The sequence below is a fragment of the Oncorhynchus clarkii genome, chromosome 24 (genome assembly GCF_045791955.1).
Source record: "Oncorhynchus clarkii lewisi isolate Uvic-CL-2024 chromosome 24, UVic_Ocla_1.0, whole genome shotgun sequence".
NCBI classification, from domain to species: domain Eukaryota; kingdom Metazoa; phylum Chordata; class Actinopteri; order Salmoniformes; family Salmonidae; genus Oncorhynchus; species Oncorhynchus clarkii.
Genome location: NC_092170.1, coordinates 18,709,261 through 18,853,439, shown reverse-complemented (window position 1 = coordinate 18,853,439; position 144,179 = coordinate 18,709,261). Strand labels below are relative to the sequence as shown.

Genomic DNA, 144,179 nt, shown 5'->3' with positions numbered 1-144,179 from the left:
GAATGATGTAGTAACAAAAAAAGTCTTAAACAAATTAAAATATATTTTATATTTGAGATTTTCATATAGCCACCCTTTGCCTTGATGATAGCTTTGCACACTCTTGGCATTTTCTCAACAAGCTTCACCTGGAATGCTTTTCCAACGGTCTTGAAGGATTTCCCACATATAATGAGCATTTGTCTGCTTTTCCTTCACTCTCATCCCAAACCATCTCAATTGGGTTAAGGTTGGGTGATTGTGGCAGCACTCCATCACTCTCCTTCTTGTTCAAATAGCCCTTACACAGCCTGGAGATGTGTTGGTTCATACAAATGATATTCCCACTAAGCGCAAACCAGAAGGGATGGCGTATCGCTGCAGAATACTGTGGTAGTCATGCTGGTTAAGTGTACTCTTGAATTCTAAATACATCACAGACAGTGTCACCAGCAAAGCACTCCCACACCATAACACCTCCTCCTCCATGCTTCATGGTGGGAACCACACATGCGGAGATCATCCGTTCACCCACTCTGCGTCTCACAAAGACACAGAGGTTGGAACCAAAAATATCACATTTGGACTCATCAGACCAAAGGACAGATTTCCACCGGTCTAATGTCCTTTGCTCATGTTTCTTGGCCCCAGCAAGTCTCTCCTTCTTATTGGTGTCCTTTAGTAGTGGTTTCTTTGCTGCAATTCGACCATGAAGGCCTGAAATTACACAGTCTCCTCTGAACAGTTGATGTTGAGATGTGTCTGTTACTTGAACTCTGTGAAGCATTTCTTTGGGCTGCAACCTGCTCAATTTTGAGTCTCATAGCAAAGGATCTGAATACTTATGTAAATAAGGTACTTCTGTTTTTCTAAAAAACTTGTTTCTCTTTGACATTATGGGGTAGTGTGCGTAGATTGCTGAGGAATTTCTTTTAAAGTCAAGGGGTCTGAATACTTTTCGAAGGTACTGTATAGGGTTAAGGTGACTAGGCATCAGGATACATGATAAATAGAGTAGCAGCAGCATATATGATGATTGTATTTGAGTATGTGTGTGTGTAGAGTCAGTATAAATGTGTGTGCGAGTTATATATGTGTGAGCAAATTAAGTGTGTATGTGTGAGTGAGTGAGTGAGTGTGTAGAGTTCTGTAAGTGTGCATAGAGTCAGTGCAAAAATAAAAATAAAATAAAAGAGTCAGTACAGATAGTCCGTGTAGCCATTTTGTTAGCTATTTGTTAGGTACAATTTTAGCTACAATTTTCCAGGCCTACCTTTCACACCGCCTGATATAGGGGTCCTGGATGGCAGGGAGCTCGGCCAAAGTTATGTACTGTGCTGTTCGCACCACCCTATATGGCGCCATGTGATCGAGGGTGGTGCAGTTACCATAACAAGCCATACCAAGCAGTGATGCAGCCAGTAAAGACAATCTCAATTGTGGAGCTGCAGACCTTTTTGAGGATTTGAGGGCCCATGCCAAATATTTTCAACCTCCTGAGGGGGAATAGGCTCTTTTTCCCCTTCTTCACGACTGTGTGTGTGTGGACCATTTTAAGTCCTTAGTGATTTGGACACAGAGGAACTTGAATCTCTCGACCAGCTCCACTACAGCCCCATCGATTTAGATGGGGGCATGCTCGCCCGTTTCCTGTAGTCCAAATCAAATCAAAGTTTATTTGTCACTTGTGCCGAATACAACAGATATAATACAACCGTGCAGTGAAATGCTTCCTTTCAGGCTCTAACCCAATAGTGCAAAAGAGGTATTAGGTGAACAATAGTTAAGTAAAGAAATAAAAACAACAGTAAAAAGACAGTGAAAAACAGTAGCTAGGCTATATACAGTAGCGAGGCAATAAAAGTAGCGAGGCTACATACAGACACCGGTTAGTCAGGCTGATTGAGGTAGTATGTACATGTAGATGTGGTTAAAGTGGCTATGTATATATGATGAACAGAGAGTAGCAGTAGCGTAAAAGAGGGGTTGGCGGGTGGTGGGTGACGGGACACCATCAGCTCCTTGGTCTTACTAATGTTCAGGTAGAGATTGTTGTCCTGGCACCATACTGCCAGGTCACTGACCTCCCCCCTGTAGGCTGTATCATCATCGCCGGTGATCAGGCCTACCACTGACCTGTCGTCAGCAAACTTGATGATGATGTTGGAGTCGTGCGTACAGGAGGGGACTAAGCACACACCACTGTGGGGCCCCAGTGTTCAGGGTCAGCTGGCAGAGGTGATGTTGCTTACTCTCATCACGTCAGCTCGTCAGGAAGTCCAGGATCCAGTTGCAGAGGGAGATGTTCAGTCCCAGGGTCTCAAGCTTGGTGATGAGCTTGGAGGAGACTATGGCGATGAGACAAGATTGTAATTGGATCGCAATTGGATATCACTAAATTGGAGAAAAATGGGGTAAAAATAAATAAATAAATAGATATGACAGAAGAAGAAATCATTAAAATAATTGGCAACATCAAATGGTTTTGTGATGAATAGTTGAGTTGGGTTTGTCTTTCTGCCCATAATTACCTTTAAGGCACAAAACATTTTTTTCCATCTATATTTATTCATAATACAGTTTCTTAATATTATTGTTGAGTGTAGTCACATCATTTATTAATAGTTTGATCTACGATGTGTGTAGATCAAACTATTGAGAAATTATTACCAGAATAAGACCAAAAGGGCATTTCAATTTAATTTAGCAAATTAGAAAATATCTCAAACACAAACAAGATGACTCTCCTTATAGTATTCCAGCCTACATGTTTAACCATTATCTCTGGCTTTTGAAAACCAGTATAATGTTCATTGTCACAATATATTATAGTTGAGCAAAGGAATACAGGACTACAGCAGAAACACAACATACAAATTTGAGCCTTTCACCAAATATTTCACAAACATTAGGCTACTGTTCTGGCCCTCCCTGCTATTTATTTTCAACCATCCATTTCGCAGCTTTTCTCTTTTTGAATTAAACTATGACATTGTCCTTTTTGCCTCAGCGGATCGACATGAACTTTCTGTCCAAGTTCCCAAAAGCATTTAACAATTGGCATGTATTTGGCAAGATTTGCCTACCTACAGTTATGGCCTAAAGTTTAGGCTTAGGCTACGCACTAACACCAGATTAAAATAATGAAAGAAAATCCTCAATGTAGCCTATAGTAATGAATTGCAGAAGAAATATACATTTATGGATTTTTAATGCATTGTTTTCACTTTATTCAACCAGCCAGCCTCCCACCTGCCCTTCATCCGCACAATATTTCATGACCCTAAACCCACAGATATGACTGCAGGTTATGAGTAAACTCACACATCAATAGTATCTACAGTACAACTGCACTTTTTTAAAAATGTATCCATTATTTTACCAGGTAAGTTGACTGAGAACACATTCTCATTTACAGCAAATGACCTGGGGAATAGTTACAGAGGAGAGGAGGGGGATTATTAGGTGACCAGATTGGGAATTTAGCCAGGACACCAGGGTTAACAGCACTACTCTTACGATAAGTGTCATGGGATCTTTAATGACCTCAGAGAGTCAGGACACCTGTTTAACTTCCCATCCGAAAGACAGCACCCTACACAGAGCAGTGTCCCCAATCACTGCCCTGGGGAATTTGGATATTTTTTAGACTAGAGGAAAGAGTGCATCCTACTGGCCCTCCAACACCACTTCCAGCAGCATCTGGGCTCCCATCCAGGGACTGACCAGGACCAACCCTGGTTAGCTTCAGAAGCAAGCCAGCAGTGGTAGGCTGGGTGATATGATGCTGCCACTTGTACTGCTACACAACAAACACTGCTAACACTCACATGTAGGCCTATTTACACATCTCAGTCAGAAATAACACTACATTTGATGAAAAATGTTTACTGTAATCTGTGTGTTACTCCCTGTGAATGCCACACATAGGCATATATCCTGAAAACATGTTGAAATGTTATAATCCTATGAGATTACTGTGCATTACAGTAATGATATGGTTGGTCTAAATATAGGAATGAGGTGTATCTCAAGGTTCATGACAACATTCCTTTGAGAAATCAAATGTTCTATAAAGGCTTCATCCAGAGCACTCTGTCAGTAGATCTTTGCCTGGGGATTCAAGAGGAGACTGAGAGAATACCTATTTGTACTGTGCTGCTTCAATGGCATGATTCCTTTCTAAGGCAACCTGCCATATTTAAATCTACATCCTACAACCAAGAAGAAACAAAGCATTATATTGGAAATGTGCTTCTGCTTTTTTAATTTCATCTAAGCTTTTAAATATATTTAAATATGTTATCTATTGCTCGAAAGTTAACATGATTTCATGTTTAAATGTCATCCTTTGTGACATGTTTATGAAATGCAATTACTGTACATAACTTCTTGTTATTGGCTATTTCATTGTGTGATTATGGCTGACAACAATACAACAGCTGCAGATGGTGGTAGCAGCTCCTCTCTGCAACAAGTTAATGACATGATCATAATAGTCCAGGTGATGAATGCAATCTTCATTTACATCATCTGCCTGCTCATCTTCACCTTCTTCAAAAAGGACACCTTTCTCTCAAACACACGTTATGTTTTCTTTGCTCACACACTGCTGGCTGACTGTCTGTACCTAATCATGACTAACAACTTGCTCCTCCTGACTTACTTTAGTGTCACCATGCCAGCTGCTGTGTGTGTTTTCTTCTGTGTGTTGCTTTGTGAGTTGACCTTTGTCACGCCGCTGACACTGACAGCCATGAGCCTGGAGCGGTATGTGGCCATCTGCATGCCCCTGCGCCATGGAGAGCTCTCCACTGTACGCAGAGCCATTCACTGCATCCTACTCATCCACAGCATCAGCGCCATACAGCCCATCATAATTGTCTCCATCTTCTTTGCCTCAGTCCCTCTGGGCTTCTACACGCAGTATAAGCTGTGTTCAGCAGATATGTTTATTGCACACAAGTGGCAGAGACACCTTAGATCAGTTATAGGTCAGTTCTACTTTCTGGCCATGTCCATCACCATTGTGTTTACCTATGTTAGAATAATTGCAGTGGCCAAAGAATCTTCGGACAATAAGAAATCTTTATCTAAATGTCGTAAAACGGTGATTCTCCACGCTATCCAGTTGTTCCTGTGTCTGATCCAGCTGTGGTGCCCGTTCATTGAGGCTGCCATCCTGCCAATTCATTTGAAATTGTACAATGTGAGATTCTTTGATTACATTGTTTTTATTCTGGCCCCGCGATGTCTTTGTCCACTTGTCTATGGCCTAAGGGATGAAAAGTTTTTCCTTGCAATTAAATGTTATGTATTTTTTGGGGTGAATAAGAACATTTCCCCAATACTTGTTGATAACTTAATTACTGGTCATATGAAAACATAACACTTGCTTAACAGGCAAGGCCATTGGTATTGTTATTATTTAATCACATGATTTTGTGGTATTGAAAAGCACTTTGGTTTTCAAAGACCACAGACAATGATATATTGTGTTAATCTTGAGGTATATTTCAATGAGCTATGTTACATATGCTTATGTGTTTAAGCTAATTATAGTATATGCATTGCAGCATCTTCTAATTAGAAAAAATGTAAACGTCTCAAACAACATTAACCATGTGTGTAATTTCAAAGATGACCTGATTGAGAGAAATAAAACATTCCTTCCACCTCCCAAGCAAAGTTTCAAAATTTTTTATTCTGTAATAAGTGGCATTTGCAGTGAGTTACAGTTGTGATTAGCTCAAGGAAATGTACAGTAACTGTATCAATGACATGAACTTTGACTGTTGTGTGCCAGTAAATGCATCTAAACAGACCTGTGAAAACCTGCAAAGAGGAGATATAGAGACAGATTTTAAAAATTACAGTAACAAAGTATGAGCTGATACTCAACTCTGCTGATTCTGAAATTCACTCAACAGTTATTGTGACAAACTCTTGGGCATCTATTACTCACCTGGTCGTCTTCCCAATTCCCATCAAACTACATTAGTTCCTGAGAATGATGTCATAGGCCGTCGTGTGTTCTCCAAATAACATTCCCAAAAGGCTGTCATATGAATCCATTCAGAAGTGGAGTAGGCTTCACAGCAAGAAATATAACAGCAAGTTGGAATAGCCTATATTTTTAAAGCCTACTGAGAATATCTATAGTTTGCACTTTCCTCATTAACCGTAAATCACACTTATCCTACAATACATTCTGCATGAAAGGGACGAGAGCATGCATCTGTGTTTTCATGAGTCCCAAAGTTTCAAGTTGTATTGTCCCATGCACAAGTACAGTGAAATGCCTTTCTTGCGAGCTCTTTTCCCAACAATGCAGTCACCAATATCAATATATATTACTATAAATTATATACATTTTGTTAGGTTACAGCCGTATTCTAAAATTGATTAAATTGATTTTTTTCATCAATCTACACACAATACCCCATAATGACAAAGCAACAACTGGTTGTTAGACATTTTTGCAGATAAAAAAATGAAATAAACTGAAATCACATTTACATACAGTACCAGTCAAAACGTTTGGACACAGCTACTCACACAAGGTTTTTTTTAATTTATTTTTACTATTTTCTACATTGTAGAATAATAGTGAAGACATCAAAACTATGAAAAAACACATATGGAATGATGTAGTAACAAAAAAAGTCTTAAACAAATCAAAATATATTTTATATTTGAGATTTTCATATAGCCATCAAGCTTGGTGATGAGCTTGGAGGAGAATATGGTGTTGAACGCTGAGCTGTAGTCAATGAACATTATTCTTAAATAGGTACTCCTCTTATCTAGGTGGATGAGGCCAGTGTAGAGTGCAAATTAGATTGTGTTGTCTATAGATCTGTTGGGCGGTATGCAAATTGGAGTGGGTCTAGACCAGGAATGGGCAACTCCAGTACTCACTCGGGGGCCAAAGTGGTGTCACACTTTTTCAACATCCTTAGCAAACACAGCTGATTAAATTAGTTGCATTCTAAACTGAAGATCATGATTAGTTTATTATTGGAGTCAGATGTATCAACTGGAGAAAAAGTGTGACACCAATCAGGCCCCCGAGGACTGGAGATGCCCATCCCTTGTCTAGGGTGTCTGGGATGATGGAGTTTATGTGTGCCATAACCAGCCTTTCAAAGCACTTTATGATTACAGATGTGAGTGCTACAGGGCAGTAGACATTGTGGAAGGTAGCCTTAGAGTTTTGGGAACAGGAATGATGGTGGTCAGCTTGAGACATGGGGATTACAGACTGGGACAAGGTGAGGTTGAAAGTGACCATGAACATGCCTGCCAGCTGTTCTGCGCATGCTCTAAGAATGTGGCCCGGAATCCCGTCCGACCCTGCGGCCTTGCAAGTGTTGACCTGATTAAAAATCTTACTCAAGTCAGCCTCAGAGTACTGAGATCACCCAGTCCTCTGGGTCGACGAGCGGCCTTGTGATATTCTGTCAAGGTGTGCGTAAAATGCATTGAGTTTGTCTGGTAGAGAGGCATCTTTGGACAGATCACATCCTTTGTTATCTGTAATGGACTGTAGCCCCTGCCACATGTGACGGGCGGCGGAGCCTGTATAATCGGATTCCACCTTGTTCCTATATTTCCCTTTTGCTTGTTTGATGGCTCTGTGGAGGTCATAGAAGGACTTATTGTACTTGTTCGTGTCCTCAGCTGTAGCCTCTGGGTTGGCTGTGATAGCCCTGTGTGCGATAGCCCTGTCCTTTAGTTTAGTAGCGCCAACCTATGTGTTAATCCGGGGTTTTGATTGGGGAAGCAGCGAACCTTCACTGTGGGGACAAAGTCAGTTATGCATTTCCTAATGAAGCCTGTGACAGCGGTAGTTACCTCGTGGATGATATCGGTGGAGTCCCAGAACATATTCCAGTCTGCGCTAGCAAAGCAGTCCTGTAGCATTGCCTACAGGACTGCTGTAGGCAATTCGGAGTACCATTTCTCTACGGAGTGCATCATGGGTACTTCCTGTTTGAGCTTCTGCTTGTAGACAGGAAGCAGAAGTATAGAGTCATGATCTGATTTGCCGAAGGGGCGATGAGGTAGAGCGTTGTATGCTTGCTTGTGGGGAGAGTAAAAGCTCTCTAGGACTTTATCACCCCTAGTGTCTTAGTGACGTGGAATTAAAATCACAGGCAACCAGAAAAGCAGCCTCTGGGCACATGGTTTCCTGCTCGTTTATAGCCTTGTACAGTTTTTATTTTTACATCAAGTTTTTATTATTTCAATTCATAGGATTCATGCAATACATTTTATTAATAGATTTTTTAACCCCACCCCCCCCACCAGCAATCTGAAACATAAATATTACATAGTTAATCTACTGAACAATACATCATATAGTCTCAGAAATAGTGAAACATTATTGATACACATTCATGGATGTAAAGGTGTAAAGGCCCATTGGTTAAGAGTTCAGAAATGTCCACTACTGCACTACTGCCATGTGTCCAGAGTGGACACCTTGGCCCTGTAGATCCTGGCCGTGGAGAGCTCCATAAATACAATTCCCTTAAATGTGAGCAGCCATTGTCGCAATGGTAACTGATGAGGTGGAATCCACCTTTGTACAATCATTTTCTTAGCAGCTGTGGTTCCTGTTACATATTTAGAAATCCAGGGGATAAAAACAAAAGTGTCAGTGTATACTGATAACTCTAGTTTTTAAGTCCGCAATCTGGATCCCTGCACAGTCTCATTGAAGATCTTGATAACTTTTCTAGCCTCTCTGGATTAAAACCTAATTATGACAAGTGAACCATATTACGCATTGGATCGTTACAAAAATAGTGTTTACACTACCTTGTTGTTTACCATTAAAATGGGTGGATGGTTAAGTAGATATACTTGGTATTCACATCTCAAAAAATATAAATGAACTTTCACAATTCACCACAATTCATTTCAATAGAAAGTTAGCAAAAATAGATAAGATTCTACAACCATGGAGAGGTATATACTTGTCTATTTATGGAAAGTCTTTGGTCTTATCACAGTTTACTTACAGTAGGCACTCTCTACTCCAGATTTACCTGTTTTTTAAATCATATGAGCAAAAAATATTTCATTTGATTTGGAATGCTAAACCAGACAAAATTAAACGTGCCTATTTATATAATGAATATGAGGGGCCTAAATTATTCAACATTAAAGCTTTAAACCTCAAAAACAAAAACAAAAAGCTTCACTCATACATAAATTATTCTTAAACCCAAAATGGTTATCCAGTAGATTATTATGAAAAGCTCATATTTAAAATGTATTTCTATGTAGTAAAAAAGCTGTAAAAAAAAAAGATATTTGTCCTCTGAAGAAGGGGGTGGTGGAGGGGTTAAAAAAATGAAAAAGAAGCGTGGTTTTTGGTGGGTCATGTTTCGGAGAACCCACGACTCGACCTTCTCCTCTCCCGAGCCTGTTGTGGAGTTGCAGCGATGAGACAAGATCGTAATTGGAAATCACTAAATTGGAGAAAAATGGGGTAAAAATAAATAAATAAATAGATATTACAGATAGGAATATGATGGCTCACTGTTCGTTGATGGCATTTCCTGCCTAAGTTTTACAACTTTGTCAATGAAGAAATCATTAAAATAATTGGCAACATCAAATGGTTTTGTGATGAATAAGGCATCTGATTTGATGAAAGATGGAGCTGAGTTTGTCTTTCTGCCCATAATTACCTTTAAAGCACAAAAAAAATGTTTTCCATCATTATTTATTCATAATACAGTTTCTTATTATTATTGTTGAGTGTAGTCACATCATTTATCAATAGTTTGATCTACGATGTGTGTAGATCAAACTATTGAGAAATTATTACCAGAATAAGACCAAAAGGGCATTTCAATTTAATTTAGCAAATTAGAAAATATCTCAAACACAAACAAGATGACTCTCCTTATAGTATTCCAGCCTACATGTTTAACCATTATCTCTGGCTTTTGAAAACCAGTATAATGTTCATTGTCACAATATATTATAGTTGAGCAAAGGAATTACAAGACTACAGCAGAAACACAACATACAAATTTGAGCCTATTTTACCACTAGGTGATGACAGAGACTTACTTTTTGTCGTAAAGAATTGTGGTAAATTTTAAAATTATTTATTGAGACTTTAATACATCACAAAAGTAACCTCATATAATTTATTTTAGTTGAAGAGTAATAAACGACATTACAAGTAAAATGCACGCTATTAGACAATGCTCTGTTTGTGCTACTGGGGGACGGACTTCCTTTTACTCCTGACCAATATGGCCGCGCTCAGAAGAAGCATTGCATGTCTCAATTTCTTCAGGTAAATATCTTTATAATAACAACTGCATCATTGCACCCTAATGCATTGTATTCGTACGCAAACAGATAATGTTTCGTCTTAGATAAATATCGAATTGCTGTAATCACTATAGCTTGCTAATATCGGTGTTGTTGTTTACTCATTACCTTGCAGGAGCACAGCAGCGAGTGTCCTCAACAGTAGGAAACCCTTGCGCCATAGGCTCGTGCGTTTGAGAGATGTTACCAGAACGAGCTTGGTTTCTTTGAGTGTTGGCAGTGGACTGAGCGCTGTCCCTTTCATGCAGGTAAAGGACCATTTTCTCTCTCTTTCATGCGCGCGGGTCACTCATCACTTTATATTAGTGTCATTGAATAATGCTGAACAACTTGAATAAGGCTGACAAGTTGACTTTTTCCACCTTTTGTTACTTTACAGCCTTATTCTAAAATGGATTAAATAAATACAAATCTTCATCCATATACACTCAATAAGCCATAATGACGAAGCCAAAAGGGATTTTTTTACATTTTTGCAAATGTACAAAAACATTAACACCTTATTTACACAAGTGTTCAGACCCTTAGCTACGAGACTCGAAATTGAACTCAGATGCATCTGGTTTCCATTGATCATCCTTGGGATGTTTCTACAACTTGATTGGAGTCCACATGTGGTACATTTTATTGATTAGACATGATTTGGAAAGGCACACGCCAGTCTATTAAAGGTCCCACAGTTGACAGTGCATGTCAGAGCAAAAACCAAGCCATGAGTTTGAAGGAATTGTTTGTAGAGCTCCAAGACAGGATTGTGTCGAGGCACAGATCTAGGGAAGGGTACCAAAACATTTCGGCGGCCTTGAAGGTCCCCAAGAACACAGTGGCCTCCTTCATTCTTAAGTGGAAGAACAGTACCACCAAGACTTCCTAGAGCTGGCAGCCCTGCCAAACTGAGCAATCGATGGATAAGGGCCTTGGTCAGGGAGGTGACCAAGAACCTGATGGTCACTCTGACAGAGCTCCAGAGTTCCTCTGTGGAGAAACTTCCAGAAGGACAACCATCTCCGCAGCACTTCACCAATCAGGCCTTTATGATAGAGTGGCCAGACGGAAGCCACTCCTTAGTAAAAGGCACATGACAGACCGCTTGGAGTTTGCCAAAAGGCACTTAAAGACTCTCAGACCAGGAGAAACAAATTTTCTTGTCTGATGAAACCAAGATTGAACTCCTTGGCCTGAATGCCAAGCGTCACATCTGGAGGAAACCTGGCACCATCCCTACGGTGAAGCATGGTGGTGGCAGCATCATGGTGTGAGGATGTCGTTCATTGGCAGAGACTAGCCAGGATTGAGGGAAAGATGAACGGAGCAAAGTACAGAGAGATCCTTGATGAAAACCTGCTCCAAAGCGCCCAGGACCACAGACTGGGGTGAAGGTTCACCTTCCAACAGGACATCGACCCTAAACACACAGCCAAGACAACGCAGACGTGGCTTCGGGACAAGTCTCTAAATGTCCTTGAATGGCCCAGCCAGAGCCCAGACTTGAACTCGATTGAACATCTCTTGAGAGACTGTCGTGGAGGATCGTTACAAAATATAACACTTACAAGAACTTGTGAATTCAATATAGGCTTTTAATGCAAACATATCAGAAGCCTAGATGGTCCGCGGAACACACCCCAGAGCTCTGGCTCTGTTTTTATACACATACAACATATGAGTCCATCCCACATGCAAATTAAGTTACTTCCCTCAGTCCATCTGCCACCATTATATCCCAATCTGTGCATCCTGCTTGTTCACGCCCATATCTGCTTTCAGTTAAGTTATAATGGTGACAGGACCTCTTCATGTCCCAAAAATATTACATGCCCATCTTATCCCATCTTATCCTTAAGTTTTGCTTGGTGTGTTCTTTGGTATGTATGTCCTTATTAGGACTAGTAGACTATGTGTCTCTTCTCTTCATGTCCTAAAAATATATGCCCTATGTCTATAGTCCATCAGTTGGTCATTTGGCTGACCCCCTCCTTTGTGTGTCCCTCTGACCTTGGTATGTCCAGCTGTCCTATGCTCTCATGGCCTTACTTTGGTTTCCTGTCCTATACAATAGACAATGCATTTTCCCAGAATGGCAAATGCACTCTAAGTGTATCTTTCTCTTGTGGTACAGTATTATGTTTCTCCCTATATGTACATCTTGCTCCCACAAGACCTGAAAATATCTGTGCAGCGACACTCCCCATCCATCCTGACAGAGCTTGAGAGGATCTGCAGAGAAGAATGGGAGAAACTCCCCAAAAACAGGTGTGCCAAGCTTGTAGCGTCATAACCAAGAAGACTCGAGGCTGTAATCCCTGCCAAAGGTGCTTCAATAGAGTGCTCAGTAAGGGTCTGAATACTTATGCAAATGTCATATTTCCGTTATTTATTTTTAATTTCTGAAAGCCTGTTTTTGCTTTGTCATTATGGGCTATTGTGTGTGTGGATTGAAAAGGGGGGGAAAACAATTTCATCCATTTTAGAATAATGCTGTAACGTAACAAAATGTGGGAAAAGTCAGGGGGTCTGAATACTTTCCGAATGCACTGTACATGAATGCCTTAATCGTAAAAATCCCCCCTTTCAGCTCATATATTAAACTGTTTCTGTTTCCCTCCTTATCCAGCAAGTGGAGAACCTCTCTCATGAATCCCTGATCCGAAGCGCATCCTCTATGGTTACAGACAGTGCAAACACTTACCTCTCCCAGACCACTCAGGCTCTCGTAGACTCCATCACACAATATTCCAAAGTAAGTACCTGAAGGGGTCATAGTGGATTTTTTGTTATCGTGTATGCTAAGATGTACAGTGTGATAACTATATCCATAAATATCCAATGCTAATTTAACCAGTAAGGCAATGGCACCATGCTACCTAAATGACCCTTCGTGTTTTTGACCGTTTGTTTTGTTTGCGTTGTACTCAGGCTCTCCATACCCTCATCTCCCTTCAAAGGAGATATCTGGCTTCACTGGAAAAACTCTCCACTGCTGAAGAGGATGCCATTTGGCAAGTGATCATTGCCCAGCGTGTTGAAGTAGGTGTGTGAAATGTGTACTCAAAATAAACCAAAAATACACTGTTGTATTAAGTCATCTTTCAGAAAAAATATATGTTCCTGTATTTTTGTATCCAGCCATCTGGAAAAGCTATGTCTTTAGGGTGTCTTGTTTATTTCCAAATAACTTTTAACTTGATTTACAATCTAAAATAGTAAATGGTTTAGTCACTCCTGTTTGCCTTTCAATGTTTGTCATTGATGTTCTACAAGTAAATATGGTTTGAGTTCTATAAACTTCTCAAGAATGTAATGAAATGTTCTGATGGGTTTCTCTCTGTTCTGTCAGGTTGGTGACAGACTAGATGAATGCAACCGCTTCGAGTCAAACTGGATTAATGCCGTCAACCTTTGTGAAATGGCAGCTGAGGCAGCGTACAACACAGGTGTGTTTATTACCAGTGACATTACTGAAAAGGCTGTGTTAAACATGTGTGTGACTGTCCATCAGTGTTTTGTTACTTGTCATGTTTTTGTTTGGACCCGAGGAAGAATAGCTCCTGCTTCGGCAAAAGACAAAGGGGTTCAAATAAACCAATACAACCTGTTTACCACTAAATTGAGGAACTTAACGACAACCTGATGCTCCTTGCTCCCCATGACAGTTAGCATTCAGTCATTACTATTATTCTCACACAGACCTGTCAGTGCAGTAATAAACTTACGAGCTCCAATAAACGCCCCCATAATGTTTGTTTTTCTCCGTCTCACTACTTTGTAGTTTGCACCCCTCTTTTTCAAGACCTGTCAGTCTCACACTTTGGCCAACGTATGGATCAGTAGCTGTCAGTGAATACAGCTTTGTGATGGTAAAGAAGACTAAAACCTCCAGGTCACCATGTACTCTAATTCCCATGATGCAGCACAATAGAGACATGATGGACAAGGGCACCTGCTCAGTGTCACCTGTTATCATCATGGATTGAAGGTTTCATCTTTGGCCACTTTCTCTGTTATGGTGAAATTTGACTAAGACCACTGTCTTATGTTTGTTTCCCAGGAGCTGAGCATGCATCTGTCACAGCCAAGACCAATTTGCAGGTGGCCAAGGTTCAGGTGGAGGAGGTCCGGCAGATATCTGTGGATGCTGAGAGGAAGCTGACTGAGACCCAGGCCGAGGAGATCCAGAGGATGGCGGAGTATGCCTTCATAGAGAGTGGCAGTGATGACGTGCATGAGGCTTACCTCAGAGAGGACTAAGACTAATCCTGAGAGTAAAACAAGTTTGAGTCATTTATTGTGGTTTAAATCCTCAACAAGTAGACAGTACACAGTCCATCATTTGAGAAGTTCAGGAGTTTTGTGTCATTGGGGTTGTTGTTTATATAAAACATATTATGATAAACAAAAAGCATGTAGAGAATTTAGTGGTGAATTGAATAACGCCAATCTTATTTAATAACTCAAAGTTCCTATATTTTAGCAGATGTAATGTCATGCTTCCTTGTTTATAAAGCTGAGTTGATTACAATTTCATGCACTTATTTGAACTCTAACACTAAATTATAATATTTATTTTCATACAGCTTTGAATAACAACTTCAAGTCTAAACTGAAAATAATAATTGACAATCAGGGTATCCTAAGTGAATTGTATGGACTGTGTCAACATAGCAGTACAGTGTGGTGGCATTTGTTTATTTGTATTTTATGATATGTAAATTAAATAACTTTATAATAAAAAGTATATTTTCCATATAGCTGTTTGAATTGTATTCTGTTTCTTTTGGTTTATTGGACATTTTCTCAGAGTGAATATACTTGTCAGTATGGATTTGAATAAGAATAATAAAAAATAAAACAATTGTCTAACTTTTACAGAGATCGAGAGAAGTTAATATTTATCTGCATGTTATGTATGGGGTTGCCTGAGAGTCCGTGTGAGTTATGTAAAAATGTGGTATTTGGCAGTAAGGATTTTTCTTCTTTACTGTTAATTGTGGGTGAGACTAGATGTCATAGCTGGGAACTGTGTCTCTGCCAACCAGGAGAGAAAATTACCACTTGTGGTCCTCTTGGGACATATTTTGTTAACAAAATTGGGCTGTTTTTCCCTCTTAACTCTGCATAAAACCAGTGATGTCATTTGAGACATTCATTGACCAATCTAAACGAGGTGCCAACTATGTTTAGGGTTTCAGGTACTTTTTATGCCAAGAAGAACTTAATTTTTTGCGTGTTGTCAGAAAAATGTTTTTTATATGCATTTCTAGTAGTTGATGGCAAAGTGCTGTTTTTGTTTTCCTCACTAATTTCTCAGGATTTCTGAAAGAGGAAATATCAAAATGTTTCTTGGTACTTGGTTCTGCCCCTCTACCATGTCTTTGTTAGTTATGTCTGCCCTTTCACTCAACACTTTTTATTCTTTGCTAATAATCCGCACACATTTCCTCCTCACAGCTTTTAGTCTATTTTGCTAACCTCTGCTGTCATCACCCAATCCACCATGTCACCTAAACCAAGGGCTCTGACAACACACAAAATAACATTAAGATACGAGGTCAATGGGTTTGGAAAACCGGTTGATACTTGAATTGGCTTCTCTTTTAGGTCAGTTTATGTTTATTTGACATGTTTATTTAGTTTTTAATATTACCTTGAACATAAGGCAAACCAGTGATCGTGTGTGTAATGTCTGGTACTGTTTCTTTTTTTGTGAAGAAGAGAAAGGAAATGGTACAAAAACAATTTTCAATCTATGAGAGTGTAATATGTTGTCCATTAGACACACAGAAGGCTGGGGGGGACATGTGAACGAATGAGCTGAAGACAACTTGTGTCAGCTGTCAAAGTTCATGATGTGGGAGGCAGTTCAAAGCAAACTCACTTGACTATGAAAGAGCTCTTTGGGCTGTGTGAAACATTTGAGCAGCTTTACGGATTGCTCTGTGAATAGACATTTAGTGTTTTACTTTGTCTCATTGTGTGGTAATTGTGTGGATTTCTTTAATACTTGATATAACTATCTTTATGAGGTTTTATGGAATCAAATGGAACTGAAACAGAAAGTCACCAAACATAGATAGCTGTATAGCATGCTCTGTGTGTTCTTTACTGTTTGACCTTCATGTGTAATATTGTTTTAGTGTAAAAATGTACCTGTAGATGGCGGTCTAAATCTATAATAAAATACAATAAAAGGCTCAATTCAATCAAACCTAAATTCCAGTATTTCCGTTTTTCTCAATGGGGTGTGAGCATTTTTTTGGAACAATGACAGAACTCTGTCTTTAAACTCCTAGTAGATCAATACGTTTTCTTTGCAGTCACTTCACACCAACAGCAAGGTTAAGAAGGTGGAACAGCACTTCTTCAAATTCAGGAGGTTGAGGAAATTTGTCTTGGCCCCTAAGACCTCACAAACTTCTACAGATGCACCATTGAGAGCTTGTTGTATAGATAGATGTATTACCGCATGGTATGGCAACTGCACCGCCTGCAATCGCAGGACTCTCCAGAGGGTAGTGCCTTCAGCCCGACACACTGCCTGCCCACCAGGACAACTACAGCACCCGGTGTCAAAGGAAGGCCAAAAAGATCATCAAGGACATTGGCCATAGCCTGTTCCCCCCACTACCATCTAGATTCTAGAAGGTGGAGAGTCTCAGAACAGGAGCATCCAAGCTGGGATCGAGAGACTTCTATCTCCAGTACATTAGACTGTTAAACAGTCACCACTAGCCAGACTCCGTCAGTAGCCACCTACTGTAGCATGATGTCCTACAGGACACATAATGCTCTGTAACGACATCCGGTGTTAACTTACTAAACAGTTTCCTAAAGCTAACAATATGGTGTCCCGGCTCTATATTCTTACAGCTCCCACCCAGTACTCTACCCTGAACGTTAGAGACTGCTGTGCTATGTACATAGAGTCATTGAACACTGGTCACTTTATTAATAATGTTTACATACCGTTTTTCCCACTTTATACTGTACTGTATGTCTACTGCATATCATTCTTACTGTATATCTTGTGTAAATTCATCTGGTGTATATACGTATAGATTGTATTTGTATTACAGTTACAGTGCTATTTGGTTTGTTAATTTGATATGTTACAAGATTGATTGATTTCTTGAGGATTTTTATAATTTTTAAAAAGTATTATTATTTGTGCACTTGTTTGCCATTTTACTGCATTGTTAGGAGCTAGTAACAGAAGAATTTCTCTGAACCCGCTATAACATCTGCTAAACTGTGTACGCGACCAATTAACTTTGATTTGACTAAATCAAGAGGATCAAAAATGGAAGTATAAGTATTACGGACAGAATTATGGCCAATTACTCCCAATAAGCATATTGTGTGCAGAATTCCTCAATCGGTTTCATCACAATCCAAATCCATGTACTCAATACATAAGCTGGTTTGCTCATAGTTTTGTAGACGTTCCATTGGTGCCCAGAAACACAGTCCATAAAAGAAATAAGGAAAGGTGAATACAATGGAGGAACACAACTGATATGAATGTATAGGCCGCAATCCACACCAAAGCAAAGCTCTAAAATGGAAGGTCTCAATGTTGGAGATGATGACAGTTGGAGTTAGACAGTGAACACAATTTCTCACATTTTTCTTCTGATGAAAACAATGTGTTCATTTTCGTTAAACAAAACACTTAACAATGAATTTTGAATTCACTGATGACATTTGTATTAAAAGATATGCAAGTCAGGTACAAAGCAAGTAAATTATCAAAGTTAAGCATTTGGTCGTTGCCGTTCCGCTATAGATATGTTTCAACATAGATCACAAAATTGCTTGTATGAGATTAAGAAAAACTGTAATTACATAGTAGTTTGACAATACTTTCTCATACCTCAGTAGAAAGCTGCACACTAAGCTCTGGACAGAGAGACATTCATATGACTGGATAACGTACTTATGGAGCCAAAGCTAACATAACACTTTTTAACATGACAATCAATTGTTAGAGATCAGAAATACAGTGCATTCGGAAAGTATAACCCCTTGACTTTTTCCACATTTTGTTACATTACAGCCTTATTTTAAAATGGATTAAATAAAAAAAATCAGTATACATCTACACCCATAATGACAAAGCGAAAACAGGTTTTTAGAAATGTTTTCAAATGTATTAAATATAAAAAAAACAGAATAGCTTGTATACATGTATTCAGACCCTTTGCTATGAGACTTGAAATTGAGCTCAGGTGCATCCTGTTTCCATTGATCATCCATGAGATGTTTCTACAACTTTACCTGTGGTAAATTCAATTCATTGGACATGGTTTGGAAAGGCTCACACAGGTCTATATAATGTCAAACAGTTAAAAGTGCATGTTAGAGCAAAAACCAAGCCATGAGGTTGAAGGAATTGTCCATAAAGCTCCGAGACAGAATTGTGTCGAGGCACAGATCTGGGGAAGGGTACCAAAAAGTGTCTGCAGCATTGAAGGTCCCCAAGAACACAGTGGCCTCTATCATTCTTAAATGTAAAAAGTTAGGAAGCACCAAGACTCTTTCTAGAGCTGTACGCCGGGCCAAACTGAGCAATCGGGGAGAAGGGCCTTGGTCAGGGAGGTGACCAAGAAACCGATGGTCACTCTGACAGAGCTCCAGAGATCCTCTGTCAGGATAGGAGAACCTTCCAGAAGAACAACCATCTCTGCAGTACTTCACCACAGTAAAATGGCACCGGAAGAAATGGCAGCAGTTTTACGGGCTCCCAACCAATTGTGCTATTATGTGTTTTTTTCGCGTTATTTGTAACTTATTTTGTATGTAATGTTTCCTCAACCGTATCTTACGGCAGAAAATAGCTTCTGGAACACAGGACAGCGATCACTCACCTCAGATTAGACAAAGATTTTTTGAACAACAAGCAAGACTCACATGATATTCTCCAAACACCCGGCAGGCCCGACATCCCAGTAGTTCTCAAGAGGAAGCGACGCAGGTACAGAGGATGAAGAGCCGGATGCCTCGTCAGGACCCGCAGAAGGCGAGTAGGAAAGCTGACGTTACCGTCAATATTACGTGCAATCATAAACGTGCAATCATTGGACAATAAATTAGACGAGGTACGATCACAAATATCCTACCAACGGGACATCAAAAACTGCAATATCCTATGTTTCACGGAATCGTGGCTGAATGACGACATGGATATTCAGCTAGCGGGATATACGCTGCACCCGCAGGATAGAACAGCACACTCCGAGGGGAGGGGAGGCGGTCTGGGCATATTTGTAAACAACAGCTGGTGCACGAAATCTAAGGAGGTCTCTAGATTTTGCTCGCCAGAGGTAGAGTATATTGTGATAAATTGCAGGCCACACTACTTGCCTAGAGAGTTCTCAGCTATACTTTTCGCGACAGTTTATTTACCACCACAAACAGATGCTGGCACTAAGACCGCACTCAGTCAGCTGTATAAGTAAACAGGAAACCACTCACCCAGAGGCGGCGCTCATAGTGGCCGGAGACTTTAATGCAAGGAAACTTAAATCAGTTCTACCAAATCTCTATCAACATGTTAAATGTGCAACCAAAGGGAAAAAATTCTAGATCACCTGTACTCCACACACAGAGACGCATACAAAGCTCTCCCTCGTCCTCCATTTGGTAAATCCGACCACAACTCTATCCTCCTGATTCCTGGGCAATACGGACTTTCAGCTCCCTCCAAAGATTTTCTATTTTCTATTACAAAGCATGTACAGGTCTGTCGTTTTTATCATAGGTACACTTCAACTGTGAGAGACGGAATCTAAAATAAAAATCCAGAAAATCACATTGTATGATTTTTAAGTAATTAATTAGCATTTTATTGCATGACATAAGTATTTGATCACCTACCAACCAGTAAGAATTCCGGCTCTCACAGAACTGTTAGTTTTTCATTAAGAAGCCCTCCTGTTCTCCACTCATTACCTGTATTAACTGCACCTGTTTGAACTCGTTACCTGTATAAAAGACACCTGTCCACACACTCAATCAAACAGACTCCAACCTCTCCACATTGGCCAAGACCAAAGAGCTGTGTAAGGACATAAGGGATACAATTGTAGACCTGCACAAGGCTGGGATGGGCTACAGGACAATAGGCAAGCAGCTTGGTGAGAAGGCAACAACTGTTGGCGCAATTATTAGAAAATGGAAGAAGTTCAAGATGACGGTCAATGACCCTCGGTCTGGGGCTCCATGCAAGATCTTACCTCGTGGGGCATCAATGATCATGAGGAAGGTGAGGGATCAGCCAGAACTACACAACAGGACCTGGTCAATGACCTGAAGAGAGCTGGGACCACAGTCTCAAAGAAAACCGTTAGTAACACACTACGCCGTCATGGATTAAAATCCTGCAGTGCACGCAAGGTCCCCCTGCTCAAGCCAGCGCATGTCCAGGCCCGTCTGAAGTTTGCCAATGACCATCTGGATGATCCAGAGGAGGAATGGGAGAAGGTCATGTGGTCTGATGAGACAAAAATATAGCTTTTTGGTCTAAACTCCACTCGCCGTGTTTGGAGGAAGAAGAAGGATGAGTACAACCCCAAGAACACCATCCCAACCGTGAATCATGGAGGTGGAAACATCATTCTTTGGGGATGCTTTTCTGCAAAGGGGACAGGACGACTGCACCGTATTGAGGGGAGGATGGATGGGGCCATGTATCGCAAGATCTTGGCCAACAACCTCCTTCCCTCAGTAAGAGCATTGAAGATGGGTCGTGGCTGGGTCTTCCAGCATGACAACGACCCGAAACACACAGCCAGGGCAACTAAGGAGTGGCTCCGTAAGAAGCATCTCAAGGTCCTGGAGTGGCCTAGCCAGTCTCCAGACCTGAACCCAATAGAACATCTTTGGAAAGAGCTGAAAGTCCGTATTGCCCAGCGACAGCCCCGAAACCTGAAGGATCTGGAGAAGGTCTGTATGGAGGAGTGGGCCAAAATCCCTGCTGCAGTGTGTGCAAACCTGGCCAAGAACTACAGGAAATGTATGATCTCTGTAATTGCAAACAAAGGTTTCTGTACCAAATATTAAGTTCTGCTTTTCTGATGTATCAAATATTTATGTCATGCAATAAAATGCTAATTAATTACTTAAAAAGCATACAATGTGATTTTCTGGATTTTTGTTTTAGATTCCGTCTCTCACAGTTGAAGTGTACCTATGATAAGAATTACAGACCTCTACATGCTTTGTAAGTAGGAAAACATGCAAATTGGCAATGTATCAAATACTTGTTCTCCCCACTGTATGTAAATGTAATATTACATTTAAAAAATATATTTATATAAATTTGCAAACATTTAAAAAACAAAAACTGTTTTTGCTTTGTCATTATTGGGTATTTTGTGTAAATTGATGAAGAGAATAAAACAATGTAATCCATTTAAGAACAAGGCTGTAACGTAACAAAACATGAAAAAAGTCAAGGGGTCTGAATACTTTCCGAATGCACTGTAGCTGCTCATAATAAGCCAGCTGAATAGTCAGTGATGCTAATGATTTACAGTACAAAATCCTTTTAGTGATAATCTGTGAGAATGCATCTCTGTAAAGTGACTGAGGTATATTAGTCTAATTGTGTTCCCTCGCGTCCCCTAAGGTCAAGTTATGCTGCAGAGAAAGTTCATTATAAGGGAGGCACCACTCAAGCTGTAAACAACAGTGTGCAGCGTCAGCACTCGGATGACCTCCATCCTCCCCAGGCTGCTCTTAGATGGCCAAGCCTTAGAAGGAGAAGGAACAGCGGGGGTGGCGGGTGTGGGACATGGGGGTTTGAGGTGTACTAGGGCTGGCTCTCTGGCAATCTCCAATGCGACCAACTGGGGAGGAATGTCAAGTTTAACAAAGGTTGTTTTTACAGACTGTTAAACCAAGTGCCTCGAACATCAGTCTGTGGATGTGCAACTACTGGTCACAGGAAAGGTGGTGCCAATACAGCTCTGACTGCCAGGGAGGAATTGTAATAACACAATCAGACTAAATGTTTAGTGGGGTCTAGAGGTCTCTCCGTGAGTCACCACTGTTACCAAGGTCACACACCATAAAGGCTCAATAAACCATTTGATTATAGCACATGAGTTCCTTATTATGTTGATATTTTCCATAGGAAAAGTACTACGCTGCCAATGGTCCCACATTCTGACCAGATCTATGCTATACAGCTACCAAATCCTATAATCTTAGTATAAAATTAAACGGAAATAGATTATTTGATTAATAATCCCATCAAGAAGCTACTATTTTAAGTATTTCCATTGCACCGAGCAACATTAACATAACATACAATTAGTTTCTGAAGTGGTCTGGGGAGAGTGATTGATTAGGATAAATGGGAAGATCTAAGAGAACAAATTATTTTTCAGATACAGCTGTTGTAGGGCCTCGCTATGGAGATGTCATACATGCCCCAGTGCATTAAGAGGTAGAATGGACATATTTATAGATGCAGCCTGCAACAACGTTATAGCTCAGCTTCCTATTTGTTTTCTTATGGATCCCTAATATGTCTCTGATGCTACAAACTAACAAGTGACATATTTGCTGTGTGTCACAGAGAAGCTGTGCTCCAGTATGTTTACGTTACTGGTTAGTGAGTGTGCAGGGTGAAGGCCTTACTGGTGTATCAGTTACAGCAATTCTTCACCTGTGTGTGGAATGCCTTTGTGACATGTGACTGTTCTCTCTGCCTGTCTTGCTTGGCACTGTGACACTACACCAGTTTACTGCTCTAATTCTTCTGTGACACCTTGGGAGGTTGAACTGCCTCTTTAGGTTAATATTAACTCTGTCACTTACATTCCCCCATTGTTGCCTTGGAATTTAATGTCTGTGTTTTCGAGCCTATGCACAAGTGTTCGTTTTCAGTCTGTGACTTTCTGGGTATATGTTGGTCTGAAAAAATTATGTCATTGTTTATAACTGCAGCCCAATGCTATGAAGCAATTACTTGCTGATATTGTTCTCTCAATAAAAGTATTCAAACTATTTTGCTCATATGACTAGGAATCATTGGGGTTTGTTTGTTCCTTATTTGTCAAACAACTGGTGTTCCCTGACAAACATTTGGATTTGGCACTTTTTTTATGTTATCTTAGTATTTTTACAACACAGGAATGTACACAGGAAAACAGACAAGGAAATGCCACAGAAACATTGTTTGAAGAAACATCTTCTGAAATGTGTTGGTAGTAAAGTTGGGTGGTAGCCCAACATTCATTTTCAGGGCGTGTGGGGTATACAGTACCTTCAGAAAGAATTCATACCCCTAGACATATTCCACATTTTGTTGTGTTAAAGTCTGAATAAAAAATGGATTAAATACATTTCTCACCCATCTACACATAGTACCCCATAATGACAAAGTGAAAATATGTTTTTACAGATGTTTGCAAATGTATTGAAAATTAAATACAGAAATGTCAAATTTATGTATGTATTCACTCCCCTGTGTCAATACTTTGTAGAACCACTTTTGGCAGCAATTACAGCTGTGTGTCTTTCTGGGTAAGTCTCCAAGAGCTTTCCAAAACTGGATTGCACAACATTTAACCCTTATTCTTTTCAAATATCTTCAAGCTCTGTCCGTCTTCTTTGTAATAACTCCAGTGTAGATTTGGCCTTGTGTTTTAGGTTACTGTCCTGCTGAAAGGTAAATTCCTCTCCCAGAGTCTGGTATAAAGCAGACTGAACCAGGTTTTCCGCTAGGATTTTGCCTGTGCTTAGCTCCATCACGTTTATTTTTTTTCCTGAATAACTTGAGCATGTTATGGAATATTATTATTCTGTACAGGCTTCCTTAATTTCACTCTGTCAATTAGGTGAGTATTGTGGAATAACTACAATGTTGTTGATCAATCTTTAGATATTTTTCCTATCGCAGACATTAAACTCTGTAACTCTTTTAAAGTCCATTGGCCTTCCTTCCTCTCTGGCAAATGAGTTGGGAAGGATGCCTGCATCTTTGTAGTGACTGGGTGTATTGGTACACCATCCAAAGTGTAATTTAAAACTTCAACATGCTCAAAGGGATATTCAATCTCTGCTTTTTTATTTTTACTCATCTACCAATACGTGCCCTTCTTTGCAAGGCATTGTAATACCTCCCTGGTCGTTGTGGTTGAATCTGTGTTTGAAATTCACTGCTCAACTGAGGAAACTTAGTTACAGTGGGGCAAAAAAATATTTAGTCAGCCACTAATTGTGCAAGTTCTCCCACTTAAAAAGATGAGAGAGGCCTGTAATTTTCATCATAGGTACACTTCAACTATGACAGACAAAATGAGGAAAAAAAATCCAGAAAATCACATTGTAGGATTTTTAATGAATTTATTTGCAAATTATGGTGGAAAATAAGTATTTGGTCACCTACAAACAAGCAAGATTTCTGGCTCTCACAGACCTGTAACTTCTTCTTTAAGAGGCTCCTCTGTCCTCAACTCGTTACCTGTGTTAATGGCACCTGTTTGAACTTGTTATCAGTATAAAAGACACCTGTCCACAACCTCAAACAGTCACACTCCAAACTCCACTATGGCCAAGACCAAAGAGCTGTCAAAGGACACCAGAAACAAAATTGTAGACCTGCACCAGGCTGGGAAGACTGAATCTGCAATAGGTAAGCAGCTTGGTTTGAATAAATCAACTGTGGGAGCAATTATTAGGAAATGGAAGACATACAAGACCACTGATAATCTCCCTCGATCTGGGGCTCCACGTAAGATCTCACCCCGTGGGGTCAAAATTATCACAAGAACGGTGAGCAAAAATCCCAGAACCACACGGGGGGACCTAGTGAATGACCTGCAGAGAGTTGGGACCAAAGTAACAAAGCCTACCATCAGTAACACACTACGCCGCCAGGGACTCAAATCCTGCAGTGCCAGACGTGTCCCCCTGCTTAAGCCAGTACATGTCCAGGCCCGTCTGAAGTTTGCTAGAGAGCATTTGGATGATCCAGAAGAAGATTGGGAGAATGTCATATGGTCAGATGAAACCAAAAATATAACTTTTTGATAAAAACTCAACTCGTCGTGTTTGGAGGACAAAGAATGCTGAGTTGCATCCAAAGAACACCATACCTACTGTGAAATATGGGGGTGGAAACATCATGCTTTGGGGCTGTTTTTCTGCAAAGGGACCAGGACAACTGATCCGTGTAAAGGAAAGAATGAATGGGGCCATGTATCGTGAGATTTTGAGTGAAAACCTCCTTCCATCAGCAAGGGCATTGAAGATGAAACGTGGCTGGGTCTTTCAGCATGAAAGGGCAACGAAGGAGTGGCTTCGTAAGAAGCATTTCAAGGTCCTGGAGTGGCCTAGCCAGTCTCCAGATCTCAACCCCATAGAAAATCTTTGGAGGGAGTTGAAAGTCTGTGTTGCCTAGCAACAGCCCCAAAACATCACTGCTCTAGAGGAGATCTGCATGGAGGAATGGGCCAAAATACCAGCAACAGTGTGTGAAAACCTTGTGAAGACATTTGACCTCTGTCATTGCCAACAAAGGGTATATAACAAAGTATTGAGATAAACTTTTGTTATTGACCAAATACTTATTTTCCATCATAATTTGCAAATAATTTCATAAAAAATTATTCTGGATTTTTTTTCTCATTTTATCTGTCATAGTTGAAGTGTACCTATGATGAAAATTACAGGCCTCTCATCTTTTTATGTAGGAGAACTTGCACAATTGGTGGCTGACTAAATTATTTTTTGCCCCACTGTAATTGTATGTGTTGGGCACAGAGATGAGGCAATCATTCAAAAATCATGTTAAAGACTATTACTGCACACAGAGTGAGTCCATGCAACTTATTATGTGACTTGTTAAGCACATTTTTACTCCTGAACTTATTTAGATTTGCCATTACAAAGGGGTTGAATACTTATTGACTCAAGACATTTCAGCTTTCATTTTTAATTAATTTGTAAAAAAAAATATGAATTCACTTTGACATTATGGGGTATTGTGTGTAGGCCATTAATTTAAACAAATCTCGATTTAATCCATTTTAAATTCAGGCAACAAAATGTTGAAAAAGTCAAGGGGTGTGAATACTTTCTGAAGTCACTGTATGTGATAAAACCATCATTCTAATTGATGAGAAGATTATCAGACCTCATCCAAATGGAGACTTCAGTGTTCATTTATTGGTAACCTGGCAATGGTGCTATGCTATTTGGTTGGATGGAATGTTAACTCCAGACCTGCTGTGTTTTCTTTAAAGGGGCTGTAAACAATCCCAACAGTTGTTTTTAGACTTAATTAACACTGGTTAAGGGATCTTGACTCAGGTCTTGCACTCTCCTAAATGTTTATTTGATTCATGTCTTTCAGACAAGGGATCATTCTCAAAGTGATCACAAACACAGGATCGACATTACACAACTGACAGAAATGAAATACCCTGTGAAAGTACACTATCACAACAAAAATATGCCTAATTGTGAAATTATATTAGGGCTATTCTTGAATGGATGACTGATATAAAGTGATTTACAGTGCACCATTTCAATTTCACTTAGTCATTGGTCAATAATAAGGGGTTTAAGTCTAATAAAGGTCTATAAAGTCTTGACACATTAACTACTTAGCTATACACTGTAAAATGTATTCATGTATTTACAAAGTGCATAACAAAAAGGAATTTGTTGACTGATTAAGGTGTGTGCCCCTGTCAATCCCAGAAGTGGTACAGCTCTCGCGCCCGGGCGGTCGCTATGGAGAGGAGTTGCTAGAGAAGCAATCAGCAGTAGAACAGACGTAGAAGCTGAGCGAGGTAAGGAACCAAAGTGCACTGGGAAATCATGGCGAAAAGATTGCTACTCGATTACCACAAGACTCTGCCGCCCAATGGACTGCAAGCCGCCACAGTTTTGCTTCTCATTTATGGGTTTACCTGTAAGTTATTAGTTTTCTTTTACTTCTGTATTTACGAATGTATTTTAAAGTTCTGGATATTGAAGTTGGCATTTGAAGTTGTTGTTTGATAGCTACGTGGTAAAGTACTGTCTGTAGCTAGCTAGCTTTGCTAACGGGAATGCTAATTCTATGGCCGGAATGGGAACGACATGTGTGTGTGTGTGTGTGTGTGTGCACAGTCGCGAGTTACGGGTTTTAGTCCCTCAATTAAAGTATGATCAGAAGGCTAGTTAACGTTCTAGTATTTACTCCATTGGCTACTGTGCGTCATTACTAACAAATGCAATGAAGTTCACTTTTTCCCCCCGCATCTTTCGAATCGAAATTTGCCATCGCAACTAAGGAAATATTGTTTGATTAATTGTGTGGTTCTATTTACAGTAACTTACTTCAACAAAATGAAGCTTTCTGATATCGTGTGCTGACTAACTAGTGTTAGCTAATCTCAGGTGTCCGACCATTTCGTTTGTTGTGCGCTTTAATTAAGTTTGCTGTTTCTAATGTGAAGCATCCACTTGGCGTTTCCACTCACTGCCAGATATGGTAGCACATTGCATTGGCCGGTGTTGTACCAGAAATTCTCCCCCCATCTTCGCGTGAACGCGCACTCACTCAATTCTTCATTCATCACGACTTGCGTGCTAGTTTGGATTTCTGATGACTTTAGTCTGCATTTAATTTTATATAAAATTTTATATTTCGGTTTGATCGCGGGGGAGGAACTAGTAATGTCTGCAGTTTTCGGTTTGGCTATTTGTTTCAATTGTATTAGTCTATAAATAAAGCTCGAGCAATAAATTCGTCATCTTTCCCATGTCTTATTCGACTAGTAGTTGTTCTGAAATGTTTGTTGCTTGCATACGTTTTTCTCCCTCTGTTTAATTTAACACACATACATTAATTATTAATTTCGGTTGCCTACGTGAAGTTTGTTCTATAGAAAGTATTTGACTCTGATGTGTGCCACATCAGAGGGGGGGGGGGGGGGACTGCAAGGCCTGGCACACTTCAGAATCATTTTGGCTCATGTTGACCAGTAGTGTGTGCCACAGAAAGCAAAATTAGAGTATAAAGTAACAAACTTTTATTTTAGAAACATTTTGTAATGTTTAAGAAAATAATGATAATACACAAATATTATCACACAATAACACAAAAACATGACAAAGTTAAGTTTGTTAACAAACATTAAATAAGAAATAGAAATTTAAATCTTTGCATAATAAGATAAAATGACAAATCAAATATAAAAAGACAATAAATAACATAAACAAATATTGGAAAGCTGCACCAGCTCAACTGAACATTTAGTCCACTTTTTATAGAAAGTTTTCCAGGTGATACCGTTGCCTGGAACTCAAGCCTAACCTAGTTCTGACAGGCAGTGCAGACATAATCCTCCAATGATGGGATGGTTTTCATACAGGTCTGGTGGAACCATCGTGGGCAGTCACAACCAATCTGAAATTTATATGAAAAATGTTCATATTTAAATCATTAAGTACATTTTCTTGAATTACAATTATTTAATTATCAGACAACTGCTTATACAAAATCGTACTCCTAAAAATGTGCCTTTAGAAGTGAACAAGCAATTACCCAGTTAGTGTCTTCCTCATTATTGTCCAGCTCCCCACAGAAGTGGCACAGTTGGCTCAGATCAGTTGGCTAGTGTTTTGGAGGAGAGTGACTGCTATTTCTTCTCTCATGATGTTAACATCTTTGTCCCTGTTTGAAATGACAATTGACTCCTCCTTCAGAACACATTCAGCAAACCGGGAAAGAAATGTATTTTCCCCAACAAAATTATGTTACACTTAAGATTCTAATTCGCAAGTATACAACGACACAGCTATAATATCATTTGACAGTTCTGTTTTGCCTTTTAGTCAGTATACTTTCAGTAGGTTAATTGTACATTACTTATACTCTCATACTTACTTTCAAGACAAAGACCCCTCAAGAAGTAACATCTTGTTGGCATGGGTGAGGAAGGGTACCACACGCCCATCTGGAGATATTACACCGCTTCTCTCTCAGGAATGATCTGAACATATGTTAATAAAAGTACAGCATTTTGAAACACTTTATTGATTACAATATAGAGATTAATAACAGAGGTTAATAAGAGGGTCATTTGAGAATTCAGGGATTCCAGCAGGGTGTGAGTTGAAGTAGTCAAATCTGGAGTTGAAAATGGCTGGAATGTAAATGACGTGATCATCTCGGATTATCTAACATCTGAGAATGGGCAGGCATTCCCTCGAAGAGCATCTCCGTCTTGCTGATTATGTGCTGTCATCCAGGTGGATTGTCACCTGCATATCTGATGTAGGAAAAGAGATAAGTTGAGTGTCCTGTGACTATGTATATGTACTGTACATATACAGTAGTTGCCAAAAGTTTTGAGAATGACACAAATATTAATTTTCACAAAGTCTGCTGCCTTAGTTTGTATGATGGCAATTTGCATATACTCCAGAATGTTATGAAGAGTGATCAGATGAATTGCAATTAATTGCAAAGTCCCTCTTTGCCAAAAAACATTTCCACTGCATTTCAGCCCTGCCACAAAAGGACCAGCTTACATCATGTCAGTGATTCTCTCATTAACACAGGTGTGAGTGTTGACGAGGACAAGGCTGGAGATCACTCTGTCATGCTGATTGAGTTCGAATAACAGACTGGAAGCTTCAAAGGGAGGGTGGTGCTTGGAATCATTGTTCTTCCTCTGTCAACCATGGTTATCTGCAAGGAAACATGTGCCACCATCATTGCTTTGCACAAAAAGGGCTTCACAGGCAAGGATATTGCTGCCAGTAAGATTGCACCTAAATCAACCATTTATAGGATCATCAAGCACTTCAAGGAGTGCGGTTCAATTGTTGTGAAGAATGCTTCAGGGCGCCCAAGAAAGTCCAGCAAGCGCCAGGACCGTCTCCTAAAGTTGATTCAGCTGCGGGATCGGGGCACCACCAGTAAAGAGCTTGCTCAGGAATGGCAGCAGGCAGGTGTGAGTGCATCGGCACTAGAGGTCGACCGATTATGATTTTTTCAACGCCGATACCGACTATTGGAGGACAAAAAAAGCCAAAACCGATTAATCGGCCGATTTTTGACATTTATTTGTAATAATGACAATTACAACAATACTGAATTAACACTTATTTTAACCTAATATAATACATAAATAAAATCAATTTAGCCTCAAATAAATAATGAAACATGTTCAATTTGGTTTAAATAATGCAAAAACAAAGTGTTGGAGAAGAAAGTAAAAGTGCAACATGTGCCATGTTAGAAAGCTAATGTTTAAGTTCCTTGCTCAGAACATGAGAACATATGAAAGCTGGTGGTTCCTTTTAACATGAGTCTTCAATATTCCCAGGTAAGAATTTTTAGGTTGTAGTTATTATAGGACTATCTCTCTATACCATTTGTATTTCATATACCTGACTATTGGATGTTCTTATAGACACTTTAGTATTGCCAGTGTAACAGTATAGCTTCCATACCTCTCCTCGCTCCTACCTGGGCTTGAACCAGGAACACAACGACAACAGCCACCCTCGAAGCAGCGTTCCCCATGCAGAGCAAGGGGAACAACTACTTCAAGTCTCAGAGCAAGTGACGTTTGAAACGCTAATAGCGCGCACCCCGCTAGCTAGCAAGCCATCTCACATCACATCGTTACACCAGCCTAATCTCGGGAGTTGATAGGCTTGAAGTCATAAACAGCAGAGCTGCTGCCAAAACGCATGAAAGTGCTGTTTGAATGAATGCTTATGTGCCTGCTGGTGCCTACCATCGCTCAGTCAGACTGCTCTATCAAATCATAGACTTAATTATAACATAATAACACACAGAAATGCGAGCCTTAGGTCATTAATATGGTCGAATCTGGAAACTATCATCTCGAAAACAAGACGTTTATTCTTTCAGTGAAATACGGAACCGTTCCGTATTTTATCTAACGGATGGCATCCATCAGTATTGCCTGCTAACCTGGATTTCTTTTAGCTAAATAGGCAGGTTTAAAAATATATACTTCTGTGTATTGATTTTAAGAAAGTCATTGGTGTTTATGGTTAGGTTCACGTTGGAGCAACGACAGTCCTTTTTCGCGAATGCGCACTGCATCGATTATATGCACGCAGGACATGCTAGATAAACTAGTAATATCATCAACCATGTGTAGTTGATTATGATTGATAAGGTTTAATGCTAGCTAGCAACTCACCTTGGCTTCTTACTGCATTCGCATAACAAGCGGGCTCCTCGTGAGGCAGGTGGTTAGAGTGTTGGACTAGTGAACCGTAAGGTTGCAAGATTGAATCCCTGAGCTGACAAGGTAAAAATCTGTCGTTCTGCCCCTGAACAAGGCAGTTAACCCACCATTCCAAGGCCGTCATTGAAAATAAGAATGTGTTCTTAACTGACTTGCCTAGTTAAATAAAGATGAAATAAAGGTGTAAAAAAAAAAAATCTGCAAAATCGGCGTCCAAAATTACCAATTTCTGATTGTTATGAAAACTTGAAATCGGCCCTAATTAAATCGGCCATTCCGATTAATCGGTCAACCTCTAATCTCCACGCACAGTGAGGCGAAGACTTTTGGAGGATGGCCTGGTGTCAAGAAGGGCAGCAAAGAAGCCACTTCTCTCCAGGAAAAACATCAGGGACAGACTGATATTCTGCAAAAGGTACAGGGATTGAACTGCTGAGGACTGGGGTAAAGTAATTTTCTCTGATGAATCCCCTTTCCGATTGTTTGGGGCATCTGGAAAAAAGCTTGTCTGGAGAAGACAAGGTGAGCGCTACCATCAGTCCTGTGTCATGCCAACAGTAAAGCATGTGTGGGGTTCTCAGCCAACAGAGTGGGATCACTCACAATTTTGCCAAAGAACACAGCCATGAATAAGGAATGGTACCAACACATCCTCCGAGAGCAACTTCTCCCAACCATCCAGGAACAGTTTGGTGACGAACAATGCCTTTTCCAGCATGATGGAGCACCTTGCCATAAGGCAGAAATGATAACTAAGTTGCTCGGGGAACAAAACATCGATATTTTGGGTCCATGGCCAGGGAACTCCCCAGACCTTAATCCCATTGAGAACTTGTGTTCAAGAGACGAGTGGACAAACAAAAAACAACAAATTCTGACAAACTCCAAGCATTGATTATGCAAGAATTGGCTGTCACCAGTCAGGGATGTGGCCCAGAAGTTAATTGACAGCATGCCAGGGCGGATTGCAGAGGTCTTGAAAAAGAAGGGTCAACACTGCAAATATTGAGTCTTTGCATCAACTTCATGTAATTGTCAATTAAATCCTCTGACACTTATGAAATGTTTGTAATTATACTTCAGTATTCCATAGTAAAATCTGACAAACATATCTAAAGACACTGAAGCAGCAAACTTTGTGGAAATTAATATTTGTGTCATTCTCAACTTTTGGCCACGACTGTATATATATTTTGGATTTTAATTTATATTATTATTATTGTCATTATTGTGTTTTGTGGTTGAGGGGTGGGGGGTGGGGGGAGGTTGATGGAGATGGCGGAGGTGCTGGGGGTGTCCTATTGGGGAGGAGATTCTTCACGGAGGCACATTCAGTCATAGTTTTGTTAATTATATTATTATTATTATTATTATGTATTTATTTTTTTCTATTATCATAAGTTTCCTGTGATTATGGATATGGATATGCACTCATGTTGACTTATATATTTGAATATATTTATTTTTCTACCCAGAGTACACTTTTGATTTATTGTTTTTATTATTTTTATTATTTCTACTGTACCTACATTCTTAAAAAGTAAAACAGAAAAAAAGTGTAATTTTTTTTTAGGAAAAGCCATTAGAGGAAAAAGCACGATGGGATGGGGGATTGAGGGATGGGTAGAGAGAACAGTAGAGGGCTCTGAAAACTAATTGCTGAAATAACCACTTCCTTTTGTGACTAGAGTCTAATACTTCTTGTGGCACACATTTCTATAGAACAAACTTCACGTCAGGATAGGCAACCAAAATTAATAAGTAATGTATGTGTATTATATTAAACAGAGGAAGGAGTAAAATTTAGGCAAGCAATAAACATTTCAGAACTACAAGTCAAATAAGAAATGGGAGAGATGACACATTTTGGCAAAGAGATTTATTTAAAGACTAATACACTTTAAACAAATAGCCTAACTGAAAACTGCAGCCGTTACTAGTGCCTCCCCTGCGATCAAACCGACACAAAAAATAAAATGAAACGCAGCCTAACGTGATCAGAAATCTCAACTAGCAAGCAAGTCGCAGCAATGAAGAATTGAGTGCGTCCATGTTCATGCAAAGGCGGGGGGAGAATTCTGTCAGGGGGAAGCTTTTCGGCATAACACTGTCAGGGGGAAGCTTTTCGGCATAACACTGTCAGTGGAAGAAGATGGAACAAGATCTATTTTGGTCCCATCATTCTACTAATTTTCTCATTAATAACACATTTGATCTCAATGCAGTTTTCTGTTCCCAAAAAAAGAATCTGTACTGAAAAGAGAACAAAGTTTTGTAGACTTTACCCTTTGCCAAAGTAAAAGAAGAATTGCAGTTGTTTAGGAGCTCAAAAGCGAATTGAGTTGTGAAGAGCGCACACCCACTTCAGAGTAGGTATTCCCTAACAGAAATCAGCAAATATACAGGGAGTACCAGTACCAAGTCAATGTGCAGGAGTACAGATTAGTCGAGGTAATTTGTACATGTAGGTAGGGGTAAAGTGACTATGCAGTAGATAATAAACAGTGAGTACCAGCAGTGTGCTCCTGAGTGGCGCATTGGTCTAAGGCACTGCATCAAAGTGCAAGAGGAGTAAGTAGTCCGGGTGGCCATTTGCTTAATTGTTCAGCAGTCTTATGGCTTGGGGTCTTATTGAAACCATTTCCTTGTTAGGTTTTATGGTTATCATGACTCATACTGTAATACTCTATGTTAACAAAGTAAAAAAAATAAAATCCCCCCTCAGATTCCCCACATTAACATTTTGTCACTGTATCATGTTTCCTTGATATCAAGGGTGACAGTAATTTAGCTAACTACTGGAATCATGATATCCTAAATTACTTGCATTGATTTAACTTCACATGAATCTCCTAATAATACAGACTTTCATTTCCTCAATCTCATTCCACATGTCAGTGCCTATGCTGCTGCTTGAGGAAAAAGAGGGAGTTGAGACTGAATGATATGAGGACTAAGGAGGCTGGTATACAATGGGAAATTGAGAAATAAAAACAGGAGAAAGGAATGGAACATGTCAGGAGGAGGAGAGGCGAGCAGGGGAGAGAAGTGGAGCCTCTTAAGGCTGGGTGTGTGTGGTGGCAGGGGAAATGAAGACATTTCAGTGACTGAGAGAGGAAAAGCACTGCTGCCGCAGAGTCTGGAAGTATTGACCTGCAGTTGGGCTCCATTCCAGAGCACCTTCCAGTCTCGCTGTCACAAACAGAGCAGCTGGGGAGGGAGGCATACTATACTCCACTCTGTGGTTGGGTCACAAATGGCACCATATTCTCCTTATAGTGCTCTTCTTTTGACCAGGGCCAGGGCTCTGGTCAAAGATAATGCATAATATAGGGAATAGGGTGTCATTTAGGACGTAACCTATACCATACTATACCACATACTCATAGCAGGACACAACACATACTGTACTACCGTTTATTAAAGTAAAAAAATGAACCAGGAAAAACATTAACCAAAGCAAATAACAGTAAATCACTGATCTGTATTATTGTTGTTTTAGTCTGAAGTAATCTGATATGACCCCATTATAGCCTATATTGGTAATAACTCCCCTTCCACACAACCACGCCTGCATGTATGCTGTCTTCCTCACTCTCTTTACGACCACATTATTTATGGGTTCATAAATCTTGACCATCAGACAGTAAACAGTGCTTAGGGAGCTATATTTTTTTCAGTAAAAGGTGATGTAGTGTGTAGACTAGTGTTGGACAGTGTGCCAGGGATTCCTCTGACTGTATGGACTGTGGGGGATTTTAAGAAGAGCAGATTTGATAGAGTTGGAGGGTAGACAAAATTTCCTGAATGTGTCATTTTCAGCGCTCCCAGAGTATAGAAAGACTGATGAGGTCGACTAAGGGGAGGAGGGGATAGTCACAGGTGTGGTTCCACCAAACTGTGAGGTCTGTAATTGAAGACCATAGACCCTTTGACTTAAATATAAAATGTTCCTCATCAATATACATAAAATACCTCATAATGACAGTGGCCTCCAACTGCTCTTAAACGCAAGTAAAACTAAATGCATGCTTTTCAATCGATCGCTGCCCGCACCTGCTCGCCCGTCCAGCATCACTACTCTGGACGGCTCTGACTTAGAATACGTGGACGCTGGACGGCTCTGACTTAGAATACGTGGACAACGACAAATACCTGGGTGTCTGGTTAGACTGTAAACTCTCCTTCCAGACTCACATTAAGCATCTCCAATCCAAAATTAAATCTAGAATCGGCTTCCTATATCGCAACAAAGCATCCTTCACTCATGCTGCCAAACATACCCTCGTAAAACTGACCATCTTACCGATCCCCGACTTCGGTGATGTTATCCATAAAATAGCCTCCAACACTCTACTCAACAAACTGGATGCAGTCTATCACAGTGCCATCCGTTTTGTCACCAAAGCCCCATACACTACCCACCATTGCGACCTGTACGCTCTCGTTGGTTGGCCCTCGCTTCATACTCGTCGCCAAACCCACTGGCTACAGGTTATCTACAAGTCTCTGCTAGGTAAAGCCCCGCCTTATCTCAGCTCACTGGTCACCATAGCAGCACCCACTCGTAGCACGCGCTCCGGCAGGTATATCTCACTGGTCACCCCCAAAGCCAATTCCTCCTTTGGTCGTCTTTCCTTCCAGTTTTCTGCTGCCCATGACTGGAACGAATTGCAAAAATCTCTGAAGCTGGAGACTCACATCTCCCTCACTAGCTTTAAGCACCAGCTGTCAGAGCATTTTACAGATCACTGCACCTGTACTTAGATGGGCTGTTTACAGATAGGCTATCTACCTACCTCATCCCCATACTGGTATTTATTTATTTATTTTGCTCCTTTGCACCCCAGTATCTCTACCTGCACATTCATCTTCTGCCGATCTACCATTCCAGTGTTTAATTGTTATATTGTAATTACTTCGCCACCATGGCCTATTTATTTCCTTAACTTACCTCATTTGCACTCACTATATATAGACTTTTTGTTTTCCTTTGTTCTACTGTATTATTGACTGTATGTTTTGTTTATTCCATGTGTAACTCTGTGTTGTTGTATGTGTCGAATTGCTATGCTTTATCTTGGCCAGGTCGCAGTTGCAAATGAGAACTTGTTCTCAACTAGCCTACCTGGTTAAATAAAGGTGAAATAAATAAATAAAGGGATGTTGGCTGATAAAAATTATCTCATAGAACAACAAATAAAGATCTCCTAAGCCTGTGTTTACCGAATGCCTTATTTTTGTTTGTTTATCCAAAACCCCCACAAAAAAAACCATTAATTTCCCCAAAGGCTTTGTCCAACGAGCCATGCCAGAGTGAGCCTCCGTTAGTGCCTACAAAAAGGCGCCATTGCTGATGCACTTTATTAGTTTCTCTTCACTTTATCAGTCTCTGTTACTAATAAATTACCATTATTTTTCTTCCTCTTATTGGTTAAAGTTCAGAGCCAAACAAACTATTTTGAAGCTATTTCAATAAGTCTACACAGTACACACACAACAAACCAAATCTGGCCTTGCTATGTTTTGGAAAAGCAAGATGTAATTGCTATTGGTAAGCTTAGCTATACAAGGCTTCGAAAGAAGCTGTGTTTTGGGTTCACATCTATGATGTGCAGCTGTTGTATCCCATCTGATCCTCTCTTAATCTCACTTGTGAGGCAGCAGCAGACTCGGGTCTGAAATCTCCCTATCACATTAAAAGGCTATTTTGAGGGAAGACCCATCAGAAGATGAGTGTTGTGCTTTGTTGTGGGAAGTGGCGGCTGGTGGCTTGCTGTGTGGGGAGCGGGCTGGCTGTGTGGAGAGCAGGGTGGCTGTGTGGGGAGTGTGCTACAGAGCCCCCATCCTCCTCCTCTGACAGATGTGACTGTCAGATCAGAGGTAGCCATGCTTCCCAATTGGCACCCTATTCCCTATAGTGCACTACTTTAGACTAGCCCTATGGGCACCTTTTGGGATGCAACTGCAGCCATGCAGGCTGTACAGCAGCACCCCGTCCGGTACTACAGTAATAGTCCATTAGTGAATGTAACAGATTGACCTCCAGCCCTGGCATCATGGGACATCCGCTCTTGAACATGGCTCTAACTGGGATTAAACAGTAAGCAATGCTGCTGCCTATGAAGCTGTGACACAGCACTTCTTCCAGAGCTCTGTTTTCCTTTTAGGAAGGAATCGCTATCAGGTTCAGTGACATGATGTTCAATTCATGTCTTTCATAACATGCTGTTGTTTAGGAAGTAGGCTATACTGTTTGATGTGATGTTTTTTTCTTCTATATTCAAAGAACTCTGTTGTTCTGGAATGAACAAAGTCAATCTGAATGTTTCAGTCGCTCTATAAAGTTGTACAGAATCCATTAAACTAGTTGTCTTACTTCTTCATTTTGTGGTGTGCATTAGGCTATTTGCATATAACTACACAGTAACAAAGCTAAGTTTGTAACTTACAATTCAACCATTAGGCTTTTTCATGTAGGTCTTATTTATCTAAACTGTAGTTTCATGCAAAGTAACTAGGCTACATGATAGCACACGGGCAACCTAAGTGTTGTCATTGCTTCTTAGGTTATATTCTGGCTTCTTGGAGTCTTCCATATTTATAACTGGATGGCATAAATGGCTTTCAGATATTTGTCATGGTTAATGACCATACTGTGAATGAATAGAGGAAACCTTTAAAAACTATTTTGCCCACTGCTGCCTCGCTGTCAGGAATGTATTTTTTTACACTGGGAGAGCAGATCACAGCAAACACCTGATGCAATTGGGGCATTGTGGTTTAACAGTGAGGTATTAGAGTGGCACAGGGCAGTGTAGGCAGGATGTATACAGTCAGCAGAGTAGTCCCTCTAGGATAGGAGCTCATGGGTGATGGGAAACTAGTGTGTCTCCTTTTTCACCACTCACTCAACTGTCAGTTGTAATGAACTCGCACACATACCGTGCTAACTCTGTAACGTAGACCTCGGTAACTCCTGCAGACATGCTCTTTTGATGTATGTGATTTGAGGAGACAGTGCTAGTTAAAACAACAGACCTTTTGTTTGCAGCGATTTGATTTCCACATGCAAATAGCCTAAAAGCCAAAAGTAAAAATACTTTTATTCTGGGATACAAAGGCGACACTTTCCAAACATCATAATCACGTCTTTACTCTGAATGTGTCAGTTGGGACACCTTCAAAGTTCAATCAATTAAAAGTTGTCTAGCTTCTTCCATATTTTCGCATTTAATCAGCTCCTTTGAGTGACAGTTTACGTCGGACCTAGCAAGTGTGAGGTATGTATCCCAAGCGAATGAATGACAATTGTACTCTTCTCTCCACTTCAGTTCTAGCTCACAAGTACTGGAAGGCCATGTGAAGCAAACAAACTCGTCATGACTCGGGAGGGAGCTACTGTGTCCTCGTCCCTGTCACCAAGGACATTACACAAAGAGCTTGTTTGTTTGCAGCGCTCCTCCCTGTCTTTGTAGTTACGCTGGAAGTTTTTAATGAGTGGCTGCCGTGTGGAGGGAGTTATCTGGGGAGCAGAGCTGTAGGGGTAGCAGGGTACAGAGTACAATTTCAGTCTTGTTTTGGGGTCCCTTTTGACGTGGTTTCTACCCCTAAATAGCACCCTATTCCCTACAGTGGACTACTTTTGACCAGAGCCCCGTGGGCCCTGGTCAATGGTAGTGCACTATAAAGGGAATAGGTTGCCATTTGGGATGCATACATGGTCCTCGTGACCTAAAAGTAGAGGCATGTGGGGTGAGTGCTTACCAGGATTTCCAATAGCCGGTAATAGCCAGCTTTTGGCACTGGCCAATTGTCCAACAGAAGAAGAAAATTAGAAGAAATTATGCTTTTTAGCCTATTCATTGATGGAAATACATTTGACCGGTCATGCTTGTCGGTCTATGGGTTAATTGGCATAATTTTGTGGAATTAAATTTCCGCTTGTGTGTATCTTATTTATCACACGCCCACAACATACAGAGCATATGAGCGGAAAATTTGTCAGACAGCGCTTTTATAAACCCAATCATTGCACAACAATTTAAAATGCAATCATGTGTTAAAAATTTGTGATGCACCGATATTACATTCCCCCCCCCTCAAAAACGATACCGATATTTAAAATTTGAGCGGCCTTTTAAGCATTCTAGTACAGTTAAATAACACACACACACACACACACACATGGACACAGCGGTCTAAGGCACTGTATCTCAGTGCAAGAGGTGTCACTACAGTCCCTGGTTCAAATCCAGGCTGTATTACAGGCCATGATTGGGAGTCCCATAGGGCGGCTCACAGTTGGCCCAGAATCGTCCAGGTTTGGTCGGAATAGGCCGTCATTGTAAATACGAATTTGTTCTTAACTGACTTGCCTAGTTAAATAAAGGTTAAACAAAAAAAATAACTATATAAAATCAACAAAAGACAATTTGTTAATTTGACAAAAATCTGTTGAAATCACACTGGATGTATTATACTTTGGAATTGCATTGGGGGCATACTTATTTCACTGTACAACCTTACCCAATGTCATTGATCCACAATCCATAGGTATCAGTCTACTTAGTGACCGAGAACATTAGTATTGAACACTATTCCAGAGGAAAAGCAATACTCATTGATCCCCAATCCTTAGGTAAAGCTGTACAGTGCAATATGAATGTCAATACACACAATAGGCTGACTGGGGAGGTGGTTTCACACAGTCACAATCCCACGATAAGAGCTACAACACAAATATTTGGGTAAACTCTTCACAGTTGTGTTCTGTGGGTGTCACGGGTAGACTGATACCCCATTTCATTGCTTCACATTCCAACCTTGTTTAACATTATCTAGTCTAAATATGGCATGATTCCACCAATTGTAACCTTCTGCATCACTTTCAAAGAGGTACTTTTATTTTGAAGGCTAACTGCAAATTCCACTATTGTGCCTAATCCTTATTGTGGCCAGAGTCACAACACATAACTGGTCGAGCCTCACTAGCCAGATGAAGCTAGCTGGCTGCTTATAACGTTAGCTTTGGACAACAGGGTTAAGTAGCTGGCTAGCTATTTATTTTCATGAACTGAAGTTCAATTTCAATAGGCGAACAACAAGTGGCTACCTAGCTCATACTTACTCACAAGGATTCCTAAATCCTCAGGACTGCATTTTGTACTGGTCATTGTTTTCAGGCTGGTTGTATTGGTGCTAGCTAGATACCAAGCTAAAGCTAGCTAGCTACCCCAGAAGTTGCAGTCAAACAAATAATGCTTTATTACCAACGTGGTATTGTAAACACATCGTTCATGGCCGGTGTTTGCTTGTTTGCTTGTTTGTTTGTTTTTGTACTGCTTTGACCATGCTACTGATAATAGTGGTGGTGCTTGGCTTGCACGTGCAAATTCAGATCACACAACATTCTATAATAGAACTGTGTTATTTAACGCTTCAAATAGTGTTATTGTTAAATTGTGTTTGACGTGTATCTTTTTTGACACCCAAACTGCGTTCCATAGTATGTCGTGAAGCTAATAGCAGTGACACAATTACTGTGTAACTCCGGTAGGGCAACATCTGAAAAATAGCACACTTGGTAGTCTGTACCAGTGCTCGACCAGTAGCGAAAGCCAACATAACCCACGACAGAGAACAGTTGATTGTCAAGGGCAATGAATTAAATTATCTTGGCGTTAATGGATTTCGCCTTTTCGTTGTCTCGCTGAAATATTCTTACTCTTTCAAATGACTGCTCAACTTGTTGACTGCTCAATCCACACAGCAGACATTGTGGGCTAGGTTAGGAATGCTGTGTAGCGCAACATTTTACGTGGCGTCATTACATTATATAGGTATGCACGTCAGCTTTGACATCGGTTTTGCACATCGCCGTTAAACTAGACATCGAACCGATACCGATGTTGGAATTTTTAGCTAATAACGGCTGATTCTGATATATCATGCATCCCTATTAAAAATAGGTTTTTGGCCACGATTAAAAATAGTTATTATTTTTATTTCTCAACTGGTCATTGAAACGCGCTTCCCATTCGCCATTTAAATACCTTGGCAATGGAAGACAGGCTTCATCAGCGTGTCACACACCACTTTGCAATGAGGTGGAGGCAGTATGCAATTAGAAAACATATAGCTTTTTAATTGTTTGAATCCTGAAAGTTTTAATACATATTATGAGGCACATTTTACCTTGCTTCAAAGTAGCCTAGGCAAAATCCAACCATATCTGTTGTGGCAATTATTTTATTAAGACTTCCATATGCCATTTAAACCAGTATTGGTTTTCAACTTTCTTTCATTGTCCAGTAGCCAAATGCACATTAGCACATAGCCTACTGCCTTGTGCGCGTTGCTGCGCTAGTAATGTTAAGAAATAATAGTATATCAACATTTTAAGCTAAATGTTATGATCTGTTGCATCATTCATTGCGTTTTAAGTGTTGTTTAAAAAATTGTTTTATGTAGCTTAGGCCTACTGGTTGTATGAATTTGGGATCTATCGTCCCACAGCTGTCTCAGAGCTATTTGTTTCTTACCCAGCTGACCAATAGAATAGGTAAACTTTTCTACTATGGGGGATAGTAGATTGACGTATGCTCATAGGCGGCGCATCCATACGGCTAAGGGAAGCTCTCCCTAAGTAAATTTAATTGCCAAAATGATATAGCTTAACTCCTGTCTATACATGAATAAATGAATCATTCAACATAGGCCAATAAAGCATGATTTGGCCACAGAGGATAGATAATTAGTTTCCCCTAGCCTTAAAAAAATGAATTGCAAGCACACGCAATTTAGGGAACGCACTCTGCAAATACCAAATAGATGATTGTTGAGTTGTGACTGTCAGTAAAAAGTAGAGAGGCCCAGCTAGGCATATCACAATATTTCTAAATTAAAATCGGGGGAAAACATAGTTTGGAAAGCGAATGGCTATTGCTGGAAAGAGAAGATAATGAAAAGACTAATCTCAATGAGTTATTACATTTCTCAATTTAATTATGCTAACAGTAGGTCTATAGCCTATCTTATTGGCACTAGAGGAGATCATTGGCTATGTGTGCACTGCACATAGTCACTCTTTATCATTGTTGGGTCAGTGCCTCTTAACTTCTTATGGCTGGGGGGCAGTATAGAGTAGCTTGGATGAATAAGTTGCCCAAACTAAACGGCCTGCTACTCAGTCACTAATATATGCATATTATTATTAGTATTGGATAGAAAACACTCTAAAGTTTCCAAAACTGTCAAAATATTGTCTGTGAGTATTACAGAACAGATATTGCAGGCAAAACCCTGAGGAAAATCAAACCAGGAAGTGGCTTCTATTTTGAAAACTCCATGTTCCATAGCCTGCCTTTGCTCCATTTAAAGGGATATCAACCAGATTCCTTTTCCTATTGCTTCCTCAAGGTGTCAACAGTCTTTAGACATAGTTTCAGGCTTTTTATTTTGAAAAATGAGCGAGAAAGAGAACATTGCGTCATTGTATGGCCAGGTGCCAGCAGCATTTTGGAAGCGTAACAGAGTTTGGCCAGCCATTGCCTTTCCCTCACCGACTGAAAAAGACAGTTGCGGTTGATATATTGTCGATTATATATTTTAAAAACAACCTGAGGATTGATTATAAAAAACGTTTGACATGTTTCTGTGGACATTGCAGATACTATTTGGAATTTGTCCGCGTTGTCGTGACCGCTCTTTCCTGTGGATTTCTGAACATAACGCGCCAAACAAACGGAGGTATTTTGGATATAAAAATAATCTATGGAACAAAAGGAACATTTATTGTGTAATTGGGAGTCTCGTGAGTGAAAACATCCGAAGATCATCAAAGGTAAACGATTAATTTGATTGCTTTTCTGATTTTCGTGACCAAGCTACTAGATGCTAGGTGTACAGAATGTTTTGTTGAGCGACCGATAAACTTACACAAACGCTTGGATTGCTTTCGCTGTAAAGCATATTTTCAAAATCATTAATAAAAGGCTAAGCTGTGTTTTGCTATATTGCACTTGTGATTTCATGAATATAAATATTTTCAGTAATATTATTTGAATGTGGCGCTATGCAATTCAGCGGTTGTTGATGACAATTATCCCGTTAACGGGATGGCAGCCATAAGAAGTTTGTTTTTGGACAATCATTTCCTCCTCCAGTTTAGACGAATGTCATTATTCTATTTGTCTCCCCTTCTCATAAGCCTATTACAGTTCCTTTAGAAAGTATTCACACCTCTTGACTTTTTACAGCCTGAATTTTACATTTTACATTGTCACTGGCCTACACACAATACCCCATAATGTCAATGTGGGATTATGTTTGTCGTGGAAATTTCCTCTATTTACCAAATCATGAGAGCAAACCACACACAAGTCAGAGTTAGTTATCACAAAGTCCATCTTTAATTATATGAGCTCTATCACAACCCTGTGACTCTCAGATCAATTCAGTGTCTATCAATGAATTCTCTGAGAGTCCCTTCCACATTTCAACTGAGATCCTTTATAGCAAAGACACACACAGGATAAGACAGCATCGGCATAATTCATCGTTCAGCTTTGTCTCCTAAACTATGTTATTTTCTCAAACTCAGAACCATAAACCAATCCTCCATATCAACAGGCATATATCACATCCATCCTATCTTGACAAGATCACAGAGACACACTGACTGGCACAGAGACATTGTGGAGCCAAGAGATACACGCTTGACCTCTCCCCTCTCTCCGGCCCAAGCAACTTAGTCTTGACATAGAACAGATACTGCAACCCCGCCACAGTATTATACAAAAATAACATTCTGATGAGAAGTAACTTACAAACATATGATGAATATAAAACATCTTACCTATGTTACCAATCAATTCTGAATATTTCCCAAACATGTTTTTCAACATTTTTGCCAATTAAAAACTATTCAACCCCTTTGTTATGGGAAGCCTAAATATGTTCAGGAGTAAACATTTGCTTAACAAGTCACATAATAATTTACATGTACTCTGTGTGCAATAATAGTGTTTAACATGATTTTTGAATGACTGCCTCATCTCTGTACACCACACATACAATTATCTGTAAGGTCCCTCAGCCGAGTAGTGAATTTCAAACACAGATTCAACCACAAAGACCAGGGTGGTTTTCCAATTTCTCGCAAAGAAGGGCTCCTATTGCAAAGACGGGTAAAACATTTAAAAGCAGAGATTGAATATGGTGAAGTTATTAATTACACTTTGGATGGTATATCACTACAAAGATACAGGCGTCCTTCCTAACTCAGTTGCCGGAGATAAAAGAAACCGCTCAGTGATTATACTGTGCCTTGGTGTTTTTCCTATTTTGTTGCATTACAATCTGTAATTTAAATGGATTTTTATTTGGATTTCATGTAATGGACATACACAAAATAGAACAAATTGGTGAATTGAAATTTTAAAAATTACTTAGTGGAAAAGTAACCCCTAAATAAGATCTGGTGCAACCAATTACCTTCAGAAGTCACATAATTAGTTAAATAAAGTCCACCTATGTGCAATCTAAGTGTCACATGATCTGTCACATGATCTCAGTATACTGTATATACACACCCCTTCTGAAAGGCCAAAGAGTCTGCAACACCACTAAGCAAGGGGCACCACCAAGCAAGCGGCACTATGAAGTCCAAGGAACTCTCCAAACAGGTCAGGGACAAAGTTGTGGAGAAGTACAGATCAGGGTTGGGTTATAAAAAAAATTGAAACTTTGAACATCCCACGGAGCACCATTAAATCCATTATTAAAAAATGTAAAGAATATGACACCACAACAAACCTGCCAAGAGAGAGCCGCCCACCAAATCTCACAGACCAGGCAAGGAGGGTATTAATCAGAGATGCAACAAAGAGACCAAAGATCTCTTTTAACCCTGAAGGACCTGCAAAACTCCAATCTCCGCTGTGGAGCATCTGTCGACAGGACCACTTTAAGCCGTACACTGCACAGAGCTGGGCTTTACAGAAAAGTGTCCAGAAAAAGCCATTGCTTAAAGACAAAAATAAGCAAACACGTTTGGTGCTCGCCAAAAGGCATGTGGGAGACTCCCCAAACATATGGCAGAATCTACTCTGGTCATATGAGACTAAAATTGAGCTTTTTGGCCATCAAGGAAAACGCTGTGTCTGGCGCAAACGTAACACCTCTCATCACCCCGAGAACATCATTCCCACAGTGAAGCATTGTGGTGGCAGCATCATGCTGTGTGGATGTTTTTCATTGGCAGGGACTGGGAAACTGGTCAAAATTAAAGGAATGATGGAGGGTGCTAAATACAGGGAAATTATTGAGGGAAACCTTTCAGTCTTCCAGAGATTTGAGACTGGGGCGGAGGTTCACCTTCCAGCAGGACAATGACCCTAAGCATACTGCTAAAGCAACACTTGAGTGGTTTAAGGGGAAACATTTAAATGTCTTGGAATGTTCTAGTCAAAGCCCAGACCTCAATCCAATTGAGAATCTGTGGTATGACTTAAAGATTCCTGTACCCCATTGGAACCCATCCAACTTGAAGGAGCTGGGGCAGTTTTGCTTTGAAGAATGGGGAAAAATCCCAGTGGCTAGATGTGCCAAGCTTATAGAGACGTACCCCAATAGACTTGCAGCTGTAATTGCTGCAAAAGGTGGCTCTACAAAGTATTGACTTTGGGGGGTGAATAGTTCTGCACTCAAGTTCAGTTTTTTTTCTTATTTCACAATAAAAAAACATGTTGCATCTTCAAAGCGCATGTTGTGTAAATCAAATGATACAACCCCCCCAAAATCTATTTTAATTCCAGGTTGTAATGCAACAAAATAGGAAAAATGCCAAGGGGGTGAATATTTTCGCAAGCCACTGTACCAGGAGGCCAATGGTGACTTTAAAACAGTTACAGAGTTTAATGGCTGTGATAAGAGAAAACTGAGGATGGATTAACTCCACAATACTAACCTAATTGACAAAGTGAAAAGAAGTGAGCCTGTACAGAATAAAAAATATTGCATCCTGTCTGCAACAAGGCACTAAAGTAATACTGCAAAAAATGTGGCAAAGCATTAACCTTTTTTGTTGTGAATACAGACTGTTATGTTTAGGGCAAATCCAATACAACAAATTACTGAGTACCACTCCATATTTTCAAGCATAGTGGTGGCTGCATCATGTTAAGGACTGGGGATTTTCTCAGGATTAAAAAATAAATGGAATGGAGCTAAGCACAGGCAAAATCCAAGCGGAAAACCTGATTCAGTCTGCTTTCCACCAGACACTGGGATATTAATTCACCTTTCAGCAGGACAATAACCTAAAACACAAGGACAAATCTACACTAAAGTTGCTTTCCAAGAAGACAGTGAATGTTCTTGACTGGCCTAGTTACAATTTTGACTTATATCTACTTGAAAATCTATGGAAAGACCTGAAAATGGTTGCGCCACAATGATCAACAACCAATTTGAAAGAGCTTGAAGAATTTTGAAAAGAATAATGGACAAATGTCACACAATCCAGGTGTGGAAAGCGCTTAGAGACTTACCCAGAAAGACTCACAACTTTAAGGTAATTCTACAACGTATTGACTCTGGGGTGTGAATACTTATGTAAATGAGATATTTCTGTATTTCACTTCCAACAAGTTTGCAAAAATGGCTACAATTTTTTTTACTTTGTCATTATGGGGTATTGTGTGTAGATTGATGAGAAAAAAATATATATTGCCAGTCTGAAAAGTTTGGACACACCTACTCATTCAAGGGTTTTTCTTTATTTTTACTATTTTCTACATTGTAGAATAATAGTGAAGACATCAACACTATGAAATAACACGTATGGAATCATGTAGTAACCAAAAAAGTGTTAAACAAAACAAAATATATTTGAGATTCTTCTAAGTAGCCACCCTTTGCCTTGATGACATCTTTGCACACACTTGGCATTCTCTCAACCAGCTTCACCTGGAATGCTTTTCCAACAGTCTTGAAGGAGTTCCCACATATGCTGAACTTGTTGTAATGCTTTTATTATTAAAGTGGATTTTTATAGTGAAAATGATCTTCCCCAAACTTGAAACTCACACGGTGCGAATGTATGTCAGTTAGGCTCTACACCTGTTTGTAAACCAGATTAATTTTTAATGTGCTTCATTTTAAGAAGTTATTTGGCCTCTTTAGTGTGATACAAACCTTGCCAAAACGTATAGGCTTATAGGCTAGGCTACATGAGGTGTGCGACTATGATTTTGAAAAGTCTCAAAAAAGGCATGCGTTGTTTCTTCCCTTACTAAACACACACGCTGGGCATCATTCACAAGTGATAGGCTAATATTGACACCCATCAGACTATTCTTGATTGAATATAATCTGACAGACTTTGATGGTGACATGGGGTGCAGGCTTAGGCTTCTGTGACTGTCCTTGTGTTGATGAATTAGGGCCATCTGTCAACAACCCCACTAGGCTACTCTTTACAAACAGGGGGGATGGATGATAGATGATTGCTCTGCTGTCTTACGACAAACATGATTGTCAGTTAGCTTTGGTTTTTATTGTGACTTTACTCTCTGGATTGTGAAAGCAAGGGATCAAAATAACTGACCAGTTCTATTTGAAGTTTTAAAAGGAATGCTGGTATATTTCTAATTAGGCTTATCCACAAATCACCCTAAACAATGTCAAGGAGACAAGGAGGACTAAAGGAAAGATACAGCAATAGTACCATCTGTGAATGGGAGGAGTAGTAAGCGTTTGGCTGGGCAGGATTAGGATAATAAATAGTCACTTGTCTTCCTGTGAAGTCATTCTGGAAATGTTTTAGTCCAGACAGTTTTGATTGTTTAATATGTGTCCCAAGTGATGGTTACACATCCCTCCTTAAAAGAAAAATGGCAGAATAAACAAATCATAGCTGTCTTAACTGTTCAAACTAAGTGGGTGGTTCAGTGTATCAAGACAGATTACTGCACTAATCTGGAGGAGGTGAGACCGAGAGAGCATGAGGGAGAGAGTTGTAGGGGCTAGAAAGTACACGCCCTCTGGTAGGATGCCACGCTGACCAAACTAGTGCTTTTATGGAGCACTGTAGTACACGCAGTTTACTGGCTTTGTTTTTGTTGTGTTTGGTTTGGTTTTCCTTCCTCCTCAATTGTTTGTTCTGATTGCTGACATGGGCAGTGATGTAGACTGTTTGAGATCGCCCAGAGCACCAGGAAGAAACTCCTCTGCTTTGCTGTCAAGTGATTGACGCAGAACAATAAGTAAATCTGCACACTGGTGTAATGCTCCCAACTTGTTTAATAGGACAATGTTTCAACACCAAACTGGGTCTTGGTCAAATTATTGACACTGTGTACTGCAGTAGAGCTGGGACGATAAGCCGAAAGTTATTGACACCGACCATATCAATCACTGTCTATACTAGAGAAATGTGAAGTTTGAAATGAAATAGGTTTGCTAATATGGGTGATTGTTAATGGGACAATTGATGGCTACAACCATCAAACTAGTAGTAGTAGTTTAAAGGATAATTTTAAAACAAATTGGTGCACATTAATGTTAAACTTATCGTTTTATTTATCGTTATTGCATCAATTCAGGCAATTTATCGCAAAATGGAATCGCTCGGGCCATTTCCTGGTTGCTAAATTTTTATAGTTAGCCTAATTTCAGTTTGTGTCAAAACAAGCTATGTAAGTGTAGAGCCCTCAAACTCAACTCTGGAACTCGAATCCAGATACTCTGCATTTTTTCATTGTTCCCCTCTAATCAGGGACTGATTTAGACCTGGGACTCCAGGTGGGTGCAATTCATTATCAGGTACAACAGTAGAGCTCCAGAGTTTCTCTGTGGAGGAACTCTGACGGACAACCATCTCTGCAGCACTTCACCAATCAGGCCTTTATGGTAGAGTGGCCAGACGGAATCTTCTCCTCAGTAAAAGACATGTGAAAGCCCGCTTGGAGTTTACCAAAAGGCACCTAAACGGGTCTCAAACCATGAGAAACAAGATCTGATGGAACCAAGATTGAAGTATTTGGCCTGAATGCCAAGAGTCACGTCTGGAGGAAACCTGGCACCATCCCTACGGTGAAGCATGGTGGTGGCAGCATCATGCTGTGGGGATGTTTTTCAGAAGTAGGAACTGGGAGACTAGTCAGGTTTTAGGGAAAGATGAACAGAGCAAAGTACAGAGAGATCCTTGGTGAAAACCTGCTCCAGAGCGCTCAGGACTTCAGACTGGGGCGAAGGTTTACCTTCCAGCAGGACAAGGACCCTAACCACACAGTCAAGACAATGTAGGAGTATTATTATTACTATCTGACCCTGCCGTTCATTTATGAACGTTTGAACATCTTGGCCATGTAATGTTATAATCTCCACCCGGCACAGCCAGAGAGGACTGGCCACCCCTCAGAGCCTGGTTCCTCTCTAGGTTTCTTCCTAGGTTCTGGCCTTTCTAGGGAGTTTTTCCTAGCCACCGTGCTTCTACATCTGCATTGCTTGCTGTTTGGGGTTTTAGGCTGAGTTTCTGTACAGCACTTTGTGACATCGGCTGATGGGCTTTATAAATAAATTTGATTGGTTGATAGTAGAGGTCGGCCGATTAATTAGGGACGATTTCAAGTTTTCATAACAATCGGTAATCAGCCTTTTTGGATGCCGATTATGGCCGATTACATTGCAATCCAGGCTTGACCACCTGTTACACGCGGGTGCAGCATCAAAATGACCTTGTGGCTGCAAGGAGCCAAGGTAAGTTGCTAGCTAGCATTAAACTTATCTTATAATAAAACAATCAATCTTCACATAATCACTAGTTAACTACACATGGTTGATGATATTACTAGGTTAACTAGCTTGTTCTGCATTGCATATAATCAATGCGGTGCCTGCTCATTTATCATCGAATCAACGCCTACTTCAACTTGATGATTTAACAAAAGCACATTTGCGAAGAAGCACAATCGTTGCAATAATGTACCTAACTATAAATATCAATGCCTTTTATTAAAATCAATACACAAGTATACATTTTTTAAACCTGCATATGTAGTTAAAAGAAATTCATGTTAGCAGGCTAGGGAAATTAACTAGGGAAATTGTGTCACTTCTCTTGCGTTTAGTGCAAGCAGAGTCAGTGTATATGCAGCAGTTTGGGCTGCTTGGCTCATTGCGAACTGTTTAAAGGCCATTTATTCCTAACAAAGAACGTCATTAATTTGCCAGAATTTTACGTAATTATGACATAACATTGAAGGTTATGCAATGTAACAGTAATATTTAGATTTAGGGTTGCCACCTGTTTGATAAAATACTGAACGGTTCCGTATTTCACTGAAAGAATAAACGTTTTGTTTTTAGAAATTATAGTTTCCGGATTTCACCATATTAAATAATCAAAGGCTTGTATTTCTGTGTGTTTATATTATAAATAAGTATATGATTTGCTATTTGATAGAGCAGTCTGACTGAGTGGTGGTAGGCAGCAGCAGGCTCCTAAGCATCCATTCAAACAGCAGCTCTTAGCAATGCTGGAATGCACAGCGCTGTTTATGACTTCAAGCCTATCAACTCCCGAGATTAGGCTGGCAATACTAAAGTGCTTTAAGAACATCCAATAGTCAAAGGTATATGAAATACAAATGGTATAGAGAGAAGTAGGAATTACAGGACTAAAACTTCTTTACTGGGAATATTGAAGATTAATGTTAAAAAGGAACCACTAGCTTTCATATGTTCTCATGTTCTGAGCAAGGAACTTAAACATGAGCTTTTTTACATGGCACATGTTGCACTTTTACTTTCTTCTCCAACACTGTGTTTTTGCATTATTTAAACCAAATTGAACATGTTTCATTATTTATTTGAAATTAAATTGGTTTTATTTTTGTATTATATTAGGTTAAAATAAAAGTGTTCATTGTTCATTCAGTATTGTTGTAACTGTCATTTATTACAAATACATATTATACAAAGTATTATAAAAATTATATTGTAAAAATCAGCTGATTTAATCGGTATAGGCTTTTTTGGTCCTCCAATAATCGGTATCGGTGTTGAAAAGTCATAATCGGTCGACCTCTAATTGATAGGTTTTGGACAAGTCTCTGAATGTCCTTGAGTGGCCCAGCCAAAGCACGGACTTGAACCTGATCGAACATCTCTGGAGAGACCTGAAAATAGCTGTTCAGCGACGCTCCCCATCCTACCTGACAGCGCTTGAGAGGATCTGCAGAGAAGATTGGGGGAAACTCCCCAAATTCAGGTGTGCCAAGCTTGTAGAGATATCCAAGAAGACACGAGGCTGTAATCGCTTCCAAAGGTGCTTCAACAAAGTACCAAGTAAAGGGTCTGAATACTTAATGTAAATGTGATTTACATTTCACATTGTGATTTTTAATACATTTGCAAAACGTTTTTGCTTTGTCATTATGAGGTATTGTGTGCAGATTGATGAGGGGGAAAAAATATAAATTTTAGAATAAGGCTGTAACGTAACAAAATGTGTGAAAGTCAAGGGGTCTGAATACTTTCGGAATGCACTGTAAATCATAGAATTTAAGTGGCTGAATATGGTCCCGCTATTGGACAAATTAGATGGTAAAACATGTTATTGTTACTGGTGATTGCATGGAGGTTTGCAATGAAGAATAGACAGCTTTGCTCAGCAGTTTTGGTCCAGTTCACTTGGCTAGCTAGGAATTGATGCTTAAGTGAAGTGATGATCTATATCAACCATTTACTTTCTAAGTTTAAAGAAGTTCATAGCTTCACTAGAATCCTCTTATTTAGAAATGTTTCTCTAAAGCAATGCCCTGCATGGATCCCATCAAGCATGGTATTATATCCTATATTTCTAACCGAAACGATCAAGGCATTCTCAAGGCAACTTAAATGTACTGATCAAATATTTTCTTGGACTGTTAGGAAACAATACATTCTGTGTCTCAGTCAGAGGATGCTTGTCAACTACAATGAGAGAAAAGACCGCTCCCTTTCTCCCTCCACGCCACTGAGGAATGCTACTGTTGTCCTTACGATAGAGATGTCAACATAATGGATTTAGGACATGAAGTGAAATAAAGTAGCCTATTTTCTGATATTGTCTGCACAAGCGTGGACATGAATTTAATTACATCCTTTTTGAAATTGAACTAGTAAATTACATTTTAGTTATAGACACAAATCAGATTACTGACTTGTTTTCCTGCTCCTGCTCAAGCTGACTGGCCAAAATAAGACTTCAGGCATGGGAACGATTGTAACGTTTTGCTCGCTCACTAATCCCTCCCCATTGCCAAGATTATTAAACACCGTTTTCTAATTATAGCCAGGCACTGCTAGGGCAGACATCATTAATAGGCCTGTGAATTTAAGCGATTATTTAAAGTAAAAATTGTAGCCTATAGCTTGTCACAAAATCAGATCCAATCTCTCAGGACCCATTCCTCTGCTGAAATGACCATGCTGGAAGGCTTCAATTAGGAAAGAGTGAAAGCAAATCATCCTAGCTCCAAACCCTGTATTCTGTCTTTGAATAATTTGGTAATTTCTTGTATAACAAAGTAACATGTCTGATACATCCTGTATCTAGCCTATGTACCATCGATTTAAAGTAATTGTTGAAACGCTTGTGTAGCCTTTATTGACATTTGTATTACTTTGAGATGGATAAAAGGACTAGAATCTGGCCTTTAAAAAAAGACAAAGACAAAGACAGATGACACAGCTCTCAAGAGTTGAGTTTAGCATAATGTTTCTGGGAGAATAAATGCTCATAATGTACAAAAGATGGTGTAAGTCCTAAATGACACCCTGTTCCCTACAGTGCACTACTTTTGACCGGTACCCTATGGAGGGAGTATAGGGAATGGACCATATGTTGCCACTTGGAACACACCCTTGTAAATGGAAACCCCCTTGCTCATAAATAAAATCACAGGAAATGTCTCTCTCAAATACAACGGCCACGCTCATTGTCCAAAGTGTTTGCATCCCCTTAAGATTGAATCATCATGTTTTCCTCCTATTTGATATCTCCCATCTCCCCATCTCATGTCTTCAGTCTCTATGACTCTCACGTCTTTCCGTTCTGTTTTTGTGACTGCCTCCATCATCGTCATGTAGCAGTTTAGACTGAAGGAATGTCAGGACAGCTAGATTACTGATTGTTGAAAGAGTTTGTTAGCTACTGCTAACTAAAAATACAGGCAAAAACTGTTCATGAAGTCAGAAAAGGGTAAGAAAAACCCTGGGAATCATTTTAAAGCCAGAAGCCAAACAATCCCATTTCCTCCAGGGTCTCTGTGGCATGTAGGAAACTGTGAGAAATTAATGAAACTACAGTAACATTATTTAGTTGAGGATGTGGATGAGTTTTTTTTTCTCACATGAACTAATTACCAACTGCTGGGATTTGTATAGGCCACTGTCTCCCAGACAGTGAGTCCCCACCTATCCCCCTAAGACTCTGGCTTGATGTATTTCAGTCTATTTCTGTCTGTGTAATTGTGCATCAGGTTGAGGTTGTGATTTTTAAACTTAGTTTGTAAACCAGAGAAAGTACCTAGTCCTTCAAAGGAGACTTTGTGTGAATTTTGGAAGGAAATCAAGTGCCCAACCCTTGTTAGCTCAGATAGTATACTGTCCCCTGGAGTGTCATCCGTCTGTCGTGTGTTTCTAGGCATGGTTCACTGCTGGATTTACAATTGAGAATTGTCAGAGATCTGCATCCCAAATGGTACCCTAACCCTATAGTGCACTACTTTTGACGAGGGCCCATGTGGCTCTGGTCAAAAATAGTGCACTATATAGGAAAAATGGTTTGCCATTTGGGATGCATTCAGAGACACAGCGCGTAGTGGGTGGGAGAAGCTTGGTTGGTATAGTGTTGTTCAGTTTGTGGTATGGAAGCCTGCATGATTGTCTGGATTGTAATGAGTTTGCCAACAGCTGTGTATTACAGCCCAAAAGAGCTCAGCTTACCATACCTTTTGTCTTGTCACTACTCTGTAATGTGATGTTTGGGAATGATTCAGTTATGGATTCAGGTAAATTGATCAAAAACAAACCATAAAGCACTTGTCTACAAAGATTGAGTGAATAGACACAATTCAATTTACTGGTTCTCATATGTCGTTACAAATAATTTCATGGCTGTCTGACTGACTCTGGAGTGGTGAGAGATTTTTTTTGGGGGGGGGGGGGGGCTTAGTAACGTCAGCAACTGAGTTTCTGATTGTGAAAAGCATAACCCAACTTCCAAAAATGGTCTGTGTGTAGGCTAAGCCTGACACATTAGGCTTAGAACTCATACTTTGTGTTGAAACTAGTTGTACATTTACTGGAAGATGTAGGCCTACCACCAATGTATGTAATATGAAGGGCCTGTAACGGGGTCAGCTAAACACCTTTTGGAATGATGACATTTCCAGAAGCATGTCAGGGATGCCATACAAATCAAATAAAATGTTATTTGTCACATGCGCCAAATACAACAGGTGTAGGTAGACCGTACAGTGAAATGCTTACTTACAAGCTCTAACTAATAATGCAGTTTAAACAAATAAAAAAAACTAAATAAGAAATAAAAGTAACAAATAATTAAAGAGCAGCAGTAAAATAACAATAGCGAGGCTATATACAGGCGGTACCGGTACAGAGTAAATGTGTGGGGGCACTGGTTAGTCGGGGTAATTGAGGAAATATGTACATGTACACTACCGTTCAAACTTTGGAGTCACTTACAAATGTCTGTGTTTTCCATGAAAGCATACATGAAATGCATTGTAAAATGAATAGGAAATAGAGTCAGGACGTTGACAAGGTTATAAATAATGATTTTGAATTGAAATAATAATTGTGTCCTTCAAACTTTTATTTTGTCAAAGAATCCTCCATTTGCAGCAATTATAGCCTTGCAGACCTTTGGCATTCTAGTTGCCAATTTGTTGAGGTAATCTGAAGAGATTTCACCCCATGCTTCCTGAAGCACCTCCCACAAATTGGATTGGCTTGATGGGCACTTCTTACATACCCTACGGTCAAGCTGCTCCCACAACAGTTCAATAGGGTTGAGATATGGTGACTGTGCTGGCCACTCCATTATAGACAGAATACCAGCTGACTGCTTCTTCCCTAAATAGTTATTGCATAGTTTGGAGCTGTGCTTTGGGTCATTGTCCTGTTGTAGGAGGAAATTGGCTCCAATTAAGTGCCGTCCACAGGGTATGACATGGCATTGCAAAATGGAGTGATAGCCTTCCTTCTTCAAGATCTCTTTTACCCTCTACAAATCACATTGTCTCCACATTGCTTGACAGATGGCGTCTTTTTTCTGCGTCTCACGAATGTTCTTCTTTGTGATCCGAACACCTCAAACTTAGATTTGTCTGTTTATTAAAAAAAATATATTCTTCCTGTAAGGTCCTGGGTGTCGTGAGGGTGAAATCAGGTGCAGGAAACAGAGTTCAATAAAGTGCTTTTTTTAAAATGCACACACGGTGATCTATGGTCACCCCACTTACGGGTGCTCAAACCAAATGCCCCAGACACAGGGAAACGAAAACAGTCTAGCACTAAATACACGAACATGTACATCTAATGCAAACACCAGGGTTACAATAATCAATCTCGCACAAAGAACCAGGCGGGCCAGCTGACTAATAAAGCCTCACTAATTATAACCAACTCAAAACAGGTGTACTCAATAAACACATAAGAAGGGGGAGAAAATAATCAGTGGCAGCTAGTAGGCCGGCGACGACGACCGCCGAGCCCCACCCGAACGGGAAGGGGAGCCACCTTCGGTCGGAGTCGTGACACTTCCTCTGTCCAGTGTCTGTGTTCTTTTGCCCATTTTAATATTTTATTTTTATTGGCCAGTCTGAGATATGGCTTTTTCTTTGCAACTCTGCCTAGAAGGCCAGCATCCCGAAGTCGCCTCTTCACTGTTGACGTTTGTCACGACTTCCACCGAAGGTGGTTACTCTCCTTGTTCGGGTGGTGCTCGGCGGTCGGCGTCACCGGCCTATTAGCCATCACAGATCCATTTTTTTTTTTCAGTTTATTTTGTCTTTGGTTCATTCACACCTGGTTTGCATTAGCTTTAATTCCTGTGTGTATATTTACCCCTGTTTCCCCGCTTTAGTTTGTGTGGGATTATTTTCATGTTGCGTGTGGAGGCTTCCCTCAGTTTATTCACGTGTGTGATTTTTAGGAAGGAGCGTTGGTTTATTTCTCCTTCCGTGAGTACTGTGAGTTCCCATTGTCTTGTTTGTTTTGTTGGTGATTGTACCTGTACCGTTTTGGGACTTGCCTTTTAAAAGAAACGTTACATTGACATCTCTGCTCTCCTGCACTTGACTCCTTACCTACCTTCAGAACGAAAGCTTAACAACTGGGACTGGTGTTGTGTGGGTACTATTTAATAAGGCTGCCAGTTGAGGACTTGTGATGCGTCTGTTTCTCAAACTAGACACTAATGTACTTGTCTTCTTGCTCAGTTGTGCACCGGGGCATCCCACTCCTCTTTCTATTCTGGTTAGGGCCAGTTTGCGCTGTTCTGTGAAGGGAGCAGTACACCGTGTTGTAGGAGATCTTCAGTTTCTTGGCAATTTCTCACATGGAATAGCCTTCATTTCTCAGAACAAGAATAGACTGACGAGTTTCAGAAGAAAGTTATTTGTGATGGTTTCTTATAATGGGCCTCTGTACGCCTATGTAGATTTTCCATAAAAAATCTGCCATTTCCAGCTACAATAGTCATTTACAACATTAACAATGTCTACACTGTATTTCTTATCAATTTGATGTTATTTTAATATTTAAATTTATTTAAAAAACAAGGACATTTCTAAGTGACCCCAAACTTTTGAACAGTAGTGTAGGTAGAGTTATTAAAGTGACTATACATAGATAATAACAGAGTAACAGCAGTGTAAAAGAAGGGGGAGTGGGCAATGCAAATAGTCTGGGTAGCCATTTGATTAGATGTTCCGGAGTATTATGGCTTGGGGGTAGAAGCAGTTTAGAAGCTCCGGTACCGCTTGCCATGCGGTAGCAGAGAGAACAGTCTATGACTAGGGTGGCTGGAGTCTTTGACAATTTTTAGGGCCTTCCTTTGACACCTCATGGTATAGAGGTCCTGGATGGTAGGAAGCTTGGCCCCAGTTATGTACTGGGCCGTACGCACTACCCTCTGTAGTGCCTTGCGGTCGGAGGCTGAGCAGTGGCCATACCAGGCAGTGATGCAACCAGTCAGGCAGGATGCTCTCGATGTAGAACCTTTTGAGGGTCTGAGGACCCATTCCAAATCTTTTCAGTCTCCTGAGGGGGAATAGGTTTTGATGTGCCCTCTTCACGACTGTCTTGGTGTGATTGGACCATGTTAGTTTGTTGGTAGGTGTTCCTTTTGTCCAGGTGGAAAAGGGCAGAGTGGAGTGTAATAGAGGTTGCATCATCTGTGGATCTGTTAGGGCGGTATGCAAATTGGAGTGGGTCTAGGGTTTCTGGTAATGGTGTTGATGTGAGCCATGACCAGCCTTTCAATGCACTTCATGGCTACAGATATGAGTGCTACGGGTTGGTAGTCATTTAGGCAGGTTACCTTAGTGTTATTGGGCACATGGACTATGGTGGTCTGCTTGAAACATGTTGGTATTACAGACTCAGACAGTGAGAGGTTGAAAATGTCAGTGAAGTCACTTGCCAGTTCATCAGCGCATGCTCGGAGTACACGTCCTGGTATTCCGTCTGGCCCTGTGGCCTTGTGAATGTTGATTTGTCTTACTCACGTTGGCTGTGGAGAGCGTGATCACACAGTCGTCCGGAACAGCTGATGCTCTCGTGCATGTTTCAGTGTTACTTGCCTCGAAGCGAGCGTAGAAGTTATTTGGCTCATGTCGCTGGGCAGCTCTCGGCTGTGCTTCCCTTTGTAGTCTGTAATATTTTTCAAGCCCTGCCACATCCGACGAGCGTCGGAGCCGGTGTAGTACAATTCGATCTTAGTCCTGTATTGATGCTTTTCCTGTTTGATGGTTCGTCAGAGGGCATAGCGGGATTTCTTATAAGCTTCTGGGATAGAGTCCCGCTCCTTGAAAGCGGCAGCTGTACCCTTTAGCTCAGTGCGGATGTTGCCTGTAATCCATGGCTTCTGGGTAGGGGTATGTACTTACAGTCACTGTGGTGATGACGCCATCAATGCATTTATTGATTAGGCTAGTGACTGATGTGGTGTACTCCTCAATGCCATCAGAAGAATCCCGGAACATATTCAGGTCTGTGCTAGCAAAGCAATCCTGTAGCTTAGCATCTGCTTCATCTGACCACTTTTTTATTGACTGAGTCACTGGTGCTTCCTGCTTTAATTTTTGCTTGTAAGCAGGAATCAGGAGGATAGAATTATGGTCAGATTTTCCAAATGGAGGGTGAGGGAGAGCTTTGTATGCATCTCTGTGTGTGGAGTAAAGGTGGTCTAGAATTTATTCCCCTCTGGTTGCACATTTAACATGCTGGTGGAAATTTGATTAAACAGCTTTCTTTCCCTGCATTAATGTCCCGACCACTAGGAGCGCCGCCTCTGGATGAGTGTTTTCCTGTTTGCTTATGGCGGTTTACAGCTCATTGAGTGTGGTCTTAGTGCCAACCTAGGTCTGTGGTGGTATGTAGACAGCTACGAAAAATATAGAGGAGAACTCTCTAGGTAGATAGTGTGGTCTACAGCTTATCATGAGATGCTTTACCTCAGACAAGCAAAACCTTGAGACTTCCTTAGATATCGTGCACCAGCTGTTGTTTACAAATATGCACAGACCGCTTCCCCTTGTCTTACCAAAGGCTGCTGTTCTATCCTGCTGATACAGTGTAAAATCTGCCAGCTGTGTGTTGTTCATGTGGTCGTTCAGCCACGACTCGGTGAAAAATAAGATATTACAGTTATTAATGTCCCGTTGGTAGTTTAATCTTGCTTGTAGGTCATCGATTTTATTTTCCAATAGAACGGATGGCAATGGGGTTTTACTCGCTCGCCTACGAATTCTCAGAAGGCAGCCCGACCTCCGCCCCCTTATTCTCTGTCTTCTCTTCACGCAAATTACAGGGATTTTGGCCTGTTCCCAGGAAAGTAGTATATCCTTTACGTCGGACTCGTTAAATGAAAAGCTTCTACCAGTTTGTAGTGAGTAATCACTGTTCTGATGTCCAGAAGTTATTTTCGGTCATAATTTCTATTTGCTTTATTTCACTTTTATTTCACTTCTTATGGCTGAAATCCCGTTAACGGGAGCGATATGACAACAACCACTGAAAGTACAGGGCGCCATATTCAAAAGAACAGAAATCTCATCATTAAAATTCCTCAAACATACATGTATCTTATATCGTTTTCAAGGTAGTCTTGTTGTTAATCCCACCAGTGTCCGATTTCAAATAGGATTTACGGGGAAAGCACCACAAACTAATATGTAAGGTCACCATCAACTCACTTAAATACACAGCCAATTTTACCAGCCAAAGAGAGAGAGAAAAAAAGCACAAATAGAGATAAAATTAATCACCAACCTTTGATAATCTTCATCAGATGACACTCATAGGACTTCATGTTACACAATACATGCATGTTTTGTTTGATAAAGTTCATATTTATATCAACAGTTTACATTGGCGCGTTACATTCACTAGTTCCAAAAACATCAAGTGATTTTGTATAGCCACATTGATTCAACAGAAATACTCATCATAAATGTAGATGATAATACAAGTTATACGCATGGAATTATAGATATACCTCTCCTTAATGCAACCGCTGTGTCAGATTTCAAAAAACCTTTACGGAAAAAGAAACCCATGCAATAATCTGAGATTGCGCTCAGAAGTAAAAATCACCACAGCCACAACGATAGCGTCAACATAAACAAGAAATTACCTTTACCTTTGATGATCTACATCAGAAAGCACTCCAGGAATCCCAGGTCCACAATAAATGTTTGTTTTGTTCGATAATATCCGTTATTTATGTTCAAATTCCTTCTTTTGTTAGCGCGTTTGGTATACATATCCAAATGCTCATTCTGGTCAGCGTTACATCAGACAAAAACTTCAAAAAGTTATATTCTAGGTCGAAGAAACATTTCAAACTAACTACAGAATCAATCATTAGGATGTTTTTAACATATAGCTTCAATAAAGTTCCAACCGGAGTATTCCTTCTTGTCTTCATGGGCAATGGAACGCAAGTGGGTACCATGAGGAATAAGCGTGATCAGAAAATGGCTGCTTGATAGACACCTGATGCATTCTGCTATCATTCACTCCCACAACACCATAGAAGTCTCATTACAATTTCTATTGATGGTTGACATCTAGTGGAACCCCTAGGCAGTGCAACATCATTAATATCTCAAGGGGATTTCATTGGGGACTCTGGTGAATACATACAAAGCTCAGATTTCTCACTTCCTGTTTTGATTTCAACTCAGGATTTTGCCTGCCATATGAGTTCTGTTATACTCACAGACATCATTCAAACAGTTTTAGAAACTTTAGAGTGTTTTCTATCATATACTAATAATAATATGCATATATTAGCAACTGAGACTGAGGAGCAGGCCGTTTACTTTAGGCATCTTATTCATCCAAACTACTCAATACTGCCCCCCAGCCATAAGAAGTTAACTAGGCAAGTCAGTTAAGAACAAATTCTTATTTACAATGACGGTCTAGGGTTGACCCACTGTTCCCAGTTAACCCTAGAAACAGTGGGTTAACTGCCTTGTTCAGGGGCAAAATGACAGATTTTTACCATGTCAGCTCGGGGATTCGATCTAGCAACCTTTTGGTTACTGGCCCAATCTTCTAACCACGAGGTTACCTGTCTCCCCATAAGAGACAGTAGCAGCAACATTATTTGCAAAATAATTTTTAAAAGAAGGTACAAACAATGCATAAAAATGATCAAAATAACACAGTTGGTTAGGAGCATGTAAAACGTCAGCCATCTTCTCAGGCGCCATTCTACAAATAAGAATACACTTGTGTTCTAATGGAGCAAGACTCAGGTCCTAGCCTGACCCTCTGACACCTCAGCTACCAAATTAGCCCATCTCATTCACATTCACAGAACAGGTTGAGAAACACCAGAGTGTGAGACGAGACCACGAGTCGTCCTTCTTCAGTTCTTCCCTTCCTTTCACTCCCCCTAACTGTCATTTCTTTAGTCTTAATTTGGAGCTGCCAAAATGTCAAGTGTTTCCTTACAATATATATTATCTTTAAAAGCTATCTACAGCAATAGAAACACAGGGCTGACATGAACCCTTTTCCGCTTGTGTGGTAAAAAATAATATAGATTTAAGTTGTCCAAATGGACAAGTAAAAACAAATCACACAAAAATCACTATCAAAACAATTCGGCTAGACAGTTTTCTTTGAGGAATTGAATTAGGCTTATACTCATATCCCTGTTACTGCATATTTTCACCAACGTTTCCCACATTCTCCCTGTAACCAATCATAACACACGACCCAGACTTCTGAGCACTGGAGGGATGTATTGGATTGCTTAAGGACACTGGCAGACATCGTCCTTCACAAATCCTAGAGAGTATATAGTCCACTGTGTCGAGAGGTTGCAACCCATCCTGACAGTCTGTATGCTAACACTATTGATTTCTATTTTCTGTTTAAGCGCTGATTTTTAATTAAATGTGGCAGGATGAGAGGGGCTGCGCCCTACTGCCCTGGTCAATAGTAGTGAACTGTAAAGGGAATAGGGTGCCATTTGAGACGATTGTTTCTGCCGTGAATTAACTGGCTGAAATACCCTAACACCTTCTCCAAGTTACAATTCATGGAAGAAAGGAGGCAGATTACAGTTAGTGTTGGGCCAAATGACTTTTTCACATTGCACAAATATGATCCGAGATAAAGACATGGTCATAAAAGCAGCAATAGAAACACAGGGCTGACATGAACCCTTTTCCACTTGTGTGGAAAAGAATAATATAGATTTAAGTTGTCCAAATGGACAAGTAAAAACAAATCACACAAAAATCACTATCAAACAATTTGGCTACTGAGATCATAATTGGATCAGTTTCCTCTGGATGCAATGTGTTGCACATTGTTCTCCCAATCTCTGCAGAGCGCATCGGAGTATAATTATTGTAGGCCTGCATTGACAGGCATGAGCAGTCTTTCAATCATGCAGTTGCAAAATGGATTATTTAGATCAAAGTGAGCTGCGTGTGCAAATTTTTTGATATTCATTCCTAGTTAGTGAGTTACTTTCCTAGTTAAAGCTCATCCTGGGGAATAAAAGTAATAGCGTGTGCATCACCTGCGTGTGCCATTGTGCCGTTGCCAGAGGAGAGAGCGCGTAAGAGAGACATAACTATACTGAACAAAAATATAAACGCAACAATTTCAACGAGTTTACTGAGTTACAGTTCATATAAGGAAATCAGTCAATTTAAGTCAATTCATTAGGCCCTAATCTATAGATTTCACAACTGGGCAGACATGGGTGGGCCTGGGAGGGCCTAGACCCACCAACTTGGGATCCAAGACCAGCCAATCAGAATTAGTTTTTTCGCACCACACTAGAGTCCATTAGTGTGGTTAATTTTTTATGGTCCATTATTCTGCAGATATCTGTTTGAGACAGGAGTGGCCAAGTGTGGTGCGGTAGTGTTGCAGGGCTTGACAGTAACTTTTTTAGCCACTTGTCCTTTGGACAAGTAGAACAGATGTTTTACTTGTCTGAATACTCAAGTCACTTGTCCTCCCCAAAAAGTAAAGGTCTGTAACACCATGGGCCAAAAAAGGTGACTGAAAATGGTGTTGTATGACTCAAGGAACCACTTCACAAAATAACATTCCTTATTATCACTGGTATTGACAATGGAAGGCTACTGGTCTCTAATCTCATGTATTATACAGTGTCTCCTGCCATTGTGGCCTTGAGCAAGGAATGCACTGAACCCCACACAAATTCAAATACTGAACTGATAGGCTACTGTATAAAACACATGTGGTCCATCAACCCTCCATCTGGAGAGCTACTGGGTGTGCAGGCTTTTGATCAAACCATGCTTAGAAACACCAGTCAGCTTATCAAGGTCCTGTTGAGCAGCTGATTTCTTTACATTGTGGTGTGTTCAAGCAGGGCTGGAGCAAAAGCCTGCACGCCCAGTAGCTCTCCTGGAATATCATGGAGGATGGTTGGCCACCCTGCAACATTACAATTACAACCAAATACTTTTCATGTCTTTATGAAATAATTCCCTCATTCAATGAACCAGGGATCAAATGGCAAGGCAGCTAACTAAGATGTTTATCTATTTGTAAGGTAAAAATATTCAGTGTTCAGGGGAGATCTTGACAGCATACTTGTCAATTAGGCTTTTCTAAGAATATAAACTTTGTCAGCATTACATGGTCAGTATTGAATAGAGGAGAATCCTAGCCAATTTTGATCGCTTGAGAGAGTGTTTCACAACCGGAGTATGCATCATTGTTTTCATCAACTGTGCACCCGTATCAACCGCGTGTTGGCCATTTGTTGTTATATACGCGTGCCGGTGGAAAGTTATTTCAGGACATTGGAAATGACAATACATGCAAATAGCTATACTGAACAAAAATATAAACGCAACATGTAAAGTGTTAGTCCCATGTTTCATGAGATCCCAGAAATTAAAGATAAAATATCCCAGAAATGTTCTGAATGCAGAAAAAGCTTATTTCTCTCCAATTTTGTGCACGCATTTGTTTACATACCTGTTAGTGAGCATTTCTTCTTTGCCAAGATAATCCCTCCACCTGACAGGTGTGGCATATCAGGAAGCTGATTAAACAGCATGATCATCACACAGGTGCACCTTGTGCTAGGGACAATAAAAGGCCACAGTTTTGTCACACAACACAATGCCACAGATGTTGAGGGAGCATTTTGAGGGAGCGTGCAATTCTGATTCTGACTGCTGGAATGTCCACCAGAGCTGTTGTCAAAGAATTTAATGTTAATTTCTCTACCATAAGCCGCCTCCAATGTCGTTTTATAGAATTTGGCAGTACGTCCAACCGGCCTCACAACCGCAGACCAAGTGTAACCACGCCAGCCCAGGACCTCCACATCCGGCTTCTTCATCTGCGGTATCGTCTGAAACCAGCTACCCAGACAGCTGATGAAACTGAGGAGTATTTATTTCTGTAATAAGCCAGGATTGATTGTCTGTACAGGTCCCATTTTTCCCCTGTGCTTCCTACTAGTGTTTTTTTTCTACTCCGTTCTTCTCCCCTCTGCTCCGTGTACACAGGCTGCTCTTCCATCAGATGTGCATGCAACACAACTTTGTTAATTTGCACAATTTCTCTGATTCACCTTCGCTTGTAAATGTTCGCACTGACCGAAAATAACATTGGTAGCTACTAGATATGCTTGTATAACTTTATGAGCTGGATTTGCCTGTCTTTGCAAATAGTTTGTTAGTGTTCGCTCGTTAGCATTTATCTAACAGTGTCTATGTGATTACGTTATAATTTTGTTCACATTCTGTTCCTATGGGCTTTTCTTGCGTTTTTATTGGCCCCTTGTGTGCTAATACCATAAATCTGGTAATACCGTAAATTCCGGGATAAGAGAAGGAAGGTATACCAGTATGAAAATCTGGATACCAGCCCACCATTGAGAGCCATTTGTCTGGTACTTTTAGTTTTTTAAACTAGAGTCCACTTAATTCAGTCAGAGACCTAGGCCTAGCTAGCTACAGATTTTAGTTTTTTAATCTTTTATGGTCCATTATTCGGCAGATATCATTTTGAGACAGGAGTGGCCAAGTGTGGTGCGGTAGTGTTACAGTGCTTGACAAGTGTACAGACAACCATTCCAGAGCTCTTTGACTTCTGGCAGAAAGCCATTATAAGTCGGGTGGGTCTAATCCTGGACACTGATTGGTTAAAACCATATTCCAGCTGGTGTCTATTCCACCAGTTAAATCTATGACATTGAAATGCCTATTTACTCTATTCCATTTTACTGCACAATCCAGTCTCATCAGCCCAGCCAGACAATTTATAATCTTGATCTCCACTGTAAAAAGCATCTAGACATTATCTCCCATTTCTTTTAGACTAGCAATTGGTTTTCAATAGCGGAGATATTTATAAAACTTGCGGTCTGTCTCTGACATTTGCAACATTGTTTCAATGTTGAAATTCGATCTCCAGCTGTCCCTTAGTAGCGAGTAGGGGTCGGGACGAGACAGACAGGCAGCTTTTCTCAGCCAGTCAAAATCATTAATCAGCATAATTTTTATGGATATACAGTGGGGCAAAAAAGTATTTAGTCAGCCACCAATTGTGCAAGTTCTCCCACTTAAAAAGATGAGAGAGGCCTGTAATTTTCATCATAGGTACACTTCAACTATGACAGACAAAATGAGGAGAAAAAAATCCAGAAAATCACATTGTAGGATTTTTAATGAATTTATTTGCAAATTATGGTGGAAAATAAGTATTTGGTCAATAACAAAAGTTTATCTCAATACTTTGTTATATACCCTTTGTTGGCAATGACAGAGGTCAAACATTTTCTGTAAGTCTTCACAAGGTTTTCACACACTGTTGCTGGTATTTTGGCCCATTCCTCCATGCAGATCTCCTCTAGAGCAGTGATGTTTTGGGGCTGTTGCTGGGCAACACGGACTTTCAACTCCCTCCAAAGATTTTCTATGGAGTTGAGATCTGGAGACTGGCTAGGCCACTCCTGTAACGGTTTTCTTGGTGAGGAGAGTCGGACCAAAATGCAGCGTGTAGATTGCGATCCATGTTTATTCAATAAACGAAACACGAATCTAAATACAAACACTACAAAACAATAAACGTAACGAAAACCGAAACAGCCTATACTAGTGTAAACTAACACAGAATAAGGACATCAAGACACTAAGGACAATCACCCACGACAAACTCAAAGAATATGGCTGCCTAAATATGGTTCCCAATCAGAGACAACGATAAACACCTGCCTCTGATTGAGAACCACTCCAGACAGCCATAGACTTTGCTAGATAACCCCACTAGCTACAATCCCAATACATACACACCAAAACCCCAGGACAAAACACACCACAATACAAAAACCCGATGCCACACCCTGGCCTGACCCAATACATGAAGAAAAACACAAAATACTTAGACCAGGGCGTGACAACTCCAGGACCTTGAAATGCTTCCTACGAAGCCACTCCTTCGTTGCCCGGGCGGTGTGTTTGGGATCATTGTCATGCTGAAAGATCCAGCCACGTCTCATCTTCAATGCCCTTGCTGAGGTTTTCACTCAAAATCTCACAATACATGGCCCCATTCATTCTTTCCTTTACACGGATCAGTCGTCCTGGTCCCTTTGCAAAAAAACAGCCCCAAAGCATGATGTTTCCACCCCCATGCTTCACAGTAGGTATGGTGTTCATTGGATGCAACTCAGCATTCTTTGTCCTCCAAACAAGACAAGTTGAGTTTTTACCATAAAGTTTTATTTTTGGTTTCATCTGACCATATGACATTCTCCCAATCTTCTTCTGGATCATCCAAATGCTCTCTAGCAAACTTCAGACGGGCCTGGACATGTACTGGCTTAAGCAGGGGGACACGTCTGGCACTGCAGGATTTGAGTCCCTGGCGGCGTAGTGTGTTACTGATGGTAGGCTTTGTTACTTTGGTCCCAGCTCTCTGCAGGTCATTCACTAGGTCCCCCCGTGTGGTTCTGGGATTTTTGCCCACCGTTCTTGTGATCATTTTGACCCCCCGGGGTGAGATCTTGCGTGGAGCCCCAGATCGAGGGAGATTATCGGTGGTCTTGTATGTCTTCCATTTCCTAATAATTGCTCCCACAGTTGATTTCTTCAAACCAAGCTGCTTAACTATTGCAAATTCAGTCTTCCCAGCCTGGTGCAGGTCTACAATTTTGTTTCTGGTGTCCTTTGACAGCTCTTTGGTCTTGGCCATGGTGGAGTTTGGAGTGTGACTGTTTGAGGTTGTGGACAGGTGTCTTTTATACTGATAACAAGTTCAAACAGGTGCCATTAATACAGGTAACAAGTGGAGGACAGAGGAGCCTCTTAAAGAAGAAGTTACAGGTCTGTGAGAGCCAGAAATCTTGCTTGTTTGTAGGTGACCAAATACTTATTTTCTACCATAATTTGCCAATAAATTCATTAAAAATCCTACAATGTGATTTTCTGGATTTTTTTCCCTCATTTTGTCTCTCATAGTTGAAGTGCACCTATGATGAAAATTACAGGCCTCTCTCATCTTTTTAAGTGGGAGAACTTGCACAATTGGTGGCTGACTAAATACTTTTCTGCCCCACTGTATACCACAAAAAAACTCTATAGAAAACAGATAAAAACTAAACAAAAACTCCTGAACAACAGTGTCAAGACGAAGAGAGCATATTTTCTATGCCAGGTGAAATCGCGCATCATTAACTCATTCTTATGAATGTATCCAAATAAATGTCACTAGAAAACAGCTTAAACAAATGCAGCTACTTTGCTGTTATTCTGGCTGCACTGTTTGACATGACTGTAAGTTAGCCGTAGTTGGCTAGTTATCAAGCAAGGGATATGAATGTTGCCAGCCAGAATGGCAATAGAACATTTAGAACGAATGACTGGGTCGCGTCCATAGATACAGAACAAAAATACTTAACGACTGGGTTGTGTCTCTGGCATCCGAACCGATAGAACGAGCGACCAGACGGCTTGTGTAGCAACCATAGATTTGTGTCAGGATTATATCTCGTGGAAGGATGAATTAGTATGAATAAATTAATAAAAATAAAGTTTTTAATATAATTTTTAAATATAATTATTTGAATATGTTGGTAACCCGTTGTATCTCATGACAATCCCTTAAATATCTCATTGCAAACATTTAGTAGTGAATTGCTTACAAGTGTAACTTCATCACTTCGTGTGCTGCACACCAGAGGCACTCCAATAGATTTAGAATGCTATAGACTCACCAGCTCCCGCCGTCTCCTGTTGTGCTATTTACAAACAAACACGTGGCTGGCTCAACTGTTCTGGAGAACTACGGTAAGCTTCATAATGTGAAATTCAGAATGCAATCGGCTTTATCTCTAACGTATTGCACAAGTTACCTTTAAAAAGGAGCTACAAATAATCACATTTATTGAAAAACATCAAATAAATAGTTTTGACTGTATTGAAAAACCATCCGTGGCCTTTTCCAAATACCCCATTATACTGTATATGCGGTATACTGCCCAAGCCTACTCAATGGCCATTGAGTCTCCTGAGTGTGCAATGTTTTATGAGGCAAGGATTACAAAGAGAGCCGATGACAGTAAACCACCCTTAGAGATAAGTGATTATCTCCCACGTTTCTGCCTCTCATTCCATGGAGAGATTTGAGGGTGGTGGAAACTGGAAACATCAGTTGAAGGTTTTACCAAGAGCATGTCAGCCATTTAAGCAGATTCTAAGTGTAGATGATCAATGGGAACAGTTTGCTTCACATTCATGCCCTTGACAACAGTGCACTGATGTCACCATCTTAGAATGTGCATCCTTCTACCTTTCCAACAGTAGGTTAATTGTTTGTTTAAACAGATGTTGTTCTGTATTGTCCCATTTCCTTCCTTTCCCAAGTTTGTGGAAACAAATTATTTACCTTCACATCAATAAATAATCGTGACTGTTTGTGACCACCTGGTGTTTCAGCACTAGGCCTAGTGTAGGGCCTATGTCTGGGGGACATGAAAAATTATAGGAAAATTGTAGAATGAAGGAAACAAGATAAAGGGGGAATTGGATGGTATTTGAAAAAGCTGGCATAGTGGTAACTGTTACACAACGGTCTGCCAATTATGTACTCTAAGAATTGAGTGAGTATACTGGAAATGGATGTAAGCTTCTCAGAGCTAGTGATTAATCGTGAGAGCTCTGTGCCTTGGTTAATAACTCACTGCCAGACAGATGGTGTCCGGTTGTAAAAGTTATTTATTTCCCAGTAGAGCATTCTCAGTTCTCACATTCTTTGTCTAAATTAATTAATGAATTGGTCTCTCTGTCATTTGAGCTAACCTATTGAAAAAAACTAGTTTTTTTTTTACTACTGTAAACTGTGTTGCGTTTCATCATACCCTCACAGGTTAATGTGAGTGAAGGGAGCGCCCAACTTGAGTACTCCCCTACCCTGCTGTCCCTCTGATTCTCTCCACTCAACTCTCAGGGAGTGTGAAGTGTGTGTGTGCATACAGATTTTTGGGAGGACAAATTCAATCAGGACCGTAGAGCAGCTCAGCTCAATGGCTGCTAATTGTTGTTCTTAAATCGATTACTTTCTCCATGTGTCAGTCTCTATTGGCGTGTGTCACTCATCAGTAATGTGAGGACATGTCTCCCAAAGCAAACAATGTGGGGGTAGACAGAATTAGAAATTAAAATACTTGAATGGACATGAACCTCCTTATGATGGGATAAAGGTTAGCCATTTTGGTCAGGAAGTTGGTCAACCATGACTTGCCAGTGTTGTGATAAGATATTGTGTAAAATATGTATCAGTCCTATACTTTATGTTTGTTAGCCAGTTTTAGAGGAATGATTTTTTTGTAACTGCCAATATCCCAACATTCCATTCAAACAATGTGTTCAATCCACAGCCATACACTGGCTGAAATAAGTTGATGATAGGACTTAGACAAGTTGTAAATGCCAATTTCTCCGTGAGCAATATGGCTGCCATTTTTCCCCCATTCTGGAACTTTGACGGTTTATGACAAACTCCTCTAGTAATTTAATAGGATATACAGTGCCTTGCGAAAGTATTCGGCCCCCTTGAACTTTGCGACCTTTTGCCACATTTCAGGCTTCAAACATAAAGATATAAAACTGTATTTTTTTGTGAAGAATCAACAACAAGTGGGACACAATCATGAAGTGGAACGACATTTATTGGATATTTCAAACTTTTTTAACAAATCAAAAACTGAAAAATTGGGCGTGCAAAATTATTCAGCCCCCTTAAGTTAATACTTTGTAGCGACACCTTTTGCTGCGATTACAGCTGTAAGTCGCTTGGGGTATGTCTCTATCAGTTTTGCACATTGAGAGACTGAAATGTTTTCCCATTCCTCCTTGCAAAACAGCTCGAGCTCAGTGAGGTTGGATGGAGAGCATTTGTGAACAGCAGTTTTCAGTTCTTTCCACAGATTCTCGATTGGATTCAGGTCTGGACTTTGACTTGGCCATTCTAACACCTGGATATGTTTATTTTCGAACCATTCCATTGTAGATTTTGCTTTATGTTTTGGATCATTGTCTTGTTGGAAGACAAATCTCCGTCCCAGTCTCAGGTCTTTTGCAGACTCCATCAGGTTTTCTTCCAGAATGGTCCTGTATTTGGCTCCATCCATCTTCCCATCAATTTTAACCATCTCCTCTGTCCCTGCTGAAGAAAAGCAGGCCCAAACCATGATGCTGCCACCACCATGTTTGACAGTGGGGATGGTGTGTTCAGCTGTGTTGCTTTTACGCCAAACATAACGTTTTGCATTGTTGCCAAAAAGTTCAATTTTGGTTTCATCTGACCAGAGCACCTTCTTCCACATGTTTGGTGTGTCTCCCAGGTGGCTTGTGGCAAACTTTAAACAACACTTTTTATGGATATCTTTAAGAAATGGCTTTCTTCTTGCCACTCTTCCATAAAGGCCAGATTTGTGCAATATACGACTGATTGTTGTCCTATGGACAGAGTCTCCCACCTCAGCTGTAGATCTCTGCAGTTCATCCAGAGTGATCATGGGCCTCTTGGCTGCATCTCTGATCAGTATTCTCCTTGTATGAGCTGAAAGTTTAGAGGGACGGCCAGGTCTTGGTAGATTTGCAGTGGTCTGATACTCCTTCCATTTCAATATTATCGCTTGCACAGTGCTCCTTGGGATGTTTAAAGCTTGGGAAATCTTTTTGTATCCAAATCTGGCTTTAAACTTCTTCACAACAGTATCTCGGACCTGCCTGGTGTGTTCCTTGTTCTTCATGATGCTCTCTGCGCTTTTAACGGACCTCTAAGACTATCACAGTGCAGGTGCATTTATACGGAGACTTGATTACACACAGGTGGATTGTATTTGTCATCATTAGTCATTTAGGATCATTCAGAGATCCTCACTGAACTTCTGGAGAGAGGTTGCTGCACTGAAAGTAAAGGGGCTGAATAATTTTGCACGCCCAATTTTTCAGTTTTTGAATTGTTAAAAAAGTTTGAAATATCCAATAAATGTCGTTCCACTTCATGATTGTGTCCCACTTGTTGTTGATTCTTCACAAAAAAATACAGTTTTATATCTTTATGTTTGAAGCCTGAAATGTGGCAAAAGGTCGCAAAGTTCAAGGGGGCCGAATACTTTCGCAAGGCACTGTATATGGGGGTAGGCCTACTGTATATGAAGGAAGAGGCTTATTTTACTTTAATACACATGACATGAATTATCTTTATCTTACTGTTCCCCATTTTAGTTGTGTTCTCCAAAGAATTGGAATGAGTGGAACGTTCAAGTGATTATATTTCTATGGTGTTTGCACTTTGTCTTCATGATTTTGGAACAGGCAAAACTGGCCTATCTTTGTCCGGATTGCATGATGGCAACCAGGTTAGACTTGGAAGGTAGTGCTCTGCCACTGATTTTCCTTTTAAGGGCTCAACTTGTGTTCACCCCTCTACACTCTTGTAGAGCATGTACCACCAGCTGGAAGCTGTCTAACCTGTTAACGCATCAGAAAATGTATGCAGGCATGTTCTAACGTCAAACTGGTAAACATCAACATTTTCTTCCTGTACTGCTATACTCATCATCACAAGGGTTCTAAATACAAACCGTATTGTAGGATTTAACGACACAAGTTGTAATTCTGACATTGCCATTTAGCCTAGCCAGTGTGTGTTCGTGTGCGGGTGTCTATCTGTGTCTGACCGGTTTTATTTGGGGTGTCTGTTTTTGACCCCACCTCTAATGCTGACTCACTGATGTGTTGGCCAAGCTCTCACTGTTATTGTCTTCCCTGCCTGTGACTCCATGCACAGCCATGACCTTGTTCTCCTCTACTCTGACTCACTGCCTGACTGCCTGGCCAAAGCCACGTCTCTGTTGCCCCCTCTTCTCAAATCTTAACCCAACTCTTCCATTATTTCCTTTTGTGTATAGCCTTTCCGTTGTATTGTCTAATCAGCAATTCTGTCCTTCACCTCGCTCTCACTGGCTCTCACTCTCTCACTCATCCTCTCTCACTCTTGCTCTCTCACTCTTCATTCTTTCTTTCTTTATCCTCACATCACACATTAGTTCCCTATAGTTTTTGTTCTAAACTCACTCCCGCCTGCACAGATTTAATTTGTCTGCATACCTCAACTGTGAGGTCTTTAGATCTAGTTCTGTCCTGCGTGAGTGTTACTTCACATGCTAATCGATTCATGGAGTTTACCCACATCTACGTGGTGTGTTTATCCCATTGCTCATGTTTGTAATGCAGCTTTGGGTCTCTGTCTCTGTGCCGAGTCTCTCTTGCTTCCTCCAGACCAGACTGTGGAGAGGAGAGGACAACAACCCAGGGAACATGTAGGTTCTTTGGGGAAAATCAGGGCCGAGGCCGGGTCAGCTCTGTGTGGGTGGGGGATTTTGGCTCGTCAAGTGGCCAGTGTGGAATGTTTAAGCTGGTTGCCAAGCAAACTGGTTTTGATTTACCATTACAGCGATCAGAGCAGCTTGTCACAATTAGTGGCGTCAGGAGGGAGAGAAACAAACAGAAAGTATACTTCAAAGGGCCAGCATAGCATATCCTTTTCATGAGTTCATTCCTACCCTGCCTGATGGGTTCTCAGGTTTTCCATCCATATAGGGGCCTAATATCAATTTTAGTTCTGCTTTCTCTCTTTGTAATATCCTGTCTTTAGTAGGCTTAGGCTATTCTCTGAGAGAGTCCTCATATGTTAGTAGTCATAACATTCATCAATTGATTGTTTGGCCTCTTTCCCTTAGTCATCTTGTTCATTTGATGCCAGGACTACTACCATGCATGAAGGCTTCAGTGCTTCCCCTAGTCTTTTTCCTTGGTCGTGCTAATTCAGGGCTGTAAACTCCAAAACATTCCATTGAAACCAATAGACTCTGCACAATTTAGGCGGGGGGCAAGAGAGCTAGGTGATTATTAGGGAATCGACCAATATTAGCTAAAAATGCCAACATCGGTATCGGCCAATGTCTAGTTTAATGTCGATGTGCAACCGATGTCAAAGCTGACGTGCATACCAATATAATGTAGTTAGTTACATGATGTAATGACACCACGTAAAATGTTGCACTACACGTGTAGCACAGCATTCCTAACTTAGCCCACAATGTCTGCTGTGTGGATCGAGCAGTCAACAAGTCGAGTAAGAACATTTCAGCGAGCCAAAGGTGAAATCCATTAACGCCAAGATAATGGAATTCATTGCCCTTGACAATCAACCGTTCTCTGTCTTGGGTGATGTTGGCTTTCGCCGTCTGGTCGAGCACCGGTACACACTACCAAGTGCGCTATTTTTCAGATGTTGCCCTACCGGAGTTACACAGTAATAGCGTCACTGCTATTAGCTTCACGACATACATACTATGGCACGCCGTTTGGGTCTTTGCGTGTCAAACAATATACAGTATCACTGTCAAGGATGTACTAAAAAGTCTAAAAAACAAGTAAACACCGGCCACGAACGATGTGTTTTCAATACCACATTGGTAATAAAGCATCATTTGTTCGACTGCAATTTCTGGGGCAGCTAGCTTTAGCTTGGTACCTAGCTAGCACTATTGCAACCATCCTGAAAACAATGACCGGTAGAAACTGCAGTCATTTTCATTATTTTTATCAATGATTTAGGAATCCTTGTGAGTAAGTATTAGCTAGGTTGCCACTTGTTGTTCGCCAATTGAAAATGAACTTCAGTTCATGAAAATAAATAGGTAGCCAGCTACTTAACCCTGTTGTCCAAAGCTAACGTTATAAGCAGCCAGCTAGCTTCATCTGGCTAGTGATGCTCGACCAGACCGGGTTATGTGTTGTGAAACTAGTCACAATAAAGATTAGGCACAATAGTGGAATTTGCGGTTTGCCTTGAAAATAAAAGTATGTCATTGACAGTGATGCAAATTAATACAAATTGTAGAATTATGCCATACTTTTATTTTGAAGGCTAACCGCAAAGTACACTGTTGTGGCTAATCCTTATTGTGGCTAGCTTCAAATAAATGGGTCCAACCACCATTAATCAAATTAGAACCGTCTTATAAATTAGGGTTATTTTAGATGATGACACTTAGCTATATAGTTAGCTAGCTAACTATATATCTACTGAAACAGATGATCGTTTTGCTATGTGTTGGGGAAGAACATTGTTTGCATCCATGAGCTAGCTAGCTGTCAAATAGTGTTATTTGACACGTCAAATATTGTTAAATAGTATATTTTTTGACACGCAAAGACCCAAACGGCTTTCCTTAGAAATCCTGGTTGAGAATGAAACAACTGAACGAATGAACAATGAAACAGCACAGCAAGTAAGTGAAAGAAATAGGTTTTGATTATGTTTTACTGGTAATGGGGACATACATAAATACCAGCAGAATAACTTCTTGGTGTGTGTCTGTATGTGTGTGTAACCTTTATTTAACTTGGCAAGTCAGTTAAGAACAAATTCTTATTTACAATGATGGCCTACCCTGGCCAAACCCGGACGATGCTGGCCCAATAATGCGCCGCCCAATGGGACTCCCAATCACGGCCGGATGTGATGTAGCCTGGATTCGAACCAGGGACTGCAGTGGCGCCTCTGCACTGAGACGCAGTGCCTTAGACCGCTGTGTGTGTGTGTGTGTGTGTTAACGATTTAACTGTACTAGAATGGCCGCTAAAATGTTAAATATCGGTATCATTTTTGGGGGGCACGGAAGATATCGCATATCGATATCGGCCAAAAATATCATATTGGTGCATCACTAGTGATTATTCTCTTCCTACATTAAACAACAGAGGATAATCAAAATGAGTGAAGTGCAGAATGCGTTAAAATATCAGCTGTAAGTAAGGCATAAAAACTAGGACTAGAAATAAAGAGAATGGCTTTGTTTTAGTGAGATCTGAAATGAAAGTAGCCTACTTATCCTAGAATAGAACAGTGAACAGATTGTGTCTTCATAGAGAGAGAGGCAGTGGATTGGACAGAGACAATGGATGCGTTCCCCAATGGCACCCTATTCCTTATATAGTGCCACTAGGGTCCTGGTCAAAAGTAGCGCACTACATAGGGCATAGGGTGCCATTTGGGATATAACTCATCTTGCAGCCTACAGTGCCTCCGCTCCTGTCTGGTCCGCAGGGTTGTCTGTGTTTTAAAGGCTCTCTCCCTCCCTGGTGGAACAGCATGCCTTGTTTTGTTTAACGCCCTGTTCCCATTTACTTACCTCCAGTTTTTTTCCAGATTCTATTTCATTGTTGGATTATTTGTATTGATTGCGGGCCTAGAGCTGTTCTATAATACGTTTAACCAGGGCCCATAGGGCTCTTGTCAAAAACTAAATGAGTGCATTATAAACAGGGTAGGGTGCCATTTGGGAGACAGCCTAGCTGGCCACACTCTCCTGGCTGTAGTATTGGTGTCCCAGGCAGAAGCCATCTGTCTCCTCTCCTGTGGTGGCGGGGGTGGGAGGAGGGGGGTGGGCGCAGCACTAAACTCTCCCCTCCCTCCTAAATGCAGTTCTGTAAAACAAACATAGATGGAGTCTAGTTTCCCTGTGTGCTTTGACAGACCTGGACCCAGAGGCTGAAACCGAAAGACACACTGCCTTGATGCTTGCTTGGACTGCGGGGGCGTCCCAAATGTAAACTTTTTCCTACAATAGTGCACTACTTTTCACAGAGACACATAGGGCTCTGGTCAAAAGTAGTGCACTATATTGGGAATTGAATTGTGTACCATTTTGGAGGCAGTCCCAGATGCAGATAGACACACTGACTGTCTTGCTGGTTGCTTGTTGTAGTAGCCTAGCTATGTATGTAGGAATGGTGGCACTGTGTGGCAGGTACAGTATGTGGGGCATGCTGCTAGCCTAGCGGAGCGTAGTGGCCCAGTCCCAGTCAGTCTGAGACGTGTGTCATGCATGTGCCTGGATCAACATGCCTGTCACACATGCCAAGCATGTCAGGGTACTCACTCTCCTACTACTGCTGCACAGAAAAAGCTGTATGTTTGAATGCGTTTCTTTTTATTACCCTCCTGTCCTCATGTCTGTTTTGACTGATGTATTCCCATGTTACAGTCGCTTGTGTTTTCATGGTTATGTATTGCTCCTGTGTGTGTGTGTGCGTGCGACATTGTTATAGTAGGTAGGCCAGTAGAAGCACTTGGTGGTCCGGGTCCGGTTTTCATGGTTATGTATTGCTCCTGCTCGTGTGTGTGTGCGTGTGTGACATTGTTATGGTAGGTAGGCCAGTGGAAGCACTTCGTGGTCCGGGTGCGTTGGTCCCAGGGATAGTCAGAGTTTAGGAGCAGCTGTTGTCCCGGCTCAGTGTTCTGAGTGGACTGGAGTCTGGCTGCGTAGCTTACAATGACCCTGGCACTCAACCACACCAATACACACAGAGGATACTGTGACATCACGGCAAAATGACACTAAACAAACACAGCACAACACAACTCATTGTGGTGCAACACACACACACACACACACACAACTATTTGGCCATGGAAAGCTCTTACAACCCCCCCCCCCCCACCAGCTAGGCTTGCTATATGATTCACATATTCACATTTGCTCCCGGGTGGCACAACGGGCTAAGGCACTGCATCTCAGTGCAAGAGGCATCACTGCAGTCCCTGATTCGAATCCAGGCTGCATCACATGATTGGGAGTACAATTGGGCCAGCGTCGTCCGGGTTTGGCCGGGGTAGGCCGTCATTGTAAATAAGAATTTGTTCTTAACTGACTTGCCTAGTTAAATAAAGTAAAAGTAAGAAAATATCCTCTAAACAAAATGCCTGAATAAAATAAAATAATATATGTCACATGCGCCGAATACAACAGGTGTAGATCTTACAGTGAAATGCTTACTTACAAGCCCTTAACCAACAAAGCAGTTTTAAGAAAATGCCCCCAAAAAGTAAGAGATAAGAATAACAAATAATTAAAGAATAACAAATAATCATACACACATGCACAGATTGCTCGCACATTCACCCTCAGTTTTTATAGTGGAAAGATATCGCGTGTGTGTGCGTCTGCATGTACATGATCCCTGAAATTGCGGGAGAAGGAGAGCCTATATTCCCTCTTAGCCAGGATAGCATAGCTGTGGTTTACCACTCATATTCATGCCAAGGATCCCAAAGTACCAGCCACTTTTATTAGGTTACTCCACACACATTTGTAGGTGGAAATTTAGATCTCCCAAATATAACTTTTTAAATTGTGTTAAGAAAACTTAGACCTTACACTGAATGTTTTGAATGGCATTCAGTTCATGTAAAAACATCAAGGCTAGTGCAAGATTTACAACGAGGGGTGCCCCCAACAATTCAATCCAGACGACCGGGTTGTAAAAGTTCATATAAACTTAATGTTTAAATATATATGTGGGTATCAATAACTCATTGGTGTTATTATGTTTAGAGACATTTGACTCTGGTCTTTTCCTTTTTGGAATAGATTTTGCCCATGATTCTAGATATAGGACTAACCAGTAATTTAACATGTATTTCAAATTCATATTCCCTCATTAAGTTGTAGGCTAGTGATGCATTCAGATTTTGCTGCCTGTGGTGTTTCTAAATGTTACATTAGGCATGTGTTGCTCAATTTTTTTTTAATGGTTAGACTAGCTAGTTATTGCAAACATTCAGCACGAGGCGTTAGTCCTATCTAGTAAGAAGTAGGCCTGCTGTAGGGCAGGAGGCGCCTACCGGTATCTCATGTTTCTGTAACTTGATGTACAAGTACACCCCCTAGACAGACTAGTGTCTTATCTACTACAAATCAAATAAGCCTAGTAGGCTTGTATCATGAAACTTCTACATTCCAAGGAAAGGAAAATAAAAAGTAGAGGGACACAATACTGTTGAATCATGTTGGGCTTCATTGCCTCATTTCTGTCCATTGAAGCGGCTGATTCCCACTGTTGACAGCATTGTGCCATAATCATGTGCTCATCCTCTCTCCATTGGCCTTCTGCACCTTTACTCAATCACAGCATCCAAACCAGCCAGCCAGCCCCCATGAAAATCCCACGTTTACATGTTACAGCAAGCTGAAAATAACTTCCAAATAAATATGTGGTGCGCATAGACACAGATGAAAGGGACTTTCAAAAACAGGGAAAAAAACATCAAATTGCTTGTTATGTTTAATCTCCTTCCATAAAAGTTATTTTTTCTTGTTAATGCTTTGACTTTATATGGCAAGGTGCTCTAACAATTAGCAGCAGGGACAGTGAGAACGTTATGTGGTGAACAGGGAGGCTGAATATGTGTTGTTCACACACTGAGGGGTTCCAGACCCTGACACCTTTCCCTGATGAACCCCCTAAAAAGCTTAAATCCCAGCCCTTGCTAAACTGTTGAAATACCATCTTAATATCACAAACATACAGCACAACTAGTTGTTCCAGAAAGAAGTCAGGTCAGCCCATTCCCATAGGAAGAGTAACATGAGAGGGAATTGACGTGATATAGTATGTTTCATAATGTAGGCAGATCTCATCAAGGCGGTTTGGTTTCTATGGTTTGGAAGGGGTGATTGTTTCTGAATAAAAGCATGAAAGAGGAATAAAAAAAAGTGTAATAAAAGTTGAAAATAAGTAAGACTATGCTGTTCTCCTTTTTGACTGATTACAGTCTTTCTTTTTATGACTGTTCTCAACAACATGGATCTCTCCTGTAACCGTGTTTGTTTAAATCTAGCTGACTGTGTCCCTCCCCTTCCCCCTGTCTATAGGTGTGAGTAGTAATACGGTACTGGTCCCAGAGAGGGTGAGTGCTGTGCTGGGGAAGAACATTACTCTGGGCTGCAGGGTGGAGGTGGGCACCAACCTCAGCCTCACCCAGAGCTCCTGGGAGCGTCGCCTGCCCTCAGGCACCATCACCCTGGCCGTCTTCAACCCCCAGTTTGGCATCTCCATCTCCCCAGACTACGCCAGGCGCCTGTCCTTCATGAACCCCTCCGTGCACGATGCCACCATCGTCCTGGAAGGCGTGGGTTTTCAGGACATTGGGTCTTACACGTGTAAAGTGGCGACTTTCCCGTTGGGAAACACGCAGGCATCCATCACCGTCAATATACTCGGTACGTGGAACTCTTTAGACTGCGTCGGCCCTGGTCAAAAGTGGTGCACTATAGAGGAAATAGGGGGACATTTTGGATGCAGCCACAATGGGCCCTGGTCAAAAGGAGTGCTCTAAATGGGGAATAGGGTGCCATTTGGGACACAGACACTCTGCATCCACCATGAAGAAAACATTAAAGTAGCACCTTACTGAAAGTGGAAAGTGAACTTAAAGATTGTTATGCGGTCAGCATGTTTCCACCCCTATAATGGTTGATTGGATTGTGGACAGTGATGAAAGCTGCAGCCAGGCTTCATGTGTATCTCTCTTGAGACCAAAGTCCCAAATAGCACCCTATTCCCTATTTAGTTCACTGCTTTTGACTGGTGAAAGTAGAGCACGATATAGGGCACATATGTCAGAGTCAAGGCCCGCGGGCCACATCCGGCCCGCAAGAAGGTTTTTTACGGCCCCTGGGATGATCTTGATTTATTATTAGAACCGGCCCGCAGCAAGCCGGCAGCCCGCAGATCTTTTACACGCACCAATACTACATTTCCCACAATGCAAAGGTGACGCACCGAGCAGTAGGCTGCTTCATTTCAATATTTATTGGCACAGCAGTCGTCAGCATCACAGTAAAATTAACTTTCAGATACCCATCAAAAATGGCAAAACGGAAGGTGGATACTGAGAACCGGGGGTTTCAAACAAGGTGGGAGTCGGAGTATATGTTCACGAAGGTAGCTGGAAAACCTGTGTGTCTTCTGTGTGGAGAAAGTGTGGCGGTACTGAAAGAGTATAATCTGAGACGACATTATGAAACGAAACACGCGGACAAAAACAAGAATATGGACATGGAACAAAGGCTACAAAAGGCAGAGGAATTAAAACGAGGCCTCAAATCTCGACAGGCTCTGTTCAAAAAAGCCAAATCACAAGGCCAGGCTGCTGTCAAGGCCAGTTTTATTTTGGCAGAAGAGATCGCTAAATCAGCCCGGCCATTTACGGAGGGGGATTTCATCAAAAACTGCATGATTAAAGTTTGTGACGAAGTTTGCCCAGAAAAAAGGCAACTCTTTTTAAATGTGAGTCTGAGCAGAAACACCATTGCCGAGAGAGTAGACCAGTTGTCCATCAATCTAAAAGAGCAGCTTGTGAAAAAGGGAAAAGATTTTATTGCATATTCCTTGGCTGTGGATGAGAGCACCGACATTTCTGACATTGCCCAGTTGTCAATTTTCATCCGCGGAGTGGACTCCAACCTAAGCGTGACAGAGGAGTTTTTGGCTTTACGTCCTATGCATGGCACAACTACGGGGCATGATTTGTATGAAGAGGTGTCAAGATGTGTAAATGAGATGGAGCTGCCTTGGGAAAAACTCGTGGGTTTGACAACCGACGGAGCACCTGCGATGTGTGGACACAGGAGCGGACTGGTGGCGAAGATACGGGAAAAGATGCAAGAGGAAAACGCGACAGGTGAGCTGACAGCTTATCATTGTATCATACACCAGGAAGCGTTGTGCGGTAAAGCCTTGAAAATGGAGCATGTAATGAGCATCATCACGCGCACAGTTAACTTTATCAGAGCCAAAGGTTTGAATCACCGCCAGTTCAAGGCATTTCTGACGGAGTTAGAAACGGAGCATGGTGATTTGCCTTATCACACAGAGGTGCGATGGCTAAGCCAGGGAAAGGTGCTTCAAAGATGTTTCGAGCTTCGTGAGGAGATTTGTCTGTTCTTGGACAGCAAAGGGAAAGACACAACACAACTCCGAGACGAAATGTTTCTGTGTGAAATGGCTTTTCTGTGTGACATTACGAGTCATCTGAATGCAATAAACTTGCAGCTGCAGGGTCGGGATCGTGTCATCTCTGATATGTACAGTACAGTGAAGGCATTTAAAACCAAACTGACTCTGTGGGAGACGCAGATGCGGAAAGAAAATTTGAGCCACTTTCCCAGCTGCCAGACCATGAAAGAGAAGCTCTCTACCAGTGCGTTCCCGAGCACACAGTTGGCTGATAAAATAGGTATGCTTGCCGCTGACTTTCGACGCCGATTTGCTGACTTTGAAGCACAAAAAAGCAGGTTGGAACTGCTCGGTAACCCATTTGCTGTTGACGTGGAAAGCTCACCACCAAACCTCCAAATGGAGTTGATTGACCTCCAATGCAATGATGCACTGAGGGCAAAATATGCAGCAGTGGGTGCTGCGGAGTTCGCCCGTTTCCTCCCCGGCACAATGCCCCAGCTGCGCATCCAGGCTGCTCAAACGTTGTCTATGTTTGGCAGCACATACCTGTGTGAACAACTGTTTTCTTTGATGAACCTGAACAAAACATCACACAGAAGTCGACTTACTGCTGAACACCTCCACTCAATTCTGAGGATTTCTTCAGCTCAGAGCCTTACCCCGAACATTGATGAACTTGTGGAAAAGATGGGACACCACCAAGTATCACCCTCAACCTCAAACAAGTGAACATTACTGTGCAATCACATATTTAGAGTTTTTACTCAGTTCAAGTTTAAAAGTTAAAATTTAATATTTGTTTTCACTGCATGTTACTTCTCCTTAAACAAAGTGTTGTTTTTGATTAATAGATTTTTGCACTTTATTTTTTTGTATTTCAATCCAATTATATTTTAAAAATATTTCAGTTGAGTGGATGATAGAAAATTGCTATTATTGTTTTTTCTTTGAAGTAAATTTAGCCCACTTTTGCTAAAATAGAAAATATAGTCTACTGATGGTGCCTTGAATACCGGTTTCTTTCATTTAATGTTCATGTTATGGGGATATTTATATAAAGGAAATTTGTCTTTTGTGTCTGTTGAAAATTAAAGATTACTGACAGAGCCATAAGAAAATATTGCTTTATTTATCTGATCATATTGTAATATATTTGTTAGGTTTTCAGTAGGTTCAATTAGGTTCACTAGACTATATGCGTCATTTAAAAAATTTTCAATGAACATTCGAACAGTCCGGCCCTCGTCTTGTAGCTGATTTTTTTATTTGGCCCTCCGTCCATTTGACTTTGACACCCCTGATATAGGGAGTAGGGTGACATTTTGAGACTCGGATGACTAATGAGGGCTACATTAAGTACTGCTGTGACAGGACGCTGCCTGACTCGACTCAGTGTCTGGGCCTCCACAGCCTTCCATTAGCCCACATCTACCTTTACTCTGTTTGAGTCCCAAATGGCACCCTATTCTCTAGTGCACTCCTTTTGACCAGGACCCATGGGGAATAGTGTAATTTGGGACTGAGCCTGGGCTTCCACAGCCTTCCTTAACTGTGTTGTTGTTTATTGGGGGTGTTTTATTTGTTAACACTGTGAGTGGGTACTCTCCGCTTCTGAGAATAATCACTGTTATAAAAACCAAAAGCTCATAGCAGTAAAAAAAAAAAAAATGCTTCCCTTTCTTACAACATTTTTTAGGACTCTGACGGTTGTAAGAATAAGGAGGACCCCCCCCCCCCCCTTTCTCTACCACCCCCTTCCTCCTAACCACACAAAAGGCACAGGGTTACGTTTTAATGGTAGGAGGAGCTTTGCTACTTCAGCCCCAAGCCCCCACCTGTAAACAATGGAAAAGGAATAATACACCACCACCGAAACTCTGAAAATTAGAATGACCTTTTGTTTGGGATTTGTATTGCTGGTGAGGAAGTGAGAAACCTGCAGTTTTCTAAGAAACTGAGTTTCTGCTAAGATTTCTAAGAGTTAACAAGACAACACTTAAAAAAGCTGCATTAATGAAGATGCCAACTGATGCTACTAGGCCTGACATTGCGGCAAACTCCACAGTCTGGCCAAGCTCCACTTTCACTTTCTGAGTTATTATTATATCATCAAACCATAAGCGTTCTTTTACTCCGGCCCAGATCTCTCTGCATAGCTCACTGTTCATGACATCAATCAATCAAATGTATTTTACAGAAACCCATGCCTTAAACCCCAAACAGCAAGCAATGCAAATGTAGAAGCACACTGGCTAGGAAGAACTCCCTAGAAAGGAAGCAGGCTTTGAGGGGTGGCCAGTCCTCTTCTGGCTGTGCCGGGTGGCGATTATAACATTACATGGCCAAGATGTTCAAACGTTCACAGATGACCAGCAGCATCAAATAATAATAATCACAGTTGGTGCAACAGGTCAGTACCTCAGGAGTAAATGTCAGTTGGCTTTTCATAGCCGATCATTCAGAGTATGACCAGCTTTTAATAAATGAAACTCACCAAAACCATACAGAACAAATGAAGCAGTGAAGTAAATGCAGTGCTCAACAGCAACTACACGAAAACAAGATCCCACAAAAAGCCAGTGGGAAAAGGCTGCCTAAATATGATCCCCAATCAGAGACAACGATAAACAGCTGCCTCTGATTGCGAACCATACCAGGCCAACATAGACATATAATAACCTAGATAACTCACCCTAGTCACATCCCGACCTAACCAACATAGAGAATAAAAGGCTCTCTATGGTCAGGGCATGACACAAATGTTGCAATTGCTATTTGACTTGCGATTTAGAGCAAAACCCTTGGGTGAACTGTTGTAGTCATGGAAATACAACGATTACACTAATTATATAGTTATAATCTAATAGTGGGCACTTTGTCATGTCAAACAACACTGTATTCAATGTATAAAAATGCCAGGGAGGAGTTATTGTGACAGGGTAGGAACAAAAGTGTTTAGAAGCGTTTCCTAGGGGACCCTATAATCTTTGGCTACATTGAACGTTTTCTCTAAGCTACTTCATGCAGCCCAAAGCAGGTGGTAAACTCCATCTAATGCAAAATAAATTGGTAACAGCTATTTGATATAGCTAACATATTCATATTCATTTGCATATTCCTCTTTGATTTAGATACTGTTACACAAACAACATGCTGATTTATGTCTACACCATCACTAGTATTATCAGGCTGTATGTATGTATAGCTAATTACATTTGTTCTGACTCAGTACATTTATTAGCCAGCTAGCTAACTAGCGATTAGCATTAGAGGCTAACAAGATTTAGGCCCAACTTGCTAAAAAAAGACAAACTAGCTATTTGTAGATGTAAGAAACACAATCTAATAGTGTAATTATAGAACGCTAGTGGATTTATATAAGGAAGCATTGTGAAAACAGCATCGTTTTCATCAACATTGTTGCATATGCTGTATTGATTATGCAGACTGAACGCAAGTGTCTGTCTCGCATTTGAGGAACAATAAATGCACTCCTTGAGGGATGGGGCAAAGCTTGGTCTGTGTGGAAAGCGGCATGGAGAGAGAGAGCAGAGAGAGATGATTCAAGTAGCAAAGTAAACTATGAAAATTGATGTTACACACAGCGTATCACATTTAACAAACCAAACATTCAAATAATTTTTATAGAAGGTAAAGTAAAAATCTGAACCAGTCCTTGCATCAATACCGGTATATCGTAAAATATGGTATACCGCCCAGCCCTAGGTGTTCATCAGAGCCTAATGGGACGGGGCCGACACGGCTCCCACTGCCTGCTCTCTGCCTGTCTGACGTAAAGTCATTATCCTCTGCACTCAACGAGATAAATCTGACCCACATCCCTCTCCGACAGCCTCTCCAAATTAGCACGTCCGGGGCTTTGAACAAAACTAAGTCGTCTCTAACCAATCTGAGTATCAAAGCCAATGTAAAATTTTAAAACCACCGCTTTATCCACGTGTGTTCTGGCTCTAGCCCAACCCATTGGTTTCTGGACCAGTCAAACTCCCCCAAATGTGTTCACATTCAGTGAAGGGTTTGGGAGGTCTCAGATCCAGATTCATTGCAGAGAAGAAACTAACGTCAGAGGGTGTGGCATAGCGTTTGGCTGAAGCAAGGTGTCTGGGTAGCCAGGCAATAGATTCAGATGAGTAATGATGGAAAAGAAAGGCAGCCTGGCTGCTCCCTGAATCATAGATTTAACAACTAGAGCCAATTTGTGAAGTGGAATAGCGCTTTCCAGCCTCTTTCCCTCACCTTCCTGCACTATTGCAATTCCACAAATACACAACATGCGTAGCATCAATTTAGCAAAAACATTTAATTACACATTATCCAAACAGATTGTTGCATGGAAGCCTTTAGTCCTAGCGTATTTACTTCACACAAAGTCGCCATAAATTCAAAATGCACACATAATTGACACTACCGGACTGCACACGCAACAAAAATACAGGAAACACCTACAGTATAGACTATCCAAGAACGTGTCTCTTTGAGCAGTCATTGTGACTCTTCAGACAGTCACAAATTTGATAGGCCTATATACACAGTTCACTACATGGGTATCTCTGTCACAGACATGAAGTCTGTTAACAATTCAGAGAGGCATAAGGAAAATGTAGTCTTCTCCTGTCCTAGAGCCTAGGCTATTGAGGAACATGATAACGCTCATAATTTATGAGCGGCCTGTTTCGCAATTCACAACGTAATTGGCGATCAAAGATAGTTACTCTATCATTACTAAATATCATCAGTTTAATTTGCTCTTATTTGGAGAGAACTTTGTCATAGTGACCATATCTTGGTTTTAAACACTTTAAATGGGCACTTCTGATTTTTGCGGTATTTCCCAGGACTCTCAGGATAAATATACATTTTTCCCGGTATTGAAGCTTAGTAGGAAATATGAATCCCTAGTGAAACCCCTACTGGCAGTCGGCGTTGACAGTTAGTGATTGTGAGAGGTGTCTAATATTTAGTATGTCTGTCGGTGCACTAGAACAGTTCAAGTAGTGCTTTGTGGAACAGGTCGAGTGCTATATCACAGCGGTCACTTTCCTTTCACGTGGATCTAAAGCACTGAATTTCAGCACACATTAACAGAAACCCACCTCCCCAGCTCAGGACAGGACACCACACAATGAAACAGAGACACACAACAGCACTGAGTATTATGTCTGACATTGGTCTGTGTTAAACTGTTTTCCAGGTCATTATGAACCATATTAGCAAGCCATGAGTAGTAGGAGCAGTTTCAAAGTACAGCATTTACAACACAAAATCCATTGTTTTGGTTTAGGAGGAAGGGAATGGAGTTCAAACAGCTTGATGGAGATGCTCCAAAAGTCACTCTAATAGAGATGTCTTGGTCGATGCTGCACAATAATATTGCTTTCACAAACATCTCTCGCAAACATCTCCAGCACAATAACAATACAAATAGTTGAGTTCCCTCCAAAGTGCTGCTATAGTTTCAGATTGCTTGGCTCATCATTTTTTAATAGATATCTGTGAAATGCAGGAAATCAATCTGTGTCTGGCAGCAGCGTGTGTGTACCGTGGCCACTTCCTCCTGTCTGTCCACATCTCCGTCCCTGTTTTATGTTGCACATTATTTATTCATCTTCATATACAAAATATCAATATTCATTTTGTAATCTATTCTCCATTCTGTTTTGTTATCTCTCTGCATGCCCTTTTCTCTCTCTCGCTTGTTTTCTTTCTCTCCTTGTGTCTCACTGTCTCTCCTCTCCCTCTCAATTTTCTTTGTTGTCTGTATGTATATCGCCAATGCTGCGAAATGAATTGCAACATTGGGAACATTCTAGTGTTCTCATCTCTCTCTTTCCCTTAGTGGAGCCCAAGGTTTACGTCTCTGCCGGCTCAATGGCCTTGGTGGATGGTGGTAATGAGTCGGTGGCGGCCACCTGCATAGCGGAGCGCGGCCGGCCTGCAGCCGAGGTGTCCTGGGAGACTGAGCTGTTTGGCCGCTCTGAGGTCCAGACGCAGGACGAGCCCAACGGCACCTATTCCACCCAGGTACAAACAGAACAGAGCTCCTGCTTTGACAACACACCACAGTACCGACATATTGTGTTCCAAATGTCAGCCTATTTCCTATATAGTGCACTACTTTTGACAAAGACCAGTTTTGGTCAGTTTTTACCTTGGGCTCTAGGCAAAAGCCAAATATATAGGGAATAGGGTTCCATTTGGGACACAGCCATGGTCTCACACACAATCACCCTCCTCATGGGGTGTATATATATACAGTGCCTTGCGAAAGTATTCGGCCCCCTTGAACTTTGCGACCTTTTGCCACATTTCAGGCTTCAAACATAAAGATATAAAACTGTATTTTTTTGTGAAGAATCAACAACGAGTGGGACACAATCATGAAGTGGAACGACATTTATTGGATATTTCAAACTTTTTTAACAAATCAAAAACTGAAAAATTGGGCGTGCAAAATTATTCAGCCCCTTTACTTTCAGTGCAGCAAACTCTCTCCAGAAGTTCAGTGAGGATCTCTGAATGATCCAATGTTGACCTAAATGACTAATGATGATAAATACAATCCACCTGTGTGTAATCAAGTCTCCGTATAAATGCACCTGCACTGTGATAGTCTCAGAGGTCTGTTAAAAGCGCAGAGAGCATCATGAAGAACAAGGAACACACCAGGCAGGTCCGAGATACTGTTGTGAAGAAGTTTAAAGCCGGATTTGGATACAAAAAGATTTCCCAAGCTTTAAACATCCCAAGGAGCACTGTGCAAGCGATAATATTGAAATGGAAGGAGTATCAGACCACTGCAAATCTACCAAGACCTGGCCGTCCCTCTAAACTTTCAGCTCATACAAGGAGAAGACTGATCAGAGATGCAGCCAAGAGGCCCATGATCACTCTGGATGAACTGCAGAGATCTACAGCTGAGGTGGGAGACTCTGTCCATAGGACAACAATCAGTCGTATATTGCACAAATCTGGCCTTATGGAAGAGTGGCAAGAAGAAAGCCATTTCTTAAAGATATCCATAAAAAGTGTTGTTTAAAGTTTGCCACAAGCCACCTGGGAGACACACCAAACATGTGGAAGAAGGTGCTCTGGTCAGATGAAACCAAAATTGAACTTTTTGGCAACAATGCAAAACGTTATGTTTGGCGTAAAAGCAACACAGCTGAACACACCATCCCCACTGTCAAACATGGTGGTGGCAGCATCATGGTTTGGGCCTGCTTTTCTTCAGCAGGGACAGGGAAGATGGTTAAAATTGATGGGAAGATGGATGGAGCCAAATACAGGACCATTCTGGAAGAAAACCTGATGGAGTCTGCAAAAGACCTGAGACTGGGACGGAGATTTGTCTTCCAACAAGACAATGATCCAAAACATAACGCAAAATCTACAATGGAATGGTTCAATCATAAACATATCCAGGTGTTAGAATGGCCAAGTCAAAGTCCAGACCTGAATCCAATCGAGAATCTGTGGAATGAACTGAAAACTGCTGTTCACAAATGCTCTCCATCCAACCTCACTGAGCTCGAGCTGTTTTGCAAGGAGGAATGGGAAAAAATGTCAGTCTCTCGATGTGCAAAACTGATAGAGACATACCCCAAGCGACTTACAGCTGTAATCGCAGCAAAAGGTGGCGCTACAAAGTATTAACTTAAGGGGGCTGAATAATTTTGCACGCCCAATTTTTCAGTTTTTGATTTGTTAAAAAAGTTTGAAATATCCAATAAATGTCGTTCCACTTCATGATTGTGTCCCACTTGTTGTTGATTCTTCACAAAAAAAATACAGTTTTATATCTTTATGTTTGAAGCCTGAAATGTGGCAAAAGGTCGCAAAGTTCAAGGGGGCCGAATACTTTCGCAAGGCACTGTATATATATATATATATATATATATATATATATATATATATAGATGAGAAAGAGAGAGATCATGAAGCAGGCATGCAGAGCTCACACTGACACTCTTTAAACATGCTTAAATATTTACACGTCTAACTAAATGTCGCCTCCACCACCCAGGTGCACTATGTGTTGGAGCCACGGAGACACTCCCAGGGCCACACCCTCACCTGCGTGGTGCGCCACCCGGCCCTGCAGACTGAGTTCAGGATACCCTACGTGCTCAATGTGCAGTGTGAGTGTTGTGGGGGACCAGGTCGTACAGGACAGCAGAGCAGTAGGGTCATTGAAATAGAACAACCTAGATCAGCTTTTTCATGGTTTGTATATAGAGACGGGTGCCACCATTACAAGGAGAGGGATAGCCAGCTATCTTTGTGTTTTGTTTGAGAGTGGTTGTTGTGCTGATAGGTGGGCTTTGTGTTGATGATCTGTCTTGCCTCAGTTGTCTGTCAGCGACAGCTGCTGCTCATGTTGTTTCAGCATATTCTCTCTTGACTACATACACATTTAGACAACTGCCACATGTATCAGTGAAGTGATGCTGTCTGTATCTGATCTATAACCTATCATACTGCTAGCCTGATTTACAGTACAGTTTGCACAGAGAACGGACTGACTCCCTGTCTTCCCTCTTTTGCTCATAAAAGGGCCATTAAGGAGTCATCTTCATTTTATAATCATTGATGCATGCTTCCTTGGCATGCTGAACTTGTGAATAGTGGGTAGTATCTATTTTGAACTATGTGAGTGCAAGCTAATGAAGGCGTTGTATGAAATATTGATCAAGCCTCAGCAGCAGCAGGTGGAAGAGAGGTGGGGGCAGAAGGGTGGAGATGCAGAAAGCCGAGGTTAGGAAGAGAAAGGTTTGTAAGCTCAATAAATTGTGTCAAATGCAGAGGCAGGGGATTTTAAGTGCCAAAGAAGCACAATTTCACCATGAACAGAGTGCAAAGGTCAACATGACACACTGATAATGTCTTGTTCCCTTCCCGACCGTGTACTGTAATACGTTTTGCCTGCTCACTCTCCAGAGAAATCAAAAAGGGAAGATTGGATACCATAGTCATTGTTTACAGTTATTACAGTACAGCCAGTGGTATATGTAATAGCTCTGGTAGTGGCTGGTTGTGAGCTGCTGGAGAGAGTGGATTATTACCCCTATATCTCCACGCTCTGACCTGTCTGAGGTAGGCTGTGCCTCTCTCTCTCTCTCTGTCTGTCTGTCTGTCTGTCTGTCTGTCTGTCTGTCTGTCTGTCTGTCTGTCTGTCTGTCTGTGTGTCTGTGTGTCTCTCTCTGTCTCTCTCTCTGTCTCTCTCTCTCTGTCTCTCTCTCTGTCTCTCTGTGTCTGTCTGTCTGTCTCTTTCTCTCTCTCTCTCTCTCTCTCTCTCTCATGCGTTGATTGTTTTCTAGGTTTCACACAGCCAACAAAATTCTTCAATTCTGCTTTTTCATTTTGATTATCACTTGTTTTGTTTGTATATTGCTTGCTTTTTCCTCCTGGGGGGAAAGCTCATTTGTCATCACTGTACTGCTAGAGGTCACATTGGCTATTGTGTAGAATGTACAATGCACTCTAGGGTATTTTCTTTTAAATGAATTTCCTGTTTTGTATAGAAAGAATATTGTGTTATTAAAGGATCCTGATCATAGTGTATCTTGTACAATATGGTATGTACCCTAGTCTACTTTATTACAAAGTAGCTACAGTAAGTAACTAATAATAATAATAATAATAAAGAATAATAAGATTGTAGAATAAAGAATCAAGTTATTTTCATAGATATTGTGCTTCTTTTCCAGTTGCTCCTGAGGTGACGGTGGTGGGATATGATCAGAACTGGTTTGTTGGTCAGGAGAATGTGAAGCTGGACTGTGGAGCCAAAGCAAACCCACCTGCCCACCACTTCTCCTGGACCAGGTCAGGGTCCTTTAGCTAGCAGCTTATCCACCCACTACACCCCACAACATGCTATACACAAACCGCATCACAAATAGCACCCCATTGGTCAAAAGTAGTGCTCTATAATGGGAATAGGGTGCCATTTTGGACGCACGACTATTGTGATCATTGCTGGCTAGTAATATCCAGATAATGTTTGTATCCCTGTGTTTGTATATGATCTCCTTTCTTTACAGGTTGGATGGGCCGATGCCTGACGGTGTGGATATAGTGAACAACACTTTTAGTTTCACTCGTCCTCTGGAGAGAAATGACTCTGGACTGTACAGGTGTGAGGTTTACAACGACATCGGTCCACGCAGTCATGACGTTCACGTCTGGATACAAGGTGAGAGAGTATGGCCTTCGTTAAACCCTTCAAACAGAGTTCTCCCACCATGACACCAGAGGAGAAAAGAGCAGCATAAACACACACTATCAGCACCAAAGGTTCAAACTGTTGTGGTTATGACAACATTAGATATCTGTGATAAGAGAGGTAGTGTTTCACGCTGTTTGTTTTTGGGAACACAGTATGCACTAATATGCAACAATATGCCTGCTTGTCAATGGGACCACAGTGTACAGACATTTAGCCCTTTTTTGTTTATCTTGTTTGTTGTCCAAGGTTATTTGTCAGGGTTGGACACAATGAAGTACATACAGATACAGTAACAGACTCTAGTATATTCCTTCCTCATGAAATAGGATGTGTGCTCCATGCTCTGCTGTAAGAGCTGCATGGAGTTTCCATTCTCTCATCAAGAGATTACTGATTATATTTACTTTAATTTAATACACATTAATTCATGTCTGACTCGCGAAACAGACAGAGGATTTCCCCCCCAAAGCTCTCGAAACATAGTTTTTATACATTTGGCCTCACTTAGCTACGGTACTGGGCTGTTCTGATGCAAGGGAACACTGCTTGGAGAACACACAGCCAGCAGCTTCCCCATCCGTCCTCCTCTCCCTCCTCTTGTCTCCCTCTCCTCTCCTCCTCTCTTTACGTTTGGCTCCTCTATTATTCTTTAGGTATGGAGCATGAGAACTGTGCTCCCCATTTTCCTCTTTCTTCTAATCTATATCCAAACATAATGACTGCTACTCTTAGACACATTCATCCAAGGTATACAATCTCTCTGGTTTCTCACTGAGAGGAGAGCGGGAGAGCAGGCTGGAGGAGCTAAAGCAGGCGGTCAAATCAAATTGTATTGGTCACATTCACATAGTTAACAAATGTTAATGTGAGTGTAGCAAAATGCTTGTGCTTCTCGTGCCGACAGTGCAGTAATATCTAACAATTCCACAACAACTACCTAATACACACAAATCTAAAGGGATGGAATAAGAATATGTACATATAAATATATGGATGAGCGATGACCGAGCGGCATAGGCAAGATGCAATAAGATACAGTATATACATATGAGATAAGTAATGTAAGAGATGTAAACATTATTCAAGTGGCATTATTTCAAGTGACTAGGTAGTTTGCACCCGGTGATGCGTTGTGCAGACCGCACCACCCTCTGAAGAGCCTTGCGGTTGAGGGTGGTGCAGTTGCCGTACCAGGTGGTGATACAGCCCGACAGTACAGTTGTGGCCAAAAGTTTTTAGAATGACAGAAATATTAATTTCCACAAAGTTTGCTGCTTCAGTGTCTTTAGATATGTTTGTCAGATTCTACTATGGAATACTGAAGTATAATTACAAACATTTCATAAGTGTCAAAGGCTTTTATTGACAATTACATGAAGTTGATGCAGAGTCAATAATTGCAGTGTTGACCCTTCTTTTTCAAGACCTCTGCAATCCGCCCTGGCATGCTGTGAATTAACTTCTGGGCCACATTCTGACTGATGGCAGCCCATTCTTGCATAATCAATGCTTGGAGTTTGTCAGAATTTGTTGGTTTTTGTTTGTCTACCCGCCTCTTGAGGATTGACCACAAGTTCTCAAGTTTTTTTCCGGATGCCCCAAACAATCGGAAAGGGGATTCATCAGAGCAAATTACTTTACCCCAGTCCTCAGCAGTCTGTACCCTGTACCTTTTGCAAAATAACAGTCTCTCCCTGATGTTTTTCCTGGAGAGAAGTGGCTTCTTTGCTGCCCTTCTTGATACCAGGCCATCCTCCAAAAGTCTTCGCCTACCTGTGCGTGCAGATGCACTAACACCTGCCTGCTGCTATTCCTGAGCAAGCTCTGTACTGGTGATGCCCCGATCCCGCAGCTGAATCAACTTTAGGAGACAGTCCTGGTGCTTGCTGGACTTTCTTGGGCGCCCTGAAGCCTTCTTCACAACAATTGAACCGCTCTCCTTGAAGTTCTTGATGATCCGATAAATGGTTGATTTAGGTGCAATCTTACTGTCAGCAATATCCTTGCCTGTGAAGCCCTTTATGTGCAAAGCAATGATGACTGCATGTGTTTCCTTGCAGGTAACCATGGTTGACAGAGGAAGGACAATGATTCCAAGCACTACTCTCCTTTTGAAGCTTCCAGTCAGTTATTCAAACGCAATCAGCATGACAAGAGTGATCTCCAGCCCTCGTCAACACTCACACCTGTGTTAACTAGAGAATCACTGACATGATGTCAGCTGGTCCTTTTGTGGCAGGGCTGAAATGCAATGGAAATGTTTTTTAGGGATTCAGTCCATTGCATGGCAAAGAGGGACTTTGCAATTAATTGCAATTAATCTGATCACTCTTCATAACATTCTGGAGTATATGCAAATTGCCATCATACAAACTGAGGCAGCAGACTTTGTGAAAATGTATATTTGTGTCATTCTCAAACTTTTGGCCACGACTGTATGCTGTTAATTGTGCATCTGTAAAAGTTTGACAGTTTTAGGTGACAAGACAAATTTCTTCAGCCTCCTGTGGTTGAAGAGGCGCTGTTGCGCCTTCACCAAACTGTCTGTGTGTGTGTAACATTTCAGTTTGTCCGTGATGTGTACGCCGAGGAACTTAAAACTTTCCACATTCTCCACTACTGTCCCGTTGATGTAGATAGGTTTTTTTCCCTCTGCTGTTTCCTGAAGTCCACGATCAACTCCTTTTTGTTGACGTTGAGTGAGAGATTGTTTTCTGACACCACACTCCGAGTGGCTGTCTCCCTGTAGGCTGTCTCGTCGCTGTTGATATTCAAGCCCACTACTGTGGTGTCGTCTGCAAACTTTATGATTTGAGTTGGAGGCGTGCATGGCCACGCAGTCATAGGTGAACAGAGAGTACAGGAGGGGGCTGAGCACGCACCCTTGTGGGGCCCCAGTGTTGAGGATCAGCGAAGTGGAGATGTTGTTTCCTATCGTCACCACCTGGGGGCGGCCCGATAGAAAGTCCAGGACCCAATTGCACAGGGCGGGGATGAGACCCAGGGCCGCGAGCTTAGAGGGTACTATGGGGTTGAATGCTGAGCTGTAGTCAATGAACAGCGTTCTTATGTAAGTATTCCTCTTGTCCTGATGGGATAGGGCAGTGTGATGGCGATTGCATCGTTTGTGGACCTGTTGGGGCGTTATGCAAACTGAAATGGGTCTAGGGTGGCAGGTAAGGTAGAGGTGAAATGATCCTTGACTAGTCTCTTAAAGCATTTCATAATGACAGAAGTGAGTGCTATGGGGTAATAGTAATTTAGTTCAGTTATCTTTGTCTTCTTGGGTACAGGAACAATGGTGGCCATCTTGAAGCAGACTGGGGGAAGAAGCGATTGAATATGTCCGTAAACACACCTGCCAGCTGGTCTGCGCATGCTCTGAGGACGCGGCTAGGGATGCTGTCTGGGCCAGCAGCCTTGCGAGGGTCTACACGTTTAAATGTCTCACGTCGGCCACGGTCCTTGGGCCGTGTCGGTGGCACTGTATCATACTCAAAGCGGGGGATTTTTTTTTTAGTTTGTCTAGAAGCAAGACGTCGGTGTCCGTGGCTGGAAAACGTGGCTGGTTTTCTTTTTGTAGTCCGTGATTGCCTGTAGACTCTGCCACATATGTCTCATGTCTGAGCTGTTGAATTGTGACTCCACTTTGTCCCTTTACCGACCTTTCTCTTGTTTGATTGCCTTGCGGAGGGAATAACTACACTGTTTATATTCAGCCATATTCCCTGTCCTCTTTCCATGGTTAAATGCGGTGGTTTGTGCTTTCAGTTTTGCGTGAATGCCGCAATCTATCCACGGTTTCTGGTTAGGGTAGGTTTTAATAGTCACAGTGGGTACAACATCTCCAATGCACTTCCTCATAAACTTACTCGCTGAGTCAGCGTATAAATCGTTGTTATTCTCTGAGGAATATTTCCCAGTCTGCATGATCAAAACAATCTTTAGCGTGGATTCCGATTGGTCAGACCAGCGTTGAATGGTTCTAGTCACGGGCACATCCTGTTTGAGTTTCTGCCTATAGGACAGTAGGAGCAAAATGGAGTTGTGGTCGGATTTGCCGAAGGGAGGGCGGGGGAGGGCCATGTATGCATAGCCAGTGTATTGTCCGCGCGAGTGCTACAGTCAATATGCTGATAGAATTTAGGTAGCCTTGTTCTCAAATTTGCTTTGTTAAAATCCCCAGCTACAATAAATGCAACCTCATTATATATGGTTTCCAGCTTACATAGAGTCCAGTGAAGTTCCTTTAGGGCCGTCGTGGCATCTGTTTGAGGGGGGATATACACGGCTGTGACAATAACCAATGAGAATTCTCTAGGGAGATAACATGGGTGGCAGTTGATTGTAAGGAATTCTAGGTCAGGTGAACAAAAGGACTTGAGTTCCTGTATGTTGTTATGATTACACCACGCTCCATCTGTGAGTTGGCCTGGTTCGGACTGGAGCCCTGTTCACTCGAAAACTAAGAGTTCTCCTCAAATTATACCATATTCGCTATATAGTGCACTACTTTTGACCAAAGCCCTATGGACCTTGGTCAAAAGTAGTGCACGATAAAGGTTATAGGGTGCCATTTGGGACGTGGTCTAAAGCTTGCTTGACACGCTGTTCAGGAAGGACTTGCACTGAGCAATTATCTAGCCTCTCCAAGCCAACAACATGGAGGAGTCCGGCATATGCCGCTTCTCTCACTCTAAGCCCCTGTGGACATGGATGCATCTAGGACTAAGCCACAGTAGCAGGCAGGCAGGCAGAGCATGTTGTATCATCCCCCGCCCTTCTCCTTCGTGGCTGTCTCGGATACACTGTGATGTTTTCACAGTGCCCTGCATGGCGCTGCAAGTGTTTCTCCCCACCAGCAGCATCTCATTGACTGTGTCCCAAATGGCACCCTATTGCCTATACAGTGCACTACCTTTGACCATGGAAGGTGTACAGTGCATTCAAAAGTATTTACACCATTTGACTTTTTCCACATTTTGTTATGTTACAGCCTTATTCTAAAATGTATTAACTTGTTTTTTTCCTCATCAATATACACACAATACCCCATAATGACAAAGGAAATACTAGTTTTTAGACATTTTTACTAATGTATTAAAAATAAACTTAAATAACAAATGTACATAAGTAGACCCTTTACTCAGTACTTTGTTGAAGCACCTTTGGCAGAGATTACAGCCTTGATTCTTCGTGGGTATGACGCTACAAGCTTGGAACAACTGTGTTTGGGGAGTTTCTCCCCTTCTTCTCTGCAGATCCACTCAATCTCTGTGAGGTTAGATGGGGAGCGTCGATGCACAGCTATTTTCAGGTCTCTCCAGAGATGTTCGATTGGGTTCAAGTCCGGGCTCTGGCTGGGCCACTCAAGGACATTCAGAGACTTGTCCCAAAGCCACTCCTGCGTTGTCTTGGCTGTGTGCTTAGGGTCGTTGTCCTGTTGGAAGGTGAACCTTCGGCCCAGTCTGAGATCCTGAGCGCTCTAGAACAGGTTTTCATCAATGATTTCTCTGTACATTGCTCCATTCATCTTTCCCTAGATCCCGACTAGTCTTCCAGTCCCTGCCGCTGAAAAACATCCCCACAGCATGATGCTGCCACCACCATGCTTCACCGTAGGGATGGTGCCAGGTTTTCTCCAGATGTGATGCTTGGCATTCAGGCCAAGGAGTTCAATCTTGGTTTCATCAGACCAGAGAATCTTGTTTCTCATGGTCTGAGAGTCTTTAAGGTGCCTTTTGGCAAACTCCAAGCGGTCTGTCATGTTCCTTTTACTGAGGAGTGGCTTCCGTATGGAAGTGCTACAGAGATGGTTGTCCTTCTGGAAGGTTTCCTCATCTCCACAGAGGAACTCTGGAGCTCTGTCATAGTGACTATCGGGTTCTTGGTCACCTCTCTGACCAAGGCCCTTCTCCCCCTATTGTTCAGTTTGGCTGGGCGGCCAGCTCTAGGAAGAGTCTTGGTGGTTCCAAACTTCTTCCATATAAGAATGGAGGCTACTGTGTTATTGGGGACCTTCTATGCTGCAGACATTTTTCTGTACCCTTCCCCAGATCTGTGTCTCAACGCTCTATGGACAATTCCTTTGACCTCATGGCTTGGTTTTTGCTCTGACATGCACTGTCAACTGTGGGACCTTGTAAAGACAGGTGTGTGCTTTTCGAAATCATGTCCAATCAATTGAATTTACCACAGGAGGATTCCAATCAAATTGAAGAAACATCTCAAGGATGATCAATGGAAACAGGATGCACCTGAGCTCAATTTCGAGTCTCATAGCAAGGTGTCTGAATACTTAAGTAAATAAGGCATTTCAGTTTTTATTTGTAATAATTTAGCAAAAATGTCTAAACCTGTTTTCGCTTTGTCCTTATGAGGTATTGTGTATAGATTTATAAGGATTTTCTTATTTAATACATTTTAGAAGGCTTTAACGTAACAAAATGTGGAAAAAGTCAAGGAGTCTGAATACTCTCCGAATGCACTGTATATTGTGCCTATTGGAGCCTATATTGTGCTCAGTGCTCCCCATCATACACCATGTCCCTCTCAAGCTACCAGGATGAGATGGCACTGCAGTGGATAGCTGCTGTCTTACGGGCTCCTCACCAATTCTGCTATTTTGTGTGTTTTTTTACGTAAACTTTTTTTGTACATAATATTTTCGGCATCATTTCCTATGACCTCGTACACATCGACTCGATAATGGTACCCTGGGTACATAGGCAAGTTATCGTTACTCATTGTGTATTTATTCCTCATATTATTATTTTTCTATTATCCATTTGTCCTCTCTGAATTGTTGGGAAGGACCTGTAAGTAAGCATTTCACTGTTGTTTACAAAGCATGTGAAAAATCAGATTTGATTTGATATGAGGAGGTCCAGCTGTGGAGGTTGGGGATGGTTGTCTTAAGGCTAAGGAGGAGGCGCTATATATCAGCTCACTGACCTTGAGCTGCCTCTCCCCTCCCCCTTCTCCCCCCTTTAGATTAGCACTGGTCCCTTAGTCACTGCTTTATAATTGCAGGTTAGTTAGATTCTCACTCAGTCAGGTAAATTGCAGCCATGATGTAATTAGCTGAAGGCTATGCTTGCTGCCATCCTGATTGCATTTGATCAGTCGTAGCTAAGACTCCAGTGTTAAGGAGAGATACAAAGCTGTCCTAGTGCAGCTTAGACTCCAGTATTAAGGGGAGATACAAAGCAGTCCTAGTGCAGCTTAGATTCCAGTGTTAATTGGCGATACAATGAGGTCCTAGTGCAGCTTAGATTCCAGTGTTAATTGGAGATACAATGCGGTCCTAGTGCAGCTTTCAGTGTGTCTTTGTAGTCAGGCTCTTCATGTGTCTCTAGAGATACAGGCTGCTTTTTGTCCTGAAGGGAGGTCAATATTCAGACACAGTAATCCGCTCTCTGTCTCTCTGTCTGTCTCTCTTTGTCTGTCTCTGTGTCTCTATTGGCTGTCTTCTCTGGTTCTGGGTGTCATCACAGTAACTAGCCACTGAAGGACAAATCAGAGGCAGGAACCTCACATCAATCACACACTGCCTAATCTTCTCACATGACTTCCCAGAGAGAGGGAAAGAACAAATCACACGCATGCACGCGTGCGCACTCACACACACACATAGTCGTCTTCCCCTCTTAAATCCACATTTTCTCTTTACTTTCCACCAGAGTCACTCACTCCTTTACAGAGCCCAGAGTCACTCACTCCTTTACAGAGCCCAGAGTCACTCACTCCTTTACAGAGCCCAGAGTCACTCACTCCTTTACAGAGCCCAGAGTCACTCACTCCTTTACAGAGCCCAGAGCCACTCACTCTTTAACAGAGCCCAGAGCCACTGACTCCTTTACAGAGCCCAGAGCCACTGACTCCTTTACAGAGCCCAGAGCCACTCACTCTTTTACAGAGCCCAGAGCCACTCACTCTTTTACAGAGCCCAGAGCCACTGACTCCTTTACAGAGCCCAGAGCCACTCACTATTTTACAGAGCCCAGAGCCACTGACTCCTTTACAGAGCCCAGAGCCACTCACTCTTTAACAGAGCCCAGAGCCACTGACTCCTTTACAGAGCCCAGAGCCACTCACTCATTTACAGAGCCCAGAGCCACTGACTCCTTTACAGAGCCCAGAGCCACTGACTCCTTTACAGAGCCCAGAGCCACTGACTCCTTTACAGAGCCCAGAGCCACTCACTCTTTAACAGAGCCCAGAGCCACTGACTCCTTTACAGAGCCCAGAGCCACTCACTCTTTTACAGAGCCCAGAGCCACTGACTCCTTTACAGAGCCCAGAGCCACTGACTCCTTTACAGAGCCCAGAGCCACTGACTCCTTTACAGAGCCCAGAGCCACTTACTCTTTTACAGAGCCCAGAGCCACTGACTCCTTTAGAGCCCAGAGCCACTCACTCTTTAACAGAGCCCAGAGCCACTGACTCCTTTACAGAGCCCAGAGCCACTCACTCTTTTACAGAGCCCAGAGCCACTGACTCCTTTACAGAGCCCAGAGCCACTCACTATTTTACAGAGCCCAGAGCCTTTGGTGTTTGTCCAGACACTTTACTTATTTAATTAATATGCTCTTTCAAAACAACGTGTTAGAATTTCAATTAAGCTTCTTTGTAAACTGTCATTTTCTAACAGGTTATAAACATTAGTGTATTCTATTTGTTCTGTATTCAATGATTATACTGTGTCACCAATTAGATTCATACTACAGACATTGATTCCTACAGATTATTAACTGACATTAAAAAATATATATATTCTGTCATGCCATTCCCTCCCTCCATTAAACATCATCTCTGCCCCCCCACCCCCTCTCTTTCACCCCCATTCTCTATCCATCCATCAGATCCTCCCCCCACCACGGCACCAGTCCCCTCCACATCTACTCCCCTCTTCCTGGACACCAGTGACACCAGCATGGCCCCCAACAAACGGCGAGGAGCGAGCGGCCACTTCACATCCCCCACCCTGGCCTCCCTGTCAGACAGCAGCCTGGGTACCATAGTGGGCGGGGCTGTGGGCGGGGTCCTGCTCCTGGGGTTGCTGCTGATCCTGGGCGGAGCTTGCTTCATGCGCCAGCGGAGGACCTTCAGGGGTGACTACTACACCAAACAGTACCTGGGCCCCTCCGACATGCAGAAGGAGTCCCAGCTGGACGTGCTCCAGCCCCACGAGCTGCAGGAGGTCTACGGGGACGGGCACAACTCTACCTGCAAGGACAGCCAGGAGCTGAAACCCAAGCCGGGACTGGGAGGGGACATAATTTACCCCAATGACATCAAGGACAAGGAGGACTGGGGCGACGGCCACAGGGGCCTCCGGGAGGGCAGCTACTACCCTGTTGAAAACCACAACAACATCCACCACCCCAAAGGGCCGCTCGTTCACACTCCCACTGTGACCAACGGCTCCCCCTACCTGCCGGAGGACTGCTATGACAACGGCACAGACAGCGAGTATGTGTCCCACATGGATGGGTCTGTGATCTCACGCAGGGAGTGGTATGTCTGAGAGCTCCAGGGGAGCTGGAAAATACCTTTTGGCTCAAAATGACTCGGTGAGACAATAATTTAACAGGAGTTGAAATAGATATATTATAGAGAATTTGTCAATTCAATAAACAGACTCTTCTACACAAGAATGAACATTCCCGGCTCATTTGTGTGCTCTGACCCCAAGGACTTCCATATGACTTCCATATGGAGTGTGTTATAATGTCGTAGCATCTCAACAGATGATCGCAGGCTGGGAATGGCAGTAATCTGCTGTCATTATCCGCTTAACTTTAGAACTAGGGTTCATTTGGCAAGGGTTTCTCTGTACTATGTTGTTTCAACAGATGTGAGTGGTTCACTTTGTATCGTTCTGCTTTTATGTATTTAAACACCTGTCTTACGTCATGAGTCTGGCATTTCAGCCCTCATTAGTGAAATATTTCTATCCCTTTTGAAAATTCTAAACTATGTGCCCATATGTTGCATCAATTCAAACCCCTCATATTCAATGACATTTCCAAAACAATTGCCTGTAATCATATGACTTTTTCATAAAGGTTACATTCTGATTGCTTGTTGCTGTTGAGCACCTAAATCAGATTATATTTTAGTTTTCAAACTGTTATACAGATGTGAAAGGGAAAAGGATTCAACAATATGACAAAAAGGGAGCAATTTGCCAAGTTTATGGTTCTAGATGACGATAGAATATCATGTTGTGAGCAGGATGTACAGTGATACTGTCAGGACTATGGGACGTGATAAGACTCTTTTAAGCACATCGGAAGAATACATCTCAAGGTTTGTATCTATTTAGGACAGTGTATTGTTCTTTAGCATTGGTTGCACATTCTAGATTGTGTCCCATATGGCACCCTATTCCATATACATTCAGTGGCCAGTTTATTAGGTGCACCCATATAGTCCTGACTGTCATCAGAATGACGCAATAGGAACCGGAATTTGTCGGACCAGGCAATGTTTTTTCACTACTCAATTGTCCAGTGTTAGCTGACAGGAGTGAAACTCAGTGTGTGTCAGTGTGATCTGTGATGGGTTTTTCCAGTACACAACCAGGCACCATGACATGGTCTTTGTCCCAAATGGCATCCTATTCCGTACATAGTGCACTACTTTTGAACAGAGCCGTATGGGCCGTGGTCAAAAGTAGTATACTATTTAGGGAATTAGGATTCCATTTGGGAATGAGTCCATGACATGAGGTTGTAGCTACTAAAGGGTTGACATCACCAGTGATTCTATCTCCATTAGCTGGTATTGACCTTCCATTTCCTGTTCCTGCTCAGCCGGTAGCTTCGTTCTACCTGAGAAACTAAAGGATCAAAGTGACCTCTCCAAAGCCTCGCCATTAAAGGAAAGATCTCTTCCGTCAATTGGTCGGGTGGAGGGGAGCATGTATACACTGACTGTTGGAGGAGGGGGTTGTAGAGGGGGAGATCTCCCTGTGGCATTTCAAGATGGGGCTTGGCTTTAGCCTGAGGTTTCTTTGTTTCTTCTTCTGGGGTTTTGCAGATTGAGGGCACACTCTTTTTAATTTGATCCTTCTTTTTTGTTGCTCCCAACCCTTTGGTGGCTCATAAAACACTTGCGTATCACACACACACTCCACATGCTGCCTGCTGCCTAGGCCACTCCAACCCTGTCATGTTCAAAGCCCAGCCTTCACCTCAAAGTTTTAGCTTTTTAATTAACTTCTCTTCTCTGGATGGACTTGGCGAATGTTTGACCTCAGTGAAGTGTAGAGCATCTGTGTATGCAAGCACACTCATGTGTTTTTATCTGTTTGAGTCAAGGCTTCCAGCGTGTGCCTGACTAAATTGGACAAAGCCCCTCTGTGAAAACTTTTCTTAGCTTAGCTACTGCTCAGACATCCACCCAGGGGTTGTGGGCACGTAGGCTAGATACAATGCAGGGATAGATTCTCATGTCTTTGACTGTTTGTCTGTACACACAATGTGAGGTTAGCTTGGTTTTACTCCCTGTTTTGAACATTTTATCCAAATACAGGCTGGCCTTTGACATGTAATTTCATTGGGAGTGGAAGAAAGTGATTGAATGTTTACTTTGGCAAAGCTTTTGTTTTCAACTTGACCTTCTTTGGAATGGAAATATATTAAGTTATTGTTGTGCCTATACTGCCTTCATTTCATTTGAATCCTTTATGGTTTATTCTTCTGCTTATGTATATATGTTCATGGTTTTTATGTGTGATGATTCATGTGTTGATTTAAGTCCTGAAGGCCCCTGGAGAGAAAGGTTGGTGCCTTATGCCTTTTTATGTCCTTCTTTTTAATATTTATGATTTTGTTGCTTGTTTTTAAACCAGCACAGTTGACTTAAGGTGAATTGTTTAGCCTTGTACACACAGACTCTTGTAGCAACTTAAGTTACAATGTACCTGAAAATTGTATTTCACTGGAAAATTACATGGGTAGTACTAAGCAGGCCAGAATCATAGTCAATGTTATTGTTTTGAAAATATGCTGGCTTTTTTTATTCTTTATTAAAAAAACAAATGTTTTGTATTTTTTTGGTCTGAAATTGTCACAGTGCATTAGATTATTTTATATTATTTGAATTGTTTTATTTCACCTTCATTTAACCAGGTAGACCAGTTGAGAACAAGTTCTTATTTACAACTGCGACCTGGCCAAGATAAAGCAAAGCAGTGCGACACAAACAACACAGAGTTAACAAACGGGATAAATGGGATAAACAAACGCACAGTCGATAACACAATAGAAAAATCTATATACAGTGTGTGCAAATGTAGTAAGATTAGGGAGGTAAGGCAATAAATAGGCCATAGTGGCGAAATAATTACAATTTAGCAATTAAACACTGGAGTGATAGATGTGCATAAGATGAATGTGCAAGTAGCGATACTGGGGTGTAAAGGAGAGAAAAAAGAAATGACAATGTAGGGATGAGGTAGTTGGGTGGGCAATTTGCAGATGTGTGTACAGGTGCAAAGATCGGTCAGCTGCTCTGATAGCTGATGCTTAAAGTTAGTGAGGGAAATATAAGACTCGAGCTTCAGTGATTTTTGCAATTCGTTCCAGTCATTGGCAGCAGAGAACTGAAAGGAAAGGCGGCCAAAGGAGGAGTTGGCTTTGGGGATGACCAGTGAAATATACCTGCTGGAGCTCGTGCTATGGGTGGGTGCTGCTATGGTGACCAGTGAGCTGAGATAAGGCGGGGCTTTACTTAGCAAAGACTTATAGATGACCTGGAGCCGGTGGGTTTGGCGACGAATATGAAGTGAGGGCCAGCCAACGAAAGCATACAGGTCGCAGTGGTGAGTAGTATATGGGGATTTGGTGACAAAACGGATGGCACTGTGATAGACTACATCCAATTTGCTGAGTAGAGTGTTGGAGGCTATTTTGTAAATGACATTGCCGAAATCAAGGATCGGTAGGATAGTCAGTTTTACGAGGGTGTGTTTGGCAGCATGAGTGAAGGATGCTTTGTTGTTCATTTCATTTTGGATTGGAGATGCTTAATGTGAGTCTGGAAGGAGAGTTTACAGTCTAACTAGACACCTAGGTATTTGTAGTTGTCCACATATTCTAAGTCAGAACCGTCCAGAGTAGTGATGCTAGACGGGCGTGCGGTTTAGTTTTACTTTCATTTAAGAGCAGTTGGAGGCCACGGAAGGAGTGTTGTATGGCATTGAAGCTTGTCTGGAGGTTTGTTAACACAGTGTCCAAAGAAGGGCCAGAAGTATACGAAATGGTGTCATCTGCGTAGAGGTGGATCAGAGAATCACCAGCAGCAAGAGTGACATCATTGATGTATAAAGAGAATTGGGTCGGCCTAAGAATTGAACCCTGTGGCACCCCCATAGAGACTTCCAGATGTCCGGACAGCAGGCCCTCCAATTTAACACACTGAACTCTATCTGAGAAGTAGTTGGTGAACCAGGCGAGGCAGTCATTTGAGAAACCAAGGCTGTTGAGTCTGCCGATAAGAATGTGGTGATTGACAGAGTCAAATGCCTTGGCCAGGTCAATGAAGATGGCTGCACAGTATTGTCTTCTATCGATGGCAGTTATGATATCGTTGAGGACTTTGACCGTGGCTGAGGTGCACCCATGACCCGCTCGGAAACCAGATTGCATAGTAGAGAAGGTACGGTGGGATTCGAAAGGGTCGGTGATCTGTTTGTTAACTTGGCTTTCGAAGACTTTAGAAAGGATAGGATAGATATAGGTCTGTAACAGTTTGGGTCTAGAGTGTTTCGCCCTTTGAAGAGGGGGATGACTTCGGCAGCTTTCCAATCTTTAGGGATCTCAGACTATACGAAAGAGAGGTTGAACAGGCCAGTAATAGGGGTTGCAACAATTGCGGCGGATAATTTTAGAAAGAGGGTCCAGATTGTCTAGCCCAGCTGATTTGTAGGGGTCCAGATTTGACAGCTCTTTCAGAACATCAGCTATCTGGATTTGGGTTAAGGAGAAATGGGGAGTCTTGGGCAAGTTTCTGTGGGGGGTGAAGGGCTGTTGACCGGGGTAGGGGTAACCAGGTGGAAAGCATGGTCAGCCGTAGAAAAATGCTTATTGAAGTTCTCGATTATCGTAGATTTATCGGTGGTGACAGTGTTTCTTCGCCTGAGTGCGGTGGGCAGCTGGGAGGAGGTGCTCTTATTCTCCATGGACTTTACAGTGTCCCAGAACCTTTTTGAGTTTGTGGTACAGGATGCAAATTTCTGTTTGCAAAAGCTAGCCTTTGCTTTCCTAACTGCCTGTGTATTGGTTCCTAACTTAGCTCAAAAGTTGCATATCGCAGGGGCTATTCAATGCTAATGCAGTATGCCACAGGATGTTTTTGTGCTGGTCAAGGGCAGTCAAGTCTGAAGAGAACCAAGGGCTATATCTGTTCTTAGTTCAATTTTTTTTGAATGGGACATGCTTATTTAAGATAGTGAGGAAAGCACTTTTAAAGAATAACCAGGCATCCTCTACTGACGGAATGGGGTCAATATCCTTCCAGGATACAGGGTAGCCTAGTGGTTAGAGTGTTGGACTAGTAACCGGAGGGTTGCAAGTTCAAACCCCCGTGCTGACAAGGTACAAATCTGTCGTTCTGCCCATGAACAGGCAGTTAACCCACGTTTGACAGTGATGAGGGGTGGTCGTTTTACGGATGCAGGCAGTGATTGCTGAGATCCTGGTTGAAGACAGCAGAGGTGTATTTAGAGGTTGGTCATGAGGGTACCCGTGTTTACGGATTTAGGGTTGTTCCTGGTAGGTTCCTTGATAATTTGTGTGACACGTACACGCAAAACCATGACTTACAGGTGTACACAGAAAACAATCCCGCACACCCAGCAGGCAGACCGGCTGGATAATAAAGCCCAACCAATTAACCTAACTAAACACAGGTGTAACGAATAACAGACAAGGGGGGAAAAAAGGATCAGTGGCAGCTAGTAGGCCGGTGACGACGACCACCGAGCGCCACCCGAACAGGAAGGGGAGCCACCTTCGGTAGGAGTCGTGACAAACATGCATGAATCCAAGGCATTTACGGTTACAGAAGTCAACAAAAGAGTGCCTGGGGAATAGGAGTGGAACTGGGGGCTACAGAGCCTGGGTTAACCTCTACATCACCAGAGGAACAGAGAATGAATAGGATAAGGGTACGGCTAAAGGCTATAAGAACTGGTCGTCTTGTGCGTTGGGGAAAGAATAAAATGAGCAGATTTCTGGGCGTAATGTACAGACAATGGTATGGTAGGATGTGAGTACAGTGGAGGTAAACCTAGGCGTTGAGTGACAATGAGAAAGGTTTCGTCTCTGGAGGCACCAGTTATTAAGCCAGGTGAGGTGTGTGTGTGGTGGGACAAAATAGCTATCTAAGGCATTTTGAGTGGGACTGAGGGCTCTACAGTGAAATAAAATAATAAGAACCAGCCAAGACAGCAGTAGACAAGGCATATTGACATTAGAGAGAGGCATAAAGCAAACACAGGTGTTGTTCAGGAGAGCTAAGACAACGGGTAAATGGCGATGAATGGGCAGAGCGGGTTAGTTAGGTACATACGGGACCTGAGTTCGGAGCTGGGGCCGACAGGTAAACAAAATGTACCGTGTTATTGAAACATTGAAACTTTTAACCATTGCCCTATTGGACAGAAGCAAAGAGTGGAGCGCCCGAGGGGCCCGGATCAAAAGTAGTGCACTATATAGGGAATAAGGTTCCATTTGCATCCACTTTGAAGGGACAAAGGTGTTCCCCTCTCTCAGACCCTAACCCATCTATCTCTGTCACCCTCAGCAGCCTCCACTGCCCACACCTTTGTTGATCAGTTGCTGACCCATCACCCCTTTCCTGTCTCATTCAGCACCCTCTCTATCACTGGCCTACAGAATAGACCCACTCTGATGGACAAATGGATCACACCTGTACTGGGATAGGTGGTTGGGTTTGGTTTCTGGCCACCCACAATCCTAGCAGGTTTTACTCCTTGTTTATTGATTTGAACCTGTCCCCAAGCCCATTAGTCACCAATGAGGTCTTGAGTGATTGCTGCGAGATGAGTCCCACTCTTTTATTGACCTTGATTTGGTGAAAAAATAAAGCCTTATTCCATGAAGTTTCAGAGCGGGCACTTTGGATTGAATTCAATAGAATATGGTGTAATGTGTTCATATCCCACTTTTATTTACCATGTTAAATGCAAAAAAAAAAGTATTGTATCAAAATGCATGATGTTCACAAAAGGGCCCCTTTGTTACATAATCGTTCTGTCTTATGCCAGCTCAGATCTTCAATTTGGCATCTTCTTCCTCTAAGTGTTAGTATCTAATCCTCTGTGTTAACCTGCTTCTGGAGGTGGCATGAAGAGTATCATTGTCTGTTATTCAACTAAGCCAGAGTGACACTCACTCCCCTCCAGCCCAGATAAAGAGAGAAACCAGATCTAGTATGTCAGACAGAAATCCCCCCTATTTCAGTCTTGGAGTCTATCCCAAATTGCACCCTATTCCCTACATAGTACACTATTTTTGACCAGGGCCCACTACATACGGAATAAGGAGCCATTTGCGATACAGCCTAACTCTGCGTTCATCACTTGACTGGCCACGGTGTCCCCGGCCGTTCCAAACACACCCGCTCTATTACTGTCACGTTACCTGACCGGGATAACCCTGGCCTAATTCATCATTGTTACTATCTGCATGTTTGTACAGGCTGCAGGAGAAAATAGCTCTGTTGGTGGGCTTCAGTTGTTCTCTCTCTCTCTCTGTCTCTCTCTCTTGCAGCTGTCTGCTAGAGGTTTTTTTTCTTGGTTTGTGTTTTTTTCACGCTTAATGAATCTGTCAGCGAATGTGTTTTGCTTTTGTTAACTTGTTATACAGCAGCCAAAACTTTCAACATTCTTGGTAGACCCCACCCAATGTTTGAGTCTTTCCATAAACAACCCAACAATTATTAGCTAATTAACACAAGCAGTGCACCAGGGAACATCAAAGGCCACAGCTGACATAGCTGAACAGAGAAATTGTTTGGGCTCATGGGCTCGGAAATAACTAAATGCTGCAGAGGGTGGGAGAGTGCAGCACAGTTACAACAAAAATGTTGTCAAGGTCCACCCCCGGCCAGGCCAGCTCTCCTTGATGTGATGTAACGAGGACTGCGGACTGCAGAACACCTACAGCAGAGATGTCATGGCAGAGTGAGAAGCAACTCTCTGCTGTCTGTCAGATGGGTGTCGTGATCTGGTCATACTGCCCAGTTTGGAAACAGGAACCCCTCAGTCCCAGATGAACACATGGGTCAGTGCTGCACCTCTGACCGTGAGAGAGAGACGGGGCGCCAGACGAGGGGGAGAGCGGGGCGAAAAGGTTCTCCATACATCAGCAGTGGAGTGCTGTCTCCACAGCGACTTGGTTCAGTGCACTTCATAAAGCAGGTCAGGCCATGGTGAGGGTTAAGGGTTTACTTCTGAAGCCTTTGTTTTTCACCATTTTCCTCCCCTCTCTATAAAACTGACATTTATCTTTCTTTACATGTTTGGCAGACATCATGTAAGCATGGAAACATGCAGTATCTACTAAAAAAAATGGTTTCTATACTCCCCTAGTCACTTGACCTTTTCAAATCATACATGTGGCTGAATGTGGAGTACTTTAAGTAATTTGCATGCGTGAAACTTCTTTGACAAATACCCGTGAAATGAACAGGGCAATTTAAGAAAGAAAGAAGCAGCCATTTTTGTTTGAATGAATCAGTGGATATTCATTGTTTTCGGCTAAAGGGTTGTGTTCGGTAAAAGACTAGGCAAGGACAGCACAACAAAAGCCCTTTTGTACTGAGCACCTCCTCTGAGACTGGGAGCAAAGACAATGAAGGTTTTCAGACTGAGGGCCTTTCACAGATTATACTCTACCGTAGCTGTGCTGTTCCCAGCCTGCTCTCTCTCTCTCTCTCTCTCTCTCTCTCGCTCTCTCTCTCTCTCTCTCTCTCTGCTGGATGAGAAGATAGCTGTGTTTGTCACAAAGTTTTAAAGAGAGGGTGGAGAGTGATGGGAGCATACAGTTGTGGCCAACAATTTTGAGAATGACACAAATATTAATTTCCACAAAGTTTGCTGCTTGTGTCTAGATATTTTTGTCAGATCTTACTATGTAATACGGAAGTATAATTACAAGCATTTCCTAAGTGTCAAAGGCTTTTATTGACAATTATATGAAGTTGATGCAAAGAGTTCATATTTGCAGTGTTTTTCAAGACCTCTGCAATCCGCCCTGGCATGCTGTCAATTAACTTCTGGGCCACATCCTGACTGATGGCAGCCCATTCTTGCATAATCAGTGCTTGGAGTTTGTCAGAATTTGTGGGTTTTTGTTTGTCCATCCTTCTCTTGAGAATTGACCACAAGTTCTCAATGGGATTAAGGTCTGGGGAGTTTCTTGGCCATGGACCCAAAATATCGATGTTTTGTTCCCCGTGCCACTTAGTTATCACTTTTGCCTTATGGCAAGGTGCTCCATCATGCTGGAAAAGGCATTGTTAGTCACCAAACAGTTCCTGGATGATTGGGAGAAGTTGCTCTCAGAGAATGTGTTGGTATCATTCTTTATCCATGGCTGTGTTCTTAGGCAAAATTGTGAGTGAGCCCACTCCCTTGGCTGAGAAGCAACCACACACATGAAGGGTCTCAGGATGCTTTACTGTTGGCAAGACACAGGACTGATGGTAGCGGTCACCTTGTCTTCTCCGGACAAGCTTTTTCCAGATGCCCCACACAATCGGAAAGGGGATTCATCAGAGAAAATGACTTTACCCCAGTCCTCAGCAGTCCAATCCCTGTACCTTTTGCAGAATATCAGTCGGGGTGGTGCCCCGATCCCGCAGCTGAATCAACTTTAGGAGACAGTTCTGGCACTTGCTGGACTTTCTTGGGCGCCCTGAAGCCTTCTTCACAACAATTGAACCGCTCTCCTTGAAGTTCTTGATGATCCGATAAATGGTTGATTTAGGTGCAATCTTACAGGCAGAAATATCCTTGCCTGTGAAGCCCTTTTTGTGCAAAGCAATGATGACGGCACGTGTTTCCTTGCAGGTAACCATGGTTGACAGAGGAAGAACAATGATTCCAAGCTCCACCCTCCCTTTGAAGCTTCCAGTCTGTTATTCAAACTCAATCAGCATGACAGAGTAATCTCCAGCCTTGTCCTCGTCAACACTCACACCTGTGTTAACGAGAGAATCACTGACATTATGTCAGCTGGTCCTTTTGTGGCAGGGCTGAAATGTAGTGGAAATGTTTTTTGGGGATTCAGTTAATTTTCATGGCAAATAGGGACTTTGCAATTAATTGTAATTCATCTGATCACTCTTCATAACATTCTGGAGTATATGCAAATTGCCATCATACAAACTGAGGCAGCAGACTGTGAAAATTAATATTTGTGTCATTCTCAACTTTTGGCCATGACTGTACAGTATCCCTTGGTGGACAGTACTACCATAATCTACTTCAGGCATTATGTGTCTATTCTCAGAGTCCAGATGTGCAGTATGGTCGGTACTGTCTTTGGATACCATAGGTCTGTCTATCAGGATTTTATGACAGCCATGGGCCAAATGCCCCTTTAATAAAATCCACCATTATGCATATCTACATCCCAGGCCTGCAGTAGCTAGCCTGAGTGCCAGTCTGTTTGTGCTATCATGCTAAATCCTTGTCACTTGGAAAGAGCACAACAAAATCTGGGACCAGGCTAAGCTACTTCAACACAAAAACATTGACATGCTGCAATGAAGGCAGGCAGGGGCAGAGAGCTGCATGCTTTCACATAGGTCGGATTAAGCCCCTTATGGATCAACCTCTAATTGCCCTCATGGTATGCAAGGGGCTGGGATTAGAATGGGTGGGCAGTCATCGCACTGGGATGTTACAAGACCCCCACATCCTCGACCTTGTTCTCAGTGCTGGAGCACATATACTCCTCAATGCATTTAAATCCTTCAGGCCCAAACACTGCAATGGTCCCTGGGAAATAGCCTACAAAAAAACAACAGAACAAGGGAGAGCAGGTGGAGGTGGAGGCTCAGATACTACTATAGTAGTAGGATTGTTCTGGTGTCAAATATACTGTCCATACAGTACATAACTGGGTAATGTATTTGACCAAAAGGACATAATACATTCCGATATCCTAAGACATAATTGTCCTGACTGACGCAACAAACTAGCGAAGATAGTCAGAATTAATGTGCATCCCAAATGACACCCTACTTTTGACCAGGACTGATCTCTGTTCAAAAGTAGTGCACTACACTGTAATAGGGTGCCAGAGAGCACCATCTGTCTAGTGATTTCCCCTGGCTGCCTGAGAGGTTGTCTGTCGGCCATGTTGTTGTTCTTCAGAGATCAGCTGCTGTTATCCTTAGCATTAAAGCTGTGTTTATTCCACCTGTCCTCTGACTGTCTGTCACTCAAAACAGACAGGCACTCCTCCTGACAGACAGCTGAGGAGTAGCAGGAGTAGACACCACACCACACACTCCATGTCTCATCCCTCCTCTCAAACATAGTGCTCTGCTGTCTGTTTGCTTGACGGACTGACAGTATTGTCTCCATATAGAACACTTGTTATAGTGTCTATGATTGTCTCCTTGCTCTTCTCTACTGCCAGCTGTGCCTTTGTACACTTGACACCACACATCATATGACTCCTGCTTTGATGAAGAGGCTCACAGCCAAGAGAGTTGTCGGTTTTGTTTGAGCACCACTTGAGATTGTTGTCTCAGATATAAGTTCAAACCCCTAATGCACTGACAGTGCTATATGCCTGCTTTACTACTCAATGACTGCTTGGAACTTGCTCTCTTGAACTACTTTTGTTGGCCTTGTATTTTAGGAATGTTTGGCCTTAAAGATACGTACTAGTTTTAAGGTTTGTCCATTGTAAGACAGAGGCACTTTTGACTTAATTAAACACAATCAGTACAGTATCCAGCATGGTAGATGATAAAATACGAAAATCAAACAAAGGGAGCAAAGTAATACCATTGTTCCACAAGAAAACCCAGACATGTGTGACAGCGGAGGGGAAGATGAGGTGAAAACACAACTGATGTCAAACTAATAAATGACATGACATATAAAGGGAGGGGATGTGAGAGGCCCCATCTAGAGGCCTTTAAAGGTGAGCAGCGTGAAGTCCTAATTACAGGGACTTAACACTGGCCTGTGCTGCACTCACGCTGCGCTGGTCTGGAGTTTAGACCTGCTGCTCCCGCTGCTAGGAGGAAGGAGAGGAGACTGACTGACCCTTCTTCTGCAGGCAGTGGATTTGTCCCTAATGGAACCCTACTCCCTATGTAGTGTACTACATTTGACTAGAGCCCTATGAGCCCAGGTCAAAAGTAGTGCACTACAAAGGAAATAGGGTTCCTCTCAGGTCTGAGACTTGGGGCATAACGGGACGTTATAGAGGCAGATATAATCCATTGTCTGGAACGTTAGGTATAATCAGGTTAGGCAACATTCTGACCTTGACTGGTCCAGTCTGAGGGAGAGAGGAGGGGAGGACTGGAGAGGAATATTCCATCATCAAATCAGCTACTTTCACAACATTACTCCTGTCAGGTTGAACCTTCATGCTCACTGAGTTTACCTGCAATAATGATCCCAATTTACTCCCCGCTGACCAATCACATGGCACTGCCTGCTGTTCACACCGAGAGAAGAAAATTACCTTGGAAAAGGACCAGACATTGAGAGAGAGAGGAGCTGGTCAAGACTTACTGTGGCCGTGTCCCAAATGGCAGGCACCCTATTTCCTATGTAGTGCACTACTTTTGACAAGAGCCCATAGTGCACTACATAGGAAATAGGGAGCCATTTGCGCTACATAATACAGTACCTTATAGAGGGCATCATGAGGGTTAGATGTTTACCATGTGAATCAGATTGGACATTGTTAACCTTGGCCCTTGTCTCCTCCCTCGCTGTGCTGTCAGGGTTGGAACCCTCTTTTAGACCAGTTAGTGCTTGTTTTTATCACACAACTTCAAAAGGAAGTTGTGGAGTATATTCACATGATCCAAGAAGATGAAACGAGACAGATTTGTATGGTGTAATAATGCCTAGTGAGAGATGACTTAGGTGACTGTTACTGTGCACAGAGTAAAATAACAAATCCTTGTAGATTATGCCTCAACTAAAAATGGTTTTCAGACAAAGACGGCTTTATATGCCCTCAAGGGTGACTAAGTTATTGAGCTCTTTCAATTAGCTAAATCTCCAAGCGGCTCCCGTGGTGACAGCAGAACAAATGCTATGTGGCAGCTCTCTTTTGGCCACGCTGCCGTTTGGACCCATGGCTTTTCAATTCACCCCTGGCTGTGCTACCTGGAGAGGAGGGGTCATGAAAGTGTGTCACTCTAGCAATGAGGATCAGAGGACTGGTAGCTAGCTGGTAACCGTGACTATGCACTTTCATTTTTCAGCCTGGCTTGTATAATTCCAGAAGGCAATAAAACCGTCTGGCCACCATGTCTGGCTCCAGACCTTTTTTATTGACTGAAAATGTTGAGCCCCTAAAATTATTAGGTGGAATATGTGGCAAAAATGTGACTTTTTGGTGACTATTTTTTTCTCTTTTTACTTGATGTTGGACGTCATTAAGCAGACACTGGACCGGAGTGAGTCACTAATTATAGAGGAGAGAAAGTCCTATGTCTGTGTCCCAAAAGGCACCCTATTCCTAACATAGTGCACTACTTTTGAACAGATACCTATGGGCTCTGGTCAGAAGTGCACTGCATAGAGGAATAGGGAGGCATTTCAGATGCAGCCCATGTGTTTTAATGAGGTTCTGCATGTCTACTGTACCAAACCATGACTCCGGTAACTCTGTTGCTAGGGACACAGGTCATCCCAGTCAGACTCAATATTTTTGTGTGCCAATAGAGCAGGGTTTCCCAAACTTGGCACTACACAGCTGATACAAATAACCAACTCATCATCAAGCTTTGATGATTTTAATCAGCTGTGTAGTGCTAGGACAAAAACAACGTGCACCTAAGGGGGACCCAGGACCGAGTTTGGGAAATAGAGAATAGGCTTTGCAATAGAGAACAGGCTTTGTGCAGATGTGTGTCTCTGAGTCTGAATGTGGAGTCATTATTGATATATTGTGAGAGGGAGAGAGAGAGCCGTGGAAGTGTGGACACAGCGAACAAGTAAAGCCAGAATAGCCAGAGGAGGTTGGGGCGCCAGGCCAGGCAGGGCCACCCAACTGTGACAAGGTCTGCTGTTTTTTCAGAGCTGGGGGATGGGTGTTGATTCTTCCTCAACATGTATCTCCTGGGTGACTAGTCATTTCACATCCATATGAACAAAGATTTGATAGGACAACTACTTTAGTCTTTAGTTATAACCTAATTAATGTTAGAATCCTTAAATGAAACAATAACAAAGCAATAACGCCTCTGTTTTGGTAAAAATCTGAAGACGTGTCTGGGTAAATGTAACCTTTCTCAAATTCATAGACAGAGATATGGACGCAAGGACTACTGTAACCATTCAAGATACAGAAATGTGAGTTTTAACCATGATTTGAGGCCATAAAGTGTTTGTGTACATGTACTTTGTTTACAAACAAGCTTATGTTTTGGTTTCTGATGGGGTACAACAGTTGAACTAAGCTCATGAGGCATTTATTAGTGATATTCTTCAAGATGGATATATATTAATTTATAAGTTCAAAAATGGATGTAGCAACTAAGGATTCTAGCTTTAAAACTCTGCAGCACTTTTTGTCTCCATTTTATAGCTATGAACGTACATTAGGGAGAACAAGTATTTGATACACTGCCGATTTTGCAGGTTTTCCTACTTACAAAGCATGAAAAGGTCTGAAATTTTTATCATAGGTACACTTCAACTGTGAGAGACGGAATCAAAAACAAAAATCTAGAAAATCACATTGTATGATTTTTAAGTAATTAATTTGCATTTTACTGCATGACATAAGTATTTGATCACCTACCAACCAGTAAGAATTCCGTCTCTCACAGACCGGTTAGTTTTTCTTTAAGAAGCCCTCCTGTTCTCCACTCATTACCTGTATTAACTGCACCTGTTTGCACTTATTACCTGTATAAAAGACACCTGTCCACACACTCAATCAAACAGACTCCAACCTCTCCACAATGGCCAAGACTAGAGAGCTGTGTAAGGACATCAGGGATAAAATTGTAGACCTGCACAAGGCTGGGATGGGCTACAGGACAATAGGCAAGCAGCTTGGTGAGAAGGCAACAACTGTTGGCGCAATTATTAGAAAATGGAAGAAGTTCAAGATGAAGGTCAATCACCCTCGGTCTGGGGCCTCGTGGGGCATCAATGATCATGAGGAAGGTGAGGGATCAGCCCAGAACTACACGGCAGGACCTGGTCAATGACCTGAAGAGAGCTGGGACCACAGTCTCAAAGAAAACCATTAGTAACACACTACGCCGTCATGGATTAAAATCCTGCAGCGCACGCAAGGTCCCCCTGCTCAAGCCAGCGCATGTCCAGGCCCGTCTGAAGTTTGCCAATGACCATCTGGATGATCCAGAGGAGGAATGGGAGAAGGTCATGTGGTCTGATGAGACAAAAATATAGCTTTTTGGTCTAAACTCCACTCGCTGTGTTTGGAGGAAGAAGAAGGATGAGTACAACCCCAAGAACACCATCCCAACTGTGAATCATGGAGGTGGAAACAACATTCTTTGGGGATGCTTTTATGCAAAGGGGACAGGACGATTGCACCGTATTGAGGGGAGGATGGATGGGGCCATGTATCGCGAGATCTTGGCCAACAACCTCCTTCCCTCAGTAAGAGCATTGAAGATGGGTCATGGCTGGGTCTTCCAGAATGACACCGACCCGAAACACACAGCCAGGGCAACTAAGGAGTGGCTCCGTAAGAAGCTTCTCAAGGCCCTGGAGTGGTCTAGCCAGTCTCCAGACCTGAACCCAATAGAAAATCTTTGGAGGAAGCTGAAAGTCCGTATTGCCCAGCGACAGCCCCGAAACCTGAAGGATCTGGAGAAGGTCTGTATGGAGGAGTGGGCCAAAATCCCTGCTGCAGTGTGTGCAAACCAGGTCAAGAACTACAGGAATCGTATGATCTCTGTAATTGCAAACAAAGGTTTCTGTACCAAATATTAAGTTCTGCTTTTCTGATGTATCAAATACTTATGTCATGCAATAAAATGCTAATTATTACTTAAAAATCATTCAATGTGATTTTCTGGATTTTTGTTTTAGATTCCGTCTCTCACAGTTTAAGTGTACCTATGATAAAAATTACAGACCTCTACATGCTTTGTATGTAGGAAAACCTGCAATATCAGCAGTGTTTCAAATTCTTGTTCTCCCCACTAGCTGTTTTTTGTTTCCAGTGAATTATCCATTTAGACCAGTCTTTTACAGTAATTAGTGGTTCTAAATTGTTATGGGTATAATTCAAAGCCTTTAGTTAATAGTCAGCACTACAACAACAACGTCTTCTGTTGATGTTTCCTTTTGTGAGTTTTTCTCAAGTACAATAAAACAAAGCCATTTTTTATTGGTTGGCACTTTTTGAAATAGTTGCTAAGTGGAAAATACATTTTTGTTTCATTTTCGTTTTACATTTCATTGTTTTGTATTAGGAAGACGCATCCGATTCTTTGATAAAGTGCAATTTCCTGTTTCCCATTTAAGTGGTTTTCAAGTTGTTTGAGAGAATTTAGATGCAATCCTATGCCACTGGAATAAATCTCATAAACTGTATCATAAAGATCATCTCTCAGGTTTGAAAACGGCGGCAGGCATTTTACTATCCAATCTACTGTATGTTAAAGAAACACATACCGTAAAATTCACTGAAGGTTATTATTTCAGTTTAAACATCTTCCATTTCTACTGCCAGGCACTGAGTCACTGAAACATGAATCTCAATCATTAACCTCATTTCCTACACTGACTTAGCGTGTCTCATGGACAACATGAACCCCAATCTTTTCCCTCTCATGCAGGAAACTAAATCTAATTAATGTAAGAAGAAACTGTTGTGACCTTTCTAGGGCTGTTAAGGCTGTTTTGAAGGTGTTGTTTGTACTTATCTTTGATGGTGTGGTGGGCCTGGGGAATAATGGAGTTTATTTATGGATCGCAGGCCTGCCTCTGATATGGCACCAAAGCTCACAGTCAGTGACATTTAGCCTGACATTCAGGTGAGAGACCATCCATAGGGTCCGTGGAAGGACTGACTGCTGCTCTTTTCATTACATGGATATAAAAGGATTTCCCTTGTTGTCCTGTCTCACGCTGAATATTACAAATTATATCATACACTGGTACTGTATAACATCTACTATATAAACAAAACATACAGTATTATCATATCACTGTCTGGTGACATCTTTCATATTTGACATACCTTAGTTAGTATTTATTATGTTAGATTTGATGGTAATATGTGTGTGCAGATATTATATGAAGTAGCAGAATAGATTTCAACAGGATCAGAGCCTCAGGCATAGATAAGAGTTGACTATAGGTTACTCCCCACAATATAGGTGCAGGACATGACTAATTGCTTTTAATTAACCTTGGCCCATTAAGGGGATCAATGGCTCCATCAACAATGATCCAGGGTGGATGAGGCTTGGAGAGCCTGGAGAGAGGAGGATGGGGAGCGGAGAGGTAGGGCTGGGGTTTGAACTATTGCCTCTCAAACCTATACTGGGCTGTCATCAGCAATCAGCACCATAGATCACACTCGTAGATAGACACCAGGACTGTGTGAACATTGGTGTGAACGCTAACTCAGCACAGGTTCAACACAGGTCAAGATCCATAAGGCGAAGAGAATAGGGATAAAGGTAATTCAGAGAGAAATATCTCTCTGTTTGGATGCTTATGTGAAAAGCATTGGGTGAATGGTTATATATTGATCAGGCCAGGTCGTGATCAGGTCTATTGTGATCAGGTCTATTGCTGCTGTGAGGTTAAAGGTTAATTGGACAGAGCGAGTCTGGCTCTAAAGATCCAGTTGTGATTATGGTGATTCCTATATCAACACAGCTAGTCCTCCAACCTATAGTAAAGTGAGTAACAGGAATGCTTTGGTCCGACGGTCAGTGAATACATGTAGAGGCACCATGAAGGATTTCAGGGAGCTCTGCTCTCATCATACATGCATGTGTATTCTTGGCCCAGACCTTTGGATCATCCCTGGTCACCCTGTCGGGCCAACACTCTGCACTACCAGCCCTGGAGTCAGCCTTTGAGTGCTAAATGACACCCTATTCCAAATAATATATGCCATTTAGCAGACGCTTTTATCCAAAGTGACTTATAGTCATCCGTGTATACATTTTATGTGTTGATGGTCCCGGGAATCAAACCCACTACCCTGGTGTTAGAAGCAACATGCTCTACCAACAGAGCTACAAATGGAACTGTCACATTGGCATGAAGGATCAGGAGACAAGCACAGGAATGCGTAGTAGGGTTTTTTATTGCACCCAAATTACAGCGTGCCATGTAAAGGCACAGGGACCAAACAAACACGTATGCAACACACAGGGTTGAAACCCAAACGAAAGAGCGAGGAGTACCTCGAATAGATAACACAATGATTATCAAACGGGACGAGACCGTAACCATCTGCGCAATCCACAATGGCATGAAAGCCAAAACACACAGCACAGGTACTCACACGATCAACGGACATAGTAACAATAATCGACCCCCCAATGGAAACCAAAGGGCACATATACAGTTGTATATACAGTTGTAATCCTAGTAAGAATTCCCTGTCTTAGGTCAGTTAGGATCACCACTTTATTTTAAGAATATGAAATGTCAGAATAATAGTAGAGAGAATTACTTATTTCAGCTTTTATTTCTTTCATCACATTCCCACTGGGTCAGAAGTTTACATACACTCAATTAGTATTTGGTAGCATTGCCTTTAAAATGTTTAACTTGGGTCACATGTTTCGTGTAGCCTTCCACAAGCTTCCCACAATAAGTTGGGTGAATTTTTGCCCAGTCCTCCTGGCAGCTGGTGTAATTGAGTCAGGTTTGTAGGCCTCCTTGTTCGCACACGCTTTTTCAGTTTTTCCAATAAATGTTCTATAGAATTGAGGTCAGGCTTTGTGATGGCCAATCCAATACCTTGACTTTGTTGTCCTTGAGCTGTTTTTCCACAACTTTGGAAGTATGCTTGGGGTCATTGTCCATTTGGAAGACCCATTTGCGACCAAGCTTTAACTTCTTGACTGATGTCTTGAGATGTTGCTTCAATATATCCACATAATTTTCCTGCTGCCATCTATTTTGTGAAGTGCACCAGTCCCTCCTGCAGCAAAGCACCCCCACAACATGATGCTGCCAAAGTGGTTACATTTCTCCAACCCCATTCATTCTTGGTCATTTAGCAGACACTCTTATCCTAAGCAACTTGGGTTAATAACTTTGCTCAAGGGCACATCGAGAGATTTTCAACCTAGTCAGCTTTGGGGATTCAAACCAGCAACCTTCCAGTTCCTGGTCTAACGCTCTTAACCGCTAAGCTACCCTCAGCTTTTTACAGAAACAGGGGAGGGGAACTTTTATTATTGTTTCTACTGCTACTTGCCACTTTAAGGCTAATTTTAGTTTAATTATGATCTGAGGGAACTAGAGCGAGGAGGAGGCAGAAGTAAGGATGACACAGCACTTAGACCCACGGCCACTTCCCTGGCCTAGTGGATGGATGCAGTCTCATATAAAAGAGAGAGATTTTGTCTAGGAAAGAGCAAATGTCTTCTTTTATTTTACAGAGCTATGATGTCATGGAAATGTTTTTTTGTCACATTTGCAAGCGTAGCATTTAGACTATGAGCTTGTGAGTGTACTGTAGCTTTTCCTGGCTTTTACATTATTTTCTCTTTCCTCATGTCAGAAATGTCCATTAGTAACTGCAAGCCTATAGATGGCAGCCATGAGTTGAGTTTGAGTGCTACAGTATGTTTTATTTTATGTCCCTTTAAAGGTGAATATTGAGTGTGTTGGTGCATGGCAGCTTTTGAAAGTGTTGAGGATGGCTGACGTGAAGGAAAACTAACAGTCCTAGGTTGAGTCCCATTGGGCCATAGGGCCCTGGTCAAAAGTAGTGCACTATAAAGGGACTTTAGTGCCATTGGGGACACAGCCCGAACGTTCTCCATTACCCCACCAGGCAGCCTGCATGTGGGACCCTCCCCATGCCTCTCAGTCCTCCCCTGGAGAGACTAGATCAAACATGACTGAAAATAGGCCTGCTAAGAGGGAACGTTTATGTATGATTCAGGCCAATAAAACCATATTGATTTGCTGCTTCCCTCACTCCACTCCACAGCCCCCATCCTGGCCAGTGTCGGGGTAATTTTCCCCCCAGGTCTAAGGTTGCGTGTGAATTTTCTGTTGTGTCAGCTGAGCTGGGTGTAGCCAGCAGCACATGCAGTAGCGCTGCTTGTCCGCTTCAGAGGTGGAACTCAAATTACACTGCTTTTAATTAAGACCTCGTTGCCAAGGAAAGCAACATCTTTAACTCGTTTATTGCTTCTAGCAACCGGACATCTCCAAACTGCGATGGACACATCTATCAAGATCAGCATAGAAGTATGCGTGCCCCTCAGCTTTTCACGATAACACTCTTAAGATAATTCCCTGAAGCAGGGAGTAGAGGTTTTGTGGTGGAGGGTACAGTAGGAGAATGGGGGCCACACGATGTACAGCATGCAGATTTCTTGTGATATTCAATGGTTTGTTCATGATGCTTTGTTGACTGTCAACATAAATGACCTTTTAATTTGTGGCTCCTCTGCTTTGCTCCTTGAAGTGTTGTGGTTCAAAAAGGCATTTCCTGAGGTACTGTGAGCATTCTAGCTAGTGCACCAACAAAAACAACAACAGTCAAAGGCATTCTTAGTCCATGCCTAGGGTCTTGGTTGTGAACAAAGAACATGCATACCTCCCATATTTGGGCACTGCTATTGACCAGCTCTTGGATGATGGGCTGATATTATGAGTCACCTCCCCCATGCTTGGGACCTGTAGGTTTGGTTGGCACTGGAAGAAGCTCTCTGCCTATACTCTGGAAAGATCCCTGCAGCAGGGGATACCAGGAGTGGTGCCAGGCATGGTGGACTCCACCTTGGATCTCACTGGCCTAGCCAGGACAAGCCAGGCACATACAGTAACCAAACCAGAACCCCATCTGCTGTCCATTTTCACTGCCACGCTCTTTTGATACTCTCCCTGCCAACAGCACTTCACCCCAGGAGTGATCCCTCATCACACACACACACACACACACACACACACACACACACACACACACACACACACACACACACACACACACACACACACACACACACACACACACACACACACACAAGCCTACTCTGAGTGTCCAGTCCCTATTCCATTAACACAGCACAGCCCATTCCCTATGGCAAGATCTCTGCTTTTATGGACAGGGGCTGGTAAGTTTTTATGTCAGATTGAGTCATGTGATACATTTAGATTTTAGCAGATGCTCTTATCCAGAGTGAGTGCATACATTGTTTTCATACTGGTCCCTGTGAGAATCTAACCCACAACCTTGGCATTGCAAGTGCCATGCTCTACCAACTGAGCTACACATGGCAATTGTGAGTTATTTTTTAAATACAGACTGCACCTCGTTGTATTTCAAAAGGACACCTGGGTACAGTGCCCCCAGTGCAAAGCAGCCTAGCTACCACAAACTGTATTAAATTACTTGATACTGCAGGAGTAGCTCACATACAGTATGCAGGTGGCCATTTACCATAGACAGCCATCACTGTAAGCTATACCACTACTCTAATGATAGATGAGTCAACACAATCTGCTGCTGTGCACTCTAGTCTAGGAGACCGACAGAGTAATTTCCCTCCACTCAACAGCCATCAAGCACTCAGCCTTTCAGCATGCTCTAAGCATGAGTAAAACGTAATGTTCAGGGGAGGAGAGTTCAGTACAATGCATGAATGGGCCATGCCTTGCTGAGTAAAGAGTGAAATGTTGCTGTACCTCTCTTGCATAAAACAGAAAGGAAATAATACCAGAAAATAATTTATAACACAACAATCACTTCCCTCCCCCATCTTTTGTTTCGTAAGCATGGGTTCTGAACAGGTGGCCTGAAAACCAGGACACTTTACCTGAGCCTGAGGAGAAGAGAAGCCCTGACAACTAACCAATGCATTTTGCCAGGTACACATTCTTCAAAAGAAAGTTGGTCTTTAGTCTTAATTGTCTTAGTGTGGTCATTTTGTGAGCTGTCCATGCTGTGGAGAATGACATCTCAGAACCTGCCCTATGTGCCCAGGTCAAAAGTAGTGCACTATAAAGGGAATAATGTGGCATTTGGGACGCAGACGTGTTTCCCCTCTCAGTTTGGCCTGCAGCACAGAAATCTCATATGTCTTCATTCTTCCACATACCTCAGATTGCTTCCCGAGTAATAGTATATAAATCAAGTCTGGAGTCAATGTGGAATCTATAACAGTGCCATGCCTAGGAAGGGAATGGGGGTTGGGAGGTAGGGTTCATATGGGGAACAGGGGAGTGCAGAAGAATGGAGAGACATTTTCTACGATTTTTTTCAACTTCTGGAAAGAATGATGATATTCTCCTTTCCATCGGGTTAAGTGGCTCGTCACAGCCCTTAAGAGACCCATCTCAATGATCTGTCCCATGAACATCATTACGGGCCTGATCATCTGCCACCTTTTCCACTCTCTTTTCCAAAGACACAATGTGTGTGTGTGTGTGTGTGTGTGTGCGCACTTGCGTGTGTCAGAGAGAGAAGGGTGTAACTACACTTATGAGATAGATGGATGCCAACAGTACATCTGTGAAGTTCATAAATACCACAAATAATACATGTTTTATCCCTAGTGAATTACAGAAGGTTTCAGACAGTCCGCAGACAGTCGGTTGTAAATGGCAATGAGAAGAAGTTAAAATTCCTGACTATTCCCACTGCTAAACTCCCCCTCTCTCCAGATTTCAGGAAAACCATTGAAGGTAATTTCATTGGCTGGAAAAACAGTTGGAAGGCTTTATGCTCATGTGATTATTCACATTATGTCAGGGATGAGAGAGACAAGCTAACGCCATGTTAAGTATTTCTTATTAATAGCTAATGGCCCATGTAATTCAATTATATTTTTGAAATCAGTATCACATGATGTCAAATATGATTTACTATTAGTTGATAAAATCATCAGTGTTTTATGCCTGTAAATCATGCCTGCAGCAATGACAGTAAATGACAGAATCATCAGATATAGAGTGATTGTATACAACTCATAGTATTGATTAAACTGATTTACTGTAGTGTAGAAACATATCAGAATATGGATTATAGTATATTTTCAAAATGTCCTGCTGCTGTTCCTAGTCACTTTCAGCCTGATGAATAGACCTTAATGAAGACACAACAGGAAACAGAGGGAGGTTATTACTTGACTTCAGGTCTTCCTGTTTACTGCAGAAACTGCCAGTCTGTGGTGTGTGTGTGGGTATGTGTGTGTATATGTGTGTGTGTGTGTGTGTGTGTGTGTGTGTGTGTGTGTGTGTGTGTGTGTGTGTGTGTGTGTGTGTGTGTGTGTGTGTGTGTGTGTGTGTGTGAGAGAGCGAGAGAGAGAAAGAGAGCGAGACAGTCAGAGTAGAGAGAGTGAGAGTAGAGAGAGAGAGAGTAGAGAGGGTGACAGTAGAGAGAGAGAATACTTATCTGACATAATGAAAAGTAAAATGTATTTTCTAATGGCTTCCAGATTCAGTTGTAGTCCATTGACACAGGATGCTTCAGCTACAACCTCACTGTCAGTACCAGCTGTGTGTGGTGAAACGGTTTTCTATCTCTCTGAATGAGTCAAAATGTTGTTACAAACAAACCGCAAACTTTCTGATGACTCAACAGCTTTTTTAGTCAAGTCATTTCACTTAGTGTCATTGCCAATAGATCACTATGATGTACTGTAACACTAGTACCAAAGGTGAGTACAAGGTTATCAGCTTTGACAGGAAACACATTTACTAAGAGGGTGATCGTGTAGTCCACAATGCAAAAAAAGAACCATACTACTAAAGATTTGATGGAATGTTAGTGAAATAAACAAACCCTGCAATACTCATCCATCTGTAGCAGCCTCTAAGATACTGTACTAGCTTACATTACATAGTGGCCGACAGATGACCACATGTTTACAAATTCAGGGGAGTCAAGCCTTTGTATATTTTGCTTTTCTGGGCTCATCAGAGCTCAGAATGATCCTGGAAAACTGGTGTAACATTAAAGTTAGCTAAAGGAGACACTGAGGAAAAAGGCTGTTGAATTTGAGGAGGATTCCCAGTTGGCCTATTGTGTAAAGGGGCTCCCGAGTGGTGCAGCGGTCTAAGGCACTGCATCTCAGTGCAAGAGGCATCACTACAGTCCCTGGTTTGAATCCAGGATGAATCAAATCCAGCCATGATTGGTAGTCCCATAAGGTGGCGCACAATGGCCCAGTGTTGTCCGGGGTTGGCCAGGGTAGGTCGTCATTGTAAATAAGAATTTGTTCTTAACTGACTTGCCTAGATAAATAAAGGTTAAATAAATAAAGAGGGTCTTACTTCATGCACATTCTGCAACATGATTCACATACTCTGGAAGACAGTTGTTCTGGAGGTACAACAGCACAGATTTGTAATACATACCTTTAGCCAGCTGGAGAACTGAAGAGTATTTTTTATGTGCATAGTATTCCTACACATTTGTTTCCCATTGGGATTTTCCCGGCAGGGCATTTCTAATGACAAATTATATTTAGTAAATTGCCAAGTCTGACTAAAAGGAAAACACAGCCATGAAGTGAATTAGAGGGAAATATTGTCTTGTAAAACAATGCCTTTGTGAGGGATTTCCAGAGCAGCAGGCGAGAAACAGTGAGTTGACTTCAATTTAGACAGGCTGTGTCTCTCTCTGTCTCTTAGGACTCCTGAAGGGATGAGCTGGGCTGGAGGATGCAGGCATCATCGCGGGCAACAGGGACACTTTGTTATACAGTATGAGGTGACTGAGGAGCTGAACAGTATGACATTCAGCTGCTACCACTAGGAAGTGAAAACGCTGGTTTTCTACTAAGTGAGATGTGAAATAACAACTAATCCATAGAAGAAGCAATTCTGTTCAAACAGATCTGTGCACATTGTAACATTTAGGGTAAAGTGGTTCTAAACAACATAGCCCTACACTGTGTGTGTTTGTAAAAACAGCCCTGCTCAGAAGTCTGGAGCACACACCCTCTACAGCTGACTCTGACAGCTTCTCTTGAACACACACACACACACACACACACACACACACACACACACACACACACACGCGCGCACACACGCACACACACGCACACACACACACATATTTGAATACCCTCATAGGAAGACTTGCTGTAGTCAAATTGAATCATCACTCTCAGTGATACCACCATGGGATGCTCAGGGCTGTTGATTTTGGGCTTTGTCCTAAATGTGTCTCACTGCTTGGACATGCTGGGTAAGTCTGAGGAGTTATAATCCTTCTGTGAGCGTACAGTTCTGTTTATGGGTTGAGTTTACTAGACCTTAAAGACTTGTTTAACCTGTGGTATTTTACACCGAACAGAGGTGCAATATTTTTCCTGCTTGATTAGTCTAAATATAAAGGCTTACAAGCAATAAACCCAAGAGCAGAATCCATTTGAAATATTCTGAATGCATTTTAACTGTAGCATTATCAACACACTAAAAGGATGGAGTCGATTCATTTTATTTTAAACAACGGTGACATATGTTTATATTACAATATTGGCTGTTAGTCTGCAATTATTGTCCAATGGTGTCAGCTATTAAAACCATTTTGGTTGCTTTATGACCTTTTCAATTCCATTCATGACCTTCAGTGATACCATTAATAGTATTGCAATGGCTCTCCTAAGTGTACCACTGAGTTTAGGGGAAATCCCTGTGTTATTAGTCAACTCTATTTTTTGTTAGTCAGAAAAACCTCACAGTTTGATGTGTTTGAACTTAACTGAGGAACCTCTTCAGAGTGTATTTTCAATCAGCAGATGAATGAGTGCCTCTGAGGAATAAATAGGTCTGTAGGTTAGAACCACTGCACTGACAGTATGACTTTTCCTCCCCGGATCTCTCCACTAACACATCATCATACAATTCATTAGTTACATCACTGCACTGATCTATTTGTTTGATCAAAAACAGTTCTTTGTCAATATAAGTTTACATTTTGAGTTGTCTTGCTACCCTCTGAAAATGGAATCATCTGCAAGCATCCATGTATGTGAATGCCTGCTGTTGGGTAGAAGCCAAGATGAAACCACAGCAGCGTCATGTGACTATACTATGATATACTGGCCTTATATGGTACTTGGGTAGCCTACATTTGTTTACATCCCTGTTCGTGAGCATTTCTCCTTTGCCAAGATAATCCATCCATCTGACAGGTGTGGCATATCAAGAAGCTGATTAAACAGCATGGTCATTACACAGGTGCACCTTTTGCTGGGCACAATAAAAGGCCACTCTAAAATGTGCCATTTTGCCACACAACACAATGCCACAGATGTCTCATGTTTTTGAGGGAGAATGCAATTGGCATGCTGACTGTAGAAATGTCCACCATAACTGTTGCCAGATAATTTAATGCTAATTTCTCTACCATAAGCCACAAGGGATTGTCTGTGGTGGGTTGGTGCTGAGGAGTATTTCTGTCTGTAATAAAGCCCTTATGTGGGGAAAAACTAATTCTGATTGGCCCACAGTGGATGGGCCTATGCCCTCCCAGGCCCAACCATGGCTGCGCCCCTGCCCAGTCATGTGAAATCCATAGATTAGGGTCTATTTCATGTATCTCAATTGACTGATTCCCTTATATGAACTGTAACTCAGTCAAATCTTTGAAATTGTTGCATATTGTGTTTATATTTTTGTTCATTATACATAAAGCACCATAACCTTAAACAGAGATAGTTGTCAGTGTCTTGGGGCCACAGAAAAAGTGCTAGTGGACATTATTGTGTATTTCAGGCTGTTACTATGTGTTTATTTGTAGTGTATCCTTTTAGCATGCCTCAGTTATGTACATGTTTGAATACCTTTTCCATTTTTATGAACCATAAACCCACAAGACAAGATATATTTGTGTGACCAATGAATAAGTGAGCATTTGGGGATATACTCAACGTTCTGATTGTTTCCATATGTTGTGATATACAACCCACCACTTCTTGCTGTTCTCTGAATTGATTTGGTCAGAGTATTTCTAGTTGGAGACATAAGTGTGGTCCTCATCAAAGTGTCCCAACAGCAGTATTTTATAGGATAGGTGATGTGAAGTGTTAGACTGGGTATCCATTGAGTGTTCCCCATGACACAATGTGCTCAGCTGTCATCATTCGGCACTTTAAGGTTCAATTTGACTCCCATTTTCACTGGCTAATAGATCAACTGTGTCCTTAAGTGTTCCATAATAGAGAGACGAGAGAGAGGAGAGTGAGTTGGTATGCATTGGAATATGCGTACTATCATCCTCCCAATACTCAAAACTGTCAGGCTGCTTTGTTTTATGTCCCCTTCACTGAAACATCCCCTAATCATGGCCAATGTCTTAGAGACAGACTGTAGCTCCGTTCTTTAACAAAATGGAGTCTTCCATTAAACCTCCACCGGTGGGATCAGTCCCGGCAGCATTTAAGTGTCACAATCAATGTGCACAGTTCAGTCCTCGTCTTTAGCCTTGGATCAACACATAGCCCATGTTAGTCTAGAGAGATAAGTCTCATCACTTAGTACATATTACCTTTTAGCACTGCAGCATCTCTATCTTCTGCATTCCACAAAGTGATTGTTTCCATTGACAGTCATTATGTTCTCTGCCCCGTATACAAATGGCACCCTATTCACTATAGTGCAGTACTTTTGACCAGGGCCCATAGGGAATAGTGTGCCATTTGGGACACAAGCAGCTGCTTCATCCAGTCTCACCAAGAGACAATGGGATGGACACACACAGACAGGGAACCCTTTTTATAGAAATCACACCAACAGACATCCACCATCTCACTGCCCCTCCTTCTCAACAGAAATCACATTTGCTGTTGGTTGTTTTTAGCAACGTATACGGAATATCTCATAAATTAATCAAAGTGCATCCCACTGAGATATGTGTGATTGTGAGTGACTAAGTCTGCGTCACAAATGGCGCACTACTTTTGAACAGGGCCCATAGAGCTATGGTCAAAAGTAGTGTACTAGGGAATATGGTGCCCCTTTGGGACACATCATGACAGAATTACTAATCATTTATGCATATCACAATGTTTTTCTCTCTCACAGATATGGAGGAGGACATGGAGATTGATCGTAACGTCACTGGGATCCTTGGAGAGGACATCTTCCTCCGCTGTCAGTACCTGGGACAGAATGACATCACAGACGCCTCATGGAAACGCCCAGACTCTAGAATGAAGCGATCGATGAAGAAATTAACAGGCTACAAGAACAACAAGGCTTTCAGCAAAGACCCAGACTTCTCCACCCCAGCCTCTCTCACCAATCTGACTGTGAAGATGAGGGTGTCTACTCTGGAGGCTCAGGGGGAGTACACATGCGTGTTTGCCACTGATGAAGAGGAGATCACTAACAGCATGTTTCTCACTGTCCTGGGTAAGCTTGATTGATGAATATGGCCCATTTAGAATACTGCATCCTTCCTTTTCCTCCTCCTATAAGTAATCACTAATCTGAGATGACAAGATTGGTGTAACCAAACTTTCCACTGCATTGCTTTGACCAGTTAGGTTATGTCAGATCAGATCATTGATTACTTCAAGAAAGTGAGTAAGGAAGGATGCATTTTAAGAGCCTCTAATGGGTGATGCAAAAGTACTTAACACCTAGATGGTAGAGAAAAACAACAGAAGAAAACATGGCCTCATGGTGAAATTGGGTTGGGGGGGGTGGATAGAATATGTGACATTATCATTGCCTGTTGTACCTTACTGTACCTTCAAGGTCATAGCAAAGACAGAATCATACAAACATCCATTGCATAACTGTTTCTTGTACCAGCATCATCCCTGTCATGTGTTTGAATGTTTTTGTTTTGAAGCTCGACCTGATATCCACACAGAGGTGACAGAGGACACAGACAACGCTACCCACTACCAGTCAGTCACATGCTCAGCTACCAATGGTAAACCTGTGGCTCTGATTCGCTGGGAGATCAACGGCAGTCCTCCTACTGACAACTCCTCTGTGGAGATGAGGAACACCAGTTATACCAATGGCACTGCCACTGTGACCAGCATTCTCCGCTTCCCCACCCACCTACAGGACCAGGACAGGGTGACCTGTGTGGTCCAGCACCCAACCCTGCCTGACCCCACCACACATGTCACAGTGGAGGTGGAGACCTTCAGTAAGCCTGCCAGCTCATGTACACAAGGACTGCATCTTAAATGGCACCCTATTCCCTTTATAGTGCACTGCTTTTGACCAGGAAGACTGACAAGATTTGAGACGCATCCTTGATGTGTATGTTTGTGTGTACAGTACTTGGCATTTCTTACTTTCGTGGGCAAGGATTTAGTTTGGGAAGAGGTTAACTCTGACATGACCTGTGGTGCTAAGAATCAATGTCTGAGAATGATCTGTAGATATTGGATTATGCTGGGGCTGGCACCACCCCGAGCTCACTGGCACAGATGTTTACTTTCCTTTGTTCCACGTGGTCACCTCCCCACTCCCCAACCCCTACTCCCGCCATGTACCAGGTATTGTGTGTTTCCTGTACAGTGCTCGCAATCAGCTGTGGCACGACAGAGACAGAACATACACCATCATCATATTCTCATCATATGTCGATATCCCTCCCTACCACATTAGACACGTTTTGATATACAGCCTGTCAAAGAGGATCATATGAAAGAAAAATATTCTCTGTCGTGTCTTTACTATCATTAACTGAAGACTGATAGTTTTTATCAAAGATTCTCTGTAATTAGTTATTACGCGATTAGACTGATTAATCATGTAACCGTAATTACTAGGAAGTCGGGGCACCAAGGAATAATATTCAGATTACAAAGTTATAATTTCCTAAAATAACTTTTCAGATATTTTATCTGATCAATTAGTCTTCAAATTAATGAATTATTTACTTTACCTCACGTTAGTCTCATTCCAAACGTCGTAAATTGTTGGTTATCTGCACGAACCCAGTCTTCACTATGAGTCATCCATACATCAATTGTCTTAAATCATTTATTTATGACTAACTAAGTAATTCACAGAAATGCATAAACAAACAAACAAACAAGGTAAATGTGGTTACATGAAATGATAGGAGAATGTGCCCTAGTGGGCTAAACCGGCATGGCGGCTTGTAAGACAAAAGGGGAAGTGGGGGTCGACTAAGAAGTCACTACAGAGTGATAATTATAACAATTGAAATGCTAATCCTTTGCACATGAACGCTCACTCATTCAGGAACAATTTCAATCAATATATATATTTACGCTCAGTGTGTCATCTTGATCGCTGGTGAAAAGTTTATTTTGTAGAATTGTCCATCTCTCTCCCTCTCTCTCTCTGTTGTGGTTATAGTGGATAGTTCAGAGTGACATTCATTCGTTTCGTTATAGATGTTTCAGCGGTTGTCGTTCTTCGCGTTCAATGATACCGAATTCCTAGCTGCCGATTAGTAATTAATAGCAAAGACTTGTTCTTATTCTGTCGGTATCGATAGTCTAAGAGTTTAACCACGTGGTATGGTTAAAAGATTCAGCAATGGTCTACAATCTGTGTCTCCCCTAATGGAGAAAAACATGGTCTGCAACCTTTAGCCATCTCGCAATTGAGGGAAGCTCGGTCTGCTGATCGAAAACCCGAGTGGGGGTTTTATTTGGAAGGCAGAAAAGGGCTGTCCCAGGACGCCTGACCCTAACTGGGCTCAGGGGCGGTCCTCTGATTTAGTTAACTCCAATCCCCTTTTTGAGTTTTCCTTCATTAAACAGTCCAAAATCATATTACACACTTTTACAAACAGTATCATACTCACTCATTCATCTTATACAACAATTAGATGTAAACCTCATATATGTTAAATATATATATATATATATATATATATATATATATATATATATATATATATATATATATATATATATATATAAACAGCGTTATGGTAATGTGGTCACACCGTCTCCCATGAGCATCTCCAAGTTGTGACAAACGGACCAGTTCATAGCTGGATTCTTCACCGATCTTTTATACTTTCTCCGGAACATGAAATCTGTTCGTACCTCAAGTTCTGTGAGGTGGAAGGATTTCCTTTGTCCTCTATGAAAATTTACTCTCTCTATACTGTGTGTCCATGAGGAGATCCTCAGGAATTTACGACGTCTCTCTGACCACAGCAACCTAGTTGAAGGAGGAAAGGGGGAGGCAGGGAGAGGGGGATGGGGCTTGCTATACCCAAAGAGGCCAACATCATGACACCTCCCTTATCCATATGTGGTAGTATCAAAGTCTTAGAGTGATAGAGTGATGCCTTTCTATATCAGCAGTCAGTCTGTATTGAGATGTGTGAAATAGTGTGCTTCCCAAATGGCACCCTATTCCCTATAGTGCACTACTTTTAACCAGAGTCATATTGGAAATATGGTGCCATTTGGGATGTAGGCATAGTCCTGTAGTTCCAGCCCCGCCAGCAGATCTGCTCTCAGCTGTAGCCTGCTGAACAGATGGAACAGGTGAGAAGTGTCAGCACTCTCCTCCTAAACCCAACCGGCAGCCCTGTTATGCCCTGTGTTTATCTTTCATACGTCTATCCTTTCACTTCAGCCTTCTCAAAAATCTAAACCACAGCCCCAGGGCCCAGACATTAGATTTATGACTCACTGTTGTTATACTGATGGACCATTCCCACCTGCTCATGTACAATTATTATTTCTCTCTGCCTGCAGTGGCTCCCAATGTGACCATTGAGACATACCTGGTTCTAGAGGACGGGGAGGAGTTCTGGGTGGTCACCTGTGGTGCAGCTGGAGGGCGACCCCGAGCTGACATCACCCTGGTGCTGCTCAATCGGGAGGCCAGTTCCATGCTACAGAAGGAGGTTGTCATGGATGCAGCAGACACATTGGTCAGGTCATACCGCTTCCCAGCTGAGCTTCATGAAGGGGAAAACATCACCTGTCTGTTTGACCACCCCAAGTTCCTACACAGAGAGCTACGGACCACCACTTTGCCGGCATTCTGTGAGTACTGATCACGAGTCATAACTGAGGATTTGGAGCCAAAAGTATGGTCTTAGGAGACTGCTTTTCATTTACTCTACTTAATAAAAGACTCTGTGTTGGATATTCTGTTTTCACTTCCTATTGTGTAGATCTGTCTGCTGTTCGGCTGCTGAACCCAGGGTTGACAGACCGCAGCAACAAGAGCCAGGCTGTAGAGTCAGTGGTTCTGGAGGAAGGACAGAGCAAAACCACCATCGGGCTAAAGGTCGTTGGGGATGTACCACGTTACAGTATCGTATGCACCAAGTAAGGATACCTGTATTACTATCATAATACAGACAAGATGTCTGTTGATTTCTCTTGATTGTGAACTTCAGTTCATCTCAGATAAAGGACAACATTAACATGTTGTGATAATCTTATCAATCAGCGAACAGTTACAAAAAACAAAGTTTGCTGTCCCATTTTGCCTTATAGCAATTTCATTCATTTCTGCTATTGTTGCTATACTATTATTTGCATCATTAACACAGGTGTTAACATCACATACATATCGTGTTAGGCAGCTGTGGTGATAGGTTTGGTTGAAAACCACAGTCAATAGACAGGCACTAGACACACATCCTGCAGATTTGTTTTAGAAGCATCCAGCTGCAGATTTTGCGTGCTGACACCGAATGGGCGACAAACCTCAATGCACATGCGTCTCATATGGTATTTTTGCATTTTATGCGCACGTGCAACCTGTAATTTAGACATTTGTCGGTAATGTGCTACGAACATACCAGTCGGCGCACTAGCTCCAATCCATCTGGGCATTATGTTAATTAACCACTGTTGCTTGTGTAGCTAGCTAGCACACACTAGTTAGCTGGCACACACTAGCCAGCTAGTACAACACTATCTAGCTAGATAGTACATGTTTGCTCTAGTACACACTAGCTAGCTAGCTAGTACACACTAGCTAGTACCGATCTAATAATTCGTAATGTAATTTCACCACCTGTGCTGTTGGTAGCGGTAACGCACCATCCTGTCTGAACAGAACATAACATGTCGCAGTATAGCAACAATAGTATATGTCTCACAGCATCTCACAGCGTCTGTGGCGTGAGAAGATATCTGCTGCACCAGACCATTTTTTATCAACTTTGAATAGCAATCACCAAGTTGGTGACATTATCCCTGGATCTAACTATGCGAGAACAAAATCTCTTAGAGGTGCTGCTCTTTTTTAATTTAACTAGGCAAGTCAGTTAATAACAAATTCTTATTTACAATGACGGCCTATCGGGGAACAGTGGGTTACATTTTTTTTTTTACCTTGGCAGCTTAAGGATTCGATCCAGCAACCTTTTGGGTACTGGCCCAACGCTCTAACCACGGCTACCTGCCTCTGGAGAGTGCAAACTGTGCACACTTCCCACAAAATGAGGTGGAAACTGAGCTGCAGTTCCTAACCTACTGCCAAATGTATGACCATATTAGAGACACATATTTCTCTCAGACCCAGAAAGAATTAGAAAACAAATCCAATTTTGATAAACTTCCAAATCTATTGTGTGAAATACCACAGTGTGCCATTACAGCAGCAATATTTGTGACCTGAAAAGTGCAACCAGTGCAGGACAAACACCATTGTAAATACAACCTATATTTATGTGTATTTATTTTCCCTTTTGGAACTTTTGTGAGTGTAACATTTACTGTTCATTTGTTATTGTATATTTCACTTTTGTTTATTATCTATTTCACTTGCTTTGGCAATGTAAACATATGTTTCCCATGCCAATAAAGCCCTTTGAATTGAGTGTCTAACTGTAACAGTGTCTGGTCTTGTGTTGTCTCCTAGAGAAGAGCAGTCTCTCCCTGAGGGTGTGGAGGTGATTGGCAGTATTCTAACCCTGCAGGGTCCTGTGGAGCTCTACCATGCAGGGCTGTATGAGTGTGAGGCCTCCTACTACAGCCACAGGGCATCTGTACTGCTGGACATTACCGTTAACCCACAAGTCAAGCAGTCTGGTACGAGCAGAGTCTTGTCTACATATCATAGGTTGTGTCCCAAATAGTACCCTATTCCTGATATAGTGCACTATAGTGACAATGGGCCCTGGTAAAATGTTTGGGATGTAGACTACATATCATATAATTTGGGATGCAGCCAACATATCATCTTCATCATTTGACAATGCCATATCTGGCAGTCTGTAATTTGTAGCGAGACAGCATTATGTTAATACAAGTGACGTCTATCATAAATTGTATTTTTTAAATGTAAGAAATATTGTTAGTATAAATCAGAATGTTTATTTTCCTGCACACTGTAAAGTTAAGCGATTAGCATGTTTATTGCCTTCTATCCTCTGTGTGCTAGTGACTGTTCCTCCCAGCATAAGGATTGATGTCCAGGACAGACTGGGTAACAGGTTCATTGAGTGCCTGGCTGCAGACTCTGTCCCCATTGCCAATGTGTCCTGGGTTCTACCTGAGGGTGTGTCTGGGCCCTCCTGGTCCAGTCTCACATCCCATAATGGAACCCACTCTGTCAGCAGTGTGTTAGTCCTGCCTGCCTGCTCAGCCCAGGAGCTCAATATGGAGTGTGTGATAGATCATTCTGTGTTTGTGTTGCCAGAGAGAAGACAGATAACTCTCCCTGTGTGTGGTATGTTCAACAAATCATCGAACACCATCAATTAAAGCTCTAGTGTTAAAATACATTTTTTACATTGAGAACATGTATCCTATATCTCTGTTATGTTATTTACATTGAGAACATGTATCCTATATCTCTGTTATGTTATTTACATTGAGAACATGTATCCTATATCTCTGTTATGTTATTTACATTGAGAACATGTATCCTATATCTCTGTTATGTTATTTACATTGAGAACATGTATCCTATATCTCTGTTATGTTATTTACATTGAGAACATGTATCCTATATCTCTGTTATTTTATTTACATTGAGAACATGTATCCTATATCTCTGTTATTTTATTTACATTGAGAACATGTATCCTATATCTCTGTTCTATCTACATGCAGCTCCTCCTAACATCACCATCCAGTCCAGCTCTGAGTGGGAGGAAGATGTAGCATACACACTGGTGCAGTGCACTGTGGACAGTGTTGGACCTGCTGCCACTATCTCCTGGAGTCTTGGAGACAGGGACAGTGACAATAGTACCAGTCAGCTTAAAGAGGGGCAGGAGCAGGTAAAGGGAAAGAACAAATGAAAGGGTGATTGGAATCAAAAATAAATACAGCAAAAATGAAGAAAAAAACAGCAATCATTTGGATATAATTTGCACACTCTAACATATGTTTCGCTTGCAGGATCAGGGGCAGCCTGAGCACCATGCCAATGGCTCTGTGACGGTCTGTAGTGTGTTGAGGCTCCCCACTTCGATGTTCTCTGGTCAGAATGTCACCTGTGTGGTGGATCAGCTGGGTCTTGAAAGGCCAGAGAGAAGAGGGATACTGCTGCGTGGATTGGGTAAATTACTTTATGACTTGTAGTATCCATGTTTCTCCACAATACATTATGTGCATCCCCAATAACACGCTATTTCCCCTATGGGCCCTGGTCAAAAGTAATGCACTATAAAGGGAATAGGGTGTCATTTATGGACGTATCCATTGTATCCAACCACCACACAATGTCACTTCCTCCCTCCCTTCCCTCAGAGTCCCCTGTGATGCGTGTTTTTGTTGCGAGGCAGAGCAGATCTCTGTGGTTGGCTGTGTGTGAGTACAGAGGGGACGGAATCAGAGCACACCTCTCCTGGGTTCTACCTGACAACACCACAGGCCACATCTCCTTCCGCTCTGGGTATGAAGGTGTGAGAGTGCTAACCAACCTCACCTATGAGTTCCCACTGGCCCTCCACGAGGGACAGGACCTGACTTGCCTCTTTCAAAATCACCATGGACTTAAGGAGAGGAGGACAGTCCATGTCCCTAGATACTGTAAGTGTAATAGAGAATAAATGCAAACAGAAATGATTCCCTTTTTTTATATAAAGCCCCCAACACCACAAAAGATGTGTTATACAACACATACATTCTGTACACTGTTAGAAAAAAGGCTTCCTGAACGGTTCTTCAGCTGTCCCAATAGGAGAAGCCTTTTTGGTTCCAGGTTTCTCTGTAGAAAGGTTTGTTCATGGAACCCAAAAGGGGTTTTACCTGGAACCAAAAGGGTTTTACCTGGAACCAATAAGGGTTCTTCAAATGGTTCTCCTATAGGGGCAGTCGAAGAACCCTCTTAGGTTTTAGATAGCACCTTCTTTTCTAAGAGTGTACTGACACTTCTGTCGTGACATTCATAGACATACAGTACCTGCCAGGCATGCCATGCTTCAACATCCCAGTCAACAGTGAAATACAACTGCCTGTCTATCGATTGTATGTATTTAGGGAGTGGTTTGTGTTTTGCCCCCTGTTGACCACTTCCCCTTCCCCTTCCTAGACATATCATCTGTCAGACTACTGAACCAAACCACTCCCCTGTACAAACCTTATGGAGACGAGTCCGTTATACACCGAATGTCTCTAAAGGAGAATTTCCAAAACCAGAGGATCCTGCTCAAAGTCTATGGCAGTGTACCAACTTACAACCTCACCTGTCACAGGTAATACTCTTTGCTAGACTCTCTTTTACTACAGTTTTCCTTTCCTTCAGCTTCTGAACTGTGGAGGCTGAGTGAGAGCACTACAGTAGGATGGAAGACAGAGTAGGGTAATATTACCACTACACAGGGCCGGTAATTTGTACAATCATTGTTTTTCGTCAAGATGGAAGTTCTCATATGTATTGTTTTATGAGAGCTTTTAACTAGACAATCAAATAAGTGCAGTGTCGTAAAGCTGCCACTATGCCTTATTAAGATACTATCAGGACTTCTGTGCTGTGGGGCCTGGAGAAGGTTGTCCTGACTGGCAGGCCATGCGGTCGGTGGTACTAAAGAAACATTTTATCAGGGACAATGAGTGACTCATAAACCTGACACTCTCCTGTCCTCCCATACACAGGCTCATAAATTGTGTTAGGAGTTATTCTGTCAAGCTATTCTGTGTAAAGCTGCGTTCGTATCTGCTAAGGTGGATGATACAGTCACTTATTTATACACCTAAGTAGATATACAAAATACAATGTCTCGTTAGATTTATGCCACTCAATGTCAACTATAGAAGTGGTTTTGTATTACTTTTTTGTCTGTTTTCCACATATTTTGGAAGGTATCAAAAAGTGTTGCGATAGCAGTTTCCCCCCTCACTTGCTTATCTTATTCTCTCTTCATGACTGTCTTCTTTGCCACTTAGCTGATAAACAGTTCAAAGAAGCGTGTGTACTATGTAATGACCTTCTGTGTCCTGCTGCGTGTTGAAGAAATGATGGCTCATTGGTCCAGATGGATGGCGGAGCTCTGTTGTTCCAGTCAAAGGTCACGGAGCAGGATGCGGGCCTCTACACCTGCCACGCCTCTTTCTACCACCATAAGGCCTCAGTCCTCATTCAAGTGGAGGTCACCAGTGAAGATAAACAGCTCAGTGAGTGTACACTCACCTTATCTTGCATCAGTGATACAACAAAATGTAAGATATGTCAATGGTTTCTGGTGAACATCCCAAAATGATTGGCATATTATTACATAAAATAGGCATTAACTTCCATTTACAACAGGTGTTCCATTCCATTTACTTCCATTTTGTGTTACCTGATGTCTTTCTCCTGTGTGTTTGTGCAGTGATGGTCTTCATCGTATGCTTCTCCTCGGCTGCGGCCATCTCGATCCTCCTCATTGTCACTTTGTGTGTTTTCTGGTGAGTCGACCAGCAGGTTGGCAGGTGACAAACAGGAAACCAGGTCTGTGCGTCTGATGGTTACTACAGCTAGGCATGACAAAAGTAGCACAGAGCTATTCAAAAAACAGGATGCTCTGTGGCTGGAGCAGACAGGTACGTCAGCCACCACAGCTCTGCCAGACAACTCACACAGTCTGATTCTCTCTGTTTCTGTGGTAAAGACAGATTTATTTTCCATCTAATGTTATCATAGGGCAACTATAGAGCTGTACTCTGAGTTACTACTCTGGAAGTAAGGTAAGCTATTCAAAAACTTCACAGCTGAAGAATTCATATTGTAATTCAATCCCAGATGCAATGCTTGGAATGAGAGAAATGCATAAAGCAGTCAGTCGCCTCTTGTTGCTGTCATTGGATCTGATCAGATAATAAGACAGGTGTCTCACTACCACAATGTTTGGATACACTTTGAGATCCTAAATGTCTTTAAAAGCATCTGATCCACAAATCCACTAATGGTCCATGAAAACTCTCCCACAGGGCTCTGGTCAAAAGTAGTGCACTGTGTAGGGAATAGGGTGCCAATTGGGACGTAGACTAACTTCCTCTTTGTCATGACTCATGTGAGAAGGGATGGTAAATATATAGACAGACACACTGACTGCACTTCAGGCTTATTCATTGTGTCTTTGGTCAGTACATTCGGTCAAGGTGCCATTGGTGCGATGAGCATCACTGTCCCATTATCCCTGGTTCCTGTGGGAAGATCCGTCAGGCTAATTTGGAAAGGTCAGTCAGTCGGACAGCATACACAGGAGAAAATATGACGCCCCAGGGGAATAGCTATTCCGAGATTTGCATCACGCACAGGTCACCAGCACTAGCAACACTTTTTGAAAAGAGCAGGTCTTCATTGGCCTGGTTGGTGTCATGGGGATCATGAGAGATGAGGAGAGTTACTGCTTCTGACATCAGAGAGATCAATGATGATGTCTGGGGTCACCATCATTCTACTTATATATTCACATAGCATAATGCATGCACACACTCAGTGGCTCAGTGGAAGTCTTTTCACTCATACAACAGCTCCTCCAAGGGGTGCAGTTTGGCCATGCAGGTATATTTGGCCATGCAACTTTATTAGTGAGTGAGGATGATACCCAACTGTATAAAAACAACAGAAGAATTAGACAATATTTGAAATGCTGTCTGTCACTGTAACTCAAATGACAATGAATTGTTTTAATTGTTTTTTGCAGCAAAATAAATGGAGGAGACCGCCCAGGATCTAAGGTCAGTCATTCTTAGATCTTTTCTCTAACTGATGAGTTCTCAAAAAAACATTATGCACGCTTTGAATTCATGAGAATGGCCGTCTTGCCTTCATTCATCTATTCCTATAGCTTCTATCCATAGGTCTTTATTCAACATTTGATGTGCTTTGTCCCCTTGTCTCCTATCTTCTCTGAACTCCTGTAAGAAGCGCGAGTCGCTGGCGCCCCTGACCTCTCTGACCCAGGACCTGTGCTCTCCAGAGTTGAGGAAGGGGAAGGCAGCAGTGACAGTACCAGGAGGAGGAGGCCAGGAGTACAACCAGCTGCTCAGCTACTCTATTGTCATTGATGCCAGATCCACTGTGTAAATAACAGGGAGCACTACTTGTGCACTGTATAGGAAATAGGGTGTCATTTGAGTCTGGTTGATTTAGTTTGGTAGGTTAAAAAAAACATACTCAGTAAATGCATTTTAAAAAACTTGACAAGGATATCGGAAAAGTCAGAGACTTATTTCCATTGTGGTCCCTAAATGCAAAAACATTACAACATCACATACAGTTGAAGTCGGACGTGTACATACACCTTAGCCAAATACATTTAAACTCTGTTTTTCACAATTCCTGACATTTAATCCTAGTACAAATGCCCTGTCTTAGGTCAGTTATGATCACCACTTTATTTTAAGAATGTGAAATGTCAGAATAATAGTAGAGAGAATGATTTATTTCAGCTTTTATTACTTTCATCACATTCCCAGTGGGTCAGAAGTTTACATACACTCAATATTATTTGGTAGCATTGCCTTTAAATTGTTTAACTTGGGTCAAATGTTTCATGTAGCCTTCCACAAGCACAATACGTTGGGTGAATTTTGGAGAGCTGGTGTAACTGAGTCAGGTTTGTAGGCCTCCTTGATCGCACACGCTTTTTCAGTTCTACCAACAAATTTTCTATAGGATTGAGGTCAGGGCTTTGTGATGGCCACTCCAATACCTTGACTTTGTTGTCATTGAGTCATTTTGACACAACTTTGGAAGTATGCTTGGGGTTATTGTCCACTTGGAAGACCCATTTGCGACCAAGCTTTAGCTACCTGACTGATGTCTTGAGATGTTGCTTCAATATATCCACGTAATTCTCCTTCCTCGCGCTTTTTTATGGCGGATTTGGAGCAGTGGGTTCTTCCTTGCTGAGTGGCCTTTCAGGTTATGTCGATATAGGACTCCTTTTACTATGGATATAGATACTTTTGTACCCGTTTCATCCAGCATCTTCACAAGGTCCTTTGCTGTTGTTCTTAGATTGATTTGCACTTTTCGCACTAAAGTACATTCATCTTTAAGAGACAGAACACGTTTCCTTCCTGAGCGGTATGATGGCTGCGTGGCCCCATGGTGTTTCTACTTGCGTACTATTGTTTGTACAGATGAACATGGTACCTTCAGGCGTTTGAAAATTGCTCCCAAGGATGAACCATACTTGTGGAGGCCTGCAATTTTTTTTCTGAGGTCTTGGCTGATTTCTTTTGATTTTCCCATGATGTCAAGCAAAGAGGCACTGCGTTTGAAGGTAGGCCTTGAAATACATCCACAATTACACCTCCAATTGATTAAAATTATGTCAATTAGCCTATCAGAAGCTTCTAAAGCCATGACATAATTTTCTGGAATTTTCCAAGCTGTTGAAAGGCACAGTCAACATAGTGTATGTAAACTTCTGATCCACTGGAATTGTGATACAGTGAATTATAAGTTAAATAACCTGTCTGTAAACAATTGTTGGAAAAATGATTTGTGTCATGCACAAAGTAGATGTCCTAACCGACTTGCCAAAACTATAGTTTGTTAACAAGGTATTTGTGGAGTGGTTGAAAAACTAGATTTAATGACTCCAACCTAAGTGTATGTAAACTTCCGACTTCAACTGTAGATACAGATACATTACACAGACATTTTTTATTTTTCATTAGCAAGCTTTTGACTGTAGGCAACCACAGGCTTGTACTATATGTCAGAGAACATTCAGATGGGTCTGGTGACCCAGCTAGAGTATTCTGTGCATCACTCTTACGTGATTCATGCCAGGATATTAAAATGCATTATTTTGTGAATTTTTCATGATTTTTTGTTTTGTTTATTAGAGTATTATTATGTATGTCATGCTTTGGTGTTTTCAATAATCGTAATATGTTGTAAAGAAATGTATTGTAAAACTGCTAGAAATGATGTTGAGCGTAGCAACTGTTTGTTTTACTGTTTGGGATTTCTGGTCCCCACAGGTATTAAACTTTGAAAGGTTGTTCATTTTGGTTATCTAATGTTGTAAAATCCGGAGCATTATCATTAAAGTTACTGTAAATGTGTATCTTGTTGTTAAAACTGCCTTGTTTGACAGGTTTAAGACTAAATTAATTGGCGCGCACACACACACACACACACACACACACTCTTGTAGAACTAACCTTGTGGGGGGGGGGGGGGGGGGGGTTATTTTCCCTAACCTTAACCCCAAAACCTGAACCTAAGCCTAGCTCCTAAACCCTAAAACCCCTAGAAATAGCATTTGACCTTGTGGGGACTAACAAAATGTCCCCAGTTGGTCAACTTTATGTTTGTTTAATATTGTTGTGGGGATTTCTGGTCCCCTCAAGTATAGTTAAACATGTCCAGACTCACTCACTCACTCACTCACTCACTCAGTTTAAGTTCTTTGCACTAACCCTGAGGGTGTCTGGGAAATAAGACACTCCTAATAGAGCTCACGTCATCACTTGCAGAAGAGCAGTAACATTTATTCTCACCTGAGAGAATAAAGTAAATCAGGTTGGATCAGGATTTGCATAATTTCAATACAGACTGCAGCTTGCTGTGATGAGTTTAATCCAAATGTGTGATGTGGCAAGTTTCTTCATACCAATCATAGTAAGAAATTAGTGTCTTGTTTACCAATGCTGGGGCAGTCAACTATATATTATACTACTCTGGTTGTGAATAATGCATTTTAAATCCTGGTATAGGGTTAGTCCATGTTAAATTATGTAAACTAAAGTAAAACATATATTTCACACCCCAATTACTTATTTAGCATCTACTAGCGCCCCCTTATGGAACATAAGAGATCCCACAACATGGGCCATAAAAATTGACGTAACGTCCCATGTAACTATGGGAACGAGACCTAATAATATTTTGTCGTAGACCAAGTTTGAAAAGTTAGGTAGCTAAGTTAGATATTTAATAAAGCTAGTTAGTCCTTTTCCCATCTAAATGGACAGTTATATATTCATGCAAGCTACCGAGCTAGCTCCCTTCCAACTCCCCCCCCATAAGATCAACTTTTACACGCAGTGATTTTTTTTTGCATTGAACCATCATTGCTAACTGTAACGTTAGCTAACTAACGTAAACTCACCCCATTCAGTACAAATGTGTGCAACCGCAACATTTAAACGAGGCTACAAAGAAAACTAATGGGACTGTAGCGACTGTGTTGACGTCAAAATCGGGGGTGTGAACTAGGTTTCTATTCAAGCGTTGATCGACATGGTAATGGTTCTATAGTATTGGAGAAAAGTTGAAAAAAAGGACCCTCCGTTACATCGTGACGTTTCATGTCGTAACGTACAGCACGCATAAAGCAACTATTTCTGTCTTACAATCTCTCTCCACCAGGTCTCATCCTTTAAAAACAAGAAATGGACAGTGACGGGGTAAGTCATTTTAAGTTCTAA

General features: G+C 41.8%; 4 protein-coding genes across 4 annotated transcripts; all 4 read left to right on the top strand.

The window, feature by feature from the left end:
* Positions 1-4,399: 4,399 nt before the first annotated feature.
* Positions 4,400-5,368, top strand: LOC139382874 (odorant receptor 131-2-like). The gene has a single exon (XM_071127116.1). It carries the CDS (start codon positions 4,400-4,402, stop codon positions 5,366-5,368), a length of 969 nt encoding a protein of 322 aa, XP_070983217.1.
* Positions 5,369-10,238: 4,870 nt separating this feature from the next.
* LOC139382452 (diablo IAP-binding mitochondrial protein-like) lies at positions 10,239-16,551 on the top strand. The gene is made up of 6 exons (XM_071126511.1): positions 10,239-10,303; positions 10,457-10,589; positions 12,956-13,081; positions 13,258-13,368; positions 13,679-13,775; positions 14,390-16,551. Exons 1-6 carry the CDS (start codon positions 10,260-10,262, stop codon positions 14,587-14,589), a joined length of 711 nt encoding a protein of 236 aa, XP_070982612.1. The 5' UTR covers positions 10,239-10,259; the 3' UTR covers positions 14,590-16,551.
* A 10,567-nt stretch (positions 16,552-27,118) lies between these two features.
* Positions 27,119-104,051, top strand: LOC139383052 (nectin-3-like protein). The gene is made up of 7 exons (XM_071127355.1): positions 27,119-27,268; positions 79,636-79,983; positions 87,582-87,766; positions 89,769-89,883; positions 91,453-91,570; positions 91,789-91,940; positions 100,838-104,051. The coding sequence occupies exons 1-7, from the start codon at positions 27,175-27,177 to the stop codon at positions 101,500-101,502; spliced, it is 1,677 nt and encodes a 558-aa protein (XP_070983456.1). The 5' UTR covers positions 27,119-27,174; the 3' UTR covers positions 101,503-104,051.
* A 22,477-nt stretch (positions 104,052-126,528) lies between these two features.
* Positions 126,529-142,845, top strand: LOC139382998 (uncharacterized). Its single transcript, XM_071127286.1, has 15 exons — positions 126,529-126,610; positions 129,451-129,780; positions 130,226-130,534; positions 133,086-133,379; positions 133,511-133,667; positions 135,214-135,383; positions 135,736-136,023; positions 136,410-136,579; positions 136,701-136,860; positions 137,052-137,333; positions 137,836-137,998; positions 138,757-138,917; positions 139,115-139,190; positions 140,432-140,465; positions 140,653-142,845. The coding sequence occupies exons 1-15, from the start codon at positions 126,544-126,546 to the stop codon at positions 140,812-140,814; spliced, it is 2,823 nt and encodes a 940-aa protein (XP_070983387.1). The 5' UTR covers positions 126,529-126,543; the 3' UTR covers positions 140,815-142,845.
* The last annotated feature ends 1,334 nt before the right edge of the window (positions 142,846-144,179 follow it).

Excerpts from the sequence above, each read along its gene's own strand:
- LOC139383052 (XM_071127355.1), top strand. The coding sequence starts at position 27,175 with ATGGCGAAAAGATTGCTACTCGATTACCACAAGACTCTGCCGCCCAAT. Across the intron at positions 27,269-79,635 it reads TCTCATTTATGGGTTTACCT|GTGTGAGTAGTAATACGGTA; the intron begins GTAAGTTATTAG and ends CCCTGTCTATAG. Across the intron at positions 91,941-100,837 it reads CGTTCACGTCTGGATACAAG|ATCCTCCCCCCACCACGGCA; the intron begins GTGAGAGAGTAT and ends TCCATCCATCAG.
- LOC139382874 (XM_071127116.1), top strand. The coding sequence starts at position 4,400 with ATGGCTGACAACAATACAACAGCTGCAGATGGTGGTAGCAGCTCCTCT.
- LOC139382452 (XM_071126511.1), top strand. The coding sequence starts at position 10,260 with ATGGCCGCGCTCAGAAGAAGCATTGCATGTCTCAATTTCTTCAG. Across the intron at positions 10,304-10,456 it reads GCATGTCTCAATTTCTTCAG|GAGCACAGCAGCGAGTGTCC; the intron begins GTAAATATCTTT and ends ATTACCTTGCAG. Across the intron at positions 13,369-13,678 it reads TCATTGCCCAGCGTGTTGAA|GTTGGTGACAGACTAGATGA; the intron begins GTAGGTGTGTGA and ends CTGTTCTGTCAG.
- LOC139382998 (XM_071127286.1), top strand. The coding sequence starts at position 126,544 with ATGGGATGCTCAGGGCTGTTGATTTTGGGCTTTGTCCTAAATGTGTCT. Across the intron at positions 133,380-133,510 it reads CACCACTTTGCCGGCATTCT|ATCTGTCTGCTGTTCGGCTG; the intron begins GTGAGTACTGAT and ends CCTATTGTGTAG. Across the intron at positions 137,334-137,835 it reads AGTCCATGTCCCTAGATACT|ACATATCATCTGTCAGACTA; the intron begins GTAAGTGTAATA and ends TCCCCTTCCTAG.